General features: G+C 48.0%; 2 protein-coding genes and 1 long non-coding RNA gene across 6 annotated transcripts in view; 2 read left to right on the plus strand and 1 right to left on the minus strand.

The window, feature by feature from the left end:
* Positions 1-19,553: 19,553 nt before the first annotated feature.
* On the plus strand, positions 19,554-87,091 carry TOP1 (DNA topoisomerase I). Its single transcript, XM_064167469.1, has 21 exons — positions 19,554-19,742; positions 20,397-20,421; positions 49,425-49,527; positions 60,596-60,722; positions 61,270-61,328; positions 63,962-64,057; positions 65,202-65,277; positions 66,252-66,349; positions 70,624-70,739; positions 74,052-74,173; positions 74,825-74,947; positions 76,799-76,986; positions 77,588-77,732; positions 78,787-78,930; positions 80,147-80,332; positions 81,360-81,428; positions 82,047-82,161; positions 82,884-83,011; positions 84,037-84,131; positions 84,867-85,016; positions 85,543-87,091. Exons 1-21 carry the CDS (start codon positions 19,710-19,712, stop codon positions 85,643-85,645), a joined length of 2,301 nt encoding a protein of 766 aa, XP_064023539.1. The 5' UTR covers positions 19,554-19,709; the 3' UTR covers positions 85,646-87,091.
* On the minus strand, positions 69,051-70,144 carry LOC135188511 (uncharacterized). The gene is made up of 3 exons (XR_010307729.1): positions 70,072-70,144; positions 69,881-69,972; positions 69,051-69,786 (listed from the first exon to the last, which is right to left on the minus strand). It is a non-coding gene; the product is annotated as an uncharacterized LOC135188511 (long non-coding RNA).
* Positions 87,092-94,973: 7,882 nt separating the features above from the next.
* The window catches only part of PLCG1 (phospholipase C gamma 1), a 52,371-nt gene continuing 6,769 nt past the window's right edge, over positions 94,974-140,575 (plus strand). The window contains exons 1-25 of one of the 4 annotated variants that reach the window (XM_064167895.1): positions 94,974-95,234; positions 118,832-118,984; positions 120,058-120,151; positions 120,659-120,706; positions 126,210-126,294; positions 127,085-127,168; positions 128,186-128,208; positions 129,005-129,077; positions 130,057-130,158; positions 130,860-130,981; positions 131,899-131,984; positions 132,288-132,408; positions 132,844-133,012; positions 133,439-133,561; positions 134,452-134,553; positions 134,780-134,967; positions 135,693-135,893; positions 136,335-136,454; positions 136,736-136,916; positions 137,224-137,301; positions 138,271-138,374; positions 138,603-138,699; positions 138,791-138,863; positions 139,669-139,826; positions 140,360-140,456. In XM_064167895.1, coding sequence (XP_064023965.1) covers positions 95,033-95,234; positions 118,832-118,984; positions 120,058-120,151; positions 120,659-120,706; positions 126,210-126,294; positions 127,085-127,168; positions 128,186-128,208; positions 129,005-129,077; positions 130,057-130,158; positions 130,860-130,981; positions 131,899-131,984; positions 132,288-132,408; positions 132,844-133,012; positions 133,439-133,561; positions 134,452-134,553; positions 134,780-134,967; positions 135,693-135,893; positions 136,335-136,454; positions 136,736-136,916; positions 137,224-137,301; positions 138,271-138,374; positions 138,603-138,699; positions 138,791-138,863; positions 139,669-139,826; positions 140,360-140,456 — 2,884 coding nt within the window. In that variant the 5' untranslated portion in view covers positions 94,974-95,032. The remainder of the gene's footprint in view (positions 95,235-118,831; positions 118,985-120,057; positions 120,152-120,658; positions 120,707-126,209; positions 126,295-127,084; positions 127,169-128,185; positions 128,209-129,004; positions 129,078-130,056; positions 130,159-130,859; positions 130,982-131,898; positions 131,985-132,287; positions 132,409-132,843; positions 133,013-133,438; positions 133,562-134,451; positions 134,554-134,779; positions 134,968-135,692; positions 135,894-136,334; positions 136,455-136,735; positions 136,917-137,223; positions 137,302-138,270; positions 138,375-138,602; positions 138,700-138,790; positions 138,864-139,668; positions 139,827-140,359; positions 140,457-140,575) is intronic. The other 3 variants (XM_064167897.1, XM_064167896.1, XM_064167898.1) reach the window with 3 other exon arrangements.

Raw genomic sequence — 140,575 nt, forward strand, 5'->3', positions numbered from 1 at the left:
ACACAAACACCTGACGGCAGGACAATCAGGAGCAGTCCCCACCAAAGGCTGCCTTGACCCTGCTGGGGCAGCAACAGCAAAGGAGTCAATTTTTTTTTTTCCTTTGGAGGAAAGAGGCTTGCAAGGGAGGCAGGAAAAAAATTACTGAGCTTCATCTTTCTCCCATTTTAGAAAAATTAATTTTTGAGAAACCTCCACAGTTTCACTATTTCTGGTCCCTAAATCACGGCTGCTGGCAGCCTGTCAAGGGCTATTTATTGGCTCCTCGCAGGGAGCTATCTCCAGTGAGCAGGGCCTGATCCGAAGACCACGAGTGCCATCTTCTGGGGGTCTGCCGCCGTTGTGCCCTCTCCTTTTCTACAGCCTCCCGAGGCTGTGCCATAAATCCCCATTACAGCACAAGTTTCACTACAGTAGCCTCACCCTTGAGCTTCCCACTGCTGTGTACCAAAGTGGCACCATCACTGGATGCTCCTCGCATTCCTGGGGAGAAACTGAGTCACAGACACATGAACTAAAGCAGTCTTTTTGCTGCCCATCGTGCATGGGGAGGTCTGAGATGTTTGATGGCTTCTGAAACAGCCAAGAATGCCAAGATCAGGAGGTGCAGTTATGCCCTTTGGAGCCCTTTGGTGGTATTGAGTAACTCATAGGAATCTCTTCCCTTTTTCCCTGTTAATTGTCTATTAAGGAAAGATTTGACTCCAGAACTGTGCACTTCAGGATACCCATGAAGCAATTTGCAGCCCACATAGCAGACTGCAGCCCATAGAGCAGCTGCAGCCCCATACAGCAGCTTGCAGCCCTGTCAGCTGTGTGCAGTTATATGGCAGTGAGCAGGATGCAGAGAGTGCAGTCTATACATCACAGTGCAGTGTGTGGTGGGCACAGCAAGTAGTTTGTCCAGCACCGTGCTGTTCTTGGGGCAGAGCACAGCATGCACAGCACTCTAGCTTGTCCAGCAGGGCACAGTCTAAAATGGCACTATTAGATCATAGAGCCATAAAATCGTTTTGGTTGGAAACTGAGTCAAAGCATTACCTAACTTTACCAAGGTGTGGTAGATGTATAGCAGTGTGACGGAGTTGTTCAGCATGGGGAAGAGAAGGCTCCAGAGAGATCTTACTGTGGACTTTTAGTACTTCACAGGGACCATAAGAAACACGGGGACAATCCTCCTAGCTAACAGAGGGAGATTTAGAGTACACAGAGGGAAGATGTCTTTTACAGTGAAGGTGGTGAGACACTGGCCCAGGTTGCCCAGAGAGGTGGTAGATTTCCCATCCTGGAATGATTGCAGGACAGGTTGTTTGTGGCTCTGAGCATCCTGTTCTCCTTAAAGATGGCCCTGTTGATTGCGGGAGGTGGTGGTGTTGGACAAGACGAGCTTTGAAAGACCCTTCCAGTCCAAACCAGTCTGTGATGTTACATGCAGCAGTGGGATGTAGAGCATGGTCGTTGCCACACGGTGGCGCTCGGAGCCCTCTCCTGCTGTCCCTGCAGCTGCTGGGGCTCATCCATCCCCCCGGCGATCTCTCTCATCTCCCTCCTAGGTGAGTGGAGAGTCTCAGACATGGAATGACCTCTTTCTCATGCTCTGTCTGGTTCTTCCCGTTGATGGAGCAGAGTACAGCCCAGGGATTCAAATATTTAAGTTCATTAAACTGCAAATAGTCTCTTGAGTGATAAAACCTCATGTTTTTATATCTAAATCTCACATACCTCCTGTAACATTCAGTGATGATCTCTTTGCTGAGGCAGGAGGAAAAATCACATTTTAAAAAATCACAGAATGGTTTGGTTAGGAAGGCACCTTAAAAATCATCTAGTTGCAGCCCCCTGCCATAGGCAAGGACACCTTCTACTAGACCAAGCTGCTCAAATCCTCCTAAAGACATTTCTATTCCCACCAGCTTTTCATCCAAACAGCTGGGCTTCAGGTGGATTCAGAGTGAAACCCTCACCCAATCCGCACTGGAGAAAAGGGTTTCAGTACCTACCAAATCCAGTTCACTTGTGGCCCATGCTCAGATTAACCAGTCCCTACCCAGGAGCAGGGAATGCCATCTGTGAAGTGATGACTGAAGTGATTTCTACAAGGCAACGCAGACAACACTTGATGAGGTTCTCGAGAGGATGATTGCCACCAATCCCACCATAGGCAAGATTTCAGAACAAAGGCTTTTTTTCTCCTGAGTTAGCAGAAGCAGTGCTGGCTCGTCACGATTTATGTCTGCCTCATAAATTACATTTTAAAACTGGGATTCTGTGTCATCAGAAATATACATTTTACTTTTATGTAGCATATTTAACACACACTTAAGGAGAATGATGGTGGTGTTAGGGGCCTGGGGTGATATGGAAGATAGATAGATAGATAGATAGATAGATAGATAGATAGATAGATAGATAGATAGATAGATTAGTTAGTTATCAACCCAGAAGGCTTTAAGCCCATGAAGCTAGGTGAGCAGAGTCACAGCAAACAGATTCAGATGAGGAGGCAGAGATCAAAGAGAGGAGCACAGGGCACAGAGATCATCCATGCCTGAGAAGAGACTCCCATGGGAAAGCCATGGTAGGTCTGGCTCTTGAATGTGTCAGGCCCGATGTGTAAGCCAGAAAAGTCCCTTCCATGGTGTCAGCATTTTTTTCTGCTCCCTGCCCAGTGCTTCACTCAGCTTTCATTGGAAAGAGCTCCAGGGTTCAAGCTATGTCTGGGTACCAGAGAGTGTATCACCATGGGATGGTCACATCAGCACTGACAGGTTTTACCTTGATGTGGGATATGGTCATTAGATCATAGAATCATAGAACCAACCAGGTGGGAAGAGAATTCCAAGATCATCCAGTCCAACCTATCACCCAGTCTGGTTCAATCAACCAGACCTTGGCACTAAGTGTTTCATCCAGTCTTTTCTTGAACACCTCCAGGGATGGTGACTCCACCACCTCCCTGGGCAGCCCATTCCAATATAATAACAAATAAAATAGGGTTTTGAACAATAAAGATATTGATCTGCCCTCATGAACTGCCCAGAGATCTGACACTGGGTCATCCAGGACTCTGGTCTGTCTCTGCAGTGACTCTGAGCTCTGCATGTCTTGGGTTAATGGGTTGTGTAAGAACTGCAGCTTCTGTAGGTTTAGACATTGTTCTTTACACTTAACAGCCACATGCTGCATCCTGGTGGCTCAGGAACTGGGAAGCAGTAGACCAGGCATGTTTAAAGTGAAAGTGGTCTCTCGTGCTGCAGTGTGGGCCTGAGGATGTGATCACTGGGGATCTATAGGAATTAAGTCCAAGCCTTTTTCTTCCCCTGAGTTTCCAAGATGGTTTGAAAAAGCATGGAATTAACTGAGCATTCATTCAGCAGTTGTTTTTCTCCCATTCCTCTCAGATGTTGGGCTCATGAAGTGGCACATGGCTCATTCCAAACACAAAGGTTACCAGTCCCTCAGCAGATGTAGCCATGACTTTTGGTTCATGTTTTCTCCTGAGGCTGAGGTAACAAGCTCACAGTCTGCAGGGAAGCACCTGGGACAGGCAGTGACACAGTGCTGGGATCAGTGTGGGTGCAGGTTACCTCACAACTTCCTGGGGACATACCAAGCAGCAGATGGGTGTCCCACTCTCCTTTGGCCAGTCCCCTTATTCCCAAGGGAATGAATCTCCCTCCAGTGCCCTGCTTTGCCTCCCTCCAGCTAAGGAGAAACCAGTCTTGATGCAGTCCCAACAGCTGGGGGACACAACAACCCCATGCAGAGATACAGGCTGGGGTCGGAGTGGCTGGAGAGCAGCCAGACAGAGAGGGATCTGGGGGTACTGATTGATACCCGCCTGAACATGAGCCAGCAGTGTGCCCAGGTGGCCAAGAGAGCCAGTGGCATCCTGGCCTGCATCAGGAGTGGTGTGGTCAGCAGGAGCAGGGAGGTCATTCTGCCCCTGTACTCTGCACTGGTCAGACCACACCTCGAGTACTGCGTTCAGTTCTGGGCCCCCCAGTTTAGGAAGGACATTGAGATGCTTGAGCGTGTCCAGAGAAGGGCGACGAGGCTGGTGAGAGGCCTCGAGCACAAGCCCTACGAGGAGAGGCTTAGGGAGCTGGGGTTGTTTAGCCTGGAGAAGAGGAGGCTCAGAGGTGACCTTATTGCTGTCTACAACTACCTGAAGGGTGGTTGTGGCCAGGAGGAGGTTGCTCTCTTCTCTCAGGTGGCCAGCTCCAGAACAAGAGGACACAGCCTCAGGCTGCGCCAGGGGAAATTTCGGCTCAAGGTGAGGAGAAAGTTCTTCACTGAGAGAGTCATTGGGCACTGGAATGGGCTGCCTGGGGAGGTGGTGGAGTCGTCGTCCCTGGGGCAGTTCAAGGCAAGGTTGGATGTGGCACTTGGTGCCATGGTCTAGCCTTGGGCACTGTGGTAAAGGGTTGGACTTGATGATCTGTGAGGTCTCTTCCAACCTTGGTGATACTGTGATACTGTGTGATACTGTGACATCTCTTGTCCCAGAAGAACTTCTGCAAGCCAGATTTGAGAGATTCATTTTCATAACATCTCCTGACTGTGTGGCAGGTTAAAGAGCTCTGGAAGGGAAGGAGGGGAGGACAACGTATTGGGTCATCTCCATAGGAACGTCAGGAAGATTGAAACATGCCTCCAGAGGCAGGTGCAGTTATTAGCATGTTCCAGATCCTTTCCTGCAGCGTTTTTTCCCTCCTTTTTTTCCCAGCTGAGGAAGAAGAAAGCAAACATCTGAAATGAAAGCACTGCCACAGCTCCCAGCCCTTCCCAGCAGCAGGTCTCCATTACCTGCCACAAGCAAGCGTTTCCCACAATAAAGCTGCAAGAGCTCCAGAAGCTGTCAAAAACAGAGGGAACTGGGTCAGTTTGCACAGGAGAGGACAAAGAGCAATGGTGTTTGGCAAGACATGGGGAAGGAGAGATGGAGCAGCTCTTTGGTGGTCACAACGACTTGGTGCAATGGGTATCTTTTCCTCTGCTTGCTGCCCCACCAACAGCAGAGCACATGACAGCATCATCCCAGACAGTAAGGTGGACTCAATTTTAGCTAAACACAGCTCTATGCACCCAAATCTTTCTGGTGTAGCATTAAAAGAGAAGGTCAGAGGAGACCAACTAATTTCCACGTGCCTCAGTTTCCCTCTGAAGCCCTGTTGTCTTTGGCCAGCACTGAGACTGCCAAGAGCCTTCACATATGCTAACTACTTCAAGAGCGCTGCTGTGCTGAAGACAAGCCCTTCAGTCTTGCTGGAGCTGAGAATGAAAGACCAGATGGTGCATGACCTGACAAAGCCCCCTGTGATCTTCTGTTTGTTGTTCTCCTACAAGCACATTGCTCTGGGGAAAATCCAAGGGTTCGTTTCCAGGACCCAGACTCTCCTTCATGTGCAATAACAGCTACTCTGGCCACACGTGTTGCCCACATGCAGCTCTCTCACTGCAATAAGGTTTTTGGGTGCAGGAGTGGCCAGGGAGGTCTAGAAAACCATGTTTTAGGTCAGCATTCAGATCCTCCAGGGCATGGCTGCACTTACCCTTCTGTCCCACATTTGTAGAGTACCTAACAAGCAAGAATCTCAGCCCCGACAGTCCTCCCATGGGCGTCACTACAAAATGACTAGCAAGAAGAATACTTCTGAAATAGAAACCTCTGCTCTGGGCTAAGTAGTAATTAATCATTTAAAAAATCACAGCACTCAGGAAGAACTCTAATGTTGCAAAGCTGACTTTAAGAGCTTGTCTAAATGGACCCAAGCACAGAAGTGGGTCTGTAACACACTCCTAAAGCAGAGGGTGCCTGCTTCCCTCCCGCCCCAATTCATTTCTCTTGGACAATGAGACAATGAGATGTAGATGGCAAATCTCTGCAGGGCAGGAGATCAGTCTCAGCGTCTGTCATGATTGGAAAAGATCAAGGCTGGCCTTTGCAACAATAAGAACAACAATAACAATGTGCCCAGAGTGACACTGCAAATGCAAATGAAAAGATTGAAAATATCAGTTCCTGTTCTAACTTTGTTGCTGCTGTAACCAAATCCAATCAAAGACCTGAAGCTGTCCCCTCTGCCTGGCCACCGAGATGTCATTATCTGTTTATCTTCATTGGCAGCTTGAGTGGACAAGGACTCAGCCACAAGCTGAGAAACATGAGGAGGAGGAGCTGAGGCTGAACAGACAGCCTCATGTCGACACTTCCCAGATGTTAATCTAGTATCAGGCACGCAAAGCGAGAGGTGACAGCAGCTATGTGTGCTGTGACTAATAATTAACCCACCACCCTGAGAGCTCAGCAGGGCCCTGCAGTGAGCCCAGGCACCTGCTCTGCTCTTGGGGCTTTGCCAGGTGTAACATGCTCCCTCTTCTCCTGCAGCCAGCATTGGGATGGGAAGGGCTTGTAGCCTGGACCCAGCAGGAAAGATTCCTTGTAGTTTGGATTTCAGTCGGTTCTAACAGTTGTTGTTCACCTGCACCAACCCACTGCATACTTTCTCTCTCCCCATGTTAACAGACACAGCTTGCTTTCCTTCAAAGATCATAGAATGGTCTTGGGTGGGGAGAAACCTTTACAGGTTATCTAGTCTGAGTCCCTGCACTCAGCGTGGGCATCTCCAACTAGAGCAGGTTGCTCAGAGCCCCAAACAACGTGGCTTGGAATGTTTTCAGGGATGGGGCATCTACCACCTCTTTGGAGAACAAAGGCCAGGGTCTCACCAGCCTCAGCATAAAAAAATTCTTTCTTATCTCTGCTCTTGAATTTCCCTCTTCTAGTTACAAACCATCACCCCTTGTCCTGTCACGACAGGCCCTGCTACAAAGTCTGTCCCCATCTTTCTCATAGACATCATTTAAATACTGGGAGGCCACAGATGTGAAGGTGTTGAGTGTCTGCTGGTGTGTTTTGGTGCCTTTGCACAAATGCATGTGAGATATATAGATACAGATATAGATAGATAAAGATCTATAGATATGCAACTACAGAGGGAAAGTTTTCACCTGAAATGACAATGTCATTCAGATTTATTTTTTCAGATCAGAACTGTGCACTGTTTGCATGCCCTTGAAGAGAGAGGGACTGGAGTACAGTGATTTGACCTGGTCTGAGCCCAGTGCCTTCATCCTGTACACCAGGCAAGCCCCCCCTCACTACCCCACTCCTTGGTCACACACTGAGTTCTCTGGAAATTCAGAAGCTCATTTGTTAATGAATTTACTAATTGCAAAAAGAAGCCCTTGGGTATTTATCACTTAGGATCAGAGTTTGGCTATCTGGGGGAGAACTTGGCAGCCAGGGAGCAGAGGCAGGATTTACAGTCGCAGGGCACATGGAGGTGGCATTCATTTGGGCCACGGTCCCAGTAGGTTTCAAACCAAGACAGAGGTCTTTGTCTGAAGACACATTTAATTTTTTTTGCAGCAAAGAGATTGTCTGAGAATGAAACTGATATTTAAAAAAAAAAAAAAAAAAAGGCAACAACAAAGAAGGGGGAAAAAAAAAAAAAAAGGAATTGAAACTGTCTTGGCTATTTTCAGCCTGCAAGATGAATGAAACATAAAAGAAAATAGGTTGCAAGTTCTGAATGCTGTAAAAAAATCCACCTGAAAGCATGGGAACCCGAGCAGGTGCTGCTGTCAGCTCCAAGCACACACACCACAGGTTTTTCTGGTGGCAAACAGTGGAAGATTTCAGCACACGCAGAGGACAGCAGCACAAATCTGCTCTCCCGCAGGGCTCTTCAGTTATCAGTGGAGACCTGCGACACCTTAACAGCTTTGCTGTGGCTCTTTATCCCTGGCTTCTGAGGCTGAAGCTGCTGCAAGGCAGATTAGACCTGCAACCTATAAAAGGCTGCAGTAGAGACCAGCAGAAAAGGAGTTAATGCACCGATGGGGAGAGGGCGACCTGAAGCTCAGCCCTGTGATCCCCGTGCACATCACCATCGTCACAGTCTGCTAGTCCTGACTTCTGCTATCGTTTACCTCAGCATGAAGCAGGGAGAAATGATCAAGGTGAGAGAAAATCAGGGCTAAAAGGACAGGCAGCCTCTGCAGTGTAACAAAACCTGGAGATTTCTACTCTCCAGGGCTGCTGCCCTCTCCCACAGACCCCTTCACCAGTCCAAAAGCAGAGGCCATAAACAGTAATTTGGAAACGATTCTGAGCTGCCCACTTCAGGGGGTTGCCCTGAAAAATCACTTTCTGCCACACAGTGCCACTCTGGGGTGTGTGTGGAGAACAGGGCAGGCAGGATCTGTTGAGTGCTTAACATCTTGGTGCACACCACTCATGGCTGACCCAGCTTGTGGTGGCATCCATGGCAAGAAGGAGCTGCTTCAGCAGCAGCAGTGGAAGGGCAACACTTACCCAGTGGCAGCAGGAGACAGCCAGGCTCAGGGGGCTCCATTTTCACCTCCTCTGCCCTTCAGCAAGTCTCAGTAAGGGATGAGCAGGTCCCAGGGAGTCAAGGATGGTTGTCACCTCAGCCAGGAGATTCAAGGCTGCATCCCAGCAGTGGAGTCAGCATTTGACCTATGCTTCAGCACCTGGCCACCAGAAAGCCAGTGTGTGCTGCGGGCCTCTCCGCAGGGTGGTTCAAGCAATGGCGAGTCAATCATCTGCTGGGTGGTGAAAGAGTAGTGAAAGCAGCTCTGCTGCAGCAATGGCCAGTTCTTCTTCAGAGGGAGGGCAGGAAAATGCTCAGAAAGATGAATCTGGGGACAGCTGAACTGGCTCTGCACTAAGGTCCCTGCACCCCCTGCCCACCCATGGGCAGATGAGTGGTGGCAAGCCAGGTTCAAAAGACTCAGCACTGAGTCTCAGTTCTTCAGCCTTGTACTCCCAGGCAGAGGACTTGCTGCAGAGCCACTCTTCTGCACCATGCTTCCAAGCACTTTGGCTGGGACTTCTGCATCTCAGATGCTAGTATAGGCTGTTCCTATCTATAACCCTTCTAGCAGCCAAAAGCTGATGGCAGACAGATGACTCCATCAAGCAGTAGCACTAGGACCCTGAAAAGCCCCTTCCAACACAAAGCCCATGCTAATAGAAGAGTGGAGGCCTCAAAGGTCACCCAACCGAGGGCTGAAGGGATTTCCAACTGGCTGCACTTGTATGTGGGGCATATCCTGCCTTTGTCAGTGACCGTGACTGTCAGCTGCTCCCAGGACCAGATCCCAGCCCAGTGCCTGGCCATGGGCAACCCCCATCCCTGCTTAAGGGAAGTGATGTGATGGTACACTGAAAATGCAGCACCATCCTCCCTGGTTGATGTTTCCCCTGATGGGACACACATTTCATTCTGGTGGAATTATCTTGGTCAAAACAGGTCTCTGGTCTCTTGCTCACAGCAGTTGGAGTGGTGCTGCTCAGCTGCATGATGTTTCAATTACCTGACGAGCAATTGCCATGCGTGGTCTTAAGCAATGTGACCACATCTGCCTGCCCCAGGGGTGCCTGTATCACCTGTACGTGCTGACGCTGATGGCACTGATGCTTTTTGCCCTGGTGACCACACAGACGCACAAACAGAGCAGCTGGGGCTTTTAGAGACCTTGCTGAGGTTTATTGGCTTTTATAACGGTCGTGAAAATAATTGGATCACAGACATGCACCAGCAATTTGGTACAAAGGAGCAAAAGAATGAGGCCAGATGAGGTGTAAATCAGGAGTAACTGCAGAGCTGCTGGTCTAGGTTGAGCAGAACAAGGTGAGACGGAGAGACAGAGTGAGATGAGCCTTGGCGATGATGTGATGAGGTTTGGGAAGCTTCTTTGAGCCTGTCCGTGGTGCAGTCTCACAGTGCCCAGCTCAACTCAGTGAGACAGGCATGATGCTAAAGTGGCTGCTGCTCCCAGCACCTGTCCCAGTCGCTCTATTCACATGCTGTGGGTATCACACCACCACTGTGGGATACCTGAATGGGTCTCTTGAGGAACTAATGGCACTGCATGATGGCTGTGAGCACTGATAGAGCTTGCTCCACTGTCTGCCCTGCTCTCACAAGCAGCCACAATCTGTCCATCAAGCTAAGGGCTGCTGGTCTGTACCTGATGGTTACTGAACCGGCCAGGACCCCCTCACCTTGCTCAGCACCCATTCCCATCCTACCCCAGAGCCAGTGATGCTGGTGAAAGGCTCTTGTCCTATACCAGGTATCTTCCCTCCGACGTGCTCCAAGGAGACCAGCATCACCCCGTTCCATTCTGCAGATGGAGAAACTGAGGCCTAGAGAAGCAACCTCAAGCACCGCAGTGGCCAGAAGAGCCTATGGTCACTGTGGGTTTGTTCTGTGTGCTGACCTAAGGGAGCTTTCATTCCTTGTTGTGAGCCCTTCTGCCAGGCCTGCTCCAGGGACACACAGGGGAGAGCAGCTATTGGTGTGTGCTGACCAAAGGCAGAGGCTCTGGGTGCTGCTTGGAACCACAGGTGGGATGAGCCACACCAGGAGCTGTGCAAGGAGCAGTCAGCTAGGACCTTTCAACCACAAAGCCACAGATCCTCTTTCCCCCAGCTCCCTCCATGTACCGGTGCTCTCCACACCAGCTCCATCACAACAGAGCAGCCTCTGCTCCCCACGCCGTCCCCAGCTCCTCCCCAAGCCCTGTCCCAGCCAGCACTGGCTTTATGAATGAGTGCCCTGCTCCGATGACAGCAGGCTCTGCCAGGCCAGGGCAGCTCGCTCCACGGATGGAGGCGCAGCAGGATTCTGCCGCTTTCGGGAGCAGCACACGGCAGGGAAGGCAGAGATTTGGGGCGCACAGCCCGCACCCCACAGAGGGCATGGTGCATGGTCCACTCCCAGCCTGGCCCCATGCCCATCATCTGGGGACTGCTTTGGATTATAAACCGTGAGCTGCCCATGCCAGGCTGCCAGCTGGCACGGCTCTACGGGAAGCAGCTCCTGAGCCCTCAGGTCCGCTTCCCTCTCTCAACTGGAAACTCCGGCATCGGAGAGCTTTGCTGGGAGAGAGGCATCTCCGCCGCAGCGCTGGGGCCTCGGGCAGGTGGGCAGTGCCAGCAGCTGGCCTGCAGCCCATCCACATTGCCATGCTCAGCGCTTTGGGGGTTTACTCCGCATTAACAGAGCGCAGCTGAAGAGGGGCGGATCTCAACACGCCGGACGCAGATAAGGAGCTGGCAAAGCACTCGGCAGCGTCACCGCATGTCCAGCCAGCAGCGACAGCCCTTCCGTGTGCCGAGCTCTGCCCTGGGAAAACCCTTCGAGCATCTCCCTCACCAGGCCGGGGCTCATCAGCATCCAGTCGTCCAGGTACTGAACTCTCTTAGGCTTCAATCATTTTGTGATGGGGTTGAGGCCCAGCACCTACAGCCTCCCAGGAGCCAGGATTTTACCTTGTGCTCCAACCGCGTCGTTCCCTTCATCTATCTGAGCAGCAGCTCTGATCCCATCTGTCCCTTCCCTTCTGAGTCTGGCCAGGATATTTCTGTTTATTTCTTTTGCACCTAGATTGCTGTAATTATCAAAACTCAGTTCCCAGACCTCTCTTTATCTATATGCAAACAGTTATTAATGTTCCTGAAGGATCTGAGGAGTTTGCAAATCTAAACCCCAATGAAAGTGACAACAACAAGGGGGGGAGGGGAATACAAGCAAAAAAAAAACTTCTCTATTTTAAAAATCAGTCTATTAAATATTTTTATTAATTATTTGGATTATTGTTTCCTTATAAAGTGCCTTCATCATTTCCTCCCTGTTAAAATAACTTTAAAGTAGTTATTTCCACTTGAGGTTTTGGTGGATTTCCTGATCAGGGGTTCAACCTTAGGCTTTCACAGCTCTGTTACAGTACTACCATTGCAAGCTATTTTAGGGAACACTTCTGTTCCTGCTAAACCCACGATGAGTAAGTTTAAATCCAGTGATAGAGACATTGTTACCCAGAGCTATCTAACTGGATCAAATGTACAAAAGTGCTCAGATTCTCTCCAGCTGTGGTCCTTTAAACTCTGGTTTACAGAGTCAATTAGGAAGCTGAAACAGCAGCTTACTGAATTTTCAGAGCCTTAGTCTGATGCTAAGACAGTCCTAGGCTTAAACACAAGCAGCTCCTAAAAATCTCTCCATCTTGATGTGACTCTGCTTGTGGACAATGCACCCCACTGTGACATCGTATTCATCACTGGCATCCATGGGTGCAAGTGCTGCTGGCTTGTAGGTTTTTTCATGGAGTGAACCCTGGGCAGCTTGCTGTAAATGAACACTTACCTCTGCCAATGCTTTGCTGCATCTCGATAAAGACCTTCTAGCAGCCTTCCAATACCTAAAGAAGGTCTACAGAAAAGCTGGAGAGAGACAGGGCGTGTTTGCAGGGGCATGTTGTGATAGAAGAGGTGATGGCTTTAAAGTGAAAGAGGGTAGATTTAAACTAGACATAGGAAGCAGTTCTTCGCTATGAAGATGGTGAGACACTCAAACAGGTTACCCAGACAGGTTGTGGATGCTTCCTCACTGGAAGTGTTCACAGCCAGGTTGTATGGAACAACTTGATCTAGTGGAAGATGTCCTTGCCTGCAGCAGAGGGATTGGAACCAGATATAGTCTGATGAGCTGCTCTTGGACTTGAGGTGGTGCTGAGGTCTAATCCAATTCCAGGAAGAGAGTGGTACTTAGCAGACAAGCTTGAGCTCTCTCTGCTCTGTAATGACATTAATAATCAGCCCAATTAGTTTAGACCTGAAAATGCTCTAACTCCTTTGAGTCATTCTCACCTGATCAGCAGAGGACTGATCCCACATCAGCATTTCTCACCCCATCACCTGTGCTGCCAGGGAGAGACCATAGGTCTATTGTGTTGGATGATGTGTTGAAGCACAGAGACGTTAAAAGCAGGTACCAGATTCTCCTTCGTGTGGGCGAGTTTGTAACCTCAAAAGATTCTATTTCAACGTTATCAAGCGTTAATGTGTAAAAGACCCTCTGGATGATTGTTTTGTGCTGAGGAAACCAGGTCCACACAGAACCTGGAGAGAACCACAGAAGAGGACAGACTGCATCTACTCACTGCAGTTTCCCGTGTCAGAAACCCTTGGAGCTGCTGCTGGGAGCCCAGACACCTGGTAAGAGCTGCCAGTGCCAGCATGGCTGTCCAAGGACAGCAGCTTGTGCTGAAAAGGGTGCAGGATAGGACTCCCACGTGTCATCTCCTGACTAAGGCATGAGCAATTCATACTTCATTCAGGCTTTAAAATACACCCAAGTTTGGTCAGATTCACTTCCAGCCTACAAAGCCAGCTAGGAAAAGGGCAATTCCCCCACAGTCTGGGTGTTTTCTTCCACAAAGTTCTCCAGACTAGGCTGAACTAAGTTCTCAAAGTAGTATTTCAAAGCCCCCAGGCTAAAGTGGGTCTTTGGTGTAGGTCAGCGTTGGATGGGAAGCTTTTCCAATAACCTCTGCTGAGTTTTCAGCGCCTGCTACCAAGTTTTTTAAAGGCTGCATTTCTAAATTGCTGTCGGGTTTAGCAGGGGAGGTCTCCAGATATGTCTGGCCTGGTGCTTGGAGTGATGAGTATCAGAGCTCCTGTAGATTTTGGATGGGTTTAGACTGCTTAGATATCCTGGAGCTAGTCCCAGCATTCTTCACGTGGCACAGCTCCAGAAATGGAAGCACTCCAAGTGAGCAGTTTCTTTCCCAAAATGGGGATTCTTCTTTCCTTTGGATGAAAAACACTACAGGCAGGGGAAGTATTATCTCATTGCACTGTGAAGGAGAATCATTTATTAACTGTGGGTACCAAATTTAACTCTGAGTATTTTTTTTTAATAGCAGTGTCTGGACCCTTTCCTTGCAATGTCAGGAATCTGCCTCACAGGATTATGCCACTAAGTGAGAAACAGCAACAGAAATCAGCTTCAGGAGGGGAAAAAAAAGAAGTGAAACAGGCTAGCCTAAATTGAAGCTAAATTCACTCCAGGGGCACAGATTATATGAAATGTCTCCTTATCTCAGTTGTATTTGCAACACATTAACACTCAAATAGAGCCATCCTATTGCCTCCTACACTTTCCAGGCTATGCAAGGGTGGAATCTCTCATGTGCTCCAGGATCACCCACACTCTGCTGCTGGGCAATGGAGTAATCTCCAAATCCAAGGCGCTGCTCTCTACTATCAGATGAGGAGGTTGGGTTTAAGCAAGGTCCTGCTTACAGGTTTCTTGTTGCTTCCTCAAGCAAGAGAGTTGCTTTTATTTGCCAGGAGCAAGGAGGCAATGTGGGAGAGTAGAACGCATATGCCTGACTGCAGTCAGTGTTAGGCAAAGGTCATACAGCAGCCAGCAGAGCATATGTGCATGAGTTTGTGTATGTTAGCTGGCTCCAGCAGAATATGAAGTTACACACTCTTTAGGTTATGTTCCAAATGCTGTTCTTTCCATTATACTAACTTTCCTACCATTCTTGGCTCCCTTAACTATAGCAAATGAGGGCATAATAAAGTTCGAATGATATCAGCTATTGTTTTCTAACTAATAATTGCTCAGGACCTCTGCAAGCTTCTCCTGTCCCAAGTGAAACCCGGTAATTAAGACTGACCTTTGAAAGCTCCCACTTAGACTAATATCTGCTGTTTCTGCTTAATTTGCTCCCATCTTACATATAAAACTGTGAATAATTGCTGTAGCTTATTAAGGTGGAAAATAAAGAGCTTTCAAAGCACTGTGATCGTTTAGTTTCAACACATTTGACAGTACATAATAGGTCTGAGTGTTGTGAGCAAGTAATCCTAATGAGAAATGAGAGGGGAGTCGTATTCCTGACTGCTCGTGTTTTGTACAAGTGTCACTTTGTTCTAGTGACAGCAGGTTTGCAGGATTGCACCGACTGGGAATCCTGCACACCACACAGGTCTCTCTGGCTGTGAAAAATCAGAGTAGCAATGAAAGTATCCAAACTATAGCTTTTACAGATGAGCTAAGACTCAAAAATGATGATAGGAGTGTTAAAAAGGAGATTTTGGGGGGGGGGGTTAAATCTCTTTTGTAACTGAGCATTTTTTGCTTACTCATCAGCAGAATGCACTTGTTTCATATTCAGAAATCTTTCCTTAATACATATTTTTTTCCCTAAGAAAATATAAATATTTTATATATATGTAACACATGCATTTTTATATAGAGAATGTTTTTAATATGGTTTATATTATTTGATAACACAACAACCCCAAGCAGCGCTACAGGCTGGGAACTGAGTGGCTGGAAAGCAGCTAGGAGGAAAGGGAGCTAGGGGTACTGGTAGATAGTAGGCTGAACATGAGCCAGCAGTGTGCCCAGGTGGCCAAGAGAGCCAATGGCATCCTGGCCTGCATCAGGAACAGTGTGGCCAGTAGGACAAGGGAGGTTATTCTGCCCCTGTACTCAGTACTGCTCAGGCCACACCTTGAGTACTGTGTTCAGTTCTGGGCCCCCAGTTTAGGAGGGACATCGAAATGCTTGAGCGTGTCCAGAGAAGGGCGACGAGGCTGGGGAGAGGCCTTGAGCACAGCCCTACAAGGAGAGGCTGAGGGAGCTGGGATTGGTTAGCCTGGAGAAGAGGAGGCTCAGGGGTGACCTTATTGCTGTCTACAACTACCTGAGGGGTGGTTGTGGCCAGGAGGAGGTTGCTCTCTTCTCTCAGGTGGCCAGCACCAGAACGAGAGGACACAGCCTCAGGCTGCAACAGGGGAGATTTAGGCTGGAGGTGAGGAGAAAGTTCTTCACTGAGAGAGTCATTGGACACTGGAATGGGCTGCCCGGGGAGGTGGTGGAGTCGCCATCCCTGGAGCTGTTCAAGGCAAGGTTGGACGTGGCACTTGGTGCCATGGTGTAGCCTTGAGCTCTGTGGTAAAGAGTTGGACTTGATGATCTGTGAGGTCTCTTCCAACCCTGATAATACTGTGATACTGACCTGCTAATAAGCAGCTTTGGCCAGCAGCTGGGGAGGGAGGAGGATAGGCCTGGGGCAATCCTCGGCCCCTGCATCCTGCAGTGCTGGGGCACTGGCAAGGTGCCAGCTGGAGCTGCCTCCCCATCATGGACCCTCCCTCCCTGCTCTGCTCAGCACCTCCAACCCACCAACACAGAGCAAGTGGAAGCCACAACCGGGCAAAACCCACCAGTGGCCATAATAAAGGCACAGATGTGCCAGAGCCTGGGTTTCAAAAGCAGAAACAAATACATTTATGGAGAGACAAAAATATTCACAGGCATACAGAAACAGATTGCTGTGCAGCCTGGAGAAACTGCTGAAACGGCCTTCCAGTACCTGAAAAGGGCCTACCAGAAAGCCAGGGAGGGACTTCTTACAAGGGCTTGCAGTGATAAGACCAGAGGCAGTGAACTGAAGCTTGAGGAGTGAAGATTCCACCTTTTACAGGAAGGGTGGTGTGATGCTGGAACAGGTTGCTCAAGCAGGTCACAAAGGCCTTCTCCCTGTAGGTGTTCAAGGCCAGGCTGTCCTTTGTCTCCAGCCTCTTCTTGTATTTTCTGCTCCTCATCACACTGCAAGAGACTCATTGGGAGAGTGAGCAAGCAGCTGTGGGCTGCTTTGCTGAGGGCTGGGGGGGCTTAAACAAAGACAACATAAAATAAAATGGAGCATTGGGCAGAGTCCTGCCACCATCAGGGGTTCTTCAAGGTAGCTTGAGAGATGTGTCACATACAGATCCCTTCTATCCACTTGTTCCAGCCCCCATCCCCGAGTAGTTGCACAAGGCACTTCAGACCAGCTCCAGGTCCATTTCCTGGCCCAGCTCCGCTGCCCAAAGGTGGTCCTTGAACACACCCACCCCAGGGATGCTGCAGGACCATTTTGGGACTACTTCCGCTCCTCATCCAAAGGAAACTCCACTCCCTTGCAGAGAGTCCTGCCAGTTCTGCTATCCCTGATGCCAGCCAGATTCACCCCTACTGCAGGGAAGGCCTGCCCCACTGACATGGCAGTGAGCATTATCAGGACCTGAGCTAAAAGACAGCAGCTCACTTTGCCTTCAGACCTCTCCTGTCTGGCTGACAGTAGACTTCTGCAGACATCACTGTGCCTCTTATGTGTTTTTCTGGAGGCTCTGTTTTGCAACCAGAGCCTGTAAACACCTGTGAAGATGGCAGCTGCTAGAAGAGGTAGTGATCCTTCCCTCTAAACAGGCTGGCTGCAGCTGTGGCTGCTGAGGGTTGCAGCAGGTCCCTCTCTTGTGGCAGGGCAACCACCGGAGCAAGGCTTTTTTGGGGAGACAGAGATGTGGAAGATTTAAAGTGAAATTGCTGCTTCAAAGAAAGGGCTTTCAGGAGTCTCTGATATTGAATGCTGGAAGTTCCAGGCTACTCCCAGGCTGTCCCACAAAGGTGGACACAGCCTCTACGCTCCCCGGTGGCAGCAAGCAGGGGCTCAAACCGAGAGCAAAGCTACCTCTTAGCTAATTCTTCTGAGCCAGAGGCAAACAATTCATCCATCGAGAGAGGTGTCTGAAGCCTTTTCATTATGTTTATATTTTAAAATCTAACAGTGACTAAAGCAGTTTGCATAATAAACAGCTCTAGAGCCAGAAATATTTGCCTGCTCTTGGTAAAAAAAAGGAAGTCCTCAGATCCTCTTCTGAAGACTGTAAGAAAGTGACTGAGCTTTCTCTTTACAGGATATAAATATGCAGTGCAAATAGGTGGCTGCTGTCACTGCTTTACATTCTGATGTATCTTTTCAGATAGCCTGGCAGCGCCAGATTATTTTAGTGTCAAATCAAAGCTCTGGTTGTGTAAAGCTGAGGAAAGATACAGTCTGTGTTGCAGTGCAGGATGGAAGCTCCAAGAAGACTGGAGGCAGTCCTGAGAGACATGTACCAGCCATGCATACGAAACCTGCCATTTAGTAGACTGAAAAGAAAACCCCTTTAGTGGAGCTGCTACAGAGCAGAAATAAACGTCTTCAGATTTGAGTTGGGGCAGGGGTGTGCATTTCCAGGGAGGTGTATGATTCATTCTTACATTAGCAAAAAAAAACCAACAAAATAAAGCTTTGGTTCCTTTTTACTCTCCATTTCACTGTAAAAGATAAAAAATACAGGGCCTGTTTACACTGGAATGAAAATCCTGCTGGCAAATCCTTTTAAAAGCAGAAAGCTCTTCTTAGAAGTGCACCACTGCCGTCTTTGATTTGTTAGTCAAGTTTGTGTTAACTTGCTCAGTTTGTGTCCCTCCACAGCATCACTCCTATCTGGATACAGGGTAGCGTTACAGCATGTGGCACAGTATAACCTCCCGGCTGCAGGTCAGTTGTACAGCACTCAGCACAGTGGCATTTCTGTGGGTGCCGTGACCTGTGTTTCAGCCCACTACAGCAGCACGGAGTTAAGTCAGCCACATGCTTAGCTCTCAGCAGGATAGAGGTGCACACCATGCTCAGGTCCTTGCATGCACATCGTTTTAAAGTGCTCGAAATCAGCCTGTAAATCAGGCCACTTATGCACATACAGGTCCTGTAGGTGTGTGACTCAGTCCAGTTCGGTTTCTCCTGTGTAAAGCCTGCACCCAGCCTGTGAGGCACAACTACTTGAAGGGAGGCTGTAGGCAGATGGGGGTGGCCTCTTCTCCCAGGCAACCAGCAACGGAGCAAGGGGGCACAGTCTCGAGTTGTGCCGCGGTAGGTCTAGGCTGGATGTTAGGAGGAAGTTCTTCCCAGAGAGAGTGATTGGCATTGGAATGGGCTGCCCAGGGAGGTGGTGGAGGCACCGTCCCTGGAGGTGTTCAAGAAAAGCCTGGATGAGGCACTCGGTGCCATGGTCTGTTGATTGGTTGGGGCTGGGGGATAGGTTGGACTGGGTGATCTTGGGGGTCTCTTCCAACCTGGTTGATTCTATGATTCTAAGGCTGGACAAAAGGCCCATCTGGAGGGGAGGCACAACCCAGAGAGAGTTAACCAGCCTGGACACAACCATCCACTGTTTCTGCAAACTGCAGCGCTGCCTGGCGCTGACCAGGATGCCCTAACCGCGGCCAGGACCAGCTCCCGTGCGCCGAGGCTGCTCAGCTACCGTGAGCAGTCCTGCTCAGATTCATGGATAAAACCTGCCGAGAGCGGGGGAACAGGCCTGACAGGCCAAACAACGCCCGAGGAAACCCAGCAGCCCCTTTCTTTAACAGAAGCCACGGAGTCGATCACGGTGTGACTGTGCCGGGGGATGCAGGAGACCCGGGAGGAGACCCTAGCGCGGCTGAGCGCCACCATGTTCTCCCGAGCGGGCTGGGCAGGGCTTGGTATGCAAATGAGGCCGGCAGGGCTGGCAAGGCGCATGCGCAGTGCGGCCCTCGGGCCCTTCCTGCGCGCGGTTCCCTCGGTGGTGGGCGGGGCCAGGTGTGTGAACATAATTGGGTGAGCGGGGAGGAAGGGGCGGGACCGTTACGTCACAGAGGAGTCGGCGCAGAGCGTTCTGGGGGTGTGGCTGGGACGCAAGTTCGCCTGCGGCCGCTGCCCAAGCCCCGCCCCAGTGCTCCGCCTGGCGTCGCCGTGGCCACGCCCCGGCAGTAAAAGGCGTGGCGCCTGCGCAGTGCGCCGAAAGCTGGACTTAGTCTGTTACACAACCGCGCTGCAGCGAGGGGCTGCGCTCTGTCGCGTCAAGGCTCGGCGCGTCCGCGGCGGCGCGTCTCGGTTCGCCTTTCTTTAGCGCTTCTCTCCTACTCCGCTCCGTTAGGCCTTCCGCAGCCTCCGGTATGAGCGGGGACCAGCTGCACAACGATTCCCAGGTGAGTGTCCCTTCGCCGCCGCGAGAAACCCTCTCCCACGGGACCCAGGTCCCTCGCCACTGAGGCCGTGGAGTCCTCGCTTCCCCTCAGTTCCGTGGGTGTTCTGCTGAATCCCCCCCTGTTACCCTCAGTGAGGGGAGACGTGCACTGTTGCGGCTTCCTCCCACCCTGTGCTCGCCCCGGGTAACCACCGCGTCTAGGGAGAGCCCTGTCAACCCGGCCTGCCTCCCCAGGTCGTCGTTCTGGGGAGCCCCCGTCGCCGACCTCCGCGCTCCGGGACCCCTTTCTGTCCAAATCGGGGGCGGTGGGGCTGAGCGGACCCGTGTGTGACCGCCCCCCTGCCTGGGAGAAGGGGAGGGGGACGGCTGGCCGCATTCTCCTGGCTCGCTCCCCTCTTGAGGAGGGGGTGTCATGCCGGGAGCTGTGGGGTTGCCTGGGAACGATTCACCTTACACCCCCCTACCCCGGCTGCGGAGGGCACCTTCTGCATCGCGCTGGTCATTTTTCATTTGATATATAATTTCCCTTAAAATGAGAAGGGAGGAAGAGGGGGAGGGAAATCCAGCACCCCTCAAAAAAACAAACAGAAAACCAGAATAAATGCCCGTCTGAACGGCGTTGCTGACGGTCTCTCCCTGTCTCCTCTCCCCACAGATCGAGGCGGATTTCCGAGCGAACGGTGAGTGTGGCCGCGGCGCGCCCCTCGCCTCGCCGCCGCGCCGGCCGCGCACAGACATGGCGTCCCAGAGACTAAGTCCCGGCTCCTCGCTCACCGGCCCCATTGTTCCCATCGAGCTGCCAAAAGCGGCCCTTTCCCGGCGGCCTCGCCCCTCCCCGACCCCCGCCTCCCCTAGTGGGGGCACCGGAGGCCCCCGATCCGAGCCCATCGGCTCTCCTGGGGTCTCCTTTGGGTCCCGATTCCTCCCTGGAAAGTCGCCTTGTCGACGGTCGGGACTTAGTCTCTGCGCCATTTTCTTTTTCTCCTCTCTTCTGTGTGGCTTTCTCTTCTCCTCCTCCTCCCAGAGCTGCCGGAGGAGCCGTCTGCAGAGGCACCGGGCGGCGATCCCCGGCCCCTGGCCCATTCTAACAGAGAGAAAAGCAAAGTTTTTAGCTAAAACAAATCCCCACGCCATTTTTTTTCTCTCTTTTTTTTTTTTGTTTCCTTTTTTTTTTTTTTAAATTGAAGCTTCCCTCCCCCTACTACTCCCCTTCTCTGTTCCTCTCAGGGAATCCTTCCCTTCCCCTAAAATGAAAGGTGATTGCAACATGTTGCTCTTTAAAAGAATCTGCTGCATCCATTTTAAGATCAGGTTTCTTTCTTTCCTTGCTATTTCATTGAGGTAACTTTACCTTGTTGGGTGGAGTTTTTACATTAAAATAACCCCTCACAATTCAGAAAAAGACTAAAAACACAGCAGTGTAGATAATTCCAGAAGGGCAGACAGCATCAGTTCAGAAAGTTTGTGAGCTGAGTGTTCATTTTGTCCAGGAGCAGTATAGGAGTGCTGTAATTTTAGATATTTATGTGTGAATATATAAACTTTGATGTCTTTTTATATTTATATATGCACACTTAAAACATTATCTTTTCTAATCAACCTAATGGCTTCTAACTTCTTGTGATAGTTTGTTCGTTTTTCTAGGAAGCAAGCTAATTGCAAACCCCCCACAGGTTGGTAGGTGTCAAATGGAAAGGCTTAAGCAGGGTGGAGGGGAGCTGGGGACATGCAACCTGCCTGTGTGTTACTGTCACTGTTTAGGAAATGTAAGGACCTCTGAGCTGTCCTCTGACTGGTGAGATGGGAGAGGACCAGAGTGATTGAAGATACCTGCTTGACTTCTAGTTCTGATTTTTAGTATGTTCCTTCTGGATGATGTCCACGTGCCTGGCTGCTTTGTAGGCTACTGTGTGTAAATATTTACAAGTCTACGTTTGGGTCCACCTTTCTTTCTGTCAGCCCATTGGAATGTGATTGTGTGTGTCCCTGTGCAGTTGGAGCGTGCCATAGGGAGTATGCAGGATTTGAACTTTTATGTCCATTCTGAATCTACAACAGAGCTCTGAATAATTCTTAATAGTTAAAAAAAAAAGAGGTGTAGTGGATTTCCCAATGCTTGAAGCAACTTTAAGCATGTATTGGAATATTTGTAGTCTTATGCTGGGAAATATTTGCATAAGGATCATTGTTATTGAGGGAAAAGTACTCCCTGGTAAGCTTTAGCTATGTACTGGTTTGCATAGGGAAAATGGTGCATATTTGATCTTTCCACTGAAGCTTCCAGTGGATGTCTTAGAGGGATTTTTCTTCCCTATTGTGAACATGTGCTGTTCTATTCTTCTAAGATTTTTAGACATACAGCACTTCAAACTCCTCCAGCTTTTATTTCTACCATGTGTTGGAGGAATTCAGTACAGAAATTCAAAGTAAGACACCTTAATGGAAAAACTGAATTCCTGGTAAATGAAGCATACCCAGCAGATTCATATCAATGTGGGTACCAGCACTCTTCTCCTCCCATTGAATTATTTCATGGCAGTTGTGTAACATCATTGTGACTGATCAGAGGCCCCCAAAATCCTTTTCAGAGCTGAAAGGTGTGTGTAACCCTGTTAGCCTTGTAAAGGGAATAAAGCTAAATAGACACTGTCCTCTCTGACCTTGCAACCACAACTGATCTTCCTGAAAACCTGTCACCTCTGCTTCCTCCAAGTCTTGTTTCCTCAGCACAGGAGTTCTTTGAGCTCTTCTGTGTTGAGAACTGTCGCATGTGGATCTGAGGAGAGTGGTTCTCATTTAGGTGTAGTCATGAGGCACTGGCTCACGTATTCTTGTTTTGATCCTATTTAGTGGCAATGATCAGGAGTGGGTGGTAGGAATCTCAAGTACTTCTTAGGGATTTTTTTTTTTTGTCCATGTGTTTAGAATTGATTTGTACTTTGATTATTGGTAGACAGTGCTCAAAAGTAAAACCAAAAGTCTTCTTTTAAGCTGCTTTTGCACTTTACATTTGGAGGAAGGGAAGTTTCTGTGGAGGCTGATACTGACTCATTTTGAATGTTGAACGTACCAGCAATAAATATTTCTGTTAATAAAGATTGTTTTGTGTAACTTCTGGATAGTGTATCAGTAATAGAGCAGCTTCAGCACTTTGGAGCTTTCTGTTATTGATGTTCATATCGGGGTCAGTGGACATCCTACTTCAGGTGGTGATCACACTAGTTGTTGCAGAAGTGAAGTGGATGGGGGTGGATCTGCTGACCCGTTGCAGGTCACCAAGGAGCACCCTGGTTGTAGCTGAGAGCTTGGATCTGATTACACACACGTTTCATTGATAGCAGGGTAGCGTTAGGTATGAGAGAGGATGCTGGCAGTAATTATGTGTTCCTGGCTATTTCTTGTCATTAAATAGCCAGATCATTCAAAGTGAGAGTGTCTTGGGAAAATTCCAACTTGGGTAATTGCGTTCTGTCTCAATATCCACATTGTCCCTGTTTAATTTGGCCAAAGGGGTTGTTTTTTTTCACCTTAACTGTATTTTTAGTATCAGAACGCACTCTAAAGAATTTTCCATGTTCACTCCTAAAACTGTCTGTTTGCAAACCATCCCAAGAATATTGTGCTGAAACAGAGAGCCTTTTTTTGCAAGTAGTGTCGTTGCAGCCTTCAGCTTTGTAGAAGGGAAATGGTAGTCTAAACCTGTCATTTCCAAGTACAATTTGGTCATTGAAAATGACCCTTTATTCACAGATGTGTATGCTGGCTCACAGCTACATACTTGGGGAGAGAATGGTTTCTGACTTTTTTTCTCCCTAGCTCAAACTGCACAGCATTTCAGATGCAAAATCTGTTTGGATTCTATTGAGATTCACCTTTTAGAGCTTTGTTATTAAGGTTAATTGTAACAATCTCTTGCTACTGAGGACAGTGTTGAGACTCAAAGCAATTTATCTTGACTTTCAGTTCCCCCACTCTGTTTGCAGAATGCGGTAGATAAAAGTTACTTTTGTTTGCAAAATAATTAAATTGCATTCCAAAGCTGCTAAATTCCATGTACTGCTGTTAGTGTCTTGGCTGTTCATCAGTCTGTAATCAGAACTTGTGTAAATCTAGAGCTGGTCTGTACAGAGAGCGAAGACGTCATCCTAAGTAGGGTTGTTTTTTTCCCCTTTGGTTGAGTTGACTCGCAATGTTAAGGTGCAGTTCAAGGCCACTGTCACTGTAGTAACCATTTCATTATATTAACAGAAGTGTGAATTCGATTGGCCAGTGTCATGGAGCTGGCTTCTGGAGGTCAAACACTTGAGGGAGGGGCTTGCTTTAACTGAATTTTTTTTGAGAAAAAAATTAAGCCCTTCCTGCTGCAGCATCTTATCAGAAACCGGCAGGTTTTTTTATGTTGTCCTGAGCACTGGTGTGGCACCTCTGTATGTATTGGGGTGAAGATAGGAAGGAGAACAAGCATGAGTGCTGAGCAAATGGCCCTGCAAGTTAAGGAATTGCAGCATGCTTTGTATTTTGCTTTAAATTCATGCCTCTAGTGTGTGATCGAGACATGTGCCCAGAAGATGGGGGTGATATAAATGCTAACAAACTGAAAAGTAACACAGCTTCCCTGAAGATTTTTCAGTGGTTGAGAAAACAGCCTGTTGGATCTGTTCTTCCATACTGCTGCTTGTTGATGCCTTCTGGGTGGGTGAGAGTTTTTGGAAGCAGAGCAGAGGGTCTTGCGTACCTTATTGCTGCCTTAGTGCAACAGCACCCAACAACCTCCATGAAGTTAGGGAGCTGGAAGGTGAACTCTTGTGCTCTATCTGGGTCCTGTACACAGTTTGTCTTTTAAGTTCCATGGGAGCACGTCAGCAGCGCCTTTAAATGTCAAATGTTTGGCAAGAGATCCAAACTACAAAAGGTAGTTAATGGTATTTAGATGCAGATTGATATCTCCACTGAAAATTTCCTTTCCCTTTTTTGCGATACCCGGAGATGCGAATCGTGAGGAATGTCAGTTGTTCCTTCCAACGCAAGCCTGGAGTCACTTCCCTTCCAGACTGGGTGATGAGCCTGCATTGTGAGAAGTGCTGCCCGCAGCTTTAGAACAATGCTTGGGCTAGTTTTAAGTCTGAAACCACATAGCTTTTTTTTTTTTTTTTGTTTAGAAGTATTTAACATCAGACGCCAGTCACTGCAAAATTTCTTAATTTAGTTTTAGCATCGATTTTCAATATGCTCAGAACTTGTAGAGTAGAACCCTGTGGCTTTACTATAGGGACCTTCAGGTTGTTGCAAGTGAGGGTACTCTGATCACTTACCACACTTCCCAGAAATGTAAATAAATACATCAGTGGCAAACTGCTCTTAAGTATCATGTGCTACAGAAGTTTGCATCTCTTTTCCCAGCAGTACTCTCAAAAGGGCTTTACCAAAGACCTTGAGGTCTGGTTGTGTTAATTGTTCTGACACATTCAGCATTCAGGTTCAAACTTAATGGGTGTCTTATGGGAGTGGGGAGTTGAATGCCTTTCTCTTCATTGCAGCCAACTTCTGGGTTTGTTAAAACTCAGCAGAATTACTTCAATGTGCTGGAAGATGTGTTTTGGGGGTTAATGGCCTGTGTGCTTCCTCCTCCTGACAGATTTTCTTAGGATGTTTTTGCTTTTACTACAGCATTAAGCACTGTCTGTTAGCAACATGTTATCAGGGCTGCTTTGTTTGCTTTGTAAAACATGAAATGTTTGTAACCAGGGGACCAGTGTAAAAGTGCAGGTGTTCGGTTGGTTTTTTTAACATGTCTTCACATAAATTAGGCACACAGCTCATAAATGTGATCGAACACAAATTTGCATTTAATTTCATTTACAACTATGTCTTCGGATATTTGTTAGATAGTTCATTGAATTCTAGCCTCCTGAGTTGTGCAGTCAGCAGAAACTGCAATAATAAGTAATTATAGCAAGCACTTAACATCTCATTGACTCAAATTCCTCTGTTAATGATTTCACTGGATTCCTGTTAAAGTAATACCTGCTGAAATAGCACAAGGCACTGCCCAGTTAGAGAGAGGCTCCAGGTCAGATTCTTCCTGGTATTGTAAATTGCTGTAGTTCTGCTAAAATCAGCTGAGCTCTGGCAGTGTCTCTGCTGCTTTGTTACTGGACTGCAGGGATGGGTTTTAACGATGCAGTGACTAAATAAAGGCCAATTCGGTGTAGATTCTTTTTCTGTAGTTTTTCAAGACAGGGGAGTTTTGAGTCTGCTTGAGCTGGTTGTGTTAATAAATTGCTTATATCCTTGTAAGACATGCAGTCATTCAGGAATATTTATTGGCTTATTAAATTGAATTGTGTTTGCAGCTACTAGTTTTACAGAATCTGCCCCAAGTTTTACAGAAAACCTCACATGGGAGCAAAATGCTCTTTAGCATTATTCAGTGTTTCGCTCCTGCCTGCAGCTTTGAAGGACTGTCTCATAGGTTTCCACGTCTGAGAAAGCACAGTCCAACCTTGTAGCAATGGGTGTTTGTCACCTCGCTTCTCTGCTTTTCTCTTGCCTGAGGCAGCAGCATATGACAGATATGTAGATGTGGTGCTGTGGGACATGATTTAGTGGTGGAGTTGGCTGTGTACGTTGGTGCTTAGGCTCGATCTTGGAGGTCTTTTACACCCTTTGTGATTCTATGTACCCAGCCATACCTTCTCCCTGCATGACTCCGCTCTGAGCTGTTTCGCACTGTCAGCGTTTAAATGCAAATCATCAGGAGATTTCAAAATGCTTTCTCCTGTTGAGAGAACAGCAGAAGGTGGTTGTTTCAGCAGTGAGTTTGCTGCTGGACCTTCTGTTCTGAAAGGACTGCTAAGAAATCAGTTTGAAACTCATTTTTTTGCTACAGTAGGATTATTCCTTTTAAACTATTTCCATTGCATCTGTCCTTACTCTCTGCTGTAGGATGCTCCCACTGCAGTGTGCCCTTGGTGGCTTTCACTTTCTGTCACTGTCTGAACACTGGAATGAAGTGCTGTTCTGGGCAGAACAGAAAGCATTTCCTTCTGCAGACTCCTGCACTTTAGAAAGTAGTTCAGCCAAACAAGTTGTAGTAGTGGTTTCCCTGTATGGATGAGACTACAGTATTTTTAGCACAGCATTTGTTCATAATGTCCTAGCTGACATAAATACTAACTAGTTCCTGTGGATTTAATCAGATTTGTAGTTAGAAATATTTTCATCTCAAATGCTTACTTTTATAAACTACTGATCATGAAGAATGAACTGCAGCAATATCTTCCAGCATCACAGTGGCAGTTAGGGCATTAGGAAGATGATGCAAAAAGAATTAATTTTGCACTCTTGTGACCTACAAGTTACGAAGAGCCGCAGAAAGTTGCTGTTGGCTTTAGGTATCTGAGCATACATGCATATTTTCAAGTTCAAATTTGGTTTCTGAGTTTGATTTCTGCAGCTACTCAGCTGATGAAGTGAGAGCTCCAGACTTGAGAATGGAGGTAGAGATTAGGGAGCTACAGTGAGGCTTCCTGAAACTTGTGCTTTTGTAACACTTACTTAGCATCAATGATTCTTGGACTGCTTTAAGCTAAGAGCTAAAAGTAGGATTTTGTTAAACCTCATTCTGTCAGTAGGAGTGGTGATGTGAAATACAAAGTTTTGTGACAGTCCTTAAAACAAACAATATTCTTGAGAAATCCTCTGGCACAGCTGTTGGAGATTAGACTTGATGCTTTTGGAGAAGTGAGAGACCTTGGCCATTAGTTCTCTGTTAGTAAATAAAACTCAGTATCGTCAGTGATGATAGAGATGGAGTCCTGTGATGAAGAACCATGAGTGGAAGAGGGACAGTGATTCAAGTAAGAATTGCCTCAGAAGTGTACTAGAGTGTTAGCATAAAGCCTGATTATGTTTTCTGTGGTTTCAAGGACTGCTTGTCCACTAGAGTAACACACATGAGCCTGAAAAAGGCAACATGGCTGGACAGCTCTGGTGCGTGCTACATTTGATGCTGCTGCTTCACCCTGAGGAATGTTCCTTTGTTCATTGCTATTACTTAAATCTCCATAGCTTCACTTGAAGACAGTTACAGTAGTAGCTCAGTTTAGACCAATAACTTGTACTGACAGCTGCTGTGTGTTTTGAAATTGGCAGTTCCCAAGACGGAGTCACAAGGATGGACAGCATTGAGCATGCTTCACTCCTGTCTTAGAAAGCTTTGGAGGCGGGGGCTGGAAAATGTCTGAAATACAGATCTTGATGGGATGGGGGCAGTGCAAGCTCAAATATAGGAGGCACAGCAGGGAAGTTAGTGTAGGTGCTTGTCATTCCGCCTCAGCAGACAATACCTCATCAAGAAAAACAACTCGTGTCTCCACCTAAAGTACTTAAATCCCTTTTATAGTTAGGAGATGGTAACTTCTAAAATTGGGATGGTTGGAGGGTGAAGAGGGATAGCTCAAGCAGTTGGGAAATTGTTTTATTAGAAGGCTTCTGTCAGCATTAGAGCCAAAAGTTGCTTCCCCATAGCTTCTGATCAGTGGATCTTCATGGATTCCGTATCAGTATTTTTGACACGAATGTGTTTGTTCATGATCACAAGCTTTGTGCAGTTGTGAGCCGTGTGGGTGTGCACGTATGTATTTCTATCTTGCACCTTCGTCAGAGAAGTGAATTTTAGAGAGTGTTATAAAGACAATGGCTTCCTTCTCCAGCAGTATTTCAGAGTGCTGAGCTTCGTGATGCCCACCAGAAGGTGATTTGCTCCTTCATAATTCCACCCAACATAGATGGCTGTGTGTTAAAAGCCCAGTGAACCCTCGTGGAATTCAGTGCTGCAGCAGAGTGATTCTGCAGCTGGCTGTATCTTTCCATGACTGAAGAGAGATTGATTTCTGCCTCAGGAAAGCTTGGAGTGTACTTGTAGCTTCACTAAAATGTTTTGATCAGCCCGTGTAACCCATCTTTGGCTAGGTCGTGCCTGTGTCCCTTAAAGAGGTGCTGGTGGTCAGATGTACTAGCTAAATGCCTGTTAATGGCTCCTCAGCTGCAGCACATAGCTGACAGTCTGTTACAAACACACCGTATTTAGCAGATAAAGTTGTACTGTCTGGGGACGAACGTGTTACATTCTCGAAGACACAGTTCTAATGCTTAAAAATGTATCTTTTTTTCCTTCTGTAATGCTATTTTCCAATTATTTGCTCAAAATAAGGCCCTGGTGACTTCTACTACTTCCTGCTCATTTTGAAATCCCAGTCGTTGATGTGCAGTCTTACTGATTTTTGCAGCAAACATCTGGGAGTTCACTAATGGAGCATTTTGCTGTGCTAGGGAATAAATGTTAAGAGTAAATGAAATGTGAGGTCTTATGTTCATTGTGGATAAGGCTGCGTACAACTTGTCCTGTCTGAAACCCTCTGCATGAGCACTGTTTGTCTGGCAGCTCTGGAATGAGTTTTACCAAATGCACTGTAATTCCTGAAGTGCTGGGCTCACTCCACTACTCGCTGTACACAGCATGGCATTGGAAGCTGTCTTGTTTCCATCCAAGTGCTTTGTCAGTTTGGTGTAGCTAAGAGATGTGCAGCAGTGGCTACATGGAGTCATTTTAAGATTTTTTTAGGGTTTTTTTAAGACATTGACCAGAGATGTGGCTTCATGGTAGAAAGTCTAGAATATAATGAATAGGAGCAGAGCAATATACAAATACAAATAGATTTTTCATTTTTCTTGGCCTTTGTCACTTACTTTCAGCCATTGCCTAACACTGTTTCTGACACATGAGGATATGAAATTGTGGGGCACTGTCCAGAATATTTTTTTTCTCCTTTTATTTGTCAGTTCTTTGTACCTTTCAATTTGATCAGCAAAGTGGTAGTTTTTCCTTTGTGTGTAACATGGAGTAGATGATCTGCATTGCAGGGCCAGAGCAATGTACTTCAGCTGAACTTTCATTGATGCCGATGTATTACTGCTCAAAGCTTGGATTCCAGTCTTTGAACAAGGGCCAAGCTTGTCAAAACAGCTGCCGATCTTCCTCTGAGGCTGCAGTTTCTTGGTTTAGAGAGATGGCCTAAAAAGACCTTCTGGGGAGAGGCTGAGGGACAAATGGGCTCTCGCCTTCTGTGGGCTTTTGCCTTTGAAATCTACTAAGTGCCTGTGGCAGATTTTTAAGTAGCTGGAGGTAGAATTGAGGAAGATATAGTGGTCTTCTAACTGCAACACAGAGATTTCTGGAGTTAAGATAGTGAAACTAAGAGGCTTCTATTTTTGTGGTAAGAGTTTTATGAGGTAAAAAGTACAGGTGGTTGGCAGTGGATATCCTGCTATGTAGATCCTGACATAAGGTGGTTTGGAGACCTCCTAACCAGATAGGAGGCCTGTCTGTCTTCATCTGTTCAGCAGTGGGTGTAGGTGGATGGAGTTCTTTCGTTCCTTAGGGAGATTAGTAGCTGAATGAGATGACAGTTATTTTGTGCGATGCTATTTGTCCAGCTATCAGCACAGTCTGTATTGCCCTGGTCAGGCTGTGTGGAGATGAAGGGTTTAATGTGGAAAAAAGACTCTGAAGCTGAGGACAGGAAGCACTGGGGAAGAACATTCTGTTACACATGGACACTATGTCTGGGATTAAGGGCCTTTGTGCTATACAGCCCTATCCTGTCCTGAGGCCACGTTGTTTAAATAGGCAACACAGTGGGGAGAAGAGGGAGTACTATGTTCCTCTCAGAGGTGCAGGATCAAGAACCGAGTGGGAGTGATTTCTTTCAGCGGAGAAATAGATACAAAGCTGTCTGGCTAGGAATAAGATTCAATTCTAACCTGGACATTTGATTTCCATTTTTAATTCTTCTTCCACTTGAAGACTGAGGTGATTACCAAAGGGCAGCACAAAAAAAGAGAGAAAGCTTCTGCAGTTTTAGCATATGTTATCATTTTTTCTTAAATGCACAATTCAGGAGCTGAAGTGTGTATTTTTTCTGTAGCACTAAATTATTTTACAAATACCAACATGTGTGCTGTAGTGTGATCACTGGATACACAGTTGGGAGATCCGTGGTTTCCTGGTCTGTGTGCAAGGTTGTGGCATCAAGTACTTTACAGGTTAGTCTCTTGCACCATACATGCCACCTTGCCTTGAGTGTCTCCTAACTGTGCCTTGAGCAATAGGAAGAGCATATTATGTCTGTGCTAGTTTGTGACTACAGCAGTGTGTGAGTAAGATCCATTATTGGAGAGATAAACAGCTGGGCTGGGCAGGTACCAGTTTTGACTTGCCTGAGAAGGTACACTTACAAGTTAGACCAGCACTCTCCATTTTAATCTAAGTCAGTTTGGGAAACTGGAAGCAGGAGCTCTTTGGAGATCCATGTGAGGGTATGATTCATTGCAACACAAGCAGCATCTACAAAATGGAGGGATGGAGTAGTCCTAGTGACGTACCCTGAGGTTTGTATTCTGGAGTTAATGACCACCAGATGGGGAATAAAAGGCTGCCTGCTCTTCTGAGGAGCAAGAGTGTCGCTGAGGCTGTTAAAATGAGCTCCATTTGATGCAATGCTGCTTGTGCACAGGAGACCCCTTTGTGTGTAGCATCCTTACTGGTGTCGCTCCTTGACGCTTAGTTTTTAGCTTTGGTTTTGACTGAAAATTTGGTTCCTTCTTTGGTAACAGTGCACCTCAGGGATAAAGAACTTAAGTCCTTTCTGGCAGTAGACAAAGCTAGGTAGAAGTTGTGTTCCAGGACACAAGCAGTAATTGTCAGATCCAGTGGCAGTAGGCTGATGTGAATGCAAATGCAGTGCAAGAGATGAACTCTTAACAACCTTGATTCACTTCTTCAGTGACTTGCCCAATCCTGTCATAGGTGTCACCTTGATCAATCTTTTTAGAAAACACTGGTACAAAGCAGAGTCAGGATATCAGTGCTGTTACCTCTATTATTTCCAAGTTGTCACATTGGAGTGAGTAGGTGTTAGGGTTGCTTGGTCTTGCTCCAGTGGACTGGAACATCTCTTCAGCTGTCTAGGATACCTTTGGAGATGAATGTGGATAGCAGGCATTTTTCAAGAACCTTTTTCTCTTTGCTTGCTTGTATCCTCCTGTGTTCTTCCTACTGCAAACCCAGGGAGCCTCTCAGAGGAGCTGGCATCTTGTCTGAGTCATAATATCATAGCTGTGTATGTCACCTGCACTTCATTAGGGAGCCAGAAGCAAGCTGTCCTTGAAATACCTGTTTTTATGAGTAGATACAGTCTTCTAATTTAAAATATGCTGCTCTCTGGAGTTTAGTGGCTGTCATAAACAATGTTTTTCTTTTATCATCAAGTAGGCTTATTCAGCATCACTTGCATCTAAAGGAAGCTTCTTTCTAGCGCCACAGACTCTTCTCATCATGTAGATACAAAGAGGAAAGTGCAGTGTGGCACTTGATGCTCTCTGCATGGCTTGACTGCCAGCATGTGAGCTGGGAAGAGCCCAGCACTGGCTAGTTTTGTTTGCCCCAGTCCCTCGCTTGTCTGGCAGTGGATGGAGACTACAGCTGGCCATAAACTGCATATTCTGTTGGCTTAATTCTTAAATTGAATCTTAGAAGCACTTGAATGGATGAGTCCCTCAGTTTGTTATTTAATAAATGAAGGTGTAAAGCTGTCATTCTTCAAGCACTGCCTTTGTGTCTAACATGCCTGCCCCTTCCCTCTTTCCCAGCCCAGTTGTTGAGATTCTTGTCCATAATCTTTGCTTTCTGATTTCGCTATTCATCACTGTCAAAGCATGGCCTCATCTGTGTACAAGAGAAAGTGAAGTTATTGTTGAACCATAGCCTGAGTTGAAATGTTCTGTCTTTCCCTGTGTTTTCGAGCGGGTCTCTCACAGCACTCATCCAAGGCAACATTTGCCCCTTTCAAGAATCACATTTTATGTTGCCTTTGCATGCCAGCTGGATTTGTTCTGCGTGCAGTTGAGCAGACAGGTTATGTTTGGCGCTGACAGCAGGGGTGGCTGGTTCAAGAGGAGATCAGATCTCCTAGGAACTGATCTGTGCTTGGGCTTTGCCACTGCTCATTGGTAGTGCTAGAAACCATGCTAACACCCCTGCCTGCATTTGCAAAGGATCCAGAGCTTTACCAAGTCCTTGTCAACTTGGAGTGAGTTTCTGAACAGATTCCTTTATAAAGAATGAAGCTGTGGAGCATTGTTTTGTGAAGTAAGTCCCCTGTAGCTGTATTTCACAAGAACATGAAACAGTGTTTGAAACAGATGTGATCCTCATTATTAACAGCAGAATTTGTTTTTAATTTAAGTTCTTGTGTTTTTTCTCCCTTATTGTGAATACCCCACCCAGGCACGGGAGCCTCATGCTCAGATTCTCATCCAGACTAAGTAGCCTTAAATCCCAAAGGGAACTTGGTGTGGTAGTTCCAGGAGTCCTCTTTGCATAGTGTTTGTGTTTTGGGAGGAATGTTGAACAGGGGAAAGGAAGACTTCTCAGTTTCTTTTTTATGGAAGTCCTCTGCTGACTTGCAATGGCAAATATTTACTTTCTGAGTAGAGCTGAAATAAATCTGCTATTTAATTTTCTTCAAAGTTGAGTTTTTGAACCGTGTGTTTGTGTGTATTAACAGTTTAATCTCAGCAGAGCTCTGGAATCAGCCTTTGGCAATGAGCTCTAGAGGAGGACTGAGGCAAAGCAGCTCTCCCTTTGTTTTTCCCCAGTACTGGAAAAAAAAGCATTTAAAAAAACTTGTAGTACATGGACTGCAAACAAGTCTAATGGTGATTTTTGTCACAGGTGCTTCAGAGACTGGAAAGGTAAGTTTTTCACTAATTTTCAGTTCAGATGAGATCTAGTATTCAGAAGAAGTTTCTTCTAAGCATCCACAAAGTGTTTGGGAGCTTGAAAAATGAGTGCAGGGTTGTTTAATTTCCAGATTTCTCATTTCCATGTTGTGAAGTCAGTGTAATTTGGTCACAAAGCATCAGTGATGCTTGCTCAGTTCATCTTCCCGTGAGCTATTCCTTCAATCTGAGAAGACAGTTTGTTCTGTCTGCTCCCCATCATGGCCAGGGATCCCAGCATTTCTACTGTAGGCTGTGGTTTGCATTTGACTAACTCCAGGTATGTGACTGCCTTAAATGCTCTGATCTCAATTGGCTTATTTACACACACAGAACTAAATTCAGATCAAAACACTTGAGATTTGTGCTCCAAGCAGGCTCTAGAACAGATAGAAGGTTGTCAAATGTCTTGGTACACTAAGAGTCAAATGATGTTTTCTCTCTGTTGGTCACTGGAGTTTTCCCTTGCACTTACTCGAATCAGAGTTATTTTTGTCTCTCAAATGTGCTGTATGGCATTCATACAGCAACTTCTGATGCACCCCTTGATGGAACAAGTGCTGGACTTGACACTTAACTGCACAGTTAGATTGTTGAGAAAATGTGATGCTTGATCTTAGCAGAATGTCTGCTTGTTCTACTTGTCTCTGCTCATTGCTTTCACTTGAAAAAATTAAATGCAATTTCATATCAGGGTAACTTCCTTGGTGTAAAGTGCTGCAGCCAAGATTCCTTGTTACAGAGACTGTAGTGGCAGAAAGTGTCTTGGTTATGTTGTGATCATAAGGTAGCTGGTACTTTAAAGTCTCTTATGAAAATCTGTGTTGAAATGTTTGTTTTTCTGTAGTTTTCAGAGACTACTGAACTATTTCACCTCTGAGAGATGCAAACAAATGTCTGAGGAGACCAGGTTGAACTTACATTATCTCCTACAAATGTGGAGTACTTATGCCAGCACTGGAAGAGAAATGTGGTTATTGCAAATTGTTACCCAACTTTGAATTTTGTGATACCTCTTCCTGCAGGAGTGTCTTGATCTGTCCATGTAGCTTCTTAGATTTGGGAATGGCATGTGAAACTAAGTATGTCATGTTTGCTGATTTTCAGAAGTTGTTCATGTTCATTCTTTCTTATGGTATTAGAGCTACTCATCGCATAGTTTTCCCATTTAAAGGCTTTACTTAGTACTAGTGCTGTGGACTGGTGAAAGCTTAATGCTCCAGCATCGGTGCCTTTTTACCTCTGATAGTATCAGATAAAGCTGATCACAGGTTGCAGTTGTGGTATCGGGCAAAAGAGAGTTGTGTTTTGTTTTGTTTTGTTTTTCCGGTCTGCTGGGGACTGGATTACAGGTAGTAAGATAAATGCTCAAGAGAAAACATATCCATGCTCAAAAAAATCATTGGTGCATTTTAAAACTTGCAAAACAGCATCACTGAAATGCATCCATACTCAGAGGGGTTAAAAGTGTTCAGGAGCTGTGGTTTCAAAAACCTCTGTGCTGGTGAAGTAGGATGCAGTCCGGAGGAAGGGAGCGAGCTTTTGTTCTGCCACTGGGTACCTGGATGATGCTTGCACTCTGGCAGTGCTTTTGTCTAGCACAGGCTTGAAATACTTGGGAGGGGAGGAGGGAGCAGTACAGTTGCTGCTCAGGGCTGCTCGTGTGGGAGAAAGCTACTACATCGGCTGGACTAAAACTTGCAAGGTGGTATTAATCCTGATTGTAGAATTTTATGGATGCACTGATCTAATTTTGACTCCAGTAAGAATCATCATAACCTTTTAAAAATTTGTTGCAATGTACATAAGCCTGGCAGCCAAGAAACTTGTAAAAATAGTCTTAGAGTTGAATCATTCAGGAATAAATTATCAGATTGTAAATCTTAGATATTCCTCCTGTTTCCTTTGCCTATTTCTGCTGGCAGTCAAGTGGCACAAGAAATTTCTTATTTTTTTCCTTTGGTGTAGTCCTGAGAATCAGTTTTTGTGTTGGTTTTTCCCTCACTTTGAATTGTATTGAAGAGGAATAACAAATATTGAATCCCTGGATTTGCATCTGTAGTGCACATAAGGTTTTTTGAGTGTGTTTACAACCCTCTCACCAACCAACCTCTTAAAATCTTTAAATAATGCTAAGCTTCATGTTCAGAAGACTTGAAAGTAGAGTGTGGTGTGTCCCAGCAATTAGAAAACAGAACCTGTGATCTGATGGAAGTCATTAGTTAAGCACTTGAGAGTTTGAAGTGTGGTGATAAATGAGCTTCTGATGACTGCACCTGCAGTGTGTTTCCTTCAGTTGAAACAGTTCTTCAGTGACCGTGATGGTGGAAGCCATTTGAAAGCTGACAACCAAAGGCTAACTTTTCACACTTAGTTCTAGCTGCATAGGTGAAGAAAGAACTACTCTTAAAAATGAGGAAGAGGTAACCAGAAGCAGTTGGTTAAATTCTGTTTTCAAGGGTTATGCTTGCTTGATTTTAATAGGCTTTACATGTGAAACAAATGAAGTAGATATTTTTCTCCCCTTTGTATGCTTCATTCAAGGCAGATGTGAACTTTGTGTAGGGTGAAATCTGAAAATTTGCTGTGTGTTTACTAAAATTCTGATTTCCATCCAAAGATGTAAGCCATTAGTTAAAAAAAACCAGAAATTCAAGCACCAAACCAAACAACAAAACACCAGTAACAAACCCACACCGAAGTGTTGTATTGAGCTTTTTGAATGGAAGTGACTTAACAAAGTAACCACAGGCAGTTACTCTGCATTAACAACAGGTTACATTTTGGATTCAAGTGCCTGTATCAGTGTGATTTAACAGTTGCCGGCTGGTGAGGCGTGACCTGGATTTAACAAAACGAAGAGCGCAGGTGCATAACTGTGACTTAAAGTAACGTCTTGTGTTTACTGATGACAGTTGAAGACTTCCAGTAGAGTTTGGTGCACCGTATCTAGGATCTGAACTTACTACTCACTTAAGTGTTGCAATCACATCTTTATTTGAAACCTCACTGTTAAAGCTGCAGTGACCTACACTTCTGTGGTGATGCCTCTTTGTAGGTTCTCTTCCTTTCTTTCAGAAGATTTAGGAGTGCAATTGGAAGTGTAGAAATCTCAGCTGTCACTAAACATTTACTTCTGTTTATTTGCTTGTGAGTTGTAGCAGAAATCAGTTTCTTCTTGTATGCTAATTGTGATAATGTCCCCTTAAGGCAGGGGAATTGCATTCCCTCCCTTGTCTCCAGAGTGGGACTTGTGGCTAAACAGCTTCTGGTGATAAGGTGCTTGCAGACAACCGTTGGAATGAGCCTGACCTGAGCAAACGATCTTTTAACTTGGCCACAACGGGAACAGAGGAGGAATTGGGCTGTATCCATCCAGTGCAGCCCTATACTTAAATTATTACAGATAACAAGTCACCAGCTGGAATCAGTGTGGGAGTTGCTCCTACAGTGAGGAACCAGCTTGAGTGTGATAAAAATAATTTAAGTGCCTGGTCTTCTGAAATAAACTTTTTATGTCTTTGGCCATGGTTCCCCCTTCAAGTTGAGCTTAGTAGGCATGATATTAAACTAGTAGTAGGAGAATCATCTGACTCCAGCATGTGAAACAGTGGCAGTGCTTGGCAGAGGTAATTTAAAGCATTTACCAAGCATTTTTCTGCTTGCAGAGTCAATTTATGCTCTAATACTGCAGATTGTGGGGGCCTCGTGTTGTTCCCAAGGGTGCTGCATCTTCAAGCTTTTCCTTCCTACAGTAGGCAGGATACCAGCACTGGCCAAAGCCACATCATGTGTCAAGGGATGGTTAATGAAAGGCTTTGAACAAATGCCATTAGAGCCTTGCCTCTGAGGACACTGAGCACAGCTTGTACCACTCCCATGTGTATGAACTGTGTGTGATCCTGACTGCTGACAGGAGGCTGCTGCAAAGAGCTTCAGTGCAGCTGCCTTTTTTTCCCCCCCTCCATCTTCTGTAACATTTTTGCTTGAGGGGAGCCCTTGTTCGGAGTCAAACACCAGCCCTGTCCTCATGTGTTGCTGGTGCAAGTACAGCCTCTGTGTGATCTACTGTTGAGACCTCACTCTTGTTCTGAAGAAGTGTCAGGATTTCAGGGAGCCTTTATGAACTTCTTTTTAGTGTTTCCAGAAATGCTAGTCGTTTGCACAACCAGCAAGTGAAAATATTTTCCTGGCTGATGTCATTGCAGTGTAATTACTGCTGACAACAGAGCAAGTTTCCTGTTCTCCAGTGCAGTCTTCAGACATGAAACTTTTCTTCAGATGCCCCAAAGTTAATCCAGCCTCTTTATTTTTAAATACAGCTGAAGTGTCTTCTAAAGACTAGGAATTAAAGTTGTTTGCCCCTGTTTTCTCCTGATTCACCTGTCTTGAAAGTTTGCATACAGTAAGCAGCTGTTGACTCTGCATCACAAATTGTGTTGTTTGCACCTTTCTAATGATGGTGTAAAGAGCAGTTGGAGGCGGAAAAACCTTCTGCTAGGGGCACTGACTCAGTCTATGTATGGAGAACAGTACATGAAGTTCTCCGTCTACAGTGTGAATTTGTCACAGACTGAACTAAAAAATCTTCTCTGCTCTTGACCCAGTCTGCTGAAGTAACTCTGAAAGCTGTTTCTTGGGCAGTTCTTTGTCAAAATTCTCCCAATGATTCAGCCCACCTACCTGTGACAGCGATGCAGGCAGCCGCAGTCACTGCGCTCCTCACTCCAGGTCTAAGATTTATTCTTATGCTACGTTTGAGCATTAGCTGAGGTTCTCTGAGCTATGAAGCAAGCAAGGAGCAAAAGTTTCCCTGATTTCAAGTGCACTTGATGGCTAAGCAAGAGCGTTTCCATCCATCCCGGCTTGCACCTCCTTCATGACAGGGGATTGATGAAAACGGTGTGTCGTCCCGAGGATTTTGCAGCCAGGAACTCCTTAAGGAAAATGATTCCTACAGACCAGGACAGTAAGGGTTAAGTGAACCATTTTCCTTTAGATTGCATTGCAGTAAGGGGCAGGTTATCTTGAGCAGTCCCTGATAGCTCCGAAGTCTAAACATGACTAAATGTTGCACTTGCCCCACTTGCAGCAAGCACTGTGGAGAAGCAGAGAAGAGGGTGTGCGCCTTCTGTATCTTGCTCTTGAGAGACTTGCCAGTCACCCTGGGCAGTTCTCTTTGTCTTTGTCTCCAGTGCAGCCAAATACCTCAGTGTGGTGCCTACATCCCTCCCTTTGTCTCCTCTGTAGAGAAGGTTGTGTGTGACAACACCCCGTGACAACTCCTATGCTAAGCCTTGGATCAGTGCTAAAGGTTGGCTGCTCTCTGACTCTGAAAACAGGATTAGTCCTCTTTGCATTATTGATTGGAATGCCCTTAAATTTTACCATTTATAATTTTTAGACTCGTTCCAGACAACTGGATGCTAGACTGGTTTGTGAACGATTGTCTAGCCTTTCTTAGTGAGTCTGTCGTTTTCACTATGCTGGTTTTGTTAACTGCATTTCACACAGTGGGGAGGAAACTGGTGTGAATTTAGAAGAACTTGAAGTGACATAGTCTAGTGAAAACTGTCTAGTATTAGTAGATCTAAAAGAAATTCACAAAAAACCTACCCATAACTACTTTTCTAATGCTATTTTTCCCCTCAGCTGATTGTGTTAGCCATTTCTGCTCAGCTATACTCACTTTATATACCACAAAGTTCTCCATGCTCTCATGATATGTCCTCTCTCTTGTATCTATACAGTCCTCTCTCTGTATATGTTATTAACAAATGAAATGCACACAGTTGGATTTAGTTGCAAGAAGTATGAGGCCCTAGAAACTTGAGAGGCAATGAAGCTCAAGCTTATCATGACTCTATTTGTCTGCTCTTACCTTTTCTGTTTTGGATCTGTCTGTGATCACTGGATACAGGTAGGGTGGCTTTAGACAGTAGCCTGGCTTTACACTTTTCTGTCTGTTCCATAGAATCAACCAGGTTGGAAGAGACCTCCAAGATCATCCAGTCCAACCTATCACCCAGCCCTATCCAATCAACTAGACCATGGCACTAAGTGCCTCATCCAGTCTTTTCTTGAAGACCCCCAGGGACGGTGCCTCCACCACCTCCCTGGGCAATCCCTTCACTGGCTGTGGAAAGTAATTCTGCACTAGTCTGGGGTGGGAGAAGGAAAAGTAGGTGCCTACTGAAATTAAGGCAGCTGTGGGACATGACCACAGCTAGGCGTGCATTTGGCAAAGATCATATAAACTTGCCCATACTTCTAATGTGGCTTTATTTCTAGAGTGTCCTGGAGCTTTCATGTGTTGTCCCGCAGTGCTCACTGTGGATTTTCCCTAGATTCTGCTCTTGACCTCATCCTGGCCTCCCAAAGTGCAGATATGATGGGCCTTGGCTTTGAAAACTTGGGGGAAAAATGTGGCTTCAGATGTGTGCCTTCTTTAGAGACATATATGCAGTGTGTAACTTTCTTTGTTATAAATGTGGCTGTGGTATCATAAAGCAACAAGAAAGAATTATTGAAACTATTTCTGCCTCAGTAAGGAAAGAGAAGACTGTTCACAGGCAAGGTACTCAGGCTCTGAATGGAGTGCACTATGAAATGTGAATGCTTCTACTCAGTAATAAGTGTAGCCTTGTAAGAATAAATACCGCCAGGGACAAGAAGAGGGTTGCTTTCTCATCTCATTTCCTTAGGAGACTCTGGACTTCCCTCTCTCAATGCCGGCACAGCAGCAGCATGTTTAGCTGGACACTGATGATGGTCGTTTCCCTGAAGTTTTAACTTAGTGTTTTGTTTCATTCTGCTTTGTTAGTGGAAACATACTAATGGGTTTCAGTCTTTGACTCTTATTCATACAATTACAGGAGAATGTTTTACATCTTGGGAATCCCTGGAAACACATGTTTCTTTTCACAATGAACTTTTGTTGTTGTTTTTGAATGCAAATAATGGTTTGAAACTTCATTGTTACCTCTCAGTTGGGAGCCCTTTGGCATGTGCAAGAAGCAGCTATTAATTTAGCCTTTCTGTGCTGATCAAACATGTATTTTCATGCTTTATAAGGCGTCCTCAGTCTTCTGTTTTGTGTAATATCTACTGTAGTTCCCTCTGCAGTGATTTTATGCATGTGTTACACAGAACAAAGATCTGCAGAATAGGTGATGTGAAAGTGTCACCTCTTTCAGAAGAGACCATGTAAAAGGCACTGGCAGGTCATTAACTTGCTGCTGGTCTACACCATTAGCTGTTTTTCAGCAAAATAGTTGCAGTGTAGCACTTTCTTAAGGTCAGCATCCCTTTATATACATTTCATAGCTGTCTGAATTGCTTAAGCATTAATCACTTGCAGAGTATTAGATACTTCCTCAGCAGGTGAAAAAATGAGGTACACAGAGAACAAGCCATTAATCCAGTGTGTCTGAACAGAAATGGAAGAAGGGCTCCAGACACGCGGCAAAATGTATCTGCCCTTCTCTCTGTGAACAGGCCATTGCAGCACATCCTACTTACCTACCCAGCTTCTGCAGGTCGGTTTAGATGGATGAAATGCCAGCGATGGCATTCATTTCAGGTTAACTTCGTGTCCCCAGAGGCTTCAGTCACACAAGATGGGAGTGATCAGTCTGTGATCAGTCTGTGTTTTTTTTTTTCCTAACCTCCTTAACCTATCCATGATAAGCTTTTGAAGTTTGGGGTGGAGAAATGAACCTACAGCTTGGCTTGCAGACTTGGTCCTGTGCCCACTGTGCTCTCTCACTGGTAGCAGTTCTGTCATATTGTTTACCTCTCTTCCTTAAATTGAAGTTGCTGTGGGGTTCAGTGGAGCAGAAGGTGCGTCGATCTCGTTTTGCAAACTTTGTGTTTCTAAAAAGCTGTGTAAGATTTTTGTTTGCATAATTAAACTCTGCTGGAGAGCAAGTGGAACTTCTCAAGAAGTCGGCAAGAGCCATTCTAAAGGACAGTGAATACCTGGAGATTATCTGTTTATCTGTCTATCTGTGTTGTCTTGTCTATTTGTCCCCAACAAGGTTCATCACTAACTCATTCCATAGGCTTCTTCCTATGGAAAGGAAATATGTGGCCTTCAAATTACAAGATTGATGAAGAGTGCAGTAACTAAGGGGTCTGTCTTTTACTTAAGCCAAATCTCCCTGCATGGTCCTTGTGAGGAAAGATGTAGCATCTGTCTCTCCCTATAGTTTCTTTTGCCTCAAGTAGCTGTTGAAGTGTGGAGATTGGTGTTGAGTTGTTAGTTTTACTCCATTTTGTCAGAAGGACCAAGTTTTCAAGCTTTGGCAGAATTGGATACCATGTGGTGTGGTCAGTTCTGGCTCAGGTTGGAAGGAATTTTGTCATGGAGTTAACTGTAGCCTGGAAAATAGGTTGCCTCAAATCTGTTTCTTCATTTGAGCACTTAGAGGAAAAACACATTTCACTGGAGATTTACCTTTAGTGATAAAGTTCCTGCCCTAGAAAGGAAAAAGTGCTTGGTTATTTTGCTGTACTTTCCCAGACTCCTCTTCATGAAGTTATGACACCTTTTGTTTTTCCTATATCTTCCCTTGTATAGAAAATGAATGACTGAAGTTCACAACAAAGAGTTAATTGGTTCCTTTTCCAAACAGCTGTCTTTGTGCTTAGTCAAAATTAGGTTTTTTTTCAGTGAACTATAAAACTCAGATTTTTTTCTAGTTAATGGAGGGAAGCAGTGAGCACTGTTGAATTATCAGCCTCCCTGTACTGAGGCATCTGACCCTGTGGTACACCTAAATCAAAAGGAGTTTGTGATAGCACAGTAGTCATACTTCATTTGAATGTGATTTTAAGGATTTAGAAATAGCCTTCTGTAGCAATGTTGATTGTGGAGATGTCTTTCAACACTGCTAAAGGATCGCATGTCAAACTGCTTTTGAGAGGTGTATCTGTGCCGCTAAGTATGGCACTCCGAATGGGGAAGCAGAAGCCTGGCAGTCTCGGCATCGTTGTAGTTTCTTTCCCTTCTTGACACCTACTGAAAACCCAGATCCCACTTCTCTTTCTGAATTTCACGCTTAGGTTATAAAGATGCAAAGCCTGGTCTAGCTGTTTTGGTCACTTATTTTCAGGCTTCCAAATGTTTTGCAGACAGCTATTGGAGAAATAGAACGGCCCAGCAAACAGACCTGCAGTACCTTTGCTGTGTAGTCTGTAGTTGTGTAAATAGGGCCATTATGCCAGTAAGTGGCATATCCAGTTTCACATGGGAAGTTTATTTTAGATTATGGTTTTCTGCTCCAGTACATCATCCACAATACCATCATCTCTCTGAATGGTGCCTTCTGGGTATGGTTTTTTTTTCTGCTTTTGATGCTTCTAGCTGCATATAGATGTTTTCCACTTTCTATCTTATCTATGTTGTTTTCTTCCAATCTGCCCTACATTATTGGGAAAGGTGTTATTTCTGATACCTGGATGGAGTTCTGTTTTCTGTCCTTTAGCTTTCCCACTCCTTTGCTTTTTTCATTGCTTCAGCAATGGAAATACATTTAAACAAACCCTAGAAACACTGATCAATTACTGGAGTACAGGGATCACACTGTGACTTCCTTCAGTTGGAATACAAATATTTTAGGATAGTTTGAACCTCTTCTCTACTAGTTAGATGGGATTATTGTACTTTAAAACTGTTAAATCAAGACATGTAAAGTCATTTGAATAATCCAAATTAATAACCTGTCTGGCAGCTGAGATCCTGATCCCCTGTGCCTCATAGCATGCCATTTGCTCCATACAGTTGCTCTTCCGAGCCATGTGAGGTCTGCAAATGAGCTTTTCATCTCTGCACAGTAATTACTTTCTCAGGTGAACATCTTATAAATTGACCAGAACCTCACAGAACAACCTTCACACGTGGGATTATCATTGCCTCTTTAGCTAATCTGTGAATCCTGTCCCCATTCATCTCCAAGATCTTGGATAATGACTAAACATTACAGTCCTTCTACTCACTGATAGAATCTGTCTGCTGTGAAAGTTCGTGCTACACTAAACCATTGATCAGATGTCTGAGGTGAAAATACAAGTCCTTTGCCAGCTATTTTAGACACCTTGAACCACATTCACGTGATTCATGTCCCTTCTTGGCATCATGTCAGCAACTGAATCTTGATGTTTTTATTTGCAATCCTTTTATAAGAAATGAAATGTAACAAGATTTGGCAAAATAAATAATAATGCGTTGAAATTTGAGTAACTTGAAAGTAAGAGGCTTTTTTTCTGATAATCTGCAGGTTTAAGATAACTGCTTTTGAGGAGTGCCTGTTGGGGAGAAGAAAAATCAGTAAAGTGGTTTCATTTACCTCACACAGAGTCTTTTTTGCTTTGCTTACTGTTTCCTTCACACCTGTTGTGATGCAAACAGTCTAAAGACTAAAAAGACTGCAGCTATGGTACAAATGATCTAAAGTAGAGGTAGAAGTGGTGTTTTGTTGAGAACCAGTCCTCAGGTAAGAGGCAGGTTAATGAAAAAATTTTGAACTTGCCCATCTTTTTAACCCAATCCAGTGTTATGGAATTACTTTTCAGCTGCATAATTTACCAGTGGAACTAGAGACATCTTTAAGACTTTATTCTCCTTTCTAGAGGAGGAGCTGAAAAGACTCTGCTATTTTCATCATACGTGTCCTCTGTGCTGATGGTAAAGGGCTTTGTGCTCATGCTTTATGTTCAGGATGGCTGAATACACTGGCAATAGAGAGAGCACCATGCTCATACAAACCAGTGATCCTGAAAAAGTCTTCAGAGCTTCCACATTTCTCTTGTAACTAATGTCAAGACATTGAACTTAAACTGGGCAGAAATTCCAGCCACTTACCTGACAAAGAAATGTTACTGGAATAACAAGAAGGTTAGAATGTTTTTCTTAGTTGGTAACATGATTAATTTTTCATGCTATGTCTTCAGATTCTTCAGCCCTAAGAATCCAGAAGTCTTCTTTCTGGACCATCAGTCTAGAGAAACATTAAGATGAGGCTTTGAACCAGCATATGTACCAGCCAAGGTATTTCTGCACTGCAAGAAGCAGTTGGAGTGTGGCTGGAACCAGAAGGAAAAATACAAAGAAGTCCTTATCCCCCAAAGCTAGTATAACACTTCAAAAGAACAAAGATCACTGGCAGCAACCTTTCTGTAAGCAGGTTAATGAGGTTTTCAAATTGAGCCCACAAAAACTTAGAAGAAGGTGAACTGAAAGGCAGCAAGTATGGAAGGCACATAGATTTATCTGGAAATGCTACTGTTGAACAGAAATTGGGGTTACCAGGTGTTAATTTGCCAACTATCTCACTTCATTTAGGAGAAGTCAGAAGGATGGGATTGTTGCTCACATTTCCTCAGTCCTTTAAAAAAAAATTCTAATGAAAATGTTATATAATGGAAGAGGGATAAAATGCCTTCTGTAGCATCCTGTACTGACTGGGCATACAAGAACTCTGTGATTTCAGTATTTTATTAGAAAAGTTGATCTCCAAACTGCAGTATTGATAGAGGAAGTAGGGCTGCTTCCCTGGATTGTGATATGTAAGCAGATGTTTCTGGAAGGTTGTTTGGAGAAAGCTGTTCAGAAGTGTTTGAAAAGCGAATGAATTTGTCCCACAAATGAAAATAGTATAGTCCCCACGTAAATGTTTTGTCAGCAGACTAACCTATTAAGCCTGGGGTTGTCCTCACTGTGAAAGGAGACTGCTCCCCTTTGCTGTCCCTTTGTACTCTCCAGGTGACAACTGCTCGCTAGAGGAGGGTTATCTTCCGTTACATTTCTCCTCCTGTCGTGCTGTAGCTAGAGGTGTTTAACTTAACAGCTCTGTTCCTGGGTAAAGAGTAAAACTGCACTGTTCCAGCAATACACACATACAAGTATTGCAAATAGGGTTATGACTCAGCTTTACCCCTGAGACTGCGGTGGAGAGAACGCAACAGAGCCACGGACCAAAAGTGCTTAGAATTTCCCATCCTTAAATCAGGCATGCTTGTAATTAAACAAGAGCTGAAAGATGAATCAACAGACAAAAATGCAGAACTGCTCGTGATTGTTGGAGGTACAAGGGATGGCAGGAATAGTAAGGGGGATTGCAGTAATCTTTTGGAGACATACCAGACTCAGCATTTACAGACAGAGATCCAGTGCCAGAGACATCAAGCTTCCTAGAACAGAAGAGATGCCAAAAGCGCTGTTTGGGTTAGAGGATAATGAAGGAAGACCCTGAGGGGTAATGAATACTTGCCCAGTGAGCATAACCTCAGTCCTCACTCTAACCTTGATGCTAGGACAAGATGCTTCCATTTCTGAAATTCTGGAGTACCACAGGAGCTTTCCAGGGTTTGAATTTTGCTCATTGTAGACAGAGCATTTTGCTAATGTTTTTGGAGAAGGAATAGTATTTATCTCCATGCTTTGTGTTAGAGGAAGCAGACAAACTTAATGGAAGACATAGAGGCAGGAAACAAATGTGAATGTGTTACAGTGTCTGACCTAGTCAACTGCTAATCAACTGCAAGCTGGGAGAGAGTTACTGGAGGCTGAAAGATTCTTCGAGGAATCAGTATGCTAAATATATCAAAGAAGATATATTGCAGACAGGAACACTTCTGTTGATTGCTTCTGTCTTGATGTGGTTTGCTGTGAGGTGGCCGACTATGTCTTTAGTTTTGCTCCAGATTTGGTCATCTGTTGCCAGTGTGATTCATTTGGAGGTGATGCTGTATTGGTTTCTGTGAATTTGATATAGTGGTGTGAAATGGCCAAACTTGGACACCTAGATAAAGCCTGTCTGGAACAAAGCATTTCTGTGTTATGTGTCATGAAAAGAACTCAGTCTTTTTAGTGATCCAGTCCCCTGAATTTCATCTAACTCCAAACACAGGAAAGCAAAACCAAAACACCAAGGTCTTTAATGCCTTCTGAAGGTGTATATATGTCAGCTGAAGACTATTTAATAAACTCTTTTGAAATCTTCCTCTTTAACCTGCCTCATGGCATTGTGTCAGAATACAGCACTTTTGAGTCTGAACATTAGGCAAATAGTCCAGCGTAATCCTTAGGAGACCTGTCTGGGAGGCATCTGGAGGTACTGAGTTTAAAACTGTTGTCCAGTGCTAGAGGCCAAGTACCAATCCAGCCTTGACTGCATATGGGTGAAAGCTCTCCTGCCCTTCTGCTCATGCACACAACCTCCTGTTCCCCAGCCCTTTTGGCCTGTCTTTCAGCCAGGACACCTCTGTGAAAGATCTTGCTGCTAGAAAGCTTTTGGTAGACAGTAAAGGAAAGCTGAGTGATGACAAATACTAGTGAGCATAGCTAGTTGAACTAGTCAGGCACTTTTTTTGCTGCTGCACCAGGCTTTAATTGTCTGAAAATACCAAATGGTCATAAAGCAGTGTGGAGAATTGAGGAAATAGATGTCTGACTCTAGCATTTCCAGCGTATAGCTCTGGACAGCTTTCAAGAACAAATACTAATTTCATCTGGAAAGTCAGCTGGAAGGGGATCTGGTGATCAAGGTAAAAAATCATTCAATTTTCCACTTTTTGGTGAAAAACAATCTCATGTTCCTAAGCTATCAAGAGAACAAACAGCACTGAGCTCAGTTGCGTGGTTTTCCAGTGATTAGTTAGTAGAAAAAAAAAAGACTCCTTAGAAAGCAAGTATGGTGTAAAATAAGCATACAGAGTTCTATGTATAGCATCATGATGGGTTGCCTTGCAATTTACCTATTCATCAAGTGCCAATAGATGGCTGTAGGAATCTGTGAGTAAACTCTCTGTGGAATAAAACCCAGGCAGTTTGCAAACAGCCTGAGCTTCTAGCTCCCGGCTGAACCGAAGACTCTTTGAGTGTGAAGTGCACTGCGAAAACATTTTTGCCAGTGAAATGTGTGCTGTCCTGGTGGGAAGAAGGGTGCTGAGAAATTGCTTCTTGGCAGTTCAGAGAGTGTAGGTGTCCAGTCCCCACACAGTTTGCCAGCAATGCCTGCAAAGCTTTGCCTGCTGTGAAATACAGAGTTTGCTGTTTAGGTACTTAAAATCCCTTAGGTGTTCTGTGCTGTAACACTGAGTGTTCCATATAACCTGCCACGTGCCTGTGCATCAAAATACAGAAAACTGAATCTTGTGCTTTAAGTGTATGTACCGTGTACAGCAAAGCACTAGGAAGTGTCCCCATGTTTAGGAGGATTGAGGACATGCAGAAGGCAAGCTGGAGGTTTCAGTGGCAGCACTCATGCATTATTTTATGTTGCCTGCTGCAGGTGTCTGACACCTGAAGTTAGAGAAAGCAATTAAAATCACATTCTGTGGATATGGACTGTGGCTGTATTTCCACTAAAACTAGTTGAATGTTTTGAGGTTAGAAAAACGGGTGTCAGTTAAGGAGAAAAATGAATTTGTGGTGAAAGAGGTGCAGTCAGGAAGATGAGGCTTGTTCCTGGCTCTGCAGCACATTTCCCATGTGACTCTGAAAGTCGCAAAATCCTTGTGTTGCAGTTTTCCTATTCCTGGTGCAGGGATAGTAGCCTTTTTGGAGATGCAGTAACATCTCTACAATTAAGCCTTTAATATCTTACATCCAAGATCTTGGGGGGGGGGGGGGGGGGGAATTTTGCTTCTCCAGCCTGGAAGCAGTTGCCAAAGTCAGCAGAGCTTTTTGGGTATCTGGAGTAGCTTATTTAATTTTACTTGTTTTAAGAGTTTAAGTATAAAATAAACAAATCCCAGTAAAACTGGGGGAGGAGTCTTTGGGCATGCTCATGTTCTTCCCAGCATTGCAGTGACCTTGTCTGTAAATAATGGTGTCTCTTGAGGTGCTAACTCAAGCCTCAGCTCCTTTTTGATCTACTTATAGATCAGATTTAAGGACCTAAAGATACTTGTAAATCAGTTTATTTACAATTCAACTGTGTTGCTCTTTTTCTGCAGTGCATCTATTTCCTAGGTGCTTTAAAGGACTTTACACAGTACACTTGTCACTGAGGATGGGAAATGTCACTTAGGGTGGAAATTGATAGCAATAAAATGATTGTGTTCATGTAGATTCACTTAAGTGCCATCTCCCATTTATGACCTGTCACTTAATTTGGACCAGTCCTAACCTGTGTAGGTGGGTTACCAGCAGCACATACTCATTATAGCTGTCATACTGCATTTTCTTGGTGGGGCTATTATCAGAGGGAGGTATCTTTGAAGAAGAGAAGAATGATGAGAGAATTCCTAATCCTCTTTTCACCCTTCCTTCTCCCTCATTACTTCCCCTTTCCTGTGTTATGTGCTTGTCATGTCTGTGTTGTTTGGAATAAGAGTAAGATGACTTTAATTTGAGAGGCTGGGGTAGTGTGTACTTTGTCTAGACAAGTTACTTGTGGAAGCAGAAGTGTACATTCTAGGATTCAGCAGGCTACCACTTCAGCTTTGTGCTCTGATCCTGTATCCTTCTAATCTATTTGACATGAAGTACTTAGAGACATAGGAAGCTAAGTTTCCCATCTGCCAAACAGGATTGTGCTTGCATAGCCATACCCTACCTATTTAACAACAAGGGTTGCATTTCTTCAGGGTCTGTAAAGCATTTAAAGGTCATTGAACTGAAGACCATATAAATGCAGCTGTTACCAAGATGAATCAACTTGTGCTCCAGGAACAGTCAATCCATTCCAGACCTCTGAAATAAAGATTTCTATTACAAGTTTTGAATCATAGAAAATACTGGTAGGGGGTGGGAAAAAATGCAGAGGTTCATGAGGGAGGCATGGAGTTTTCTCCCAACTTCATTTCTTAATTGTTTTTGCCTCTCTGCTTGCAGATTCTCACAAACACAAAGATAAACACAAAGACCGAGAACACCGGCACAAAGAGCACAAGAAGGACAAGGAAAAAGACCGGGAAAAGTCCAAGCACAGTAATAGGTGAGGAAAAAGCTGATGAAGTCCTCACAGGCTAAAGCACTGTTGCACATGGAGTCTTACAAGAATTACTCTGATACATGAGGACGGAATTGCTGCATTTTGGGTGTGGTTTATGTGAGTGTAGGTACTTTAATCCTGACTTCTGGCGTTGCATGCATTCACATATGGGTAGCCGAAGCTGGGTCTTGCAGATGTGAGCCAATATCCAAAAGACTACTGTAGCTTAGAGTTATTCCAGGCATTGAAAAGTAGTATAACCCTGACTTCAGGAAGATTGATCACTTCTGTTTATCATCTTTGTGTGTGTGATTCCAGTTGTTTGTCAGAAACTTCAGTATCTCAGGTATGTTGATGTAAACCCCACTGATTTAGCATTGGTGAACTCGATGACACTACTCAGCCTGCTAATAACTGAAAGTATCTGGGAAGATTGTTGCCCACAATGATGATGATATGCTTGGCCAGCTACCACAGTGGATATCTTGACATTGTGAGGCAGGGTTAGATGATGAATCTAAAAGGATTGCATGCTGTAATCTGATGTGATTGATACACTGCACTGCCACAATATGGAGAAGGTGTTTCGTGGCAGTCATCTGCCATATCATCTACACTCAGCATAAACACTTATTTACTGTGATGACCAGTAGCTCTGGAGTTGGTGGTGAATTCCACATTCCCAGCCTAGGCTGCGAGCTGCAGGAACCAGGATATGCAGGTCTGTCCCTGGTGATTTGGTGTGATGGGGCAAGGGCAAGTACGTCACACACAGGATGTTACTCAGAAAAGCTTTCCTAGTTGTGACTCCTGACATGCAAGTGCCAGGGGGCCTACATTGACTATGAAACTTGCAAAAAGCAGTCCCTGCAGGGTAAGTTTATGTTGTGACACTTGGTGAATGGTGGAGAGTGTTTATGCTATGGGTGTTTATGCAATAACAGTCTAAAAATGAATTAAAAAAGCTTTTGTTAACAGTGGATTTGTATCAGAAAGAAGCACAGAAAGGAGGGAGTCTGTGCCGAGCAGTGGGTTTGTTTTACTGGGGTCACACTTAAGAGTTTTTTCTGACCTTTTGGCTAGTTACACAACTTTACTGTTCTATACTACATTTATTCATTTTATTTTGAAAGTAAATGGGTGATGGGGGGTTGGGGGGGAATCTAGGCCAAATAACCTGCAGTGTTTACCAGCTCCCATGGCAAAGGTGAAATGCTGTGGGCACATTGTTTGCACTCTTCCTTGTTCATGTGTCTACACTGCCTTGATTTGTGATTTTTATGGTTTTGATATTCAAGTAAGCACCTCAAAACTGACTGTCTCACATTTCCAAGCATTCTCCTGGAGCCATAGCAAAGTCTATCCTTTAGTAAGGAGTGGTGTAATTGCTGTCCTTAAATGTCCAGGATTCATTAACAATTTGGCCATGTTTTTGTAGGAGTTGGAAATGGTCAGTGTGTTTTCAACTGGAGGAACTAGTTCTGGCTTACAGCTTGAAGCTGCATACTACTGATTGTGTAAACAAATACCAAAACAATGGGAAGGAGATAAGAGTGGCTAATATGTTTTGTGAGCTCTAGCTCATGAGATGTCATCGTGCTTTATCTTGGAGTAATTCCTTCCTTCCTGCAGTGTTGCTTGGAAATCCCTCTACGAAAGGCATCGTGTTTTCTTGGCACTGTGCCTAAAGACTTCCAGTCACTTCAATTTATCTGTTCAGTTTTTGTTTGTCCTGTGAGCACAATATACTGCAACTCTGAGTCACATTTGGGATGCATCTATGTGGATGGTGCAGCTGGGTGAAAATATGTGTAGGAGTTTTGTTGAAGGTGTGATTTGGGTAGAGATTACTTAATGATAGAATGCTTTGAGTTGGCAGGGTCCTTAAAGTTGTCTAGTTCCAGCCCCCCTGACTTGGAAAGGGACACCTCCTACTAGACTACATTGCTCAAGGCAACCTGGCTCTCAACACTTCCCAGGCATGGAGCTTACACAGATTCTTTGGGCAACTTTTCTCAGTGCCTTGCCACCTTTGTCATGACTTTCTTCCCTTCTGCTTTGAAGCAGTTAAACCTTGCCCTGTCACTGCTTGCTTTTGTGAAAAGAAGTCCAGCTATCCATAATACTGCTTTGCTCCTCCACAAGATGGGACTTCACTTCCCTGGGCTGAGTCTGCAGCTTGTGAAAGTTCTCTGTACTGCATTTGCTGCCTTTCAAAACTGATACTTTTTAAATGAATGTATTGTTGTCCCATATCATGAGATCTGGTCTTGAAGGTAGTGAGAAAAAATATGTGTGGTGCTTTGCTTGAATCACTCTTTTGGGAGTGCTCTGAAACCACCTCTGCCCAGTTCATGCTCAGGGTATGTGGCTGCTTGCTGTGTAAAACCACCTGACTACTAAGACAAACATTTTAGAAGTAACTGATTTAAGCATTTCTTCCCAATATTCTTTAATTCAGCTATTATCCCCCCCCTAATTCCACAAATGTAAGTTTTCTGTAAGGATTAGGGTTTTTTAGGTAGCTGTTGTATTGTGATGGAGGTAGTCCAGCAGCTCACAACATGGGGGTGGAGGTGGAACAGTGGTGAGCAGGGAATCACTTAGAGGAGAGCTGCTGGAAGGACCTGAATGGAACAAGTGCTTGTGTGCTGGCGACTGCCAAATGCTCGGATCCAAGGTGTGAATCCAAGGGTGGCAGAGGCCAGAAGAGGAGGACTGAAGCAAGATGAGTTTCAATTTGATACAGTCACTGTATCAAAACACTTCCCTGAGCAGAGCCAAAATTAATAAGAAGCCTGAATTTCAGAATTGACTCTGTGACTGTCTAGTGTCCATCATTGTCGTACTGCCAAGAGGATGGGTTACCTGGGAGGGAGCATTTGATCACTTCACCACTTTTAATAGCTTTTAATTTCATCAGCAGTGGGAGGGAAGGAAGTTGCTTGGTAGGGAAATATTGGAAAAGTGTCCACTTCTAGCAGGGCTCTTAGCCATGATACAAGAAGACCAAAAGCAAAATTCTTCTTGGGGAAGAAATAGTGAGTGCTCCATGTTTGCTTGTGCTTCATTCGTTTGAAAAGCTTGTCTTAGGCCTTTGCCACAGAGACACTCAAAAGGCTGGTTCTAGGTTCAGTTTATTTTGATACTTTATTGTATTTTTTTTCTGTTGTTGCTGAAAGATTCCTCGTGCAGATGCAAATGCAGGCAGTGTCTTGATGGCTGTGCCCACTAAAGAGGGATCGTCGCTTTTCACCTCATCCACTGCTTAGGCAAAGGGTTTTCTTGACGCTGAGCTGGTAAATGTCCATCTCCTTCAGTATCAGCCAGCAGTGCCTGTGAGGAAACTGAAAGGTAATACATTTTTAGCAGGTGAGTTCACAACCCGTGGAAACTCCTTGCTTGGAAGATTTTCAGACAGATTAGAAAACAGTCTCCAGGTTTTTCAGGTGTGCAGCTTGGAGGTTTTTTCACTGTGACACGCTCAACTTGCTTTTGACAATGAAATCTCCTGCCGATGGGTTTGTCTTGACACTCTCTGTCTGGCAACTTTCTTTCAAAAAGCAATTACTTTTTTATGTTGTTCAAATGGCATCTTCACCTTGAAGGGACACCTCAGGTGTTTCTTTTTTGCATAATACCTGCTAGGTAGCATACTGCTGAGAGCAGCTGGTCACCAGCAAGTTTGCAATGCTTGTCTTTTTGGTAAAAGAAAATACCTTTTTAAGTTTGACAGCAATTTAAGTCCTTTGCAGCAAGACAAGTGGTGAACCTCTATGTACTACAAGCAATTTTCATGGTCACTCCTCTTGTAAAGTTTCTACTGAGTGGAAGGTTTTGGTTATAACAAGAGGTATAAACAGCAAAATAGCCATTCCAAACCCCCCGCACAGCTGTGCCACTATGTTTCTGTGCTGTGTCCATCCAATACCTTCCATCTGTAGCAAAAACATCAGTTGAATTCAACTGTAGGGGACTGCAGCAGAGGCACAAGGATGGTGACAGCTATTTTGATGAGGGATACTTGTTCACAGAAGAGTTTTTGAGGAAAAGCCTTACTGTTTGTCCTGAAGTTTCTTCTTCAACAATGAAAAACAAGTAAAAAATAGTCATTACTCCATTAGAAATTCCAAGATAACAAGAATGTGGAATTTTCCATTGGCTTTTTACCTGTATGGGGATTTTTTAAAGCACTTGATAAAAACCTGTCACTTGTTGCTAAAATTGAAAATGAATCTTTGAGATACATCTTAGATTCAGAACCACATATAAATCTTGGGAAGAATCCATTCTGTATTGCAGAAGAGTTGCTGTATTACTGCAAAAGATGTGCTGTATCTGGTAATTCTCAAAGAGGTTGAATGATGCTTTAGTAGAAGTTGGAGGTGGTGTTTGGTGGTGGTGAAGCATCCATGTGATTATATAGACAGTGTGTGAAGAGTCCCCTGATTGCCTTCATCGGTCACTGTGCACGGCTGAGAGCATCATCTGGTGCTGCTTGAGGCAGAGTGTTTTTATGTCTGTCTGTAATAGTTTGGCAATTTGATTTCCTGCCCTATACTTCAAAAAAGGCTTTGAAAATAAAACCTGCATTGAGAAGGCAGAATTCCAATGCAGGAGAATAAATGTTTCCTGTACCCAGACTTTGAAGGATCTAAACTGCCAAGATAAGTCTCAGAAATACCTAAAATAGATAATTTTGATTTTGTATGGCAGAAGTGTGTGGAGTGTAGAACTTCTTAATTTTGCTTCTTGCTTTCCTTCTCTCCCACTCACAAGATGACACTTCTGTGTCTTAACCACTCATTTACAGCTGTAGTAAACTGGGAGAGAACATTTGTGTGCCTGAGATCTTCTCTGACACCCCTTAAGGAAAGAAAATGCAAAGCTCACTGTAGAAAAATCCATATCAAAGAATGAATCCACATCACCACCAAGCAAAGTGTTTTCCTTTCTCCATCTCTGTTCTTCCCAATCCCCAGCAGAAAATCTAACACACACCCATTAACTACAAATGTCAGTGGTTAAAAAACCAAAAGGAAACAAATCTGGTGTGGTAATAGGTTTCTGATCTATGGCAGATGAACGTTTCAAACACAGAGACCATGTCAAATGATGAAATCATGGGTCCTTTGAAACGAAGGATTGTTGGGAGATAGGGTTAGAAGTGCTCACAGTAACAAGTGTCTTTCTGCCAGGTGTCTTGGGCTTTGTGCGTGGAGTGTGGGCTGCCAGCAGACTGCAGAGTGCAGAAATGGCTGTGACAGGGAATGGGAGTAAAGAGGCTGCTCCTGCAGTACTGATCTGTGTTGTCAATGTGACAAGCAGCTGAGCTGCAGGAAGAAAAATCTTCTGTCAGATTGCATATTTCCTCCATTTACTGAATCTCTTGTGATCACAGCTTGAGATGAGCAGAAGCGTGGAACACATAAGGGATAGACCCGATCTTCACTGAGTTTTATAGTTTCTCTAGGAAAAACACAGATTCCAGGCATTTGCTAGTTGTGAATCAGGATAAATTTCAGTTCAGGCTTCTTGCATACCTCCTGCTTTATTGAATGACCCTAAACTGTGAAGGACTGTGTGTGCTGAGGGGCAGGATGAGGCAGGGATACCTGATGTGGGGGGGGGGCAAAGCCATGTTTTTAAATAATTTCAGCTCTCCCTGTTCCCTGGTGTGGGTGGTTTTGTTCTCCTTCTCCATTTGAGTTCACCTTGATCAGCTTTCTAATGTGACACTGCCTTGCAGTAGTAACATTTTTGCTTTTCATTTGGTAGTACACCTGATTCTTGCACATCCATAGAAGGCACTTGCTAAGCCTTATCCTCCTCTCAGTGTGTGAATTTAGCTCTATTTTCTAATACTTCTATCAGCTGTTGATGAGTCTGGCTTTTTATCTTGTTCCTCTTGCTGAGGACTTGATCTATGATCTGTGAAAACGGGTGAAAAGACTCCTTTTAACTCTGGGAAAAGCGATTTCAGGTTCTTTTTCCCCTTGCATCTCTGAAATCCCAGCAGAACCACTGAGGCTCACGTGTTCATTCCCTGCAATACCATATGATAAACCTCTAACAGTGAGCATAAAATACTGCAAGCCAGCTGAAAACTTGTCCTTTGCTGGTGTGTCTTCTGTTTCTGAAAGGCTCCCTGCACAGTCAGCCATTCCTTGCTCTGCCTTAGCCTGAATACGATCATGGGTTTCCATTAATGCTGTATTACGTCAAAGCAGACATGGGCAGCCTAACCTATGCTCCATTCCCATTGTGTTTTAGATTTCACTGAAATCACAGCTCACTGTTATTTTACGCTTCAGTTGCACCGCAGCAGCTCCCGAGGAGGCAAGCAAAGCTCTGCTTGCAGCAGGCACTGGTGCCTGCTAGTAGCAGATTCCCAGTCACGACCTAATTACAGCTGAGAATATGAGAGAGAGAGGAAATAAGAGACACTTTAGATAAGGCATCCTTCCCAGCTTGTGATTGTGAAGCTGGAATGGAAAGGGCCTGGGAAGGGATTATTAACGTCCATAAATGGCACCTGAAGAATGCGGTGTTAAATTACTGCAAAGCTGTGGTGGTTTGAAGGGGGAAGCTGCGATCTGCACATCTGCCGTGCCTTGGAAACACTTTCCACTTGTGACTTTCCCATGTGATCGCAGCCTGAGCAGCTGCTGCCAGGTGCCTGTTCCCCCGTCCTCTCCTCTCCTCCCCTCCCGCTGTCCTCCTGCAGACATCCTCGCTGGGAGATACAGTCATGCTTTCAAGGGAAATGGCTGCTGCTCTTGCATTTGCTGCTTTGTGTGTTTCAGCCTGAGCTCTTCAAGGCCTCCAGATGCCCTTGTTACACACTAAAGCCCTACATGAAAGGCACTGAGCAAGCTAGTAAAAATGCTGGAGTGCTTTAGGAGAGGTGTTTCTACTCAGCTGGCCTTTGTCTGAGCTAAGGCAGTACCATGATCTGTCTGCAGATGATGTAATTCCTGGTCCTGTCTGTGTTCATACAGTGTCCTGCTGTACTTTATTACCTTTAAAAACACAAACTGCAGGTTGTCAGCACTGAGCATCTTGGAGTGCTTTTGCAGTGGTTCATCTGTAATGGTCCTATTTTGTCAGCAAGACTGAATGTTTCTAAAACAGATCATTGGCAACCACTCTATGAGCCAGTTGTCCTCTTTTAGGGCTAACCTGCAGTGGAGCTTACCTCTGTCTTATGGGGGTTTAGCTGTCCAAATTCAGTGACTCCAAACTGGCTTGTTGGCAAAGGGGTAGGTACAGGAAAGGTAGTGGAGGATCCACAGTGCTACAAGTGAACTGAGAATAAAATTATCTGGGTGCATGCAGCCTCGAGACCTTGTTGTTTGGCTTCCTTAAAGAAAAGAGACTTCCAGTTAGGAATCAACCAGGAAGACAGACTTCTCATCTTTAAATTGTTCCAAGTGCTTCCTAATAACAGCTTTGGTGTTGTCTGGAAATGGCTTTCTGATGGAAGGCTGAAAGGCCTTCTTCAGGATAAGGATGGCATCCTGTCATCTCTTCTTCTGAGATTAGCTTGGTGGTGCAGTTGCATTCCCCCTGAGGCTCGGTAAGTGTCTTAGCCAGATGAAGGACTGAAGCAGCTCAGCTTGCAGTCTGAGGTTAGCATCTGAGCAACTTGCTTTGCTTGTGGAGACAAAAAAGTTACTCTTGTCAGGATTGTTGCACAAGGCCTATCTTACTGGCATGTCTCCAAATGAGCTTTTCTGGGAGATGGAGATTTCAGGCCCTCTTAGGGAAGATAGGCACATGCCTTCATCCTTGCATGTGTCAGAAAATTTTGGACTGAGTTGTGAAAGTCAGAGCTATGGTCCAGTACCTAGAAGTATGCAGAACTGACAAGCAGGGAGAGAGATTTATGCTCTTTCTTTACACTGGAGCCAGTAGGACATGAAATTAGTTTTTTATCTGGGGAATTTCTTCCAGTCACATCGCAGCAGCAAGCAGGACCTCAGGACCTTAGCTACCAATACTGTTTTGAAAATGAAGCTGCAGAGTGAAACCGGAGACAGTTTCCTTGAGTTATCTGAGCCCACATTGTTTTGGCAAGAAGTTTCCTGCTTGCTGCAGAGCAAAAGGGAAAACTAGGTAAGAAAACCAAGAACTAAGACTGAGTTAGGAATCCAAACTGTTTGATTCTGACTGCAGTGCTGGAAAGCTTCAGCTTTAGATTCTGTAACAACTTCTCAGTGATGGTCACTTACTCTTTTGAGAGGTGTGTCATTTGAGCTTCTGCTTAAGCAAGCCTAAGGTTTTAAGCACTTCTTTGACTCCAGATGTAGTCTGCAAGTGTTCAACACACAACATTTTGTCACTGCTTCTCTAATCTAATAGGATTTTCTGCTGTTTTCAGTATTAGCTTAGCAGATTATTCCCTGTGAATTTTCTTTTAGCCATGTCTTTTGTGTATGTCCCCGGACTGTCCCAGTCACATACCAAAAGCTAGTGCTAGTGCAAGCGAGTACAGTCCCTTTGAAAACTGAAACTTCTTTTTCTTTGCTATTCCAAACTCCCAAACAACAGACACTGCCCTGAACTTTACCTTAGAGAGCTAACTCCATCGACTGTAGTGTGTACTGTGCTTTGAAGATGCAAATTGTTGTCTGAGAAAAACATGTTATTTCAGGTAGGATTTAAATACCAAATAAGAACGAGTCAGAAAATAGACACAGCAGAGAACAAAATGGGTCTGAGCCTTGTGTGTTTGCTCGCTTTGGATTTTCCTGTATGATGATAAACCTTTGTAAATGTTAAAATCTTTGGCAAATGTACAGATAACAGCAAAAGATACCAAGCTGGTTTCCAGACCTTCCGAAGTTTAGGAAGGATTAATAACGTGTGGGGCTTGTGCTTTCAGTCAATGAATCCAATTGGAGCAAAGGAGAATAAAATAAACGTCTTGAGTCTGGGATAGTGATGAATAAACAGAGCAGAGAGACTTGGATGTCAAATCTGAGCAGGAGCAGCAGACACCTCGTGGGTTTCCGAGATCCAGTGTCAGGGCGTTCTGTGTATGTACTCACATGTCCTAATCACACTGTACATAACGCGATCTGCTGGGTAAGAATAGTCTGCAGTTGTTGAATCTTCCCTTATGGGTAACATGTGGTGCTGGGTGTCTTATCTACAAGAATTTCTAGAGTGCCAGTTGCCTTTTAATGTTCAGATACTCCTTCACGGCTTTGTGTGGTATAAAGAGGCTGTTGGTGTGGTAAAACGAAACTACTTTCTCCGCTTGATGCTGCCTTCTAATGCAATGCAGTACATGAATCTGCTGATTTCCTTCAGAGATAGATTTTTTGTGCTTTAGCTGCTTGGGCTTGGGAGGCCAGTGTGCATTTACAGGAGTGTGTGCTACTCTGAGCTTGAATAATTTAGACCTTTTGCAGGCTCAGGTCCATTCGTGCTAGTGTTACGTGAGGCTCTGAAACTCTCCATGCTGAACTTTACTCTGCAGTTCTCCAGCTGGGTGTGGGCTGGAGTATTTGTCACTGTGGTCACCTTCTTAACCACAAAGGCTTTATGGGAGCAGGTTACTCTGCTGCTTGCTATGTGGCCATCAAACATTCAACCCTTTTGCAATCTATGTTTTCTGGTAGGAAAGAGACTTGAAATAGACGTTGTTCTTAAAAGTCATGATCTTTCCTGGCATTCCCAGCTTGCTGTTTTTCAGGGCTGTGTTCCCCCAGATAGGTTTGGGCTTGTGCTTGAGTGTTGAAATACCTGGAATAAGGAAGCTGCTTATTTTCAGTGAAGCCTTGCATTGTGCTGTGTAGGAGAAACTGCTTTCTGAGATGAACTCTGCTCTGGTGGGAGTCAAATGCTGAGGAAGGAGGAGTGTGAACTGCCAGCATGAGGAATGCAGCTGACTTGATTCCTAACTAACTGTACCCAGTAGAAGAGGGACTGATTTTCAGGCTCTTTGGCATTCCTAAGCCCAGAGTGACCTCAGGGAACCCTTACAACTTCTAAGTGTGTATTGAAGACCTCTCAATTTGACAGTCTTGCTGCTCGGCTTTCCACAACAGTGCTGCAAGTCCTTGTAACCAGTTCTTGCAGCCTCTGTTGTGAGTCTGTTGAAAGCATTCCTCGCTTTCTGGCCATGAGGGTCAAGTCATTCCACGAGAGAACTCATTTTCATCTGAAAACAGACATATGCCTTTCTGGTTGATAAGAAACACTTGAAAGTGTGATCCAATTTTACCCAAATGTCTCAGAAATCAGAAGGGGGTGCAAACAGAATTTTAAAAGGTTGTTGATTTTTTTTTTTCCCCCTCCCTTCTCCTTGGGGACATTTTTCCTCTATTCTGACAAAAGAATTTTGGGTCTGAAACTCTCAATGCTGTTATCTGCAACAGTAGACTCTGAATGGTTGCTAACTTGGAAACACCTTTGGGTTCCTGCCCTTCGTGGCAGGGTCATCTCAGCTGAGCAGAGCTGGACTGGCCATGGTGGTGAGGCATAAAGAAGCAGCTCCAGCCAAAGACTGCAGCACTATTCCTGCCTTTTCTGTTTGACTTTGCATAAACACAAGGACACTGCATATCCTGTTTGCTCTGGTTTTCCCATCTGTTTGGGAATAATAGAGATCAGCGGTTTTCTCTTTAAGTTCCAGAGATGAGAGCTGCTACAATGACAAACTGTTGTCTGAGCAAAAGCTGACATGGGCTCTGACAGACTGGCAGCTCTATTCTAGTGACCTTTTACATGGACTAGGAAAAAGAGGAAAGGGAAAGCCAGTGGGAATTCAGCCTGAAGTGTTGAGCTTTAAGTGTAGCAGCTGTGGATTTGCTCAGCAATCCAGGCTGATGGGGTTTTCCTGAAGTAGAGAGCTTGGTGGCTGTGGTTTTATGGCATCTTCCTCCTGAGCAGAATGGATGCCTTGTGACAGCAGGCTATGGTGGCTCTTCCTGTTAAGGTGATCCCTCATTTTGTAGGGTTTCCAGTTGTCCAAACCTGTAATTTTTTATTGCTGGAAGTTGCCTGTATTGGTCAAATCTCCTTCTGTTCTCTTCTGCAAACATACTCTTTTGTCTTGCAGTGAGCACAAAGATTCCTCGGAAAAGAAACACAAAGACAAGGAAAAAACCAAACACAAAGATGGCAGCTCAGAGAAACACAAAGACAAACACAAAGATAAAGACAAGGAAAAGAGAAAGGAAGAGAAGGTAAGTATCTCCTGCAGGAGAAACAAAAGAGGAGGGTAAATGGTACAAACTCAGTGGTTTAGATGTAGCTTCCATGTTTTAATCGATCTGGAGAGAATTATGTCAGGGCTAACCCAGAGTCTTGGTTGGTGGAGTGCTTGGTTTTTACCTTGCCAGGGATTTATCTGCAGGTATTGTGAATGGAAACAATTCCACAGTTGAGCTGTGTCCATTGACTCCACATTTCTTTTCCCTGCTACTTTTCACTTTGCTAAGCTTAGATTCAGAGACAAGGGAGAAAATCGATTAGGTCACATTCATTCTGTATAAGAACAAACTATTCACTTAGCTCCAATCTATTGAAGAAATTGGAGGGCCAAAGAATACTGACTTAAGTAAGAATTACAGAAAATGCTGCCTTCTTGGTTTGTTGTGTAGGTCACTAAGGTCTAGAAGGGATGAAGATAGTCACAATGCCCTTTGGCTCCTTCTGCAAGTTAAATATCTTGCCTGCATGGCATGTAAGGTGCTCAGAGCAGTGCTAATCAGCTCTTTCTGTCTTTTCCAGATGAAATCATCTTCTGGTGACATAAAAATAAAGAAGGAAAAGGAAAATGGTTTTTCCAGGTAAGAAATCAGATCTGTGATCTGAAAGATAAAAGTAACAGCTTGACTTTTCTTAGGTCTTGGGGAAAAAAATGGAAGGCTTTTGACTCCATCAGACAGCGTATTGTTCTCAATTACGGGAACTGGCAATTGATCTACTTACCTGGTAACTGGAGATGGGAGCTGTTGAATACCTGGTATCTGCCTGCACATGCTGCGTTTGTCCATGTATTAAGTAGTTGAATTCTGTTGAGAATAGATTGAACTATGGAAACATTTGAAAGCTGTTGTAAAATTGGTGCTTGAACCCTGCAGGCAGTCTTCTGGAGACAGAGCCTTGTAAAGACAGTCCAGATTGCCTGAGTGTCTGCTCTAAGTGACTAGAGCCTAAAGCCTTTGCAGAGGAGTGATGAGTAAGGAGGATGCTTGTGTAAAATCAGAAATACTTTCAAAAACTGCCTGGGTGCCTTTCCCACTCTATAAATTCCTGATAATAACAAAGCCTAGTGGACTTACATGTTGGATCAGTCATCAGTAAGCATTCTCACTAAAAACCTGAAGTGAGCAATTGCTAGAAGAGTGTTTTTTTTTCATGGTCAGCTCTTGTGACTCGTTTCAATTCAGCTGTTGGTTATTTTGAAATGGTAAATCCAATCCACTGACATTGCAGGTCTGTGGTGTGGTGGGTGCATGCATTCATAACTGCTACTCAAGCTTTCTTGAATGCACCAACAAAAGCCTTCCTATCTCGCTATGTTCTGTGGATACAGAGAGGTTGGGAGAAGACACTTGTCTAGTCCCTGCCTATTAGTTATTCTTTCTGTCCTCTCGATGCAAGTTTCTGTATCTGCTTCATTTTCCTACCCCTCTTTAAAGATGCAAACGCAGTAGTTAAGTTTGGCACAGGGAAGAGTCGCCCTCTCCAGGCCCGTTTGGGGATGCTCTGGAAATAGAAAGCGATGGCATTTAGGTGTTTCACGATGTAGGAAACAGCTAATAGTAACTCTGGCTAGCCTCTACTATTCAGCAGAATTGCAGACATGCAATTGTGGGCATGTGCTAATCTTGCCTTGGGTATTCTCAGATCAAGCTACCTGGGTCCTCTTGGTCCAAGAGTGCCTTTATGTGTGTTTAAGGAAAGCCTGAAGGAGCCATCACAACTGTGCCTTCAGAATCAAAACATGGCTATAAGTAAAATAATTATTTCCTTCTTTTTCTTGCTGAAATACCGTTTTTTACAATTTTATCAGAGAAAATTGCCCCCACATGCTTTTGATTTTCTTGCCTAAGACTTGGTGGGATGAGCAATGTTACAATCCTGGAAACAAGGCAAGCCAAGGTTCAGCTTGGTCATACAGCTCCTTTCTTTTAACATAATCACACTTTATTCCCCACTATTACAGAATGTTGTGAAATCTTTCGGTGCTAAAATAAACTGGATAAAATTCCTAGTAACTTAATAAACAGTAGTTTTAGATTTCTGACTGCAGGGGAGAATAAATTAAATGGGACAAAATCCTCTTTTTCCATAGATGTGTTGCAACTGTCTACATGCTGCAGACTTGCGTCTCAGTTAATCACAGGCAGTGCCACAGAAATGGCTTCTTACAGCAGCATGTATCTGTTTCTTCTGAGCTGCATCTGCCAGCACTGCAGTGCCTTTACTGCTGTTAAAGAGCAAACTGCCTTGTTCTGCTTCATGGATGCATTACCAGCTAAAATAAGATTACACAGTGTCTCTTGCTGACAGTGATCTACAAAGCAGAATGTTGGCGGTTTTCAGGTTTTTTTTCCTCTTTCCCTGCAGCCAATTGCAAAATCCACATGTTGACTTGGAAACTTAGTCAATTTAATCTAGAAATTGCTGATTGAATATGAATAGGAAAGCCCAGAATGGCACTGTTACTTTTCCTACCTGATTGGAGCAGCACTAAGTGCTTCAAAATGTAATTTTGGACTCTTTGAGATGTCCTTTCTTTATGAAGATAAGTTAAATGCTTCTTTGAAATCTAAAAATAATGAGTTAGTTTAAAGGGATAGATTCTCTTGCACTAATACTCTATTTTTCATTCTTACTACTGATGTATTGGGACGTTATGGCTGAAAACGTTAAGCCTGACTTAATATTTGTGGTCTATTGAAAGGGATGGGATTGTTTACTTCCTCCAGTTCAGACAGTGAAAAGAAATTGATCAGTTTGACTTTGCCAAATCTTTGTTCCTTTGTCTGGTTAAAGATTCAGAGGAATATCTTTCAGATATTTGCTTAGTTGATGATCTTTTTCTTGCTTATTATGCTCAATAAGGATCCTGAATCAAAACTAAATGGTGGCAGTTTGACCGCACACGTGCATTTCGGTTTTCAGTTAAGTGCTGGAAGCTACACTTTTTTGCTCCAAGCCTCAAAGAAACATGGTGAAATCTAAGCAGCTGAAATTGGTCTTGATGTTGCTTAAGAAATGCTAAATATGTGGAGACTGAATGAGCTTCTCTTTGTGCTGTGTGTGGGTATTCAGAGAATGCCACACCTCAGGTCTTTGGGGACCAGAAGACATGCTTGTTTTGGAGGTGGGTATTTCTTAGAAGAGTTGATGCTGGTTTCCAAGAAACGTCCTCTTTGAAGTAAGAACAGACTTCTCTTGCTTCTTTTTGTAGTCCACCACGTATTAAAGATGAGCCAGATGATGATGGGTTTTATGTATCTCCGAAAGAAGACTCCAAACCCTTGAAGAGACCTCGAGAAGATGATGAGTAAGTGACGTGGGTGCTGGTGGCTTGGATGTTTGCCTTTCTTTTTGAAAAGATAACATTGAGGGAGCAGGTGGGATCTCAGGTCATCAGCACAGGCTTGTTCACATGGGTGACTGGAGGTTTGAGACCAGACTCCTTATGTTACTACAATTTCTCTGCCAGGCAAAGATAGTATTTGTGGTGTCCAAGGCAAAATGCCATTTCCTGCTTCTGCAGATACTGCTGTGAAGTGTTGCAGTGCTATTAAAAAAACCCAGAAGGTAGATAGAGAAAAGACAGCAGTGAAGACTGTGGAACATACATTTGAGCAAGTGAGGTATTAATGCTAGCTAAGTGGCTGCAGTGGTTTCTGTTGGGTGAAGAAATCACTGCACAAGAATGAGAAAAAGTATTGTCAGCTTGTTTAGGGCCCGGGGTAAGCTTTGCCTGCACTGTGTAGTGTGGTTTACCTAGAGTCTAAATAGCTGTGGGTTATACTGAAGACTTTTGTCTCTAAATCTAACGTTTGCCTAGTGTAGCAGAAGAACAGGTCAGAAACATTCTACTGTGACCTGTCACCACCTATGTACATCCATCTCTTTAGTATGACCTTCTTAGCAGTCTGGAGTTAAAGGCTTGGAAGGGTTTTCCCATAGTGACATTCTGTCCCTGTGTGGTATTTCTCAGTTTCCAAGAGCAAGGGGTGTGACATCTTTTGTGTAATCATTTGCTGCCTTCTGTTAAGTTTTTGTGACCTCCCATCTCATGTCTGCAGTGGAAAGATTACGAAGTTGCCAGTAGTCAATGTTGCTATTGTTTGACCTAATAAGGGATGCAAAAAGTGAGCCTTATGGGCAGATTCCAGGCTGATGATCAGAAAAGTAGCTGGGGATAGAGCATGCCACTAAGTTTTAGCCCATTCATCTCATCCAAGGTAATCGCTGGGTGGCTGCTGCTTTTGGATCCATTCTCCATTAAAGGTGATGCTTAGTTCAGCAGTCTGTAGAGGCTGTTTTGCTCTATAGAGATTCTTCAGTCTTCAGACACTGAGGCATAAAATTATATTCTTTAGAAACAGAGCATGCCACAATTTTTGTATGACTTCTTTGTTTTTTGGTACTGGAACTTTGATTATTTTCATCAGTTGGTCTTTTCGTTCTTACAGCGTCGAGTACAAACCCAAGAAAATCAAAACAGAAGACATAAAGAAAGCAAAAAAGAGGAAACAAGAGGAAGAAGAGGTAATGTTAAAAGATTACTTTATTTCTGTGATCAAGACAATTTGGTGTTGCATCATGTAGAGCAGGGTCCATCTGATACAAGGGTAAGGAGGCAGGGGACAGTCTGGGCCAAAGCTGTGTGTGATAGATTCTTGGCTGTGTTGCAGGATGACTTTCCTGAGCCATAACATATAATAAGTTAGGAAAACTTTCTCTCCTACTCTTAAAACAATGGATGAAGATGATACCACCAAAATGTGAGCTTCCAGGCAATGCACAATCATTCTGTTCAGTAGATCACAGAGGGTGGAGGAGCCTTACTGACAACAAATGGTGATTGTCATGGCACAGTTCAGAAGCAGAGGAGATTAATCTGAGATCAACTGCTAGAAAGGTGCTTATAAAGTTTTTAGGTGTAGCCTAGAGTTGAAATTTCTTTAGAGAGGGACTTGGCAAGGAGAGATTAGCCATAATTTGAGTCTCTACTCCACATCTAGCAAAGATACCTCTGCGAGATGTGTGTTGCAGGCACCCCCTGGCAATGTGATTAATTCTTTAGTTCATTGGAAGTGTCTCTCTGGTGAGCACATACCAGCATGTTCCCAGAAGCTACCTCATTGGTGTGAGTGTGCTCTGAGACATTTGCCAGACTAGATACAGTGGTGCAAGCCAAGAAGTGCATTTCTCTACAAAGTGATATTGCTCTGACCCAGACTTGTCACTTGCCAGGTGAAGCAGAAAACTGGCTTTTTGCACTTAGCATGTCCCAGATGTAGAATAAAAGGATTTGGCTTACGACAGAATTGGGACCATCAGTAGACTTTGACTTAATAGGATGATTGAAGAGCACGTTTATGTAGTGAGGCCACAGGAATTCAGTTGTTTGTGGTCAAACTTAAATACCACAAGAGACAATGTTACAGTTTTAAAACCTCTTGTCATGGAAAGTGGGAAATACAGCGGCTTGTTCTAACAGATTCTAACTCGTTCTGCAGGACAGCAAAGCAAAGAAAGCTAAGAGCAAAGACAAGAAAGTCCCCGAAGCAGACAAGAGAAAGAAGCCAAAAAAAGAAGAGGAGCAGAAATGGAAATGGTAACTATGTCAGTGCTGTAGGTCTGCCTTTGCACCTGCCCTTTCCCTGTTACCCTCCCATGCTGACTGAATAAGCACATCTGGCCTTCTCTTTTGTTGATTCATGAGGATTTCTTCTCAAGAATTGGCTTACTTTCTGGTAAGCTCTAAATAAATAGCAGATTCACTGTGTTCATCTTCTGAAGCAGAAGTGAAATACCTTTTCTGATAGGACTAAGACAAGAAATAGAGAGGGTTTGTGGAGTCTCTGGGATTTTTTTTCTGGTCTCTACAGAATGATCAGATCCCAGTATTCTTGTGCCTACAACCTACTCCTTGCTGACACTCTGCAGAACAATATCAAAGCTTGTAGGCTCAGGGGGTATCAGCAGGAACATATAAAGATGTGCACAAGTGTTAGCCAGTGTTCTAGCAGATCTTACCTGTGTATATAGAGGGTAAGCTACGAGTGGGTGTCCACCTTTTTATTCTAGCTGGATGCCAACTGTGTGTCTCAAAACTGCTCCTGCCTCTGGCACAAAAATGATTGTTGGTCAAGTGACAAGTTAAGCTGGGGCTGCACAAGATTCTAAAGTGACATGGCTGAGCTTCTGAAGCTGCACTTTCAATCACTCTTCAATTTCTTTAGAGGCTTTTTGAAATAAATCTTAACTGCCTGGTTCACTTAGAAGGCAAGCTTGTGCTGCATCACTAGTGCTCTGTGTCAGAACTGCTGCAGCCTTTGCAACTATCAACAGCAATTTAAACTGTTGTCACTGCTACATTTGACAAACTATTATTGGTATGGTTTTGAAGTTTAGCCTTCGTATGTCCCTCAGTTTAATGCCTGTGTAGTTTTCAAAAGTATGTGTGTTTTCTGTGCTCTACAATCTCCTCTAATGTATTTTTATGACCTTTTGAGGATGTTTCCATGAGCATTTTCTTTCTTCAGATCATTTGGCTACTTTGACTAGATCTATAGTGTTGGGGAATGCCTTTGCAATCTTCAGTCCTTTCAGGTTCAGTCTTCTATCTCTTTATTGTCACTCTTACTGACTCACCTTTCAAGCAGAAAAATTCTTCTGTAGTGTTCACAGTCTTTGTATATTTCTCTTTGATTGTCACAGCTTCTCCAGAACATCAGCACTTGTGTATTTTTTTCAGTTTTACACTCTCTTTGGTTTTCAGGCCCCTCCCAAAACTATACTGATATTTTTTTTCCTTTTCCCCTGAGCAATCCACTTTTTTCTCAGTCCCTTTGACAGCACATTTTCAGTGTGCTTTGACATTATCAAACTAAAGGGACATGAAGCAGCAGGGAGCTACAGAAGGTCTCTTTAAGCCTTAACGATCTGTTGTCTTTTTGGCTTTGTCTCGGGTACCCTTGCTGCTTCTGTCTAACTTTAATATTCTGTTATCACAACCTCCCTTTTACTGTAGTCTGTATCCTTCAGCAGCAAACCTTTACTGGAAAGCTGTCCTGTTCTCCCCTCTCCTGCCTTGGCAGCGCAGTCCCAGGTAGCAGGGTTAAGCTCTGTGGTTGGTGCTTACTGCTGAGGCAAACTGCCTTTGAAAGCATGTTCTGCAAAATTAGGCAGTAGGTAGCTGCACCCTTCTGCCCATGTTCCTGTCGTCCGTCTGCAGCTCTGTGTAGCGTCTTTGGACAGGGTTTCATCTGCGCTTCAGTTGTGTCTCTTACGGGCATTTTGTGTTCCATCTGAGTCAATTTTCTGAACATCTGATATCTTTTTTTGGCTGTTTCCTCAAGGGCTCGCTGCCTTGCACATTTTCATCCTCACTTATGTGAGTACTTGATGCTAGACATTCCCAAGGCATTGGCCTTGTTCATCAGCACGCGGAGCACTTTAGAGGTCATTTTCACACTCTGTCAGTGTGTGAAGAATATGTGATCCAGAAGTATACCTTAGGAGCACTTCTCCCACCTTGCAGCGAATTCATTTCCTTGAAGTAACATATCCCTGAAGTACATTTTGGTTTTATTCCTAAGAATATTCTCTCTTTGAATTCCACTTGAAAACCCCTCCTCTCTCTACCTTCCTGAGCCATCCTGGCATTCTTAGACAGGTTTGATGTGGGATTTAATTGAAGAATGTGTATGATTAATTAGCACAGTTTCTGCTGAAATTAGTAAGACTCCTTACTCTTGGAAAATCATCTGCAGGACATTGTTTTAGGACCAGGAGCTACATTGGGCACCTTTTTGTTTAAAAACAAGAGGAGGATGAAAAATGGGCTAACCTCGGGAGGCTCACTTTTACCTCCTGTCTTAACACTTATGTATGAAGTTTAGGAAGAAGGGGGAGGTGGGATTGAGTATGGTTTGTGTTCTTTTATGACAAATATTTTGGTAACTTTGGACTTCAGGACCACTTCATGGATCTTGTGCTGCTCCCTTGTAGCCCTCCCTGAAGGCACAATGTCCTTCAGCTGTCTGTTTAAACTGCTACTTTTTAGTACTCCTTTTGCATCCAGCCTTTCTAAAAGGGCAGGGATGGGTAGAGGAGCAAAATGTCTCATCAAATAACTACCAGAGTGATAAATCTTAAATAACACATGGCTGAAAAGCAAGAATTCTTAATAAACCTGTTCTGTAAAGTCATAGCTACTGTGGATGACTCCCCTCATTTTTATTCTTCCTACAATAAAAATAGTCAGTGTCAGAGAGGATAACCTTTTCCTGCTTGGAAGCAAAGGCCAATGACTTAGATTTATTTTGCTAGAAGAAGCTTCTGCGTGGAAGAACCTAGACCTGTGTTTGACAAAATATTTAGATTTTAACTTTTAATTATTATTTTTTTTTAGAACTCCCAATCATTAGGAATGTAAATATTTGGGATCTAAACTTCAAATGTCAATATTGGTTTCTTCTGTCAGCATAGTTTACTCAAACCTTCCCAGCCAGGGGCTGAAATCTGGCCTGTAGGCTTTGTGCTGAGAGCTGGGTTGTGCATTTTGCTGTTCAAGATGTTGCTGTGCTTCACATAAGACAAAATCAGGCCTAGTGCTGTGGGCAAAGATGGTGCTACAGTACCACACTGTGCCTGTCCCATGCTGTTATTGTTCCTAAATTACTGGTGTACAGGCACCAGTGAAGTATTTCAAGTGTCTTCTAGCAGCAGCTCTTTGTTTCTTCATGCAGTGCTTATCTCCTGCACAGTGACCTTGTTATCTTGGTAGGGATGAAGTGATCTGGATTTGTACATCACAGCTGAGACGCATGCAGGACACGCACGTCTCTTCTCGGCTGCTCTTGCACCCGAAATGGAACTGCTCCAAAGGGCTGACACTAGAAGGAAGCTTAAACTTCTTTTTTTTATTGTCATGGCTGCTCAACAAAGTTGTCTGGAGGCCTGTGGTGGGTTAATGGTCTTCCAGTTGATTGATCACTACGGTAAAATAGCCTTTCTCAGCAGGGAATCCTCTGCCAGCAGCATGATCTGGTAATCATGAAAGAAGTGTTAGAGGGAGGGGAGGAGTGTGGAGACAGTGGGGTGGGCAGAGGGTACTGGGAACCGGGGGGAGGATACTGGCCTGGCAGGACCCCTTTTCTCTGTGGATGAATTGCTGCCTCTGTTCAGCTGGAATGTGGGCTTGGTGGCGCCTGCCTCGCTGTGTTCTTGTACCTAATGCATCATTTGCAAAACGTTTTTATGGAGGTGCTCTAAGGCAACTTTGCTATTTCCCTTTGCTGCTCTGTTTTTCCTCAAGTACACTTTTCTTACCCAAAGAATTGATATGAATTTAAGATGGCCAAGCAGGTTTCAGTCTTTCTCTTCCAAGCAGGTTTGTTCTCATTTAGGTTGTAAATGAACATCTGTTTCTTTTATCTCTGCCCTTAGTGCTGTACTTGTCCACATCTGAAAGCAGCAGTGTAACATACTGCAATTGTTTGGCTTTGCTGAGCAGGCATCCTGGGCCTGCTATTAGATCACAGCTGACTTGAATTTGGTGTGATCCTCCCTGCTCCACACAGCTGAATTCTTAGTTTTCTTAAGTTCTAAGCATTTTCAGCTGTGTGATCCTGTGTAAAGAACAGCAAGTGGCAGATGAAGGCAGTGGTCTCATCAGACAACACATGGCCCAAGGTGTTTGTTCATGGACCTAAAAAAGTGTGTGGGGGAGAAAAAAGCAGTGACAGTGCATTGAATGTTTGTACTTGGTCTGCTCCCAGCAAAGCAACGACTGCTGATTTTCTTTAGCACACTCTTATACCCACAGAGTAATAAAATGGTTAGGAGCTTAAAATTGTATTGGTTCCTATTTCTCTCTTGAAGGTGGGAAGAAGAGCGCTACCCTGAAGGCATTAAGTGGAAGTTCCTAGAGCACAAAGGTCCTGTATTTGCTCCACCATATGAACCTCTGCCCGAAAATGTCAAGTTTTATTATGATGGTGAGTTAATCTGTGTTTCCACTTACTGGGAAGAGAAATAAACATCCTCAGAGTACTGTGGCATTCTTCTGGGGACTAAAGAGATGAGTAGGTGGTTTTAGTTTAGTGGTTAGCCTTAAAAGAAGTTCTTTCAGGGCTAAGCAAAGGAAGGATCTGTAAAGGAACAGCCTGCTGAATTCTGCTAATCAAGCTGACATAGAGATGGACTTGCTCTCTCTCTGTGGTAGTAAATCTCTCAGGTTGCTTAACAATTAAGAGTCTTAAACCCAAGAGTAGCATTGTGTACCTGGTAGAGTACTTAATTGTAGCTGCTTTATCACTGGTCACCTTCAGGCTTGCTCTCTCTGCTTGAACTTTATGAATTGCAACTTCCATCATCTGTGGCAAAGTTCATAATCATTTGTTGACATGAATGAAATAAAAGACAATTGAATTTGGATACAGATGAGTAGGATCCTCCTGTAGGAATGCACAGGATGACCCTGGTCCCAAGGACACAGCCCTCTGGTGTAAGTCACAGTCTGACTCTCCAACCATTGTGTGTGGTAGAACTAATTGGTGTGGGATTCTAATATGCTGGGCTGACTGGTTAGAGGCTCATGTGGAAGGAATTATATGATGTGATGCCTGCTGGAGACCAGACTTGATGACCCGTGTGTTTCCTTTTAGTCCTGTGATCATGTTAAATGAAGGATCACATTAACCCAGGATTGGATTAAGTGGGAGGGTTTTGAATGGATGAAAATGTAATTTTTGGTGAAGGGGACATCTGGGCATGGAACTGCTCCAGGAGCAGTGTGCTGTTTGCATGTGACATGACAGTGTGTTTTTAAATACTGAGAGATGACATTCATCTCAGCAGCAGTGTAGTGGCATAAACATATTGGAGCCTAATAAAGGCTGTCTCCAAGCAAGTAGCACAGTGATCAGGGATGTCTACAAACTTCTGTCTTAGCGTTTGAGAAGGATTTGATACAAAGTTGGAATTTTTTTCCTCTAGAAGAATGTGTGATATCTCTTCTGCTGTCTAGAGAAAAGGAGAGGCAGTTGGGCTGTAGCTGTCCCTTCAGTGCAGGCAGCAATAAGCTCCTTGTCTGTCTAGCCATCTATTTCCTGTAACCCCTAGGAAATGCAGGGATTTTTCCAACCTCTTGTGGCAGAAATTCATTAATGAGCCCTACAGTTACAGGGTGGCCAATAAAGCAATCACATAAGTCTTCCTTGAGAGGCCAGGCAAAGAATCAGGTGTCTGATTTACACAGCAGCTGCTGAGAGCTGCTGTCTGTGCTCACCAGGCATCACCTAATTTCAAGATTATCCTGGGATGATTTGTGGGGTCCAATAATCACACCCTGGCTGGCCAGCCAGCTGCCCTGCTGCAGGCTGTCACTGGAGGAATCTGTCCCTTTGCTTGGGGACCGCACTGTGGTGAGACTGCTTCTTTTCTTCTGACACAGTGACTGCCAAAGCTATTGTTAGTGCCTGCAATGCCAGGTTTGGTGTAGGAGCTGGAAACACCAAAGCCAACATGTAGGGCTTGACTGGTAGGTTACAGTGACTGTGGGCTAACAAGCTACTGCTGGTACCCCAAAGGCAGCTTGGATTTAAATGTTCTTCTGTCAGTGGGGCAAGGTAGGAATGTAAATGATGGCAGATGATGCATTTCAGTCCTCACCGCATGATCTCTTCTGCTCATGATGTCTTCCAGTTGCTCTCTGGCTGTCAGTTTTTGAGTCAGGTAACTAATAGTCATGCTTCTGGGCTGAATCTTTTTCTTATTTCAAAGTCCATCCCTGCCACTGAAAACCCCTTCAGACCTTTGTTTAAAAAAAATTAAAAGAGGAAATCGAGTCCAGTGAAATATATTCTGAAGTGATTCAGTAAAGGCAACTGAGCCTTCAGCTCTCTGGGAAAAGTGCAGTCATTTTAGCCCCAGATATGTTCCTAACTCAACTGCCTCTTTCAGGCTGGACTTGCAGCCTGGAAAAATGGTTTCCCTTGCTGTCTCTCCCTTCCCCCATTTCCTGTTATAAGCAAACAAATGCTGTATTTTAGGTTGCAGCTTAAAAATTGGCAGAGTTACTGTTGGTTTAATTTAATTGTGGAATCTTCTCAGATCCTTGGGAGGACCTTTTGCTAAGCCCTGTTTTACGAGGGTTTATAGATCTTAAAGCTTTATAGCTGACTCCCATGCTTTAATTCTGGAGATGATGCAACTTCTTTCAAGCACGTAGCAAATCAAGTGTGGTATTTTTCCAAGAGCATAGAATCAACAATCAACAGCAGTGTTTCTTGTATTCACTTTTGTGCACTAAAACAGTCGTTAAAAGCTCCACAGGTGTTGACTGTCTGCCAGCCCACTGCGACTTTAAATATTTCTTGCAACAAGCTGGCGATGTGAGCTGCATGCAAAACCCTTCAGAGTGATCCCTGGCACCTCACATATCATCAGGAATGCAATCTGGGCCAACAAGACACTCGATAGGAATGTTAGATTGTTGAATCCACAGCTTTGATGCTGCAGCAGCTTCTCGTCCCTTGTGTTTTTCAGCCTTCCCCTGCAGCAGCTTTACTTTGTACCGCAGTCTTGCGGATGGGCTGAACTGTGACCTCTTCATTCCCTGAAAGCTCAGGCTTTCCCAAAAATTACTACCTTTGGGTCTGATTTGGAGACACAGGAGTGCATTCCCACAGCAAAGGGAACGATGTGCAGCATCCTGACCCATTTCCCTGCAATGAAGGAGACTTAAATATTTGGCATGACTTTGCAGCCTTTTTGCGGTGTATCCCTCGGAAGGGCTCTTCCTGGCTAGAAATAGCTGAAGCCTGGAAGAGGTGTTCCAAAGTGGAGTCCTTCTGTGTGTAGAAGAGGAATACAGAGGCTGTGTTTCCCATATGTTTGAGTGCCTGAATATGAAATGTAATAAACCCCCCTCATCCCTTCCACTTCAAACAGCAGAATCTCCCCAGAGCGCACACGCCACTGGGGTGTCTCAGCAGAGGGTTTCCTGCAGGAGGCCTTTTTCCCCTTCCTGCCCTGTGCCTCGCAGACCTGCCTCACATCACATTGCTGTTGCTTTTTACAATGTTTAGAGTTCAGAGGAAACTTTTTTCCAAATGTTTACAACGAAAGTCAAGCAATTGTGCTCCACTGCTTCCTTTGTCCATCCAGTTTGCTGTACTGTGTAACGTTTTGAAAGGAAAACTCCTCTGTGGTAAAAATACAGCGTCCTTTAAGGTATTTACTGTGGCCTCTTTCTGCCTTCAATTCCTGTTTACTGTTTTCTTTAAAAAGAAAACCTTTCTTCACAGGTAAAGTCATGAAGCTGAGTACCAAAGCAGAAGAAGTTGCCACGTTCTTTGCAAAAATGCTTGATCATGAGTACACTACAAAGGAGATCTTCAGGAAAAACTTCTTCAAAGACTGGAGAAAGGTAGGCATGTAGGTGCTGGGCTGTAGTGACTGCTCAGTGTTGTGTCAGTGCTGAGCTGTGAAAAAGGGCTACTGTCCCATGCACAGGAAAGCTAGTCAGGCTGCTGAAAGCAGCATCAGATCATAGCTCTGAAGTTTGCAGTTTATCCTGTAGTTTCATCAGGAAGGACCCTTTCATAAATGCCCTTCTAAACTAACAAATTAGGCTTTTCCCTGCCAGGTTTGCCACTTAGAGCACGATGGGGTAGAGACAGTCTGACTGTTAAATGCCGTGGTGAAGAGCCAGCTTTGTATTAGAAGAAAACCCTTTGCAAAGACCTAAACCTCAGAACTTCACCTCAGTCATCAACCCTTTAAATCAGTTGCAGTTTTTCTAGATGGGTTACTGCTTTTTTGTCCCAGTCACTGTTGAGGGTGTAGTAGCTGGCACAGCACTGCGCAGTGCTCACAGAGATCAGAGCAGCAGAAGGCTGGGCACTCCACAGGCTCTGCTGCTTGTCTTTTTCTCTGTGACCTCAGCTGAGGGAAGCACATGCAAGAGCTTGGGGTATATTGTGAGAACCTGTCTGGTGTTGCTGTTGAAACTGCCTGGGGTAGGGTGAGTTCTACTGTGCATGAAAATTTACTTAAAGCCCTACTTTCTTTCTGCAAGGAAATGACCTCTGAAGAGAAGAGCACTATCACCAGCCTCAGCAAGTGTGACTTCACCCACATGAGCCAGTATTTCAAAGCCCAGTCGGAAGCTAGGAAACAGATGTCCAAGGAGGAGAAACAGGTACCAGAGGGAATTCTAGGAGACTTCTTGATTCTTGGCTGGCTTGTAAACATCTTTGTGCAATCATCCCTCTGCCTGCCTTGCTGCTTATAAGTCAGTATTCACTAGCTTTCAGTTTGTTACTTTCGTTTTAACTGCAGGAATCTTTGCTGATCAGCTCAGGGAGTTTGACAAAGCACTGTTTACAGCTGAATCTTCATCCTGACTTAAAGTGATACTAATAAGCCTAAAGCTCCTGATCCTTCTTAAGTAAAGAGAATCAGAGGTGCTGCCTTCATGGGCGCCTTGGTCGCTGGCCAATAATGTGCTGTGGATACTCAGTTAAGGGTAGATTTTCATTTTAGAAGCTCATAGGGTTTGGAGAGCAATATTAGGGATGATGGAAAGGACTCAGCAGTGACATTAGTGAATAAAATGAGAGAACAAATCTTAGGTAATGTGGTTTTGTGAATAAAACACAAACTTCATTTTCCAGTATCATGACTGCAGTGGCTTGTGGGGAGAGAACTAAATAGTTTTAAGATGATTGGGATGTACTGCAATGGAATTTGGAAACTTGCCCCAAGACTTAAGTTGGTCTTCTGCAATGCTGCAGTGATTGTCCTTTTAGTTGAGGGGCTTGGCAGCTTGGAAGTATGGCCTTTGGGGTCAGAAGGGTGCTACTAAAATAGAGCCCATATCTTACTGCTCTTTCCACTTGGTAGATGTGTGGGTGAGTCCTTTTCAGCTCCCTGCAATGGAGCAGAAGTAGCTTTTTCTGTTAGTTCTTTAGCTGGCACACCAGTGCTGTCTATGGGTCAGATGTTTTATTTTGAGCTTCAGTGTTTTTATTTTTTCCTTCCATATAATTAGAGTTCAAGCACAGAAGTATGCAGTGAAATCTCAGCACATTTTTACTTGGGAGATTGTGTTTTGTTTATGAGACCATTTGCTGACACAGGCTTGACATGTGGCAGACTGGAGACATTCTTCTGCCTACTTTCTGATGCTGAGATCAAACACAGAAGTCTGAGTTTTTCTACATAAACAATAAGATGTAAAGTCTGGTGGATGTCAAATGCTGACTACAGACTATGAAATACCAGTACTGTGCTCGGGCTGCCCTCATAGCTGTGATATGTGGATAGAACTAAAGGCCTGTTTGTGGCAAAACTGTAGATGTCTCCACCAGACCTAATCAATTTCCCTCAAGTACAAGTTTAAGATAATTTTCCAACATTCTTTCACTCTTTCCAGTTCATTTGTGCACTTCATGATTTACTGCTCTGTGTGTTGATCTTGGGGTTTTTTTGCTGCATCTTCAGCATTCAGGTTCAGATCTCTGGAATGCCTCTCCTGTTAAGAAAGGCTGAGGGAGTTTGGGTTGTTCAGCCTGGAGAAGAGAAGGCTCTGGGAAGACCTTATTGTAGCCTTTCAGTGCTTAAAGGGGCAAATAAGAAAAATGGGGACAGATCTCCTATCAGGGCCTGTTGTGATAGGACAAAGGGTGATGGCTTGAAACTAACAGATGGAGATTTAGGCTGGATAGAAGGAAGAAATGATTTATGATTGGGGTGCTGAAGCCCTGGTACAGGTTGCCCAGAGAGGTGGTAGATGCCTCATTCCTGAAACCATTCCAGGTCAGATTGGTTGGAGTACTGAGCAACCTACTCTAGTTGAAGATACCTCTGCTTTTACTGCAGGGGGGTTTGGACTATATGAGCTGTCAAGGTGCCCTTGTAACTCAAACTACTAGGTGATTCTGTGATTATTTTTATATTTGCACTACACTGCTTTTAAATCTTGGCCCTTAGAGCAGTGTGTGGCGCTGGATGCAGCATTTCATCTTCACTTCTGGCTTTTTCTTTCCAGAAAATCAAAGAGGAGAACGAGCGGCTATTGAAGGAATATGGTTACTGTGTGATGGACAACCACAAGGAGAGAATTGCCAACTTCAAAATTGAACCTCCAGGTCTCTTCCGAGGTCGTGGGAACCATCCCAAAATGGGCATGCTGAAGAGACGCATCATGCCAGAAGACATCATCATTAACTGCAGCAAGTGAGCACTGGCTGCTTCACACCTTGGCTCTGCTTTCCAGATAGGATAGCTTCCTTTGAAATATCCTAGAGAGATTGATACTCAAGCTTGTAGAAATGTGTGCTGCTTAACTTGTTCCTCGGTGGCTAAGAAACTGAGTCACACAAGCAAAAACTGAATGAGCCTATCACGGGTTTCACGTACAGCTTTTGTCAATGGATTTTCTTCCTCGTGCCCATAGCCTACATCTGCTCAAACCCTTTCCTGCTACTGTTGCCAGAAATTTTTCTTCTGGGTAGTTAGCTTTTGATACAAAGGAAGACAAAATAAAGCAAAGGTTTGCTGGGCTTCTCTTTAGTCTCCTCCTGAGAAGTACCTGCACTATTGCAGTGTCCACAGATCAGAGCTGTTCCTACCTATAGTACAGTTGCATACTGACAGCAGTTCCATTTCTCATCTGCTCACTTGAAGTCACTTGTTTTCCTGCTTGTGGAAATGTGTAGTGAACCTCACCACAGTTTTACTCTGTGCTTTCCTTGTGTACTGATCCTCATTACTTTCTCTGCTTTGATGTATGATGTTTGAAAGTCTAACTAGTTGGGGGTTTTGCAATTCTCTGCAGGGACTCCAAGATCCCTTCCCCTCCACCAGGACACAAATGGAAAGAGGTCCGGCATGACAACAAGGTTACCTGGCTGGTGTCATGGACTGAGAACATCCAAGGCTCTATCAAATACATCATGTTGAACCCTAGCTCCAGAATTAAGGTAAGGATCTAGTTAAAAAATCATAGTAGTCATGTCTCCAAGAAGCAAATGTAGTTGTTGGCTGGGAGAGAAAGGAAACAAAGCTCTTGCGCTGTTTCATTGCACACTGACTGAAAACCAGGAAAGGTTCTGTGCTTCTGTTCCCCCTTGGACAGGAGGAATGCAGCTACTGCCCAGGAGAGCAGATGAGAGCTGGAAAATGTCTGCTGAAAAGTATTGTTGTGTCATTCCTAGAAGGAATCCTTTACTTTGTGTAAACCCAAAAGGAAACAATTTATCCAAGAACAGACCTGCTCTGGTGGATGTCTTGCCTGCTTTGGGCCCTAACTTCCCCCTGCTGAATCATGTAATGTAGTTATAACCATGGGTTGCTAATTAGTCAGTTGTGAAACTAAAAATGCAGCCAGGCTTCTGGCTGAGAAGGTTGATGAGGAGCTTATCACTGAAGGGGAAAAAAAAAAACCCTCCTGTGGGAGCAAGTAACCAGTCAACAGATCAATTCCATAAAAGCAATGATGTTCAAAGCCTTCAGTTTCTGGGGTAGGATTGAAGTTCTTCTCATGACCTCTTTCTTTGAGAGTTTATTTTTTTTCCTCCAGAGTTGAAAAACAAGGGATTTGTCCTACGAGTAGAGAGAAAAATCTCTGTTCCCTATGAATTCATGCCCTCTTCATGCCATGCATTGAATGTATAATGATGATGATGAACTGTTGATGTTGCTTTTACATTTTATGGGTGTTTAATTACACAGCTGAAAGAGCACGTGTCATCTGAATAGGGCAGAGGAAACCATTTCTATGTTGAGAAGCATGGGAAGACATAAAATCATTTCTCTTTATAGTTGCTTCTGTGGAAGCACTTAATCTGGAGCTCTGAATTACCTACAGCTGCCTGGCAGCAGAGTTTGACGCTGAGCTGTTGAGCAGCAAAATCTCGGTGGTTTTGTAGAGTGAGGCCATTTGCCACACGCAGGCTTGTAAAGCCTTGAGATGCAGGTTGGAGCTGGTGCTTTGCCTGCTCTCTAATGCTGGCCGTGCTGCACCTCGCTCTGCAGGGTGAGAAGGACTGGCAGAAGTACGAGACAGCCCGGAGGTTGAAGAAGTGTGTAGATAAAATCCGGAACCAGTATCGAGAAGATTGGAAATCCAAAGAGATGAAAGTACGGCAGAGGGCTGTGGCGCTCTACTTCATTGACAAAGTAAGGCTGCTTCCCCAGCATGCTCCTCTTACCCTCCCTGTCCTGCTGGGAGTACTTGAGAATGCCACATGTCTGTTCCTAAGGCAGAATTGAGCCCAGTTACTAAGGTATCCTGAGATTTCCTGGTGGGCAGGCTCCCCTCTCCTTTTCCTTCCCACTACCTGGAATCCAGAGCGATGAACTATTGTACTGAACGTGGCTATTTCAGGCAGCATTGTTTTAGTTCAAGCAAAACTCACAGCCTGGTTCCAGAACTGCCCGGTTGGATCACTGGGAAGTTTGTGTGGGCCTTTTGTCTCCAGCTGTTTCAGTTTTCCTGCTGGGAATTTCTGCTGGTTTGTTACCTCTTTAGCTTTGAGGTCACACTTAGGAGGTTTCATAATTATGCTGATTTTTTCCACCCCAGCACAAAGCAAACTGCAGTTGTATCAATGCATTTAAAGCTATTTAAAACCAGTTCCCAGGGAGCTGTTACCCTGGTGTGTGGTGTCTTGACCATCTGAATTTAACAGGTTTTGTTCAAAATGGTTTGGTGTGAGCCAGTGAACCTTGATTGGAATAATTCTACATTCCTATGAACACACACACAGAAAAAGATAAAACCCTGTGGGATGAGATAAGGAGAGTTTGATGGAACAACATAAGAAGGTTTTTCTTCAAAGATTAGAAATTGGTTGGGGCCAGTACTGTTTAAAAAACACTTTTTGTGCAACTATATGTAGCCTTTAGGTGATTTATATAACCCAAAGTGTCCTGTATGCTATATAAAGTGTAGTTATTTAGCCTGCAGGGAAGAGAAAGGATCATAGAAGATGAACAACTGAACTTTATGGGGTTTGTATCAGACTGAGTTCACCTGGAAGTCAGTTTGATTCTTAAAAATGGATTTCCATTAGTCAGAGCTGTCTTAGTTTGACTTAGTGCATAAATAACAGCTAACTGGTAAAAATGGTAACACTTCTTGCTTTAAATTGCTCCTGAAGTATTCTAGTAGGTAGGTAGATATGTGACTTTGGGGTTATTTAAACAGATTTAAAGAAAAACTAAGGTTAATTCATAAGAATTTTGTGTCAGTTTTACCCCTGCCAATGCATTTTCTCCCTTTCTCTTCTCCTGTGGACACTGCTCATTCTAGGTCAGTGTTTGAAGGCTTCCAGCATCTTGTTAACTGGGATGGTTTAAAATGCTTACCTTTCTTCTCTTGAAATAAACGTAGCTTGCCCTGAGAGCTGGTAATGAGAAAGAAGAAGGAGAAACAGCTGACACTGTGGGCTGCTGCTCTCTGAGAGTAGAACATATCAAGCTGCACCCTGAGCTGGATGGTCAGGAATACGTGGTTGAGTTTGACTTCCTCGGGAAAGACTCCATCCGATACTACAACAAAGTCCCTGTTGAGAAGAGGGTAAGACATCTCCACAGGCTGGATTCCAGAAAGATGTGGGCACCCATGGCAATAACAGGGCTCTTGATCACCAGTACCTGGCCAGAAAACAAGTCAGTTAATGTTCCTCCAAGGCACTGCCAGTAAAACGGGTGTGTAAGCCTGCTGGTGGTGTGACATAACTCAGCAGAGGAGATACTTCAACATCTTACTGCTCTCCCCTATGGTCTCAGTTTCAAGAGCTGGCCTAAGACAGCTGTAACAGCTGGTGGAGGAGTTTTTTGGGTCTCCTTCTGGTCAGCAGAGCTGGTTTTGTCACCTGTAGATGGTGCAATTCTAGGCCCACAAGACAAGTAAGAGTCTAAATGATTCTGAAATGGTGCTGGATGACACTTTGGTGGGGGTTAAGAGCTTTGCACCTGGCCAATGGCTCTGCACGCCCCAGTTTGTTAGATAATGCATGTATGGTGCTGTGGTAACTGTAACAACAATAGGTAGTAAGTGTTGGCCTCTTGGAGAGCTGAACAACTGAAAAACTCCGTACTACATGTGCTGGATTTGCTACTTCCTTGTTTAAGGAAGAAGGCGTTGTTCTTGTTCAGATTTATTGGTGTTGGTGTCTCTTGGTACCTCTTCAGTGCTTACAACAGAGAATTGATTATTGTGGAACTGAAAATCTTTGTATGTTAGGGGTCTGTAGAAGAAGAATATGTTGTAAAGAAGCTGGGAAGTGAGGATTTGGAGCACACAGCTGGGATTTGTGGTCTCTTTATAATCACTCCATGGGAAATGGCTCAGAGGTCTCTGACTGGAGTTGTAACAGCAAGTGAGGATAAGCTGGTAGCTTTGGGGTCACTGTCAGCTGGGGAGGAACCTTCAACACAAGCACTACACTGAGGGATGGGTCTTTGCCTGCTGGAAGTGACATCCAGCAGCAGCATCACTGTTGCCTGAAAACAGTTTTGGTGGCCCTCTGGCAGTGTTGCTTCTCTGTATTACTGCTACCCAGTGCTGTGTGCCTCAAGTAATTGGTTTACTTCTCCTGCAGGTGTTTAAGAATCTTCAGCTGTTCATGGAGAACAAGCAGCCTGAGGATGACCTCTTTGACCGCCTCAATGTAAGCACATGGCTGATTGTGAGGAATGATGGTAGAGCAGCATAAGCAGGCTTGCTCTGCACCAGGCACTGACAGCTGCTCTGATCCAGAAATGGTTTCTTGCAGAGCTGGCTTGAGCAGCCAAAAAGCAGCAAGAGTCTGTCTCAGCATGGTGTCAGCATTGTCCACTGTACTCACAGGTTCCTGAAGTGATGGACTTTGTTCCTGGTCGGCCTGGCTGGCTCTGACCTGGGGAGGTTTTTCAGAGCTTAGAGGTGATGAATGTGTGAGGTGACAGATTTTCAGATGCCATCCTCATCTGCACTTTTGGCTCTCTGGGAGCACTGTGGTGACTCAGGCACCTTTCCTGGGCTGGGACAGGCACATTTCAGTGAGTGGGGAACCAAAACTTCCACAATGAAGAAAACTTCTGACTACTTGTGGTACTTGTAACCAATCTAATACTTGTTGGTTCACTTTTCCTGTGGTTTCAGTAATGTTGCGGCCATTCTGTTGTGGTCAGGTCTGAGTACATCAGGCTTCAGCAGTGAGCTCTGTGTCGTTGTCAGTTGTGTGTCCAGAGATTTCACAGGCACTGTGGTCAATTCTAATGCTGTCATCTCCTTTCTGCTTCCTTAGACCAGTATCTTAAATAAACACCTTCAAGACCTTATGGAGGGACTGACAGCCAAGGTATTCCGTACTTACAATGCCTCCATCACGCTACAGCAGCAGCTCAAGGAGCTCACTAATCGTAAGTCTTGTCCTTGAAACCGGGGTGGGGGGAGCAGATCTTACTCTGCAGTACAGACCTGGTTTAGCCACAAGCCCTACCTCTGTGCACCACTTCCTCCCTGCAGTTCTCCCACTGCAGGTGTCAGAGAGCTGAGGTCTGAGGAAAAAATCCTGCAGCCAGACAGTCTCTTAGGGTATCTGAGCAGTCCAGCACTGGGACAGGGCAAAGCTGACTTGTGAGCACACCAAGGTGTGCCTGCTAGTTTATGCCTGCCCTTTGCCAAATCTCCTGTTGCTTTCTGTTAAAGTGCTCTAGGTGGCAGGCAAGGCAGATGGATCTGTAACAAAAGACCCATCTTTCTTGGCTGTTTGTTCTGAACCTCTCCATTGAGCACTGCTGACTTGCATTTCAACAACAGAGTAATGGGCATGTTGGATCTGTGAAGCCCAAAAGTGTCTTTAGCAGTGTGGTCCTGTTGTCCTCCACTCTGCACAAGGATGTGCTTCCCCTCTCTTGAGCAGCAAGTGGTGGTTTTGTTGCTACCAACAAAACTATCCCAGAAAGAGTTAGGGCCCAGGATGGACACCATCAGGCTCTTAGGACTGCAGTTAGCAGGCAGTGTTGAGGCTGGCTCATTAGAGGGGAATGTTCTGCAGTTTGTGAGCATGCAGAGTTGGTGGAGCATTGGCTGGGGCTGCACAGCCCTGGAGAACTCACTTGTTGACCACTCTGCTTTGCAGCGGACGACAACATCCCAGCGAAGATCCTCTCCTATAACCGTGCCAACAGAGCAGTTGCCATTTTGTGTAACCACCAGAGGGCTCCACCGAAGACCTTCGAGAAGTCCATGATGAACCTGCAGAGCAAGGTATCCCCAGCCCAGCTCTTGGCCTAGGGCAGGCCTCCCAGTCCTGCTTCTTGGGAGGCACATTTCCTTTCACTTGGGGTGAAACAGGAACAGAGCCTACTTTTCCCTGTCAGGAGCTGGTTAGTGCTGTGTCAGAGATGAGCCTGCCTGGGGAGGAGTGGTGGGCTGAAAGGAACACTATAGTCTGAGTCATCTTTTACTTGTAAAGACCAAGACCAGAGCCTTTACCTGCCTTTCATCCCTTCGCTATGTGTTCTGCTGCCATTGAAACTTCACAGCAGCTCTGATTGCTGTCCCCTAAAGAACACAGAGCGAGCATCCACTCCCTTCTGACTAGGCCTCTTACTTTGCAGATTGTTTCTGGTGAAGGCCATGAGGTCCAAAGGGGTTAGGTCTGTCCCTGGTCTGGCTGTAGAAAAGACTTCACAATGAGGACTTCGGTTTGGCCTTGCAGTGTCCCTGCTTCTGTAACACCTAACATGGCTGCCTTCTCCCTAGATTGTAGAGCTTGGGGAATGTTTAAAGGGAATGGTTGAACAGAAGATGCAAAATGCTGGCTCTCCCTGAATCTTGAATTTACTGAAGAACAACTGCTTGAGGCTTTACCAGCTTTCAGCCTGTAGTATTTGGGGCAAGAACTGATTCCTCCTGAGGAAACAAGAATCATGCTTCCATGTTGCCATTAGAGAACTGGTACCAGTGGGACACAGTTGTGGCAGAAAAGTTGCCTGGAGGCAGGGCTGCTAGCCAGACCAAGGGAGTAGCCTTGCCTGCTTGATTGTAGCTGTGGAAGAAAGCTCTCAGCACCACCCTGCCTTTGGAAATGTGTGGCCCCATTTTCTCAGGGGCAGATGTCACCACGCTGGGCTTTGCAGCAGCCTAACCGTTTAGCAGAAGGGTCTCTTACTGCTGCTAGATTCTGAACACAGTCACAAACTCACTCCCTGGGTCGTGCTGCCCAGGGGTGATTGCCACAGTTGCCAGCAGCATGTTCACAGTGCTGCTGTCTGGTTTGCCTCTCCTAGATCGATGCCAAGAAGGAGCAGTTAGCTGATGCCAGGAGGGAACTGAAAAGCGCCAAAGCCGATGCCAAGGTCCGGAGGGATGAGAAGTCTAAAAAGTAAGGCTGGTGTTACTAGGCTGTGCAATGCTCCTGGTGCTCTCAACTTCACATGGGTCCTGTACCCTGCATTCTGTTTTGCCAGCCTATCATCTGGGAAGGCTTGCTCAGGCTTTCTTTTCCCCTCTCTATTCTGTTCATGAAGAAACAGCCTTCAAGTTGAAGACCACAGGGTGGTCTGATGCTGCAGCTCCTGATGCAGTCACTAGCATCAGTTTCTGCTGTCTCTCAGCCCTTTGAGCTGAGCACCAGGCAGTGTTCCACCACCTTGCTGTGCAGGGCCAGGCAGAGCAGTGGATCCAGTGTGCAGCACTGGCATCTTGGTTACAGATGACTGCACCTGCACTTTGGGGTTCTGCTCAGGTAGAAGCCTACAGCCTACGGGTTGCCACAGGGGTACTGAGTGAGGGAGCTCTGACAGGAGAATCACAGCGTGGCTGTTAAAGAGCTGGGCTGCTTCTGCAGTGGGCGTAGCACCAGTGTAGCTCAGGCTGTTACTTCCAACCATGTAAAACAAAACTGCTGCTTAAGATTTCAGCTCTGCCTCTTTGAAAATGTCAGTTCTTAATTGCATGTGCTGAGTGTTCTGTGTCACCATCTGTGCTGGCACAGCTGTCCTTTGTGGCTTGTGGCATTCCTTACCTTGGGCAGAGTCCCTTTGGGTTCACACAGTGCTGCCATCTCAACCCTAGCAGGGCATTAGGAATTAAACGTTTTGATTCTTTCTCATCCCAGGACAGTGGAGAGCAAGAAGAAAGCAGTGCAAAGAATTGAAGAGCAACTGATGAAGCTGGAGGTTCAGGCTACAGATAGGGAGGAGAACAAGCAGATTGCTTTGGGCACCTCCAAACTTAATTACCTGGATCCCAGGATCTCTGTTGCTTGGTAAGCATCTGCCTGGGGTGTGCTGGAAGGAGCCAACCCTTTCACTGCTCTCTGATTTCCCCCATTAGCTTACAAAGGGCTGTGGCTGAGAGCAGTGCCCCTGTGTCTGTCTCTCTGGCTTTCTCTTACACCTTTGGCTGGCTTTCAGGAGTTACAAAAGAGCCTCTTGAAGGAAGTGTGGCATACCAGCCAAAGGCAACACCACACTGGAAGGTGGCAGGCAGGACAACCTGCAGGGCCTTAATGCTTGGGAGGCTGGTGGTGCCTAGATGGGTGATGTCTTGTGATGGAGCAGAGCTCAGGAAGGTGCTGGGTATGGTCATGCTGCTTAGTGAGAGGTCAAGTCTCCTTCTCTGGAGTCTTTCAAGGCCTGTCTCGATATCTTCCTCCATGATCTGTGTTACAGAGTGTTGTCCTGCTCTGGCAAGGGGGTTGGACTTGATGATCTCCTTGGGCCCCTTCCAACCCCTACGATCCTGTGAGTGCCTGTGCTGTGTTGGCTCTAACAGTGTCTCCTCTTCTGCAGGTGTAAGAAGTGGGGAATTCCTATAGAGAAGATTTATAACAAAACCCAGCGAGAGAAGTTTGCCTGGGCTATCGACATGGCAGAGGAAGACTATGAGTTTTAACCTGTTTTTAATGAGCTGAATTTTATGGGAATATAACGGGGGAGTAGCCTGGTTTTTAGGGAGATTGATAAACTGTGAGCCTTACTTGTCCTTGGATGCTGGGGAAGGGGGAGGAAAGGGGCAAGTGAGCATCAGCTAAAACAGCCAACATCCTGCAGAAAGCATAACCTGGAAATATCCTAAAGGAGCTGAGCCAGTTGTCCTATGGACAACTTATTTAAAAATGTTTCAGAGATCCAAATTCTAGCTGTCTGGTTTGTGTGGTTTTTCTCTTGAGGCAGGGCAAGTGGATGGAGGATTTGTCAACCTTCCGCCAGGCAAATTCACCATCACACTGAGAGCGTGGGAATCTTTAGCTACTGTATACAAACTCCAATTATATTGGTGCGTTTTTACAGTTAGGGTTTTGCAATAACTTCTATATTTTAATAGAAAATGGACTCCTTAACCCCTGCCCTTCCCCTCCCACCCCATTTCAGAATTCAACTGAGAAACTAAAACAGTTTTAAGAAACCCAACGCACCTGTTAGAGCCGTCACTAGCGTCATGGAAAATCCCAAATCCTCTTCAATTTGTCACTGAGAACCAATCATGGCATTGGGACATGACTTGCAAACAATCCACACCACCTGGCTTCGGAGCAAAGCCTGATGGGAAAAGCAGCCTCCTGACTTTGAGTGTTCCTTCTCTTTTGGTTTTGGGTTTTTTGGGGTTTGGGTTTTTTTTTTTAAATGTGAATTTTTATTCCTTTCTAATTATTTTTAAAATATTTAAACAGGTTTTATTTTGCTTGGGTTTTGTGGGGTTGGGTGGGGGGTGGGGTTTTTTTTTTTTTTGCCTTCTTGATCTTAAAGATCGTGTAGGTTTGGGGAAAAGGGGGCCACGTGGGTGGGGTTGGAGGACAAATGAAATCAGCAACAAATGACATTCCCATCACTCTTTGTTCTGAACACGCTCTGTACACTTCAAGAATATCTACTTTTTAGGTTTGTCAGATTGTTTTACTCTTTTATTTCCCCCCCCAACACACCCCCCCATTTTTTTTTTCTAAGCCCCACTCCCTTCTTTTACTTGAAAAGATTTTATTGTGTAAAAAGAAGTTTCACAGGTCAATAAATTTCGAGGGAAATGAGCATTGGTCCAAAAAACAACAACAAAAAAATAATAATAATAAAGGAAAATATTCGAGATTTTAGGGCTTTTATTTTTTTTCTTTTGTAATTGTGTAAAAAAAATTAAAAAAAAACAAAAAACAATTAAAAAGCAGAATTTTAATGTGAAACCTTTTTTTGCTATAATCATTAGTCTTAGAGGCATTGTTAGCGTAGTGTGTGTGCGAAGACCATTTCCTGCAGCCTTTCCTCAACAAGTATCTTCTATTTTTATCATGAGTTCCCTTTTAATCAACTGTAGGTTATTTAAAATAAATTCCTACAACTGAACTGAGTGGTGCTGTCTGTGTGTTCTTTCACCTCAGGTCCTGGGCTCTGTGGTCCGTGTGCTCCCCAGGCCAGTGGGAGAAATGGTGGGCCTGGCATCATGTTGTTCCTGCAGGCACTACCTCCATAGCTTCAGCCTTTCTCATTTAACAGGGCTGCACAGAGGATGTTGAGGTTGTGACAAGGAGCAGGTGGGTTGGAACTGACCCAGCAGCTGTCATCGTTAGGGGTGAGTGGTGAGTGTGGAGGCCCAGGTCTGGGCCCCTTAGTTCAAAAAAGGGCAGGGAACTGCTCCAGTGAGTCCAGTGCAGAGCCACGAAAATGATTGGGGGATTGGAACATCTTCCTTATGAGGAGAGACTGAGGGAGCTGGGGCTCTGCAGCTTGGAGAAGAGCAGCCTGAGGGGTGACCTCATTCACATTTATAGATATGTAAAGGGTGAGTTGGCAAGAGGGTGCAGCCAGGCTCTTCTTGGTGATGCCCAGTGACAGGACCATGGGGCAGTGGGTGGAAGTTGAGGCATAGAATGTTCCATGTAAAATGAGGAAAAATTTCTTCACTCTGAGCATGACAGAACACTAGAACAGGCTACCCAGGGTGGGTTGTGGAGTATCCCTCTTGGGAGATATTCAGGACCTGCCTAAATATGTACCTGTGTGATCTGCTGTAGGTGATCCTGCTCTGGCAGGGGGGTTGGACTGGATGAGCTTTTGAAGCCCCTTCCAGCCCCTAACCTGTGATTCATGATGGTGCCAGGCACCTGAAATGAAGCACCTGGGCATGGATGGCTTTTGGAAGCAATGGCACTTTGCACAGCACTAGTGTTACCCCTGTGTTTGAGTAACTGGCACTGCTGCTTACTTGTGTTGAGCCACAGCCTTATGTTCTGTGCTGTCATGTAGCCAGACGCTCAATGTGTGGAGAATTTGGTCCTACAGCTTCACAGCAGAGTGTGTTTTGGAGCACTGGTAGGGGAATAAAGAGCTGACCAGACTCTTCCTCCAGCTTGCAGTCCTGCTGTTTGCCTCGTGAGCTCATGTCAGTCCCTGGCCTTAAGGTGTCCATCAGCTCACCTGGCCCCCAGATCACTCACCTGTGCTCCCCACGTGGTAGCAGTGTGCTTGGTTGGGTTGATTTGTGCATCCCCGGGGGAAACTGCCATGAATAATGCAGCAGCCTGACCCTACAGGCTGAGTGCAGAGTTGCCCAATCCCTGTTTGTAAAGCCAGCAGGAACTGCCTGAAGGATTTTATTCCCATTTAATAAGAAGCTGCTTGGTCCCTGCTGGGGAGCAAGGTCAGGAGCCTGTCTTCACCCTGAGGGGTGGCTGCAGATGCTGGATAAAGATCCTTTCTGGGATCCACTGGCTGCAATGGAGTTTCTTTGAAGAGGCTGCTTTCAGGGAGAGCTAGGACATGCTGCAGCTGGTTGCACCAGGAAGGATGCAGAAGGTCATCATGAGTGTGTGGGCTTTCCTTTACTGAGTGTAACTGATGGGAATGTTCTCTGCATTGATCTTTGTGCCCAGACTGTAGTGTGTGCTCAGGAGCCTGGAAGCCACATCCCTGCTCCGGCTGTGAAAGCAGGTCGATGGCAGCCCAGTGCTCCAGCTAGCACAGCAGGGATGGCTGTGGAGGAGGAAAAGGCAGTTGGAGGCCAGGACAGTGCTGCTGGGGCTAGAGCTTTGTGTAGAGAGTGCTCTGGGGTGTTGGCACAGAGCGTGCTGTGAGGCAGCAAGGCGGCTCTTGGGTGCTCAGCACAAGGAGCTGTAGAGTGGAGAGTTGAGGGCAGGGGCTGGTCTCCCTTGTGCCATATATGCTTGGGATCCTTGGCTGCTGCTGGAGAAAGGGCAAGGCCCAGGAGCTGGCAGAGAGCAGCTGGGAAGGACGTGACATGCTCTGATCCTTCCTGCCTCACCCCTACCTGACCTGTATCTCTGGGTTTCCATGCAAGCCCACCTCTGCAGCAGTTTGCTTTGCCCCCTCCTGGTTCTAGAAAACACCCTGCCCAGTGTAGCAGAGAACAGGGGCAGTGGGATGTAGGGAGACCTGAGCTGGTCTTCCTGGTGTGGTTTCTCTGATGCCTTTTATTAGCCCACAGCCCTCGGCAGGGATAAGGGTGGAGGGCGAGCAGCAGCCTCTCCTTCCCGTCGTGGGTAGAAAGGGATGGAGAATGATGATGATGGAGGCATCCATCTCCCTACCACTGAAGAGCAGCCTAGGGCTGGATGTCGTTGGGGAGCCTGTAGGACGCACGGGCCCTGGGTCCTCTACAAGCACCTCCCTGTCACCACAGTGCTGGGACAGTCCTTGCTGGGCTCCCAAACCCCGTGAGGGTGGCTGCGGGGTCGGCACAGCCAGGCACGGGAGCCTCTCACAGCCAGCCCTGAGCAGGGCTTCCTGCTGCCCGCTGCGGGACGCCCGGGGCTTTGTGTGGCTGCAGACTGGCTTTGGCAGGAGGCAGCGCTTGGCAGGAGGCTCCGCTTAACCCTCTGGGGCCTTTCCAAGGTGCAGCTGAGAAAGTGCCAGCTGCTTGTGCTCCCAACCTGCCCGTGCCTGGAACAATGCAGCCCCTAAGCACATCCTTTATGTTTCTGCAGCCCTCCCTACACTGGGACTGGGATGAATTAAATTCCTCATGCTGCCTGTTAAATGCAGAGGAGTGGGATGTGTGGGGGATCCCTGACTGCAGTATCACTGCTGGCAGATCCACTTCTGCCTGGGCACAACGGGGTGCCCCTGGCCAGGGTAGGGCATGTGGCTCTTAGGCAGTACTGGTGTCCCGGGCTGGGGTGGAAGGGAGAAGAATGTTGGTGCAAAGCCCTTGAAAAACTGCTCAGCTCCCTCTGAACATGGATCTGGCTCCAGGCAGGGGCTGGGGAGAATTCAATCTGCATTTTTGCCTATGGCACAGGGGGATCAAGGCCACACATCCTCCGCTTTAAATGGAGAATTCCCAGATCAAATTGACTCATTGTGCAGAGAAGTGGCCACAAAACGTGCTGCATCCTCTTCATCCCACCACCGCAGCACTGGGTCCTTGCCTGCCCTGGTGTCACTCTCCCAGTCTGGCTTTCCTGCCCCACAACAAGGCTTGTGCTTGGCAGCAAGGGAAAAACAAAGCCGTGTTGATGTGGCCAGTGGAAGAGGGAAAATGTAGGCTGAAACTGCATCTTGTGCAGGGAGAGCAAATGGACAGGGCCCAGCGGTCAATGGGAAGCTGTAAAGTCCCTGGATGCAGCCCCATCCCCCTTAAAGTCTGACAGGCTCCAGAGATTGAGAATTGAAACCAGGTGAAATGAGGATATCAGAAACACATGTGTTCCCCAGGAACACCAGCCAGTGGGGCCTCGGGGGCAAGGACCTGCAGTGTCTTACCCCTCAGGTGCCCGTTTGTAATACAGAGGGGTACTGCAATGCCTGGAAAAGGCAGGAGGGTGACAGCCCTGCCTGTGGGCATGGCTTTGCCCAGGCTCCTTAGTGAGCACTCTGCCAGCATCTGCAGCAGCTCCAGGCAGGTCTGTGATCCATCCCAGCAAAAATCCACCCTGTGCTGCTCTCTGTCTGCTGACACCACCCCGGGGCTGGAGGCAGCTCAGCACCATGTTCTCTGCAGGTTTTCCAGCTCCTAATGGCTGCAGGGTTCAAGGAAGCTTTTCCATGGTGGCAGAAGGTCTAGAGCATAAGACTTGTGGGAAGCAGATGAGGGAACTGGGGGTGTTCAGGCTGGAGAAGGAGGCTTGGGGGAGACCTTCTGACTCTACAACTTGAAAGGAGGTTGGAACCAGGTGGGGGTTGGCCTCCTCTCCCAAGCAACAGGGCAAGAGAAAATGGCCTCAAATTGCACCAGGGGAGGTTTAGGTCGGACACAATGAACAATTTCTTCCCTAAAGAGCTGTCAAGCCCTAGAACAGGCTGCCCAGGAGTGGAGTCCCCATCCCTGGAGAGGTTAAAAAGCTGAGGAACATGGTTTAGTGGTGGCCTGGCAGTGCTGGGTTAACAGTTGCACTCGATGATCTTAGAGGTCTTTGCCAACCAAAACGACTCCATGATTCCACTCTACAGTTCTCTTCTGGGGATTGCAAAACGCTGAGTGCTGCTCACTCAGATTAAGCTCAGACACCTCCTCTCAAGGCACAGTCCCCAGGGTGGGACAGGGATGTGTCCATTCCAGACACCAGTGTCAGAGGGATGCTGGGCTACAGGGCCCTCCAGTGCTCACCCCGAGGGGGCCTCAGGTTTTTGTTTTCCCAGATTTTGCTCCCCAGCCCTCGAGTAAGGCCAGGGGCTGTCCTGAAGCCAGAGGTCACCTGGCTGTTGGCCTGCTGCTGTTCCTGTGCGGAGGATGCAGCTGCTCCATGAATCCCGCAGGATACAAGAGGCATGGTACTCTGTGCTTTGGGACTGCAGAGGAGGAAGTTTCTGGGGCTGCTCAGAGGGGAAAAAACCCTTTCCTCAGAGACGTTTGTGAGGGGTGACTTGCAGAGCCCCCCCACCCTCCACAGCTGTGTGGCAAACACGATCCAGGGAACCTCTTCAAAAGCTAAACACATCTGACCTGCTGCAGAACACAACCTGGGCAGGCAAGAGCAGGATAGGATAACAAGAACAGGATGGAAGTTTCCACTGCCCTGAGGGGCCAGAGGCTGTTGCCCACAACCTGGCTGGTACCGGAGCTGGGAGCAGCGACAGAGGCTGGCAGGAAGCAGCCAGACAAAAGCAGTTTCACCTTCTGTCAAATCAAACTGCAGAATCCCTCAGCGTGCAGCACTGCTGACATGGGGAGCTAATCAAGGCTTAAAAGTCATTAGACAAACTCAGGGAAGAAAGATTGTCCATCACAGGCACCTCACCACAAACCAGAGCCTGCATGTGCTGGCCACCCAGGTGGGGCTGAGTATGTTCAGTGCCAGGTGTTCTCCATCAGCGTCAGCCCGCGGTTTTGGGAGTGAGGGAGTTACCCTTCCTGCTTGTTCGATGGCCACACTCTCTTCTCAGGTTTTGCCCTCAAAAACAAGGGTGTGTCCATAATGCTCAACTATTTTAAGGCCACTGGGAGCCGGCTGCTTCCTGCCGGTCCCTAGTGGGGCTGTTGCACAATCACGGAGCAGCTTCCCTGGCAGCAGCTCACCCCAAGGGTCCTGTGCCAGTCTCACTCCAGGGATCCCACCAGCAGGTTCCCAGCAACTCTGCCTTAGCTGAGCACATCCCCAGTGTCCCATCAGCCCTTGGGTGCTGTCTTACAGCAGATATTTTTATTAGGGCAGCTTCAGGTTCTTGACCTACTTGTCCTTGCCTTTTTGGTGCCCAGATGTTTGATAGGATCCTAACCAACCATGAGCATCGTAGGGCTCCATGTGTGTGCTCACATGTGTCCCTTTGAAGGTGTGTGGAGCAGCAGGACAGTGGCAGCTGCTCACATTCAATGGTGGTGCCTCACTTAGCAATTGTGGTCTTTCCAGACCCACCCACAAGCTGGAGAGTGAGATAAAGGCTGCTCAGCCACGCTGTGGGGCTGCAGACACACATATGTGTGTGTGTAGAGCCTACAGCTACATCTCTCTATGCATTTATAGACAGGGGTACAGCTCCTCCAATCTCTCACTGCTCTCCTGCAGCAGGGCCTTGCTCACCCTTGGGCAGGCCAACTCCTGGACAACATCTCCCAATGGGCTGGGTGAAGAGAATCACAGAATTGTTTTGTATTACAGAGACCTCTAAGACATCCAGTGCAACCATTGACATAACACCACCACTGCCATTAAACCATGTCCCAGGGTGCTGTATCTACATGGTTCTTGAACATTCCAGGCACGGTGACTCTTCCAAGAGCACTCATGAGACCACACCTCGAGTACTGTGTCCAGTTTTGGTCACCACAGTACAGGAGGGACATTGAGGTGCTGGAGCAGGTGCAGAGAACAGGCTGGGGAGAAGTCTGGCAAACATGACCTATGAGGAGTGGCTGAGGGAGCTGGGCTTGTTTAGTCTGGAGGAGGCTGACAGGGAACCTTATTGCCCTCTACAACTACCTAAAAGGAGGTTGTAGTGAGGCTGGAGCTGGTCTCTTCTCCCGGATTACTAATGCTAGGACAAGAGGAAATGGCCTCAAGTTGCATCAGGGAGGTTTAGGTTGGATGTTGGGAGGAAGTTCTTTCCAGAACAGGTGGTCAGGCACTGGAACAGGCTGCCCAAGAAGGTGGTGGAGTTGCCATCCCCGGAGGTGTTTAAAAGGAGAGTGGATGTGGTGCTTGAGGCTATGGTCTAGTGATGAAGGATGGACTGGGTGATCCTGGTGGTCCTTTCCAACCATAGCAATTCCTAGTGATTAGATGTTGTGCTGAGGGCTTTGGTTTAGTCAAGGACTTGTCAGTGTGAAACTAATGATTGGACTTGATGAGCTTAAAGGGCTTTTGCAGTCTGAGAAACTCTTGTTACTTCTGTAAAAGATGGACCTGTTACTGCACCTTTGAGTTTGCATCATCCCTGGGACACCATCCCCAGACCAGAGCAGCCTGAGTGCCCAGCTCACCCTTGGAGTGCCTCGATGGGGAGGAGGAGGGCACCGGAAGGTCAGTACAGTGCACGAGAGGAAATTGCAGGCTTTAGCTACATGAATGGAGCAAACCATCCTGAAATGCTTCCCAATTCAACTGCTTATCCTCTTGCTAGCCCTGCTTTGTGTGGCCTCTTGCCGGGGCTGAAGAGCTTCCCATGAGCCCCAGATCCCAGCACATACCCTGGGGATGGAATGCTTCCTGGCACCCCACAAACCCTATCCCATTTCCACATCAGCATGAGTCAGGTTGCGATTTATGGGGAGGAAGCTGTGCTGGCCACAGGCCTGGCTCCTGGAGGGACATGTCATGGTGCTGGCAGAGAGGACTGTCCCCAGGAAAAGCCACACCTCTTGACCTGTCCCAGCACAATAGGTCTGAGGTTGTTCCCAGGAGGGCAAGGAGAGGAGAATCATAGAATTATAGATTTTTTTAATGTGGAAAAGACCTTTAGGATCATCACATCCAACTGTTAAGCCAGCACTGCCAGGTCACCACTAAACCGTGTTCCTCAATACCACATCTACACAGCTTTTAAATCCCTCCGGGAATGGGGACTCCACTGCTGCCCTGGGCAGACTGTTCCAAGGCTTAACAACCCTTTTGGGGAAGAAATTCCTCTCCTGATGTCCAACCTAAACCTCCCCTGGTGCACACCCCATGGTGCACACCCCATGCAACCTTTGCTGTGGATGCAGGGCACACTGAGGATCGATGTGTGCCATGACTGTGGGGTACAGGGTTATCCCCAGTGCCCAAGGTGGGGTTCAGGGTACAGCAGGGACCTATGTGGGCCGTGCACCTGGGAGGCAGGGTAATTCTGCTTCCCCAAGAGTGCTGTGGAGTGCATTTCATTCCCCAAAACCCAGACAAACGCCACTCCGTAACAGGTACCCCTGGTGCCCCAGGAGCAGTGCGAGGTGCAGAGTACCCCCATACCCTAACCGTGCCATGGGGTGCAGGGCACCCTCGGTGCTCGCAGTCATGCTGCGGGGTGCAGGGTACCCCCCATACCCCAGCCATGCCGCGGGGCAGGTAGCAGCGGGACCCTGCCGAGCTGCAGGCCGCGCTCCCCACCCCGGCACACCTGGTGCCTCGCAGCCAGCAGCGCAAAGCCCGTGACCGACCCCGCCGCGACTCCCGGTGCCCCCGCTCGGGCCGTGCCGGGGCTTCGCCCCCCGCGCTCACCCCGCGCAGGCCCCACGGCCCGCCCCCCGCTCCGCCCTCTCCCGTCCCTGCCCTCCTCCTTCCTCGCTCCTCCTCCTCCTCCTCCTCCCCCCCCCCCCCCCCCCCCCCCTCCGCCTCTCAGCCCGGGGCTCGGGGCGCGGCGCTGAGCGCGGCGGCGGCGGCCCCGCTCCGGGCGCTCCCGCTCCCCTTTGTTCGCGGCGCTGATGGCGGCCGGGCCGGGCAGCGGCCCCGGGGCTGCCAGCGAGGCAGAGGCGGCTCAGCTCTGCCGCAGCCTGGAGGTGGGCACCGTCATGACCCTCTTTTACTCCAAAAAGTCGCAGCGACCCGAGCGGAAAACTTTCCAGGTGAAGCTGGAAACGCGGCAGATCACCTGGAGCCGCGGCTCCGAGAAGATCGAGGGAGCCGGTGAGTGATGGCTCGGGAAACCACCGGGAAACGGGGCAGGAAGGGGAGGAAAGGGCTCCGGATCCCTCGGGGCCATGGGTGCGGGGCGGCCCCGCAGCCCTCCCGGGGAGCCGGTGCTCAGCGGCGAGAAGCTCGGTGCGGAGGAGGAAGGGAAAAAACCCAAACACATTAAACCCCTCAAGATTGCCTGGCACCTCCCGCGGGCCAGCCCGGGCCGGAGGAGGAGGGATCCGCTTCCCCTGCCCAGGCCGGCTCCGGTGACCGGCTGCCGCGGGGGATGCTCGGGCCGGTACCGCCGCGACCACCCACAGTTCCAACTTTCTGCATCCCTCCCGGACATCAGAATTCCCCTGGGATAAACCAGGTGCTGGTGGTACCTCAGGTAACGGCGCCCGAAACCCATCAGGAGCCTCTAAAGGAGGCAGGGTTAGTTAGGAGCCCCTTCGGAGGTTGCGTCTCGAAGCAACAAATGAGTTGAAAGAGCAAAAGAGCAGGAAAAAAACCCAACCCAAAACATTGCGATTCCTTCCTCTGCTCTTCTTACCTCTGTGCCTCTGCCCAGGGCTGGCGGCACGGGGTGAGCGGCGTTCGGCCGGTGTGGGGCTGGCTCTCCGGTGCCACGGTGGGCGCAGTGCGGGGCAGCGACTGGAGCTTCCCGCGCGCTGTGGACCTCCACTGAGATGCATGAGCAATGCGAGTGTGAACCCGCAGCGATGGGTGGGCAGGCAGAGTGCTGGGAGGCCCCATGCTGGGAAACTCTCAACCTCAGCGACGGCTTCCCGGGTTACTTCTGATTCTCGTTAAGTTCCTTTCCTGTCCCCACTCCTGCCAGCGAGAGGACAGCGTCCCTGTGCAGTGCTGTAGGTGAGGAAGAGCGGGCGTGTGAAGGCAGTATGAGGTAACTCCCACTGGCCTCCCTCATGTCGAGGGAGCCGACTGGGATGCAGCGAGGCCATGGAGGGGTTTGTCTTCTCTCTTGGCAAGTGCTGCTGGCCTAGGATGGAAGACTGAATACTGTTAGTGTCGTGAAAGAGCTTGGATCAAGAGAGAAGGTGAAGGTGATGGCAGGATCACAAAATGCCAATGCTTCCACGCTGGTGCTTTGGTTGACTTTAAGACCCCCGGAGGTCTCTGGCTTCTGCCGCAGCATTGTCTCCAGGCAGATCTGGAAGGAGCCTTGGGCTCTATTAGCATCTCTGGGTTGTGAAGCTCCCCCACAGTCTTTCCCAGGATGGCCTCAAGGGGCTCTGGGGCAATGGGAAAGAAAGGAGAGCATGGCATTCCCTTGGCCCTGGGATTAAATTGCTCTTAAGCAGAAGCAAAACACCCATCTGCTTTGTTGGCAGGGCACTGGTCTCTGTCAGTGTCTACAGACCATGTGGCTCCATGGCACATGGTGGGATGGAGCTCCCCAACAATGTCTACATAGGCAATTATTCCCGTGAGCAGACCTAAGTATATGCTGCAGGCTTTGGGAGACTGGTGCCTGCATTTCAGGGAGCCTTAGAAGAACTTTAACTTCTGTACCCAAAATGTGATGGTAACGTGACAATAATGTGATAGCTGTGAAGACTTTCTGGCAAGAGGAGTTGGCTGGCTGGTGGCCATGGGCTCTGCGTTGCCTGGCATGTGCCTCCTTCTGCACATGATGTTCCTACGGTGCTGCAGCCCTCCCAAGAGGTGAGAAGGGCCACTCTGGAGAGAGAGATTTTAACCTGAACAGCTGCTGAATCTTCAGCCTCATCTCTCTGATGCCAGATGCTTTCCCCATGGCCTCACCCAGCATCTCACCCAGTCCTCCATCACCTCCTCTGGTGTCACCCAGCACCCTGAGTGGCCCCCATCCTCTCACCCCTCTTCCTTCTCCGGGGCTGAGAAGCAGAGCTTTGCTGTAACACTTCCTGGAGAGAAGCGTGGGAGCTGCAGGTGGAGGCAAGGGCCTGTGTACACGGGCAGTGAGTGTGTATCCAGGCAGGCGAGGCGCAGCCGTGCGATCGGTGGCCGGCAGCGCCGGGGTGTTGGCCAACTTCCCTGGTGTCATCTGAGCGGAAAAAGGATGCCTGGGGAAACCCAGGTGTGTGACAGCTCCACTGCACGTGGCAAACACACTGAAGTGTTCTCCTCCTGGCTTAGCCACCCCTTGAAGATCGGTTTCACTGGCACTGCATTCCTGTGGCAGTGATGGGAATCGGAGGGGGAAGTAATCTGAAGTCAAGCTGATCACTTTCAGTGCTGGGCAGCTTTAACCAGGAGCAACGACTGACCCGGTTCTCATGAAGACAAGCTGTGCTAGCATGGGGAGTAGGAGCCTGGGGCTGGCAGAAAGGTTGGGAACTGCTTTTCATGGTGGTGTTGGTTTAGCCCTAACTCGCAGTATAGTGAGGTCATGAGCAGAGAAGAGCAGCCAGCTGTCAGGAGCCCAGGTGCTACTTCACAGGGAACAGCATCTCCACCAGACAATATCTGAGGACCTGCAAACCAAAGGCTACTGTATTCGTGGGTCAGTAACAAATGGGGGAAGGAGGCCACAAGGAGCTTCAAAACCTACTGGACACAAGTTAGTTGTCAAAGTAGGAATGATTCTGGGTTTTTATCCATTTCCAAACAAGTAAGTATCCATGGTTTATCATACATGGAGGTCTCAGGGAGTGTCTGTGTAGGTGGCCATGTCTTGAAGAGGTATCCATGAATACCTCAGCATGGAAGGTCTGTGCTCCTTTCTCTGCACCTGATGTGTTTTGCAGAAACAAGATGTGTATTTGTTGCCAGGAGGAGTGGGCAGCGCTGGGGAACCTGGCTTCGTTGCTGACCCTATTGGGAAGAGCACAAGCTTTGCGTCTGTAGCTCAGGAAGCCTCTTGCTGCATGACAGGCAGTGCATGAGGGGTCAGAGGGTCAGCTGGCTCATCTCCAGGTGGCTTCTGGCACGTGGGCCAAAGCTGTGGTGTGCCAGGAGAAAAGGACTTCTGGGCACAGTTACAGTCATCATTCCTTGGCATGATGCTGCTTGTTTCAGAGCTTCAGCATCAGTGAGAGTGGTGGCATAGATCTGTGGATGCCTGCCTGTCAGTACTTCTGATCTCTTCTGAACTCTTCTGAACTCTGGGTGCTTATAATAATCAACCAATTGTTTACTCTCACCTTCATGCAAAGCTGTGTTTTGGTGGTGCTTGGCTTTCTGGTGCATCCTGACCTGGAGCTCCCAGCAGAGCGGAGCCTGATCAGGCTTCAGGTCACCTCACTGCTGGTGATGTGCATGTTTGGAGAAAGGTTTGGGGAAACCCCCATCCTCTGTGACTTTGATGCCTCAGCAGTTGTTGGTCTGATAGATTTTCCCTGACTGAACAGATGTGTGGCTGCCAGCTCCACTGGCCATGCTGCTTGTGGTCAGAGGTGATGGGACATCTTTTATTTTGAGTTACTTACTGAAGCAATTGGGATTTGAGTTGCCTCTGGAAGGAGCTTTTGCCTCGTAAGGACAAAGTCCTTGTAGCATTGAACAGCGTCTCTTTACAGTGCTGAGACTGGACCAGAGGGATGCTAATCAGGGAGCAGTTTGTGTTTGATGGACTGTGGCATCACCACACATGATATGCATGCAGAGGCAACCAGCTGGCCTTGTCGGCCACCATCAAACTGCCCAGCCTTGCCTTCCTCCAGCCTGCAAGCCAGAAGGTGTTGGGATTGTTGTACACTGAGAGGAGTGGGGAGCTCTTGCTGGTGTGACTGTCCTCTTCTTCCTCCCCTGGCTTTGTGACCCTTGTGTAGCTCTTTGTGAGCCTTGCATAAAGAGTGACCTTGTGTGCTCATCCTCAGCATGTGTCCCTCCACTCCTCCCCTCCGTGAGCAGCTCTGACTCAGCAGTGAGCAGAGCAGGGGCTCCAGCCAGCTGGGCTCCCAGATGAAGAACCTCTTGTGTTGAAAAGGACCCGTCTCCTGCTCTTCTTTAAGCTCTTCAGCTCACTCTCCATGAGCAGGATCAGATGAGAAGTGAGGAGGAGGGAGCAAACCTATCCAGGTGGCAATCCTTTTGCTTTGAAAAGCAGCCCTCTCCTTCTGCTGTGCTGTCTCAGAACTGAAGCTGTGCCCAAAGCGATCCTGGTTTGTGCAAAAGAAAGTCCTTTTGGTCAATTACGGGAAGTGGCGATGCGGGAGGGGCTCGACCAGCTCTAATTACCAGTGCATTGATTTCTTGCTAATCAGCTCTGCCGAGGGCCTGGCTGGCAGGGTGGGAAGAGCTCTAATAATTTTCTATTCTTTGTGTTAATCACCCAAAGCGAAGCAGAGCTAATCCCTGCCTCCCTCCCGTCAGTTGTCTTTTATGCCTTTATTATTATACATGTTTTTTACACTTCCTGTGTTACGTAATTCTTTCTTTAGTATAACAGGGTCTTGCATTCATAACTCCACATGCTGCAGGGAGGGGGTTGGTGGTGTTACAGGCCAGCCTCTAATTGAGCTGTTTTGCCTTGGAACACGTCAGAAAACTCAGAGAGTGAGCTGAAAATTCAGAGCAGATGTTTGGTTTATAGGGAAGAGAGGAGGGGGGTTTAAAAAAAACCCTAAACCACAACCTCCTTTGAAAAAAACCTTGGTTGTGTTCTTGCTCTCAGTCAGATGAGCTCAGCCCCATGGAGGTGGAGGAAAGCCGTTGCCTGTGCAGAAGAAAAGGCAGGAGCTGTGAAATATTAATGCAGAGTGACTTTGAAGGGTGCCTTTGTACCCACCTCATCCTTTCCAACCACCTGCCTCTTCCAGCAGTCTGCTGAGGCACAGCTTATTTATCTGTTAATTTTACTTATTTGAGGCCATCTGAAGAAGCTGAGAGGCTTGGAACTCCTGAGTAGTGGGCAAGCCAGGAATGGCTTTCCAGGATAAAGAGACTTCAGGGTCAGATCATCTGAGGATGCAGGATGGCTCCTGACCCAGCAGATCTCCACTATAGGAGGGGAGAGGAACCTGGAGCAGAGAGTTGTGCAATTTGCTGCTGTGGGAAGGTGAGAGCACGGCTTGGGACCATTGTATGGTTCCAGCTGAAGCTCTGCTGTTACCAGTTCCCTTCCTGCTTACAGGGGTCATAGAATGGTTTGGGTTGGAAGGCACTTTCAAAGGTCATTCAGTCCAACTGCCCTGCAGGGACATCTGCAACTAGACCAGGTTCCTCAGAGTCCCAGACAACCAGACCTTGAACAGTTCCAGGGATGGGGCATCCACAACCTCTCTAGGCAAGCTGTTCCAGTGTCACAGTAAAGAATTTCTTCCTAATATCTCATCTAAATCTACCCTTGTCCAGTTTAAAACCATCACCCCTTGTTCTGTTCCTGCACTCCTTGATGTCCCTCCCCATCCTTCCTCTTTCACTGGAAGGCTGCCCTAAAGGATGCCCAGATATTTGTGTTAAACTGAGAAGAGTGAACAACTTCTGCTCTGCCTTCACCTCCAAACTGCAAGAGTTTCTTCCTCTCACTTTACATCCCTTTGTCATCTCTTCTAAGTAGCATTTTCCAGGAGGATCAGGTTAGAAGACCTTTACTCAAGCACTACTAAGACACATCACAAATTACTTCCTACTGTGGCATCTCAAAAGCTTATCTTCAACCTAGGGAGCAGCTGGAAGTTAGCTGCTGGGAGAAGTTAGCTCATTGTGTGCCGATGTTGTCCATCAGTCTGGTCCCTTCATTTGCAGTCAGCCGTGCGGAAGGTGCTGCCTTAAGGGTTGTAAGCCCACACATTACAACACTGGAGAGGTTTTGTGTAGCGTCAGACTGAGTACTTCTCACCTATGCTGAGGGCCTGAGTGCTCCAAGTGTTTCAAGGCAGGAGCAGTGCAGCTTGGCTTCCTCCCTGCCTGCAGGCAGCCGTGTTGGCTGGACACCATGTGTGGTGAGAGGAGCATCCTCGTAAACTGGATCTGCACATCTGGCTTTGCAGAGGAGCACCTCGTGTGCTCGGTGCTCCCTTCTCCAGGGTCTGCGGTAGTATTTCACACAGGCCTTTTAACGTCCCCCATCTCCGAGCTGAGCCAGCAGACGCCCAAGCCCATCTGTGATCTTTTTACTGCCCTTTGTTTCGGCTCCCCTGCCTGCACCGCGGGGGCAGCCCTTCTTATCGCCAAGCGTTTGCTCAGCTCCGTTATCTAATCGCCCTGGCGTGCCCTGTGAGCGCCCCTGAGACAGCTAGCGACGCCCATCACCTGCCCTGCCGCAGCAGGACCCCGACCTTCTGCCTGTCCTGCAGACTGCGGATGGAGAAGAGTTGTCTGCCCTCTCTGCGGGCGTGCAGGGGGTGCAGTGCTCCAGTCCCTGTCTGCACGTGGCAGAACAGGCTTGACCACGGAGCTGCCCCGGGGGCGCAGCCTTCGCTGACGGTCTGTGATCCTGGGAACTCAGGCATCGCTCTTTAGCTGAGACTTTGCTCTCCTGGCAGCACTGGGAGCGTTGTGTCTCTTAGGAAGTGACCCAAGTGACACCAGTGCACCGCGATGGGCACAGGGCTGCAAAGCCTGACACCACTTGGGATGGAGCAGTTCTGTGAGTACGAGTGCTCAGGTGAGGCTGCCTTACAGGTTTACCTGTGCCACACAAGCTTCTGCTGCTGTCCTGTCTCGTCCCGGCCAGCTGCGGCAGCTCAGCCCGCGGATGGTGACTTCTGGAGCCGCTGCAAGGGCAGCGTGTTTGACCGAGTGCCCATCTCCTCTGTCTCTGCCAAACTGAGCTCCTGCTGAGGCTGGCGTTGCAAGTGGTTTGTGCTGAGCATCTCATCCAGGCCATGAAATGGCAGGAGCTGTGTGACTTCTGATGTCAAGCATGGTGAGTGCCAGTCCTGCGTGGCAGCAGAACCACACCCTTGGCAGACCACAGTTCACTAGATGAAAGGACCAACAGTAACAGGCTCTGCTTAATGACAGACCAACCAAAAGCTGGGGTGATGGGTTGGCTTCAAAGATGTGTGACAGTGCTTCTGCAGCTGGGTGGCCTGGCTGGAGCTGCAGTCAGCCTCTTGTGCCATGTTCTTGATCCTGAAGTGTTGGAAGTTCAGCAGAGCCTGGTGTAAAGCACATGGCAAAGGAGGAAAAGCTTGCAGAGCGTGGTGAGGAGCTGTGGGGCTTCAATCACAAAACCCCATATGTGCAGCTCTTGAGTTTGAACCATCAGTTGAACCTTGTAGGATAAAAGGAAATGTGGAGAAAAGTTTTTGTGTTTCCTAGTGTGCTCTGAGGTTTAAGGACAGCAGAAATCAGTGGGGCATAAATTCTGAAGCCCTCACAATGCCTCTGAAAAGTCAACCTTCTACATCTTCTCTCTCCCCCTTGGCTAAAGTAGCTTGGAGAGTGGATGGTGGGAGATGATGTTGAAATAAAGCAACTGGGAGGATACCTATCAAAAGAAGAGTGAAAGGAGAAAGATTTTTCTGTTGATAGATAATTGTGTGGAGGAAATGATTTGGTGTCTGGCAGCCAGGAATGCTCACAGAAACCTGCAACCATGCCCGTGAGTTTTGCTGGCTCTCCTGGTTGTGGTGTGTGCTGCTGCTGCTGCTCTCCTGCCAGCACTGCTGGCGTAGGAGATGGGTGTCAGATCTGCACATCCTCTGCAGTGACTGTATCCTGCTGTGCATGGGGGTGGTGCTGAGCTCATGGCTTTTCCTCCACTCCAGCTTCCATGCTCGTCTGTTCCACCCAGTGTGGTTTCTCTGCTGGAGGTGTTTCATCAGGCAGTGGTGGGAGGGTGTCTCCCAAACTGGGGAGAGCCCTTGAGAGGGCGGACACAGTGACAAGAGCCATTCCCGAAGGGACTCTGTGGCGCTGGAGAAAGCCTTCCTTCCAGGGGGTTTGAATCTTTCCATTTCAAGGATTTGTGTGTTGTGCCAAGAGCTCTTTTACATGGAAAATGCTTTTTGACGTTGATTCAAATGAGAAACATCCCTCTTCTGGAGCATTTTCTGCCTCTCTGAAGGTCCCCCAGCTCTTGGAGCTGCAGGCAAGGCTCTCTGCTGCTGCCTGAGAGCTCTGCTGGGCTCATCTCTCCTGTCCCAGCTCTTCTTATCTCTGGGCACTTTGCTGCCTCTTGATATATCCCTGTTGCATATCAAACACCTTGGTACATCAGATGGTGGGAGATCATGGAGCACCTTGAGCACCCAAGAGGCCAAGGGCTGGTGTCTCTAGCAGAAGCTGGCAAATCTAAAGCTTTAGAAGCCAGTGGAGCTTTCCAACACTGACAACCCACACTCTGAAGGTCTCTGTGATTTTCAGACTGCTGCTCAACTTCATCTCTCCTGCCAGTCTGGTCTGGTGGCTCTTCAGCTCTGTTTGAAGCTGGGGATCCTGAACTAGACTGACTGGAGAGCTGTGGAAAGCCTTCCAGAGTCTGAAATGGACGTCTCCCTTGCTTTGCAATGTAGCTTCTATCTTCTGTTTGCTAGCACTTGTGGTTCTGAGGTTTTGGTCAATCACATCTTGTGCTGTTAATGGGGTGCCTCAAAGCATGCCTGACCTCATGCAGGCAAGCAAACTCACATTGTAAAATTGTCCTGGTGGAGGTCATGGTCCAACGTGTGAGCTTCCATAAGCAGGATGCTTTGCTGAGCTGGCACTGAGGATCTTGTCTTCCAGATTTGGGGATGAAACAACTCCAATGCTTTGCTGAGCTGGCACTGAGGATCTTGTCTTCTGGCCTTAAGGATGAAACAGAAGGGGCAGGACTGTGCCTTGTGGGTTGTTTTTCTCCCCACCCTGCTACAAACACATTCATTTTTGTTTTCTTGGAAACTGATTTTGTTCTCCTGCCTTGGCATACAGAATCATCACCCCCAGAGCTGTGCTGCCTTGTGTTTGCAGCTCAGCCTCTGCTCACCGCAGCTCTTACCCGTCCTGCCTTCCTGCAGATTATCTGGTCGCTGCTGCCTTCCCACCCTGGCCCTTGAGGCAGTGACCCATGGGGTGGGTTGTCTGTAGGGACTGAGCTTGCTTTGGGCTGCCTTTTCCATCTGCCAGGAGCTGGATGCATGGGTACCCTGCTGAGGGCCACCCTGCTGTGCTGCTGGGATCATGGTGCCAGGAGAGCCGCTGCACTCTTGGCATCAGGCAGCAATGCTAAGGTGCCTGGCACCATCAGCTGCTCCAACATGGCAATGCCCTGCTCTCCATCTCTGCTGGAGCTTCTCTGACTTGCACCTTGCTCCTCTCTTCGCCAGCTCACACTGTGCAGGGCCCCATCCTGCTCCATCTGAGCATCTCTCTGCACTAGGGCCAGCTCAGCCAGGGTTGGAAATGGTTGTCACTGAGCGGGGAGGTCAAGGAAGGCTGTCGCAGCAGGCTGTGCCTTGCGGGGACGCTGGGTAGAGCAGCTGCTGGAGAGGCTTTTTCCTGTTTACTTGCTCTGAGAAGCACCGGGTGCTGTGGTGATTAAAGAACATCCCTCCTGCCTTTGCTTGTGTGTCCTTCATCCCTCCTCCTCACCCTCTCCTGGGGCTGTCTGCACACCTGCAGTTTCCAGCCCTTAACCCAGGTTTGGATAACAGGGTGGCTGCAGGTGATGGCTTAGTTGGAATGGGAGGACAGGATGTCCAAGAGGACTTTAAGCTTACTGGCACCCTGCCCTGTGAATCTGCACCCCATAAATCTGCTTTCCAGCTGGTGGAGAGGTGGGGTGGGGGCTGACTTGGTTTGTTTGCTGAGCATTCAGGTGCTACCTTGGTGTGAGCAAAGGGCAAGGCTCTTCTGCTTCTGGGCTGCATCAGAGCAGAAGCATAGAGCCTGCTGCCTTGTGCCTCTGAGGTGCCCTACTCGGGTACTTCTGCCAGGACCTGTCTCACAGGTGTTACTCATCCACCTTTGGCTTGGAGAAATTTGGACCTCCTCCTTTGAGCCTGCAGTCCTTGTCCTGCTACTCCTTGCCAGCTCATAACCCTCTTCAGCTTCAGAGAATCAAACAATCAGTCCTAGGTCACAGCAGACCCCAAGGGGTGCTAAGACTCCTAGGCTTGCTGGGCAGCAGTGAATTAGACCTTTTGGGATATAACTTGGCTCTGCATCTCTGCAAAATGTGAGAAGTTGTGCCTGTTCTCAAGGTCTTGGTGGTGGTTGGAGTATGGTCCCCATAGTCCTCAGCAGCTCAGGCTCTGGGACATGTTATGGAAAGGCCTAGAGATGAGGATGTGAGACTTTGGAGGACTGGCACATCACATTTGGTATGAACCATGTCACAGTATGGTGTGCAAGCAGAAGGAGGTCTCCAGCTCTGGGGACCAAACAAACCCTAGGTGAAGTCATTAAGAAAAAATCAAACCCAAGTGGTAGAGGATCCTGCTGTGAAGAGCAGCACCAAAAGCTCCTGTTCCTCCCATGTCAACTGAAAATACTGTCTCCTGCTAGGGTGATGTGTGACTTAGGTAGTGTCTGCTTGGTGCTTGGAAGGTCTTCAGTTGGATGGTGCTGTAAGAAGGTGGCATGAACTGGTTATCAACCATACTCTGGTCTTGGTGATGGAAGGTGAAGTGGTTAGTGGGTAGTTAGTGGATGGTTAGTGCAGGTAGAGCAGAACTGCTGTAAAGGGCAGGTTCATTGTTTCCATTTCTAAGCACTCTAGGACAGAGCAGGTTTGATTTCACCAGTAGTTGCTCTGGTAACTCTGCCTCTTTCTCTGGCTCACAGTGTGGTGGGTGGAAGGAACTCACATGAAGAGTGAGGAGGAGGTGCTTCAGCTACTCCTTGCATGGTGGAAATGGTACAGCCCTCTGGGGCCTCTCCTGCAGAGGATGGCTCCCAGGGAGATCCAGGGGAGGGCACACATCTGTGCTTTAGCAAATGCTTAGTCTTTGTTGAACCAAAGCAGGCTTTGAGTTGAGCATGGTAAGCAGAGAGGCGAGGCTGTTGTGGTGACTTTGAATGGCTCAGCAGCAGATGGGATCTTTCTCCTGTTCTCCCAACTTTACCCTGACACTGAAGAGCTCCGGCCCTGGTAAGACCAGGAACAAACCCTCTCTCCCTTGCTGTTTGATGACTGTCCTGGCCAGCAGTCTTTACCCAGTTTTCTTAGCTGTAAGTACTGGGAGGCTTCAGTAAGGTCTCACCAAGCACTGCTCGGTGCACTGTGTCTTCTCAGGGCCTAGCAATGCAGTGACAGCCACATGTTCACCCCCAGCCCAGCTTGACCTCAGCTGGCTGACACAGACAGACCCTGCCCCAGGGCAGCAGAAAAGCTTCCAGCTGCCTCCTCCAGCAAAGAAGAATAAGAACAATTGAAAAAACCCAACCATCATCTTCCTGCTCTTCAGACGCACAGAATGAATCCCCCTGCACCGAGCAGGAGCATTGGCAACTACAGCAGGTTGCTCAGAGCTCCAAACAACCTGACCTGGAATGGTTCCAGGGTTGGGGCAGTCCTGGCCAGCAGTCATCTTTGCTGTTAAACTGCTGTCACGGAAACTGGATTGCATCGTCTGCTGGGATGGGTGAAAGCTGAGTCATGGCATCTGAACATCACTGGCATTTGCTGCCAGTCTGACAAATCTTTTCTGTCCACTTTTCACTCCTCACCTTTGTGCCCTGTCCTAGGGACAGTGTTTGGTCACTCTTGTCTCCGTTTACTTTACAGTGGGGCATGAATCCCTGAGTATGGGAGTGTGCTGGGTGCAGAGAGCTCCAAGAAGAGCTTGCTGCTGTTGGCCACCCAGGGCTCCCTTTTTGGCCCACCTAGGCGCCTGGCTGTCTTGCTGTGAGCAGTGCTTCTCACCACCTTGTGCACTCAGGATCTGCTGGATTGCCATCTCTGTCCCTCTTCCTGCTTGTTTCTTGCCAGTCTGCTTGGTCCCATCCCCTTTCTCTCCCACTGGCAGTGGGTAGGAGTCCTCCAGCTGGCTGAGAGCCTGGGCACATCGATGGCCCTGCAAGCTCAAGGAATGGGGCATGAGGGTGTTACACAGAAGTGTCGTTACCTGTTGGGTCCTTTGAGGGTCTCAAAGAGAGGAAGAGTGGCAGAGGCAGCCTGGAGAAGTTGTGCTCACACATCTTCAGCTTCTCCCATCCTCCCTTCCTTTTATTGTGCTCTCATAAGGCCATCATGTTTCTTACCCAGGCAGGGCTGAAGGCGATGGAGCCCTCAATGCCGTGCAGGAAAAAGGTCACCTTGAGGGTGGCTTGTGGAGCCATCCTTAGACAGACTGTATGCCCAGAAGCACTGGTGCTGAGCTTCCCCTTTCCATTTGAGTCAGTGGAAGCTTGTGCCTTTCAGACCAGGCTGATGACTGGAGAGTGGCCCTGCAGGCTGCCACCAGCCTTATTTCATCTGGAGAAGGGGCACTGACTTCTTAAGAGCAGTGTCTATGCAAGCAAAAATGGAGTAGTTCTGCCTATATTTGGGGTGGAAGCATGCTCTGCTCCCATGTCCTGGGCTCCAGGATCAGACCCCAGAAGTGGATTCAACTGGTAGCCCTGGACTGGTAGAATCCAAAAATCCCAGTGTAGAACCCCACAACTTCATGCAGATGAATTTCCATGGAGGGCAAAAGACCCAAAGCCTCCCAGGAGTGGTTTTGCTGGGACCCCCATCTGATGTTTGCCATCTAGCTGCCTGTCTCCATCAGCTCCCCACTGCTGCCCTTGCAGGGCTAAGCTGGAGGGACAGGCTGATGTGTTCCTCAGGATCACTGGTGTCCAGCAAGGGGGATGTTTGTGCTTTTCAGCAGACTGGGTGAATTCTACACCATGAAGTGGCGACTCTGCTTTCATACTTCAGAGCGTTCACTGCTCCTCAGAGCAGCTATCCTAAAGCTGGGAGCCTGTGCCCTGCTGTAGACTGACAAGATAACCTCCAAGAGACACCCCAGACTGCACAGTGAGGCTATCTGGGGGCAGAACATCAGATGGACACATCTTTTTCTTCATTCTTTCCACAATGCTCCCTGCTGCCTATCCAGAGATGAGGCATGGGCCAGTTGTGCTCTCGCCAGTAGAAGTGGAAGAGATGTGTCTCCTAAGAAGGTTCTTCCCACTTAGCTTGTATGTTTGTGTAGGGCTGAAGGAAACATCCCTTCCTGAGCTGCAAAGGAGCCCTGGCAACCAGCTTGCATGGGGTGCTCCATTTCCACTGATGCAGAGAAAGCTTGGGAGACACTGGGTGAGCCACTGGGAGTGTAGCACGCTATGAGAAGTTCATCTGCTGGGGAAGGAGAGCCTGGCTGTGGGACTGGGCCAGTGCCTGCTTTTCATCTCCAGCAAGCCCCTCCATATGTAGGCCCTGCAAACACTCCTGCCAAAGGCCATGCTAGCAGCAAAACAGGCTGAAAGGGAAGAGATCAGCCAGAAGAGTGAAGAGCTGGTCCCTCTGAGAGGCTGTGGAGGTGTTCCCTGTAGTAACCCTGCTAGTTAACTGCTGGGTAACAGACATCCCCCAGTGCATCCTGTCCCACTTCTGCAAGCATTTTTAACTCCTCCTCACTACTGGAGAGATGTTGGCTGCTCATGAGACACGGAAGGGTTTTGAGACCAGGGATCTCAGGGTGCTTCTACTGCATGGTCACTTGTGACTGCAGCAAGTGACCATGCCTCGGGCTCAGTGTCTCACCTTTGCTTCTTCGCTTTATTTGCTGTGGTGGTTTCTTGCCTGGCTTTGGGAGGGACAAACCAGTGTGGCACAAACAGCTCTGGGCTATGTGCTCCCCTGGTGAAATGCTGTCCTTGACCCCATGGCTCCAGAGGTTCAACCAAAGGAACTGTGCAGCATCAGCTGGGGAAGGCGCTGGAGTGCTTTGCCCAAGGCCATGCAAATCACTAGAAGCAGAGGTGGGTCCAACACCACCCTCTCAACTATGCTGAGGTCATGTGGTAGTGATGGACACAGGAGGTGCCTCAGACCAGCTGAGTCTGAGCCTGAAGTTGTTCCTGGAGGCTGAGACCAGTGAGTGGAAGCTGCCAGCCTTTGTGTCCCCAGTTGTGCTGGGCTGTGGGCAGAGGCTGTGAGGTAGCAGCATCCTGCTTTGCTCACTTGAGGGATCAGTTTGGTTTTTCAACTTGTGTTTTCTTGCAGCTGAGAGTCAGCAGGAGAGATGTGCTGATACAGGATAGGCAGCTGCCAGCCCACAGCTACCTCTGCTTCTAGCACTGGGAGGATGTTGGTGAGCTCCTGAAGGCCACCTGCATGAGGCTAAAGCTGGTGGAGCAGCAAGGTCTGGGTTAACCTGGGGAGAGATCCACACTGGTTTGTAGGAGCAGATGATGCCTGAACAGGACCTCTGTCTCCTTGCTCCAAGCCCTCACATGTGTGCCTGGGATGGAGGAGGGAAGGGCTCAGCACACCCTCTCCTCAACCCGCAGAGCCATGCAGCTGTGTAGCACCTCCTAATCTCCCTGCCCATCTCCTCTAGTTTCCTCTGCAGTTGATAAGGATTTGGGGGGGGGGGACAGGGGAGGGAGGAATGAGCTCAGAAGCCACAGGACACGTGGGCCAGGGGTGCAGCAGAGGCAGCAGCAGAGCACAGGCAGGAAACGCTGGTGCCCGCAGAGCAGGCGGCACGTCCCTGCGTGCCCTGCGTGGGCTGCCCATGCCTGGGCTGCCCATGCCTGGGCTGCCCGTGCCTGAGTAGAAGTGCTGGCTCCCGGGGCAGTGAGCAGGCTCCCTGCCAAATCCTCTTGCTCCTGATGATTGATGGAGATCTTTGAGAGGTGAGCCAGGATCTCGTCAGGATCATAGGATCATGGAATTCCTTTGGTTAGAGGAGACCTTTAAGATCATCGAGTCCAACTGTTAACCCAGCACCACCAGGTCACCACTAAACCATGTCTCTCAGCACCACATCTACACAGCTTTGAAACCCCTTCAGGAGTGAGGACTCCACCATTGCTCTGGGCAGCCTGTTTCAGGGCTTGACAACCCCTTTGGGGAAGAAATTGTATCTCATATCCAACCTAAACCTCACTTGGCATAACTTGAGGCCATTTCCTTGATCCACATCAGTCCCCTTTATTCTGGGTATTGGAACATCCTTTTTGTCCCACCTCCAGCCCACTGAGCTATGTTTTTCCAGCATTTTCTCTCCTAGGGTGCTCTCTGTGCCAATGTTGCTGTTTCTGGGGTAGAGCAAATGCAACAATTGCTTCATAGCAAAATGCAGTGGTTTGCAGCAAAAACTGCTGTTTGCTGATGCAGGAGCAGGTGAGATGCAGCAATTGCTGGAGTGACTTGAGACACAGCTGAGACTAGAGTGCTGCTTTTGGCTGGGGTAGAGTTGATTCTCTTCCTAGTTACTGGTATGGGGCTAGGCTTCGCATCTGTGCTGGAAACAGTGTTGGTAATTCAGAGGTCTCTTAGCTACTGCTGAGCAACTTACAGAGTCAGGGGCTTTTCTGAGTAAGGGTGCACAAGAAGCTGGGTGAGGACATAGCTGAGACAGCTGACTCCAGCTGACCAGGAGGATATTCCAGACCGTATGACATTGTGCTTAGCAATAACATCTGAGAGGGAAGTGAGGGAGGAGGATGTTCAGAGTGATGGTGCCTATCTTCCCAAATCCTCATTATGGGTGATGGAGCCTGGAGATGGCTGAATTCTGCCTGTGATGAGAAGTGCTGAATGAACTCTTTGTTTTGCTTTGCTGCTTGTGTAGCTTTTGCTTTACCTGTTAAACCTCCTTTAGCTCAGCCCAGGAGTTTCCCTACTTTTACTCTTCAGATTCTCTCCCCCATGCCACTGGGGGCAGAGAGAGTATGGGGCTGAGCTGCCAGCTGGGGTTGAACACCATGTCTGGGGGAGAAAAGAGCTTCACTTCCATCTTCTGAGGCAAGAGAGATATTTGCATCTCACAGCAACAACAGCAGTGGGATTCAAGCCCTTGAGCACTGGGGTGGCTGTGTCCCACCTCGGGATAGCAGAGGGGCTGAGAGAGCTTTGGACAGGGGTTTGGTGCCTCACTGAAAAGGCAGCATGGCCCGTTTGAGTTCCTGGAGGATGTGGGATTTGCAGGGGCACAAGGCGCTGCTGGTTTGGTGTTTGTGTTGGCCTCCACGGACGCCTCAGCCACCCCTCCTGCCCTCTGGAAAAAAAAAGTAAGGTCAAATGAAAGGCCTCAGCTTGTTTCTTGTTCTGTCTGGAGAAGCCATCTGTTAATGGCCTGGGACTGTCCTCTCCAAAGCCGATAGCGATGCGCAGCAGCACCGGTGGCAGCGAGCGTGGCGGGAGGAGGATGCGGTGACCTCCTGGCTGCGTCTCTGTGCGGAGCTGCTTCATTCCCCGTCGCACCCTTTGCTTTAGTCTCGTCGATTAAGGGAAGCTGGAGGGGTTGTAAGATTGAGCTGTTGTCACTCTGAAACCCTACACCAAGGAGAGATGCTGGCCCTGCCCGTGGCAGTCGGTTTCCCGTCGGCTGGGGTGACCGCGCCGCTCTTGCCGAGGCGGGTGGGGGGCACGCAGCGCAGGACCGCACTTGGTGCGTTGTTACGGGTGCAGTGTGCCTTTTGCAAGGGCCGCCTCAACTTCTACAGCCGACCTGAAGCTCAGGTGGTTCCTGTCTGGATGGATGCGGGGTTGGGTCTGTGCAGGGACAAGCCCAGGGCCGGCCCGGAGCTTTGCAGGCGGAAGGGGCTTGATGAGGAGCAGAGGGCAGGCGACGGAGCTGCAGACTGTGAGGTGCTGAAGGCGCTGGCCGCAGTCCAGCAGAGCACTTAGCGCACGCTCGGCTGTTCCCCTGAACTCTCGGGGGATTTGGGCTTGGGTTGATTTGTCTTTCTGATGGTTGGTTGTGTGGTTTTTGTTGGTTTTTGTTTTTTTTTGCTGAGTGGTGTTGGGTTGTAGACAGCAAAGCTGAAACGCTGAGGGGGGTGGGAAGCAGCCCCAGGCTGGGCAGGGCTGCTGGTGGGGTGATCGACCAGCTGGTGAAGCCCAGCACAAGAAGGTTGGCTGCAGTCCTCCTCCGGATGCCCACAGCTCCTAATAACTGTTGCTGGCCTGAATGTCCATTTCAGGGGGCTTTAGTGGAAATACCGAGAGGGAGATGTTGCTATTTCACCCTCTGTGCTGCTGCAGAGTAGACTTCTTCTATTTTCACCCACGTCGTAGCTGTTTTTTTCCCCTCTTTCCCCAGTGTCCTGACTGTTCAGTACCCTTCAATGATGGAAAGCCTGAGGATGACCACAGCACTGTACTCTGTAGGATCCACAGTGGGTTTTTTTCAGCCTGGGGAAGAGAAGACTCTGGGGAGAACTTATTTCTTTAAAAAACCCACAATCTGGAGGTGGAGATTTTGCAACCTTCAGAGCCCCTTCCAGGCTGTCCTTATCCTTATTCATTACAACGCCTAGTCCATCAGTGGTTAAAAGAGGCTTGGACACAGTTTGACTTGTAGATGACTTTAAGGGTGGGTCTGGTTTGCTGGTAACCAGAGGGCAATTTGGTGGTTGGCTGCTTGTTTTCTTTGTTAAATGGTGTGGGGGTTGGCTCTGGGGTCAGCCTTTTCTTTCTGATGCAACGCAGCTGAAGGGAAAGCTTTTTGCCCAGCAATGTGACCGTGTCATTTTTGGTTTTGAAGTGCTGGGGGCAAGCAGAAGGACAAGCCTTTCTCCTGGTGGTTGGCTGAGGGCATCTCTGGGAGGCTGTGAAGGGCACAACCTGTTTTCAGAGCCACAGCATGGCTCGATGTGTGATGTGGAACCATGTGAGGAGCTCAGAGCTCCTCCAGGCTGAGTGGGCTTTGCTGCCTCCTTTCCAGAGCCTCTCCTGGCTGCTGCCTGCACGCCTGCCTGGGAGAGCTGGAGCATGGCCAGCATGCTCCAGACCTCCGATCTCATCCACTGTTTGTCTGTCCCTGCTCAGAGATCTGAGTCCTGCCAGAACACAGAGGGGTTTGTGTTCCAGTAGAGTGCTTCCCTCTACCTCTGCTGTGGCACCAAACTCTTCTTCCTCTTGCCACTGTCCACGTGGGATGAAGACGAGTTTCTGCCTCCTGCAGTGACTGCTGCCTTCTCAGTATGCTCTGGGAGAAGTTTTCTTGGGAAGGAGGAGTTGTGGGTCACCCCAGTGACAGGGTACTTATCTTTGAAGGGCTGATCCTGGATTGACTGCCACTTGTTCCCCTGCCCAGGCATGCATATGACCTGTGATGCTGGGGCCCCACCAGATGCTCGTTCCTTAGTCTTTGGCTGCATCAGTGGTGGTTAGGAGCTGACCTTTATAGATCCCTTCCAACACAAACCATCTATGATTTTGTGATTCTAAGATGTCTTCATCTCTCCTTCCCCTGTGCATGGTGACTCCCCTTCCTGCGCTGGCCCAGGGGTTCTGGAGGGAGGACCTGAAGCGGGGGCTGGTACAGGGAAGCAGCATTTCAGTGCTTGCTTTGTCGGGGTAGTGGGATCTGAGTTTGTTGTGCTTCCTGCTAAGTCATTTCCTTCCATGCTGCAGCGGGGCTGGGAAGGTGTTTTGAGTCAGTAGAGACAGCGGAGCTGGAGAGGCTGCTCTGCAGCAAAAAGAGAGCTGCACAAAGCAAACCCTCAGCTGCCTTCTCCCCAGCACACACACGCAGGCATGTTTGGGAGGATGAGAGCAATGAGCAAGCAGCTGCAGGCATGCGTGGGCTGGAGGTTTTTGCCCTGCTGCCTCCAGGTGTGAGGCCCTCACCCAGGCTGCTCTTTGCCCTAGGAATTCCCTGTGTGCTTCTGCCTTTGCCAGGTGCCTGGCTTGCTGCAGGGCTCTTGCCACAGTGTGGAGTTTAGCTCTTACTAACCCACTGGGGCTCCCTGCAATGAGAGGTGAGTGCAGGACATAGTCAGCATGCAGCAACATCGCAAAGCAGGGTAATTTATATTTTGACACCTGAAAACTCAGCTGCTGGTTCTTACCCCACCTCTGCATCCTTCAAAGGCAGATTAGTTTTTGTGCCCTGGATAACTATGAACTGGTTTTTTAAAGGCCAAAGTGATCTGCTGTATCCCTAAGGATATGAGCACAGGGGCAGGTTAGTGGGGCACATGAACGTTTCAACTTCCAGCCAACTCATTTCCAAAGGGTAGGAGAAGCCTTCAAAAAAGTCACCCCCTTACTCTGGGGAGCTTGTCTGTCCTCCCTCTGCAGCCCCAGGGAACTGTCTTTCACAGAATGGTAGAATCACCTGGTTGGAAAAGACCTTAAGGTCATTAAGTCAAATCACAACCTAACACCTCCCTGTACACAGCTGCTAGACTATGTGCCAAGCACCTCATCCGAGGAGGGAGTCACCTCCAGGGGTGGTGACTCCACCACTTCCCTAGGCAACCTATTCAATGCCCAATGATCCTTTTGGTGAAGAAAATTTTCCTAATATCCAATCTAAGCCTCCCCTGCTGCAACTTGAGGCCATTTCCTCTTGTGCTATCACTTACTACCTCAGAGAAGAGGCTCACAGTCTCCTTTTATCCAGGCTGAACAACCACAGTTCTGCAGCACCTCACTAGATTTGTGTTCAAGACCCCTCACCAGCCTTGCTGCCCTTCTCTAGACCCACTCCAGCATCTTAATGTCCTTCTTGCAGTGAGGGGCCCAAAAGTGAAGCCAGTTTTAGAGGCTTATCCTCACCAGTGCCCAGTACAGGGGTAACATCACTTCCCTGGTGCTACTGCCACAGTATTTCTGACAGAAGCCAAGATGCTGTTGGCCTCCTGTGCTCTTGGCCTGGGCTTTGGAGGGTTATTGCAGCAGTTTGGATATATTATCCTCTGTTGGGCTGCCACCACCTACCAGTGCACACCCACGATGCTGCATGGTGTGTCTTGCCCAAAGAGGATCCCACACTCCTCAGGCAGGGTTCCTGAGTCTCCCAGAGTCAAGCCCCATGGCTGCATTGCTGTGTTGCTGGTTTGGAGCGAGCACTGTCTCTCACTGTGCAGTTTAGTGCTGTGGGTGGTGAGCAGATCCCATTCTTGTCTGGTTTTAGACTGCAGTAAATGGAAATGAAAGGCAAGTCGATCCACTGTGAGTGCAGTAAGTGCAGTTTAATTGGGATGAATTACATGCCAGGTTTGCAGTAATCTCCATCCCACATTGCTCAGAAGCATCATCTGCTGTGGAAACGTGACTCACAAATGTTGTTATATGATTCCCCAAGCATTTCAGAAACTCTTTTTCCAGGAAGTGAGGATTCTTGGGGTTGGACTGTTTGGTTGTGTGTGTTTTGTTTTTTTTTTTTTTTCCCTTGTTGTTGTTTTCTCTTTGTTTTATGGCACTGAGAGTCCTTTCTGGGCATTTCCTTCAGGGAGAGAGGCTGTGAGGTGCTCCCTTACCAGCATCTCTTCAGCTGCTTCTTCTGACTTGGTGTTTGATGCTCCAGTGTGCTCACAGCTGCCCTTTGCAGAGGAGCACGGTTCCAAAGTAGCTGGCTGGGGTTGTCTGCTCCTCTTTCTCACAAGCCACAGCTGAAGCTGCCAGGGTGATGTTACAGCTGCACCATCAGATGACCACCCACACATGTAGCCAGCCCTGCACTGATATTTGCTCTGCCATTTGCTGCCAGGACCTGGCAGTCAGCTGATGCCACCCTGGTATGCTCCTTACTGCCATATGCTTGGTCACCTTTGAATTGGCCAACCAGGGACAGCTGCTGAGTTGTGACACCATCCCTATGACCCAAGGAATAGTCTCAGAATGATGCTGTCACTGTATCCTAGAAGCCTGATGTGGTGGTGGTGCTGCCTGCCCAGCCCTAGCCATTGTCTAGTGGGCACCATCTAGGAGTTTCATTTGACCACAGCTTGGCTGATCACAGTTCATGTTGCCCTCTTCAGACATTCCTGGGGAAAGCACACTGACACTGTGGGCAGTGTGTGGGAGGATAATAAACGTAAGCACAGCTCCCTGGAGCCACCAGCCCTGGCCAAGATAACACACTGTGGCAGAGCCTCGCAGAGGTGATCACTTCATCCCTCTTTGGAAAGGAAGGACAGTGTTTTCTTGATATAGATGACATCTGGGTGAAGGCAAGGACTGTGCTGGCAGGATGCTAATGGGACAGGGGGGAGATGCCAGGAAATGCAGACGCTGGGGTGAAATTGGAGAGAAGGGGGGGAGGCAAAGACACCAACAAATTGTTTAAACCAAGAATCAACTCAAACTTCAGCGTCTAACTTGCATTTGCAGAGAGGTAGGTCTTAAATCTTTGGTGTTTGTAGGATGTGGTAGCTGCAAACAGGTTTTCATCCATCTGTGCAAGGGGCTGGGACCTCACAAGGTTCACTGCTGTAGAAAAGCTTTTATTAAAAAAGGAGCAAGTTGCTGTCTTGAAAGACAAAACCAAAAGTGCTCAGTTTGCAGATGTGTGTTGTTGGGCAGAGGAAGAGGAGAGCACAGGATGTGAAGCTGGAACGTAAAGGAGCTCTGGGCAGCGCTGCCCTCTGCTCATGGTATCTGGAGGTCACCTTGAGTGAGACATCCAGCCAGGAGGGTGGTGCCTGGGAAGGCTTCCAAGGAAGCCAGTGAGAAGAGGCTGTGCTTACAGGCTGTGCGCTGCGCAGTGTGTGCAACAAGAGATGTGCAAGGCTGGTGATAGCTGCTCTGACAGGTTGAGGAGCGAGACGGGGCTCTTGAAGGGCTTCTCAAAGGTGAGCAGTGTGGGCAGCTTCTCCAGGAGTACTTGGGCACCTGTGGCTGCACTGAGGACCAGCCTGGCAGGGCTGTGCTAGAGCTTGGGGTGCTTCAGCCTATGCAATCAGCAATGGCAGGGGAGCAGTGGGAGGCTGCCGTAATGGTCACCTGTTGCCTAAACGCAGTGAGTCCCTGTTGTGGAGGCAGGGAATTAACATGGCCGAGTCAGGAATAGAGATAAAACCAGAATTATTTTATTTCCCTGAAACTTGCCCCCAGAACTACATACAGACATTAACTTAGTTTAACTAGCAAACTCAGTTTGACTGAGAATATCTTGCAAGGATGCTATAGGAGAATTTGGCTATTTTAGGAGTCAGGAAATGGAAAAGGCTAAGCTATAAACACAGCTTTCCCACTATCAAGCAGGCTGAGCAGAAAAGTTACTCACAGGTGAGTTAGGCTGTCTGAGAGAAAGGGCGGGTCAGGCGCTTGTCAGCTCGCCTTCTTTCAAAGGACATCCGAGGCTGTTAAGCCTATCAAGCTTGCACAAAAGGGTGCTTATGGAGCGGAGCCGTCCTAAGCAGGGACGGTCCTGCCCCTCGGGAGCTTGTCCTCTGCAGGGCCAGGGGATGCTCTCTGCGGGGGAGAACGCCAAGGCGGGCAGCAGCCCAGCATTTGTCCCTTCCCTGGACAGCCTTCGAGCTGCCATTTGCTAGGCGCGAAGCACGCGGCCACTCGCTGGTGCGAAGCACGCAGCCACTCGCCATCACAAAGCACGCAGCCAATTGCCGGCGCAAAGCACACAGCCACTCACCATCGCGAAGCACGCAGCCACTCGCCGGCACAAAGCACACAGCCACTCACCATCGCGAAGCACGCGGCCAATTGCCAGCGCAAAGCACACAGCCACTCACCATCGCGAAGCACGCGGCCAATTGCCAGCGCAAAGCACACAGCCACTCACCATCGCGAAGCACGCAGCCACTCGCCGGCACAAAGCACACAGCCACTCACCATCGCGAAGCACGCGGCCAATTGCCAGTGCAAAGCACACAGCCACTCACCATCGCGAAGCACACAGCCAATTGCCGGCGCAAAGCACACAGCCACTCACCATCACGAAGCACACGGCCAATTGCCAGCGCAAAGCACACAGCCACTCACCATCGCGAAGCACGCAGCCACTCACCATCGTGAAGCACATGGCCAATCGCCGGCGCAAAGCACACAGCCACTCACCATCGCGAAGCACGCAGCCAATCGCCGGCGCAAAGCACACAGCCATTCACCATCGCGAAGCACATGGCCACTCGCCAGCGCGAAGCACGCGGCCAATTGCCGGCGCAAAGCACACAGCCACTCACCATCGTGAAGCACGCGGCCACTCGCCAGCACAAAGCATACGGCCACTCACCATGGCGAAGCACGCGGCCACTCACCAGCGCGAAGCACGCAGCCACTCGCCAGCGCGAAGCACACGGCCAGTCGCCGGCACGAAGCACGCAGCCAATCGCTGGCATGATTCCAGCACAGGCGTCTGTGCGGGGCACCCCTTGCACTGGCAGGACCCTTTGCCCCCCCCCGTCCCCCGCTTCAAGCCTGTAGGGCAAGGGGTGAAAGAGGTTTTTCCCACCTTTCCTCTCCCATTCAAACCACAGAGGGTAAGGACTTCAAGGTATCCAGGACTCCAGGACATTCCCACCCTGGTGGTAATGAGCGTCTGTGTCTAGAAATTCAGAGTGGTAGGTGAGCCCCTTGCAATTTGGAAGGAAGCAAGCCCAGCACCTGCCTGCTGTCCTCAGGTGTCTGGCAGCTGTCTGGTCCTGGGGCAGCCATCTCCTCCTTGCTTTCCAGCATAGCCAGGGAAGCACAGTTTGCTTTCAGAGCCTGGTACCCCAGTGCTGTAGGCATGCCTAGGTCTGTCATCGTGCAATAGGTGGTAACTCAGCTGTGCAGGTGACTAAAGCCACTTTATGCATGCCCTTCCTCCTCCATCATTGTTAGGATTTAGGACTGTTTGCTGAACTGCCTCTTTGTTTCCCCTTTCTCTTAGTGGACATTCGTGAAATCAAAGAGATTCGACCAGGGAAGAACTCGCGTGACTTTGACCGGTACCAGGAGGATCCATGCTTCCGACCAGACCACTCTCACTGCTTTGTTGTCCTCTATGGCACAGAATTCCGGCTGAAGACCCTCAGCTTGCAAGGTAAAGCCCTCATGGCCCCGGGGCTGTGCTAGGGCAGGGTTGGGCACCTTCAGCACCACAGAACCCAAACTTCCAATACATCCTTCCACAACTGAGCTGGAACATATCCCTGGGCAGATGGTCTCTTCACCACACAATGGAGCTGGCTTTGGAAGAAGGTGACAGTGGTTGCCTGAAGGGTTCATGTTCAGTCTCTAGAGAGTTAATTCACCCAGTACACACAGAAGTGGGTGAACTGAAGCTCTTAGTTCAACTGTGTGCTGGAAACTAGGTGCTTTATCTCAGCATGGCTTGATGGTGCTCATCAGCTGCGCTGTGGTAACCAACCCCACACATGAAGTGGTAATGTCTCACCCACTTCTGCTTTGCAATTCTGAGTGAGAAAACACTGCCAGTGGCAAATGGTGACTCACAGTGCCTCCATACCTCCTAGGTGTTGGCCCTGGCTTTGATGAGTGCAACGTCTCTTGACTTAAGCTGCACTTGGAGTACCCAGCCATATGTTTTGTTGTTGAGGAAGGGGAAGTCCGTGCTGCTGAGTGTCCTGTTCAGATGGAGGACAGGCTCATAGTCACTGGCTGCTGTTCAGCTGACAGCCAATATCTTTTGCTAACAGCACACAGTCTTGTTTCCTCTTTAAACCCAAGTAGAGGAGCACTGATGGAGGCAGCCATGCTGAGTCCTTAGCATCTGCGGCAAATCTGCTTTCTGGCTGGTGCTTTGGGACATAAGGACAGAGACCACTTCTGCCCTCAGAGAGGGCTGAGCTGCTGAGAGGCAGGTCATGGAGGAGCTGTCACACATTCCTAAGATGTTGCTGGCCTGTCAACCAAAGCATCAGTGTGTGGGGACAGAGATGACCCCCAAGCTCTCTGTAACTGAAGGGAAATGGACATCCCAGGAGAGGAGAGCAGGAGTTCCACAGGGTGAAGAGTCAGCCAGAGCACCTGCACAGGAGGAAGCTGTTGTCAGACAGAGGATCAGATAAGATGCTGGGGATAGTCCCAAGAAGTTTGAGTTGGTGACCAGCTTCTGTGTCCCTATTTCCTATTTCTCTTGTGCACTTTCCACAGCCACTTCTGAGGACGAGGTCAGTATGTGGATCAAGGGGCTGAACTGGCTGGTGGCAGACACTCTAAGGGCTACCACCCCCCTGCAGATTGAGAGGTGAGTAACTTGGCCTTATTCTGCACTTTTTTTCTTCTTTCCCCTTTTCTGTCCTTTTCTTGACAGCAAAAGGTGACTCAGTGACATCTCCTTCCCTCTCCAAACTGTGCTGACCTGGCATTGCTGTCTCTGCTCTTGAGAACCTCCATCCTATTGACTCCATGTGCTGCAACACTGATGGCCAGAGTTTGATCTCACACGCAGGGAACAGGAGCTGTACCACAAAGTAGATGGTTTTATGTGTGTGCAGCCTGTGTTGTCTGTAGAGCTCATTGTAGAGGAGCAAACCTTTGGTTCATTTGTCTTATCCGTGGACTCACTTTCAGGCAGAGATGACTTTAAAGGAGACAAGTGGTCACTAGAAAGGGAGCAGAGCCCAGCCAGATGCAGGGCTGGGTGGGGATGGGTGTTGTGGCATGGAGAATTTCCACAGATAGGAGCAAACCAAGCAGGCTTGTTGTTGGGGAGCTGGGGCTAAGCGTGTCCATGTTTGTGCCTTCTGCTCAGGTGGCTCCGGAAGCAGTTCTACTCGCTGGATCGCAACCGGGAAGACAGGTGAGAGGAGAGGAAGCCCTCGCTGGCACAGATGTGCACATGCATGGAAAGCTTTCAGCTGGAAAGTTTCATCTTTGGCTTGAAACCCCAGCCTTTGCTTTGGGCTTTTTGTTGGGTTCTCTAGGTGTTTCACTCCCAAGGAACATTAATTTGAGTCCCAGTACTTCTCTAGCTGACTTCTACTGAATTAAGCAAACGTCCCAGAACTGTCTTGTTTCCCTGACCCATTTCCCAACTGTTTAAACCCAGCAACACCTTGAGAGCCTACAGCCATGAAACCCCTTTGCCCTCAGCTGGCGTCAGCCAAGGAAGCAGACACCAAGGAGCCAACAATCATAGAATCATTAAGGTTGGAAAAAAGCCTGTAAGATCATCAGGTTCAGCTGTCAACCCAACACCACAACACCCACTAAACCATGCCCCAGAGTGCCATGTCTACATGTTTTGTGGACATCACCAGGGGTGGTGATTCCACCATCTCCCTGTGCAGTCTTTTCTGATGTCTGGCCACTCTTCAGTAAAGAAATTGTTCCTAATATCCAACCTAAACCTCCCCTGGTGCAACCTGAGACTATTTCCTCATGTTCTATTGCTAGTTACTTGGAGAAGTGGTTGTGACCACACCATCAGGGCTGAACTGGCTTGTTTGTTACTCTCCACCCTGTTTGATTTCTTTTGCTCTAAGGTCCACAAGACCATAGATCACCCTGCTGCTTGTTTTCTAGTCTGATAGGCTGCAGCAGGGCCACTACTTGTGTTGTTCTTGGGCCAATGCTTAGTGGTGTCTTAGCAGGTGAAATGTCATGCTTGAACCTGTCATGAGGAGATAAGGGCACTGGGTCATGACCTGTCGTGAGGAGATAAGGGAAAGGACATTTCCCTGCTGGGAAGCCTCTGCCCTTCATCCCAGCTGCCATCACCTCTTTCTCTGGCTGTGTGTCAGCTGCCAGTCTCCTCTTCCTGAGGTGCTGTTGCTTTTCTGCTTTTGTCCCTGGGGCACATTTTTACCCACAGCATGAGCTGAGCCTATTCACTTTTCATCATTGACTTCCATAGTCCTGTCCTCCTCTGGGTGGGCACTGCTGGAAACATCACTCACACATCAGCTCCTGCAGCTAGTATGGGGAGCACCCAGGCCCTGTCTGTCCCTTTCATGTGCCCAGACAGAGCTTGCCACAGGGTAGTGGACAGATCTCTGATCTCCAGAGCTTCCTTTGCTTGGTCTCTGCCAACACTGTTGAGTTCACTCTGCTATCCATTTCCATGCTTTACCCTGAGCCCTAGAGTCCTTTCCCTCCTTGCAGCAAGCTTCTGCCAAGAAAGTTATGCTATGAACCCAACTGCTTGTGCTGGGGACATGCAACTGGGAAGCTGTGGGTGACAGTGATCAGACAGTTCAGTCCAATGGATGGTCAGGTGAAAATCACTGCTCTGTGCACATCAAAAGTAAGCAGGTCCTCTCATCCTTCTTTGGTCTCCACCACTGTGTCACTCTCTCCCAACCACAGCCAGGACAGACAGACTGCCCCGCTGTCTGGCTGCCAGGGGTTAAATTCAGCATGTCCACATCTGGGAGCAGAGCAGGAGTGTGTTGTGTTGGGGAGATCCTGGAGCATTGGACATTTTTGCCTTTGCAGTGATTTCTGTTATAGTATTCCAAGAGCACAGTTGGGTGCACAGGGATTTCATGGAGGAGGGGTAAATCCTGGCAGAGGCAGAATGGGAAGGAAAAAAGCCTTTAAGCTGTTGCAGCTGCTCTGCATATGCCACACACCTTTTCAATCCAGGCTTGGGTTTTATACATGCTGTTCTAGTTTTCAGTGGTGACCAGGCACAATAGTTCCTAGCTCAGGAGTGGTGAGCAGTGGGACAGGGGCGTCTGCATGGGGAGGTTGGAGGCCAAATGGAGAAGAAAGGCTAAAAATGGGTCCTTTTTCTCATGCAGTTATACTGTAAAACTGATGAAATGGCATCCTGGCAGTACAAGAGAGACTGAGTATATAGATTTGCCTGCCTGAGGCCTGTTCAGCAGAGCTGAAAGCCAGCCTGTTGCTTCTCTCCTGTCGGTTTTCTTTTCATCATCTTTCTATTAGCATTTAGAACTAAGCCAGCAAAATGCAGTGTGCTCCTTTGTGAGTGTTGGTCTCTCCTTACAGTCACTACTGATAGGACAAGAGGCAATGGCCTCAGTTACACCAGGGCAGGTTTAGGAAAAACTTCTATACCAAAAGGGTTATCAAAGGCTGCAACAGGCTGCCCAGGGAAGTGGTTGAATCCCCATCCCTGGGTGTATCTGAAAGCCATCTAGATATGGTGCCCAAGGATATGGTAGAGTTAGATAAGGGTTGGACTGGATGAGCTTGAAGGTCTTTTCCAGCCATAGTGATTCTGTGATTCCTTGCCAGTGAAGAGAAGGGGGTTCTTAGCAAACTGCTGCTCCTCCAGCCTGGGCAGCAAAAAGGGGCAAAATGGAAGTGAAGGAGGAATGCAGAAAATGTTGAGGTCTCCCCACTTTACAACTACCCCTGTGCTATCTGCAAAGCAGGGCCAGCAGTTGGGAGGCATGTCCTGGATGAAACCTTTGTTGTTGTAAGATGTTCCAGCATTAACTTTGGTGTTGCTGGACTCTTTGCCCTTTTGAGTTTGGAAAGGGAGCAGTGACTTGTGTTTTGCTTGCTTGGTTGTTTATAAAAAAAAAGAAAAGACTGATTTGCAAACCATCCATGGTCCTTTCCAGAAGGGACAGCTTTTTGGCAGCTGAAGAAATCGTTCCTGGTGTTGGTGTGCCCCAGGCCTCAGGCTCCTGTGCCGGAGCCCTTTCCCCTCCACCTTCTGCCTGTGCATACCTTCCAGCACGCCGCAGATGTTGGCTGTTTTCACTGGCTGCTGGGCCTGTGGGTATTTGTTTTTCCAAGGGAGGTTAGGTGGAAAAAGGAGGATAACAGGATGCTGTGCTTTTTTTTCCTAGCTGCTGCAGAGGAGAGTGTTTCACCCCAGTTAGGAGAGCTGCCCGTGGCTGGGAGCAAGTTGCGGTGCTGGGGAATGTTTTTCTCCCCCGTCTCTGTCCCTCAGCCTGTTTGTCATAACACCCTAAAAAACTTCCACAGGAGAAATTAGTTTGTTTATTTGGCTTTTACTTTCTGGTCTCAGAATAGTTCTGAGTTGTTTACCCAAGGTCTCCAACACTTTAATGTTACTAATAACACACAGTGAATAAAATCCTTCCCTAAGCCAGAGGTGGGTAGGTTCAGACTGGACGTGAGGAGGAAGTTGTTCAGCATGAGAGTGGTGAGAGCCTGGAATGGGTTGCCCAGGAGGTGGTTGAGGCCCCATCCCTGGAGGTGTTTAAGGCCAGGCTGGATGAGGCTGTGGGCAGCCTGCTCTAGAGTAGAGTGTCCCTGCCCATGGCAGGGGGATTGGAACTAGATGATCTTTGTGGTCCCTTCCAACCCTGACTGATTCTGTGATTCTATGACCCATCCTGCTGCTGATGCAAAGAGGGAAATGCTGGTCACTGCTCTTACAGGGTTTGTCTCTTGCCTCTCCCGGTGCCATCACGTCGATGAGCAGTGCTGTGGTCTGACACCTCCCTGTGGAACAGCTCAGTATCACCAGAGCCAGACACTGCCTCCAGCCTAGCGCCCACTCTGGTCCTGCTGCTCCACCTCTCCTGCTGTTTCCTAGAGCTTTTCTGCAGTCTCAACCTCTCACCTAGGGGAATTTGCTGCTGGGTGGCTCTGGAGACCCTGAGTGGCCTGTTGGGTGGCCTATGACCCTGCTGTGGTCCTTGACGTTTGAAAGCATTTCTCAGAAGCAACCATTGTGCTCCTGACTCGTCCCAAACATTGCCCCATTTCCCTGCCATCCAGGACCCCATAGCTGGAACCCTTCTGCCTTTTGGGGTTGCATCTCACCCTCCACATGACTATGGACATGAGGCATGCTGGAGAAGGGAAAGGGCAGGATCCCCTCCCCAAAATGCTCACTATAAGCCCCCAGGGTACCTTCTGGTGAAGGTGCAGTGAGGCATTGCCAAAGCTGCCCCTTTGCTGCCAAAGCTGCTGGGAGCTTGTTGCTGGCTCTGTAGCTCACATAGCCAGGAGGGAAGGGGACGCTGGTGCCACCTGCCAGCTTCTTTTTCTCCTGTCTGCATGGTCCTTGGCTGGCTGTGTGCTGGCCTTGGACACAGTATGGGAGACAGGCCAGGTCCTGCTCTGGCCATCCATGCATCCCAGTCCCCCTCAGCTCTCAGCCAGAAACAAGGGCTCTCTGTGTCCCACTGGCTGTGGCAGCCCTCCTCTCTGCAGTGCCTGACACCAGCCAGTTTCTCACTCTCCATGGGGCCCTCTCTGTTGCTTCTCCATCCTGTGGCATTGGAGATCTCCCTGTTTCCAGGGAAGAGGGTAAAAGAGTCATCGTTCAGGCAGCCTCTCCATGCCACTGCAGATGATAGTGTGCACAGGACATCTTTCCTGGCGTGTTTGTATTTGTGCCCCAAAGCTATTCACAAGGCCAGACCTGCCCTAAGCCTTGCAGGATGTGGGATCATCCTGTAGGTCCTGGGCTCCCACCTGCTCAGTGGGAGGCAAAAGCAGTGTCTGTGACTGCTGGGGTAGCTTTGCAGAAGTTGCTTTTAAGGGAGAAGCTGCCAAAAAAATGATTGCATGCAGACTTCTCTGCTTCTTAAATCCTGCAGGAGGGAGACATCTACGTTCCTCCTTGCTGCAGGGTTGTTACCCCACGGGGGGACAATGCCAGAGCAGGCAGGGGCAGCCCAAGGCTCCTCACTGCCTGTCTCTGTCTGTCTGGGTGTAGCATCCTGCTTCAGGTTGGCACTGAAACCCCTGCCCAGTTTGTGAACTGGCGAGTTTGGAGCAAAGGTCCTTGTGGGGAGGACAGCCACGTCAGATGCCCTGTGCCAGTGGTACGTGTGGTAGTGGCTGGGGGAGAGCAGCTGGGCACAACGTGGCAGCTCTGTGCCTGAGGCTAGACACCAAAAATTACTTTTTTCCTCTCTTTAGGACAAAATTAGCAGGGTCCAAACCACTTGCAAATCCTGCCCTCCTCCAGCTCCTTCTACAGGTTATGGGTTGGGGTTTGGAAGGGATTGGGTCACCCAGCAGCCATCCTGGGGCACAGATACTTGAAAAATGCTTCTCCTTGGTTGTGCCCTTGAAGCAGTATATGCTGTGTGGCCGTTGTGGCATCAGCCCAGGGTGCTGGGACTCACCTTGCAGCGTTGTGAGCTTGTTGGAGTGGTGTTGCAGTTCCCTCTGGCATACATGCACCTCTCTTTGCTCCCTGTGCACACTCAGAGGTCATTGGGGTGCAAAACATTCTTCTGTTCTGCCTTTGGTCCCCACCCCAGCGTCTTTGTGGGGTCACACATCTGTCCTTCTGTGTCACAGCTGATGCCCCTTTGGGCACCTTCACTCTGTGCACTCGAGATTCCTCCACTCCAGACCTCCTGAATGTGTTTCCCCTCTTTCCCCTGCCGAGCCAGGATCTCTGCCAAGGATCTGAAGAACATGCTGTCCCAGGTCAACTATCGGGTCCCCAACATGAGGTTCCTGCGGGAGAGGCTCACGGTGAGTGTGTGACTCCTCTGCTCTCCGTGTTCATGCGGGGGACCCTTGGTAGCCTGTTACCTACCTTTGAGCAAAACCTAGTGGTGATTAAACTCCCACAGTGTGTTTGCATATTGCAGAAGCTCCCAGCCTTTCCCGGGAGGGCCCCCACCCACAGTGGTGACTGAAGAAATGCCAGCTCCCACTGGGTGCCGCACCCTGGCCCGTTTGTGGCCAGAACCCTCTTCTTGCCCCACCCTGCCTCCCCCGCTCCCCACATTGCTGCTGGCTGTGGTTGTGGGCTTTGTGCTGGTGGAGTAGAGTTCAGGAGGACAGGCAGTGAGGCCAGCAGGTCCTGCATCGTGGATGCTGCATCCCACCACCACTGGCTGACAGGCAGCTGACTGCCAGCACCAGTCCAGAAGCAGGAGTGAAGGGTCAGCTCGTGATAAGCAGCTGTTCCCACCAGTGCTGAGACCAGGGGAGAACATGATCTGCATCCTCTAGCTTCCAGATACTTCGGATGCTCTCTGCATCAAAAAACTGAAGTGATCCCTTTGTAACAGTTCAAGCAAACAGTAACACTTCTGTCAATGCTGTGGTGATGTGGGGAGCTTGGAGACTCAGGGAACTCACATTAGGATGTGCCTGTGTCCAGGCACTGTTGGGTTCCACTGACCAGAGCAGAGGTAGGAGGTTAAGTCTGGCCAGGCTTTGGTCTTGTCCTCCGCCTTTTTCCCTAGGAATTCTGGTGGGAGGAGACACTCCTTAAGCACAGTGCAGTGTTGACCTCTGAGGTTTTCTGCTGCAGGACGTGGAGCAGAGGAACGGAGACATCACGTACGGGCAGTTTGCACAGCTCTACCGCAGCCTGATGTTCAGTGCCCAGAAAATGGTAACAGCTGAATTCTCCAGGGCTGGGGAGGGAGAGACCATGTTTGGTCCTGGGCAGTCCCCCCTAATCACCTTTTTAACCCTGCTGCCCTCAGCTAATAGCTCCCTCCTAGTGCCTCTGGGCCAGGGATGACAGGCAAGTTCTTGCTTTAGGCTGGGTAGCACAAGGCTGCTAGGGATGGGGAGCAATGTGTGTGAGCAACAGCTGTAGGAAAGCTGAGCTGTACAGTGCTGATTTGCTGTCTTCATCAGTTTCTCGTCAAATTGTGCTTCCACATACAGTAATGAGCTTGAGAGTGGGGCTGAACAGATTGAGAAGAGTCCTGCAGAGAAGGACCTGGGGGTGATGGGAAAGCTGAACATGAGCCAGCAATGTGAGCTTGCAGCCCAGAGTCAGCCCTGCCCTGGGTAGATCCCCAGCAGCATGGGCAGCAGGTGGAGTGGGGGCATTCTATCCTTCTGCTCTGTTGAGACCCCACCTGCAGTGCTGGGGCCAGCTCTGGAGTCCTCATCACAGGGGAAACATGGACCTGTTGGAGCAGGTCCAGAGAAGGCCACAGCAATGATGTGAGGGCTGGAAGCCCTCTGATGTGAGGCCAGGCTGAGAGAGCTGGGGTTGTTCAGCCTGGAGAAGAGAAAGCTCCAGGGGGACCTTCTCATGGCCTTTCAGTGCTTAAAGGAGTTGTTAAGAAAGATGGAGACAGACTTCTTAGTGTGACTTGTTGTGACAGGACAAGGGGTGATGGATTTAAACTAAAAGATAGAGATTTAAACTAGATAGAAGGAAAAGATTTTTTTACAGTGAGGGTGGTGAGCCACTGGCCCAGGGTGGCTGGAGAGGTGGTAGATGGCCCATCCCTGAAACCCTTCCATGTCAGGTTGTTTGGGTCTCTGAAGAAACTGATCTAGTTCCAGACATCTCTGCTGACTGCAAGGGGGTTGGACTAGCTGACCTTTAGAGGATCCTTCCAACCCAGCCCAGTCTATGATTCTAATACTTGTGGTGGTTCTTTTGCAGATGGATGTCCCATTCCTAGAAAGGTTGGTAACTCTCCATGTGTTGGGGGAGGGGCTGTCTTCTTTCCCTCCATAACATGTTCTGGTGCTGCAGCAGCGTGCTGAGGAGGAGAGATGCCACACACCTCTTGCTTGCCACTGCACTGCTTGCGTTTTTGCACCCTGAATAAGCATCTTTGCTGTAGACACTGCAGCTCAGGTCAGGAAGGGCTCCCCCCCCCCCCCCCCCCCCCCAGACATCCCACGGAGATGCAGTTCAGGCCAATCACCTCCTAAAACGGTAATTTGGTTTATGTGAAACAATCAGACCTTGAGCCATCTCCCAGAGATTATCTTCATGGTTGGGCCTTTGAGATAATCAATTACAAACAGTTCTCTCCCTCATTCCTTGCCCTGCTTCCATGAGGCCATGTCCTCTGGATGCCTGTAGCCATGTCCTGTCTACAGTCACCCCTTGACTGCCCTGCTCCTCCTTAGTTCTTTTCAGCCTTGTACAAGGCAGACCCTCTGTTTGTTTCATACAAATCAGTCCCTCTGATAATTTTTTCCACCCTTCACCAAAGTTGTACATTGTTATATCCTTGGCAGTGTTGAATCCTGGACTGCTCCTGGAGCCGTTCTTGGCACTGAGATGGGGACATACAGACTCAGCTGCTGTGTTGTGGCTGTTGTGCCCTTCTCGGCTCTCCTATTCATCCTGTTCTGCCCTTGCAGCACTGCTTGCTTGGGGCACATCTTGCCTGCACAAGCCATGTGGTGACTGCAGATGACATCTCACATGATGCTGTGTGAGTGTCTGAAGCTTTCCTCTGCTTTTCAGGGGTGGAGAAAGGTCTGAGCACTTCAGGGTGTCGCTGCTGGAGTTGCAGAAGTTCTTGCTGGAGTACCAGAGGGTGAGCTCAACACAGGCCCAGGGGAGGGATGAGGGTACAGGCACTGATACTGGTAGGGATCAGGAACTCCAAGGATGACCTTGTCATGGAGCTAGGCTGGTTTGGTCGTTGGATGCTCTGCCTGGCATGGCCACAACCTGAGTGCATCTTTCCAGGAGCAGGCAGTGAGGCAGGGGAAGCACTGGTGAGGGTAAACCTGGCCTCAGCCAGTCAGCCTGGTCAGAAAATGGGACTAGTAACAGAAGATCTTGAGGAGTGGAGATCCCAGGGGGGTGGAATTGGTCAGTAGAGATTTACTCTGTCTCTTGTGACCTCAACTGGTATTGAAATTTTCCAGCAGCCAAAATGTCATGGTTCATCCTGTCTGCCTGGGAGGTGCCTGCAGCTCCTGAGGAGCTCCCGATCGATTCAGTTGCTGATGTTTCTATTTAAAAGCAATCTTAGGTCATCCAGCAAGCACACCACAAACACTCAGACATGCACACGAGTGCAAGCAGCACACCTGTGGGCAGCACAGACCTGTAATTTCAAGTCTTGCTGGGCTTCTGTTTCATTGGTGGTCTCCTCCAAGAGAAGGGAAAGTGTGGGGCCACCACCCTCCCCTTCTCCCACCACCATCTTCCTGTCCAAGCTGTGCAGCAAGCAGAGAGCTAACCAGTGAGGGGACCCAGCCGTTCTGATGGCCTGATGAAAGACATCCATGGAGAAAGAGAGGCGAAAGGAAGCTGAGCTGGCTGCTCCTGCCAAAGGAGGAGGGATGGCAGATGTGTGCAAAGAGGCTATCAGAGGAGAAAATGCTTGGAAATAGGGCAGGTGTCTGCAGTTGCCTGTTTTCTGGCAGTTGTGCTGATGGCTGAATTCCTGGCAGAGTGGTCTTCTTGAATAACTTACCAGTTAAAGCCCTTAGCTGGATGAGCTGCTCATGGTTTGGGATAATTCTGAAATGGTTTCTTTTTCGTGTCTCTCTCGGGGTTTGCAGGAGCTCTGGGCTGCAGATATCCTTCAGGTACAGGAATTCATGTTCAACTTTCTGAGAGACCCTCTGAGGGAGATTGATGAGCCTTATTTCTCCCTGGATGAAGTAAGACACCTTGATCCTAGTGTGTACAGAATGAGGTGGAGTAGAGTGTGACATCCCCTGTGTGCTGTGATGTGAGAGCTCTGCTGCCTGTGTCTTCACCGTGGGCTGGTGCAGCTGTAAGCTGCAGTGCTGTATGAAGAGAGCGTGGCAGGTCACTGTGTTGCACAAGAGTTGGTTGATGAAAGGAATGACTTCTGGGCTCTCATGTTGGATATGTGCAACTGGGAGAGCTCATCAGGCAGTTCATTTAGGGGAGGAAAGGGGCTGTGCTTGGCTTAGTGCCCCCCTGGGTCATGTAAAGCTCTCTTGAAAACAGGGAAAGCTGAAAACAAAAGAATAAAAACAACTGGAGATGGCCATGTCACTGGCACTCTAGACCAGCTCCCACCCAAAGGTCTCTTGGCCTGCATGGCCTTAGTGAAATGCAAAATAAAATGCAAAGCAATTCATTTGTCTCCAGCTGGGGCAGAGGATTTGTCCACAGGCATCTGGCACAGCTCAGAGGAGAGGTGGCAGTGCCTAAGCTGTGGTTACTCCAGCAGACTGGGTCGGGGAGCTGGGAGCTGTCTTGGTTGCCTTTGGTCAGGCTGTGCTGAGCTTAGAAAATGGCACCTGGCCCCGAGCTGCCGCCACAGAGGGTGAGATGTGTGTGAAGCTGCACCACTCCACATCAGTAACACACACTTCTGTTTCTTCCTGAGCAGTTTCTCACCTTCCTGTTTTCCAAAGAGAACAGCATCTGGAACTCACAGCTGGACATGGTGTGTCCAGAGAACATGAACAATCCCCTGTCCCATTACTGGATCTCCTCCTCACACAACACGTAAGGACTTCCTTCCATTTGCTCCTAGACTACTCTTCCCCTGTGCCAGGGTGGGTTTCTCCTGAACTTTCCCAATCATAGATTGGTTTGGGTGGGAAGAGACCTCTAAAGGTTATATAGTCCAATTCCCCTGCAGTGAAGTGAGTAGGGGCATATTCAACTAGAGCAGGTTGATCAAAGTCCAAAACAACCTGTCCTGGAATACTCATGGGTAGTTGAGTCAAGTAGACTTTTCCAAACCAGGGTCAGTACATTGGAGACCTCCCTCTTGGTGGCCCAGTCCTCTATCCATTGTTTTACCATTAATGTTTTGCTCAGACCATGTCAGCAACTGCATCTGCACAGACTGCTTTCAGGTCCCAGCTTGTCACCAGTGACTTCTTGCCATTAGCAATGTCACCTTCCACACAGGACAGATGTAATAAAAACCTAGCAGGGCAAAATTGGCCTTTTGCCTTCTTTGCTGCTAGAAGGAGCTGTTTGTTTGCAGACAAGCTCTATCTCTTCCCTATTCATGGAAAGCAGTGGCAGCACTCAGACCAAAATTAAGGTCCAAGAGGCTAAGCCAGCTGAGCAGGCTGGAAGGCAGGCAGCAAGTGCCTGCTTGAGCTGGTCTAATCCTGCTCTTGAGCTACTTCTGCCTGGTGCAGGGGTCTCTTTATGGCACCAATGCTGTTATCACTCTTTAAGGCTTATCTCAAGAGCCAGCAGCAAGGCTGGACCTCAGAGAAGTGCTTGCAGCCCCTTGCAGCAGGAGCAGTGGAGCTCCTCACCTGAGGCAGATGGCAGATCTGGGGGAAAGTCTCTCTCACTACTCCTTACATTGTAGAGGCCAGGTCCAGGTCCATGATGTCCCAGCAGACATCTATGCCTGTGGTGAACACACTGCTTTGCTGATATCTCCTCTCCTCTGGAAGGTACCTGACAGGGGATCAGTTCTCGAGCGAGTCCTCGCTGGAGGCGTACGCCCGCTGCTTGCGCATGGGATGCCGCTGCATCGAACGTGAGTACCCAGAGCTGGCACCTCTGTCTGTCACCATCACAGCTTCTGGTAGTCAGGGGGGGCTTTGCACAGAAGGCAGTGGTGAAGGTTAATGTGGCAGGATGTGCTGCAAGGGCTGATGTTTGCTTTGTGGAACTGGGTGGTACGTGCCTGAGCTTTTGGTGCCCCAGAATGATCTTCCATCTTGCTCCTTTATCACCATCCAGCATGGTTGCCAGCAGTGCTTAGTGCTGCCCTTCTTGTGTCCATGTCCTGCTTATAGTCCAGCCTCTGGGCTAAGTTTACCCCATGGGTCTCTTTCAGTGGATTGCTGGGATGGTCCTGATGGTATGCCGGTCATCTACCATGGACACACCTTAACCACCAAGATCAAGTTCTCTGATGTCTTGGTCACTATCAAGGAGCATGCCTTTGTCACCTCCGAGTGAGTACAGCAGGGACCAAGACTTCAGCTAGTAGAGCTGCCAGGGGGGCTAAATGTGGCTAGAGCTGAGGCTGTAGCAAGGTGAAGCCACCTTTACCCAGAGATCCACCACAAGACCATGCACCTGGGATTTGGTGAAAAGAAAGCATATTGTTGTGCTTCTCAGCCAAAGGCAGATTTCTCCCAGAAAAGGAGTCGTGGGAGGGAAGGCTTTGGGTAAACCTCAATGGCTGGGCAATCCTTCTCCACTCTATGCATTGCCAGCAGCGGTGGGGACACCTTGCTCTAGGGTGGTTACATTGAATGCTGAAGACAGCACAGGTCACTGTTGGTGCAAATTGCACTTTGAGAGGCTTTGTTTTGAAATGAAGTTCAAAAGCTGTTGGTTCTATCCAGAGACCATTCCTGTTCTGACAGCTCTTTCCCTTCTCCCAGTTTCCCTGTCATTCTGTCCATTGAGGACCACTGCAGCATTGCTCAGCAGAGGAACATGGCTCAGAATTTCAAGAAGGTCTTTGGGGACATGCTCTTGACCAAACCAGTAGATATTTCTGCTGATGGCCTTCCCTCTCCAAACCAGCTCAAGAGGAAGATTCTAATCAAGGTGAACTCCTTTCCCCAGCAAAGTCCTTAAGTGGAGACAATGGGGACAGGAAGGGGTGAGGGTTTGGGACCAAGGGCAGTTGCTTACTCCTGGAAGGGCTTGACAGTGGCTGGGGTGGAAGTGGAGACCTAATGCTAAAAGCAAATGGAGATGAGGAGCTCTCTTGCTTCAGAGCAGGTGGTTGCTGCCTTTCTTTGGAGCTTGGGGGGCATTTGTATTTACGCTGCAGGAATCACCTTTGGGAAGAAAGGGTGGAACCTCAGTGCCCTTTGATGATCTTTGTGGCATGGATCTTACCTTAGTCCATTTAGTCCAGAGGAATTCAGTGTAACATACCTGGAGTTCTGGGGTCGTTCACCAAGAAATCTGTGCTGGTTTTTGGGCACCTGCTCCACTCAGGGTGCTTGAACCACTCTCATCCCACAGCACAAGAAGCTGGCAGAGGGCAGTGCTTATGAGGAGCTACCTACGTCTGTTATGTACTCAGAGAATGACATCAGCAACTCCATCAAGAATGGGATCCTTTACTTGGAAGACCCTATCAATCACGTATGTCACTGTCACCATCACCCTGTGGGCTTCATCAGTGACATGGGAACTCCATAATGCATGTGTGCTGCTGGAAGGAAGGGGCTGTGGTGCAAATGGTGCACGGGATTGTTGCTCTGTCCTGTTTCCCAGGAGTCTCTAAAGGCTGGAGTGGGAGTTATGCTGGCTCTCTGGGATGCTATTCATTAGGCAATTCCTCTTGTTAGATGCAGAAGGCTAAGCTAGAGGGAGCTGTGGGCCGAGGTATTGGAGCCGCTCTTGTGTAATCCCTGTAGCCTGCTGTCTCTTGCTGCAGGAAGTTCTGGTGGTGGTCTGCATTTCCAGACCTGCCTCCCACCGAGTGGCTGCACACAGCCGAACTAAACCAGGCATACTGTCTTGTGAAGCACCGAGCAGTCATTGTCCTGTCTGCATTTCCTTCTGCACAGCCACGTCTTCAGCTGCTTAGCTGCCAGGCAGAGTCACGTGTGAACCAAACAGACTTCAGGAAAACAGGAAAGTGCAGCCATAAAGCTGCACAACTGCCCTCAGCTCTGAGAGCTCCCATGCTGAATCCATGCAGAGTGTTTTCTCTTTGTGTTGAATTGCTCTTCGTTTGGTCATCTCCTTGTATGCCTTGAGGTGTTTGCAGCGTGACCTACAGTCTCTTTCTGTGTAAGACCTATCTCATGCTAGTTTTTCACGGCTGATAAAGCCATGCTTAGGATCTGAGGGCTGCCTGGGAAGCTTCTGTGACACTCCACTGAAATCAGTGTTGCTGGTGACTATCCTTCACAAACCCAACTGTCTCGCTGCTTGTGCTGATCGGGAGGAGAAGATCCTACATACTGGTGGTGAGCCAGTTTTGTGCTTCCTCAGGAGATCTTCTAGCTGAGTTTGTTTCCTTGCAGGAGTGGAACCCACATTACTTTGTCCTGACCAGCAGTAAGATCTATTATTCTGGGGAGACAACCAGTGACCAAGGAAATGAGGACGAGGAAGAGCAAAAGGAGGTGAGGGCTGCCTTGCATGGCAGTGAGTTGTTCCTGTAGTCAGAGAACTTGACTGGCCAAGACACTGTGCATCTCCACTGCCATCTGACTTGAAGGGGACATCCTATGGTGGGAAGGGTGGGAGCTCCTTCAAAAACTCCCTGGGGCTGGTTGGAAGACCTCTGAGCAGAGCAGACACTACAAGCCTGCCCTCAGTAACCCAAGGTGCTGGATTTCTCTCTGCCAGGTGAGCAACAGCACTGAGCTTCACTCCACAGAGAAGTGGTTTCATGGCAAGCTGGGAGCAGGGCGCGACGGGCGGCACATCGCGGAGCGGCTGCTGACGGAGTATTGCATCGAGACAGGGGCTCCTGACGGCTCCTTCCTCGTCAGGGAGAGCGAGACCTTCGTGGGAGACTATACCCTCTCCTTCTGGTGAGAGCCACAGGGGTCAGCCTGCTGCTCTGTGTTGCTTCTGGGGTAGCCTTCATCTTGACACCATCTTGAATGGTGTCAAGCAGTCAGTGAGAATGTTTCTCCCCTTTTCCTCTGCCCCAGCATCTGGTGCTGGATCATGTCCAAAGAAGCTGGTGAAGTGTCTAGAGCACAAGTTTTGTATGGAGTATCTGAAGGAATTGAGGTTGTTCAGCCTGGAGAAAAGGAGGCTGATGGGAGACCTTCTGGCTCCCTACAAGTCTCTGAAAGGAGGTTAAAGACAGAGAAGTTTGGTCTCTTCTCCTAAATAACAAGCAATAGGACAAGAAGAAATGGCCTCAAGTTGTGGCAGGGGAAGTTTAGGTTGGATATTAGGAAAAACTTCTTTGAAAGGACTGTCAAGCCCTGGAACAGGTTGCCCAGGGCAGTGATGGAGTCACCATCCCTGGAGCAATTGAAAACCCATGTAGATGTGGTACTGGGGGACAAGGTTTAGTGATGACCTGACAGTGCTAGGTTGGACTCAATGATCTTAAAGCTCACTTCCTACCCAAACTACTCTGTGATCTGATGTCAATGCACTGTCCCAGTGCAGAAGGGTCGAGTGCCTTAGAACCCTTGCGTGCTGAGTCTGCTGTGGCGCAAGAAGGCTTTGCCCAGGTTAAAGAAGTGCCTGGGGCACAATCTCCACAGGCAACTCTGTTTACCCTCTCCCTCTCCTGCAGGCGCAATGGGAAGGTGCAGCACTGCCGGATCCACTCCCGGCAGGATGCCGGCAGCCCCAAGTTCTTCCTGACAGACAACCTGGTGTTTGACAGCCTCTACGACCTCATCACTCACTACCAGGAGGTGCCACTGAGGTGCAATGAATTTGAGATGAGGCTGACGGAGCCAGTGCCACAGACCAATGCCCATGAGAGCAAAGAGTGAGTGTGTGATTGAGGAGGGTGGGTTGTGTCCATTGGGCAGCTGGGCCCACATGGGAAAACCTCCCAGGTCTTGCTCAGTTCTTCCTTTCTGTGGCTCCCTTGTCCCTGCCTGTTCCCCATGGAACTCTCTGTGTCACAGCAGCCATGCTGGCCAGCTTCATATTTTCTGAAGCTGGTTGTCTTGGAAGCTCAGTGCCAAGGAGGAGGTACAGGGCTTGGCTAAGATGCCTTCTCTCATGTGGCTTGTCTTCAGATGGCTCTGTTCCTGCCTGTCCCACAAGTTGCAGTGTTCCATATATGATGCTCTCTGTTTCCTGTCCTCCTTGCGAGGCTTCAGTCAGCGTTTTGTGGGTTGGAGGGGAAGCCAAGTGGCATGGCAGAGTTGTGGGATGAGCTGGATGTGTGGAGCTGTGCTCAGTGATGTGCCTTTCCTGCTAGGTGGTACCACGCCAACCTGACGCGGGCCCAAGCCGAGCACATGCTGATGCGGGTGCCACGCGACGGAGCCTTCCTGGTGCGCAAGAGGAGTGAGCCCAGCTCCTATGCCATCTCCTTCCGGTGCGTCCCTGGGAGGAGGGTGATGGGCTGGGAGCTGCAGCGGTCGAACAAGCAGCAGAGAGGCCATGAGCATGATGTGAGCCCTCCCAGAGCTCTTCTCACAACTGGATGGCCCTGGATAAGTCTCAGAGCCTTTTGAGAGCCTGTAGGACCCTGCCTCCCCTCTTCTGTGGGAGATGGCTGTGCTCAGCAGCCAGCACCCTTTTGCTTGGGTGTCTTTATTTCAGCAGAGACCTCTTGCCAGGTGCTAAGAGGCTTCTCTCTGTCTTTCCACCCGTCAGGGCTGAAGGGAAGATCAAGCACTGCCGAGTGCAGCAGGAGGGCCAGACTGTGCTGCTTGGCAACTCTGAGTTTGAGAGCCTGGTGGACCTGATCAGCTACTATGAGAAGCACCCACTGTACCGTAAGATGAAGCTGAGGTACCCAATCAACGAGGAGACACTGGAGAAGATAGGGACAGCGGTGAGTGGGGGTGGCTGTTGGAAGAGATCAGCTAAAGAATGATGGCCAGGTGTGTTTTGAACTGGTGCCTTGAAGTGATGTTGTAGGAGCCAGCTCTGTGCTTCACAGCCCACATCTCTTGGGGCTCCATGCCCTGCAGCCAACAGCTACTAGTTTGGATGGGAGTGTGAGCTTAGGCATCTGTTTTCTGTGTGCAGCATCATCTTTGATCTCTTGTTCTTCCCTGGGTGTTCTCCCTACCTCCCCCAAGGCAGGGAACATGTTCTGCATAACAACAGTCGTCACCACTGGCCCTTTGCTTTGACAGGAGCCAGACTACGGAGCCCTTTATGAGGGACGCCACCCTGGGTTCTACGTGGAAGCCAACCCTATGCCTACCTTCAAGGTACAGTGTCACTGCTTGGCATGAAACACCCTGCAGAGCCTGAGGGTGTAGCAAGCATCTCTTTATCTTCCAAGAGCTGTGTTATTTTACACACCTGATTCTAGGCCATGCTGGAGAACATGCTCTAGGCTGAGCCTGAAGGTTCCCAGGCTGGGCTCCCCCTTGCTTCTGAGCTCTCCAAGCTAAACCCATCAGTGGCTCCAGCCCAAAGGAAAGTGCCTATGCAGAACCACATCTGACTTGCCACCTCTGTTTCAGCAGAAATGGAGGCCTTGACTTGTTCTGCAAGGGTCACTAGGGTCTGGCAGTCTCTGGCAGCAGGACTGGAGGCTGCCTGCACACAACATTGCCTGACAGCCGCAGCAAACATGTCTGCAGCGGGAGGTGACCTCTCATCAAGGGAGAGGGTTCCCTGCCTCCACTCTGGTGAGACCCCTGCTGCAGTGCTGTGGACAGCTCTGGAGTGCTCAGCACAGGAAAGACATGGACTTGTTGGAGCAGGTCCAGAGTAGGATACAAAAATCAGAGGGTTGGAACCCCTCTGCTGGGGTTGGTCAGCCTGGAGAAGGCTTGAAGGAGACCTTCTTGTGGCCTTTCAGTACTTAAAGGGCCTGATAAGAAAGATGGGGACAGACCTTTTATCAGGAGCTGTTGTGACAGGAGGAGTGATGCTTTTGAATTAAAAGAGAGAGATTCAGACTGGATAAAAGGAAGCAAGTATTTTATGCTGAGGGTGCTGAAACCTTGACCCAGGTTGCCCAGAGAGGTGGTAGATGCCCCATCCCTAGAGATATCTAAGGTCAAGTTGTTTGAGTCTCTGAGCAACCTGCTCTAGTTGCAGCTGTCCCCGCTGACAGCAGGACTAGAGGGTACTTAAAGGTCCCTTCAAACCCAAACTATTCTATGATTCTTTGATGCTGTGCATTTGTTGTCCACTGCCTGGCCTCATGGGACCCCTCCTCATTTCAGTGTGCAGTCAAAGCCCTGTTTGACTACAAGGCACAGCGGGAGGATGAGCTCACCTTCACCAAAAATGCCATCATCCAGAATGTGGAGAAACAGGAGGGAGGCTGGTGAGTTGGTCTTGAGCTTCCTTTTTCTCTTGAGGACACCCTCAGTCCTTGGTGTTACCATCCATACAAAGGTGGGTGCCCTCTAGGGCCGGGTCTGGTAGAGGATTCTCCGCTAGCTACACATCCCCAAAGCCTCATGAACCCTAAAAGCAGACTGTGGAGCAGTCCAGTCAGGATGCTCTGGGTTCCTGTGGTGGGTGCTGATGCTGTCCACTACCTCTCTTCTAGGTGGAGAGGAGATTATGGTGGCAAGAAGCAGTTGTGGTTCCCTTCCAACTATGTAGAGGAAATTATTGGTCCCAGTAGCCTGGAGCCAGAGCGGGAGGTGAGTGTGTGCCTGAGCAGGGCAGGGAGGGGTGGTGGGGAGAAGTGAGTGTGCACAGCCCAGCACCATCCTGCCTCTGCTTCATTCTCAGCAGCAGCTGGATGAGAACAGTCCCCTGGGGGACCTGCTTGGAGGTGTCCTGGATGTGCCCTCCTGCCAGATCGGTGAGTGCCATGGAGGGGTGGAGAACTGGGGGGTGTAGTGGCTGTTTGTGTGTCTACTGAGCTACAGGGCTTGGGTCTTCATCTGTCTCTAGACACCTCAGTGTCTTCTGCAAGTGGACACCAGCTTATGGTGTGTGCTTGCCATGCAGTGACATGCTCTGCTGCTGCTCCTGGAACAGGGTGCCTCATGGTTCGGGGTTCAGGTGTGTCTTTGCAGGCTAAGCACAGCCAAGGAGCACCTAGGGTTGTAGCAAGGAGCTGCTCCAGCACAACCTTAAACTGCTGTCAGGGCACAGCAGCCTAACAAATAAGGGAGCTCAGACCAAGTTTGTAGGCTACTTTCTTGCTGTAAGGAGTTGTCCTCTCTTGCATACATGTGGTTCATCCTCCTGGCCAGGCTGCCACAGGCTCTGAAACTCCTGGGTGCTGGCTGAGGCAGGTCCTATCTACAGGTACCTGCTGTTCCATAGCTCCCCAAAGCCCAGAGGTCATTGTGCTCCAGATGGTTGTTCCCACCTGGACACTTCAGGGCACAGAGTGAAGATGATGCAGGAATGGGAGGAAGAGGGCATTACAGAGGCCCCAAGAAGCTTCTCAACCCCTTCAGAATGTGCTCTGCATCCTCACCTACCACTTCCTGAGCTCCATCTGTTGCCTCTGGTGACCAGAAATGGAAGCTTCTCCTCTTAGCTGAGTAGTTCCAGGGCAACCATACAGGTTCCTCAATGCCTGTCCCCTCTGTGGTGTGAAAGATTGTCTCAGCCTCTGCTTGTGACCTTGCCCTCTGCCCCGTCTCTCCGCGCAGCCATCCGCCCCGAGGGGAAGAACAACCGCCTCTTCGTCTTCTCCATCAGCATGGCCTCGGTGTCGCGCCTCTCCCTGGACGTGGCCGCCGACACGCACGAGGACCTGGTGGACTGGGTGAAGAAGATCCGGGAGGCAGCCCAGACCGCGGATGCACGGGTGAGCCTGCAGAGCTGCTGGCGGGGAGGCGTCTCCTTCCCAACGCTGGATTGCCAAGGAGCTGGTGGAGGCGGAGGGAGGCGGTGAGGCAGAGCCTGTGACAACTGGCAGAGCAGTGGCAGGGCTGATAAAGCCAGAGTCATCTTTGACGCTGCAGCAAAGGGTAGTGCCCACACATGGGGTTTGAGAGGTTCAGGCTTGACATGTGGGAGGACTGATCCATCAGGAGGGTGTTGTAGCCTTGGGAGGTGGGTGATCTCCATCCATGCAGGGTGACAAGGCTCAGTTACAAGGCCATGGCTGCCCTGCACCTGGTGCCAGTCCTGCTCCAGGTGGGAGATAGGACTCACCAAGAGTCCTCTCCTGTGGGTGCTTTTATAATGTGTCTCTGTGCAGATCTGCTCATGGTTGTTGTAGCGTGGGCAGGAGCAGCCACACCACACCAGCACTGCTGTTGACTGCAGCTGGTGAGCTGGTTATCCAGTGCTGCTGTTTTCTACCTGACCCTGCCACATCTCTCCCTCTCTTGGCAGCTCTCTGAAGGGAAGATGATGGAGAGGAGGAAGAAGATTGCCTTGGAGCTTTCGGAGCTGGTGGTCTATTGCCGACCTGTGCCCTTTGATGAGGAAAGTGAGTATCTGCTGGTCCAGTGGCCACTGCAGGCAGTAACCATGGCATTGCAGACCCCATGGTGTGCCCTAAGGTGCTGCTTTGGCTAGAGCTCAGCAGAGGGCAGGTGACTGAAGCAA

Source organism: Pogoniulus pusillus, chromosome 29, assembly GCF_015220805.1.
Source record: "Pogoniulus pusillus isolate bPogPus1 chromosome 29, bPogPus1.pri, whole genome shotgun sequence".
Lineage (NCBI taxonomy): Eukaryota > Metazoa > Chordata > Aves > Piciformes > Lybiidae > Pogoniulus > Pogoniulus pusillus.

What these genes read in the sequence shown, in the direction of transcription:
- TOP1 (XM_064167469.1), top strand. Translation starts at nt 19,710, where the DNA reads ATGAGCGGGGACCAGCTGCACAACGATTCCCAG. An exon ending in GGCGGATTTCCGAGCGAACG is followed by an intron (nt 20,422 to 49,424) that starts GTGAGTGTGGCC and finishes CTCTGCTTGCAG; the next exon opens with ATTCTCACAAACACAAAGAT. An exon ending in ATCATCATTAACTGCAGCAA is followed by an intron (nt 76,987 to 77,587) that starts GTGAGCACTGGC and finishes AATTCTCTGCAG; the next exon opens with GGACTCCAAGATCCCTTCCC.